This window comes from Equus asinus, chromosome 24, assembly GCF_041296235.1.
Source record: "Equus asinus isolate D_3611 breed Donkey chromosome 24, EquAss-T2T_v2, whole genome shotgun sequence".
NCBI lineage: Eukaryota > Metazoa > Chordata > Mammalia > Perissodactyla > Equidae > Equus > Equus asinus.
This window is the reverse complement of record NC_091813.1, coordinates 53,712,217-53,856,395: the sequence shown is the minus strand read 5'-3', so window position 1 is coordinate 53,856,395 and position 144,179 is coordinate 53,712,217.

Here is a 144,179-nt window from a genome sequence, read left to right as displayed (position 1 = left end):
GGGCTTGGGACAACAACGTTTTGTATTTTAAATTCTTTCAACTATGATAAACTGATGAATTCCAAACATGGGAAAAATTCCATACACTGATGATCCAGGACCAAAATGTCCTCAGTAGGTAAATGGATAAATAAAATATGGAACATCCAGACAATAGAATCTTATTCAGCACTAAAAAGAAAATGAGCTATCAATCCATGAAAAGACACGGAGGAATCTTAAATGCATATTATTAAGTGAAAGAAGCCAATCTGGAAAGGCTACATGCTATGTGACTCCAACTGACATTCCAGAAAAGGCAAAATTATGGGGACACTAAAAAGATGGAGGTTTCCAGCAGGTAGGGGGGAGGAAGAGATGAATAGGTGAAGCACACAAGATTTTCAGTTTCACAGAATATTTTCGCTATTCTGTACGATACATATTGGTGGATACATGTCATTATACATTTGTCTAAACCAATAAAATGTGCAGGACCAAGGTGAATCTTAATGTAAGCTATGGTCTTTGAGTAATTAAAAAAAAAGTGGAGAAAGGCAGGGGTGAATTTTGGTGATGTTATCTGGGCTATATGAAGAAGAATCCTGAATGTGAATGACAATTTAATTCAGTCCTGAATGTTATGATCCTTTTAGGTTGATTAAAATATTGCAGAAAACATAGGTACCTTCAACACTACAAACTAAATGATAACAGATGCCCCGCATGCTTTGAGGTCCAACTTAATAGTCATTCACTCTTCACCATGAATGTGCTGGTGCGAAAACTGCACCTAGTCCATAGAAATGAGTAAAACTGCAAGGCTGAGATGAAGGAATGTTTCATTCAATGAATGAGAGAGCACATGAAATTGACTTAGCTGGTACAGTAGACATCATTCTTATGATGAAAAGACATAAAAATGCAGCTGTGATTAAAACACAAGAAATAAACAACCTTTGAGTGATAAAAATTGAAGCCTGCTCTACCCTTCCAGAGAAGATCCATCTCATTAGTTGAGGCATCAGCAAAGTATTAAAGCAGAATATTAAGAGGTAGGTAAATGTTAACGATATAAAAAGGGGTAATCAGGAAGAGAAGGTATAATAGTCAAAGCAAGGAAGACACAAGGGAGCACTGGGGCTTTGGGGAGCTGCAAAGGGTTTGACAGAGTCACCATCAAGAAGAGTTTTGATGCCATGCCAATAAGGGTGAGCTTATCTTGAAGGCAGTAGCAAAATGGTTCTATGATGGTTGAAATCATAGGGAGAAAAACTAAAATCATGATTAATTTTACCATAATAGAAAGTTTCTTTAGAATGATATTACATACCTCAAACAGATTAGAAGAAGGAAACATAAGTGTTCGAGGCATTTATGCTTTATACACACAAACATATAATCCACCAGATAACCACCTCTAAGTTTACTTGTTAATAAAATCAAAGGAAAGCTCTTACACATTAATGTACATTATAGGTAAAATGTATTGTTATATGTCAATTAATATTTACATATCGAGGTGAGGTGGGAAAATTTGTTTGAGATTGGAAAATGATGAGCACATTTGTGGCTCAGTAATAAAAACAACATTCAATGACATTAACCATGCATATATGGAATTGAGATTTAATCGAGAAGTGATGATAATAGGGGTATATTCACCATCTAAACATCTTTTCTTCTTCCTTGGTTACTTTAATAAGACGCTTAGCTTATTAGCATGGACTCAATTGTTTCAAGGCCCCAGTCACTGACAGAGATAAATGATGGTCCCTTTTTAATCATTAGTAAAAGAGTAGCAGGAAAAATGCAGGAATCATTTAAGGAGCTTGAAATTTGAAATTTTTTATATTCCCCAAGTTTAGTTTACCTAATTGCAATTGGTAATTCCTCTTAAATTTTATAATATAAATCTATCATTATGCAACAATTTGACTTATACAAAATCCTGACATATCTTAAAATTTGTCCTCAATATTGACCTTATCTCCATCTAAAACAATCTCCATCAAGGAATCTAATCATTTTTGAGTGAACATATTTTTCTAAAGAAGCAGCTATTTTGGTAAATCCCTTAGAAACCATAATATATAAAATGTAAAATGTTTCAAAATACTTGCGTAAAGTGATATAAAAACAGCTATGATTTTGATTTTTAAAAGTGATGACTTGTTTTCCTTAAAGTTTTGAAGGTCCTAATGAGACTGTCCCCAACTACATAAAATGCCACACTTGCATTATTCCTTACTTTGAATCTCTACTAAATTTTACCTAAAAGCATGACATAATATAGGGGTTTTTTTTGTCTTTAAGCAGAGTTTTCTAAGGTGTTAGTAAATACAGATAATCATCAAGCTAAGCTTGAGAAAGGATATTTGGTAAGAAAACCAAATTGACAAGCTTCATATTAATATGCCTGCACTGTGGCTACAAGTTTACTGTAAGACATTGAATTAGAGTCAGAACATGCACATTATCAATCTCCTGTGTCTTCTTTACAAAATGACTCTACTTTCGCTCACTCTTTAATTCAGAAAAGCAGACCACAACTGTATAGTTTAAGTGTTGCATAAATTGGCAACCGTGGAAATCATCCAATCCCAAATTATTATGGCAACATGCGTTCTCATGTAAATTACCTTATGCCAAATGCCAGTCATTAATATTTCAGAAATTCAAGAAGACAGCTGGAATAGCACAGGGACAAACTCACAATGGCACAGTGCAATCTAGAGAGCAAGCTATCAAAGACAGTCAACAGTCACTGTAGATAAACTAAAAGCAATCTGCTACAGAACAACTTAAACAGTTGAGTGATACAGAACATGATCAGCAATGTTGTTGCATTCATATTATTCCAGAAAGTTTCACAGAGATTAATGGAATGATAATTGTGCCAAAACCAGATTGTTACTTAACTCTTAGGTGCAGAAATAAACATGTCCTTTAGACTCAGGGAAATTTCTTAGTAACAGCAACTAGTTTAGAATAAATGCCTACATTTCTCGAAAGAAAGTGGGGGGAGTTCTAAAGATTAGGAAAAACAAAAAATAAAAAGTGAGAAGAATAAGGAGGATGTCTCTGACTATAATTTCTATGTTTTAACGAACAATTCCATCTACAAAACACAGCATCATGACAGCATGCCCAACTAAATAATAAAGGAATAGGATCGTGCCCTCCTCTCTTTTGTCCTAATTACAAGGGAGTGTCACATTGGGATGGTTTTCTGTAGTCAGTTAATCTTTTCTTCCTTAATTATTCTAACTCATGGAGATAAACCTATGGAAAAAACAGCAAAGGAAAACGCCTTTCCAAGTGACCCCTTCAATAGAGAATGTCCAAATACACTTTTATCTTAGTGAGTCACACACAGTATAGACAATAAGTTTCCATGATTGTCATACTTTTATTGTGAAATTTACAGTAATTGAGATTATTTTTTTAAAAAATAGTGATCAACTAACCAATTATAAAGAAAAAAAAGGCATACATTAAAACAAACCTAATTTTTTAAAGCATCCGTTTAAAAGTAGTAATTGTAAAGTATAAAAACGATTTAAAGTCTTTCCTCATATAATGTTAGGAAAGAACATTTTGTAACTAAGTGTATAATTCAATTACTTCCACAAAAGTTATTTTGAATGTATGCTGTTATACTAGAGAATGTACAAAGGGAAGCTGAACAGACAAATCTCTTATAACAGTGTTCTTATTAGCATAAACACATAGATGAAAACCATGTACAAATACCAAAGATTTGCTTTAACGTTAGAGTGAGTAGTTTCGTGTGGTCAGAAAAAAAATGAGTGCATTGTGAGTTACAAGTTCAGACAATGAGAAAAGCAATAAAGCTATTTTCAAGATCCAAGGAAATCTGTAACACTTGAAGATTACTTTTTCACAAGGTGAATAATTTCTCTTTGGTTTCTATAATTTCTCCAACGTTTCAGAGGATGTGTGGATCCATAGTCCCTCATGGACATTCCGATTTAGACACCTTACCATTTTAAGCTCTTTCACAGAAATGCACATACAGGCGAAAAGCCTAAAACCTGTCAGAATATATTCATCTCATTTTAATCTGTAACGTCATCAAAAGGTTAATTTGAAGAGTGACTTTATTTTAATTGCTTTACATATTAGGCCAACTGAATGTTTTGGAAAGTTTTTCTTAGAGCACCTACTTTATGAAAAATATTGATTTAAAAATCATACAAAGGTAAAATTCAAACACCTCTATTGTTTTCCTTCACTCTTTTTTATTATACTTATTATATTTAAACTTCTTTGAAAATAGCATTCATTTATAAAAATGTCAAACAATGCAGAAGTATAGTAGGTAATGTTTAAATGCCCTGTTTCACCATTCCTCAATAAATTATTTTCTGATATATATATATTATTATATATATTATCAGATATAATGTTGGAATAACCATCCAGGCCTTTGTCCATGCAATTGCACACACTTTTATACACACAGTCATATGGATTTTTAAAATAAAAATGAGATCATATGATGCTTATCTTCAGCAATTTTCTAAAAAATTCCCTCATGAAGCAAAAAATCTTGAATGTATTTCACACCATCACAAATCTACTTCATTCTTTTTAAAGGGTGCAGAGTATTCTGCAGTACAGATGTACTATTATTTAACCAAACGTTTCCTAGAGATAGACACATATGTTGCCTTTGAAAATTCCTCTTAAAATATGTTACCCTGAATATTCTTATACAGAAGTAGCTAGGCTTATGTACTAGCATTTCTGTAGTTTGAATACTTTGAAAAGAATCTCTAATCCAAGGTTATGTGCATTTAAAATTTTGATACTTATTCATGAATAGACCTTAAAGAAAGATTTACCAGTTTACATTCCTATCAGAAATGTATGAAAATATACATTTATACTCATGTCTACCACGAGATAACGTCAACCCTTTATTTTTTCCAATATGATATATAAGAAATGATATTCATCGACGTGAAACAATTTGCCTTTCACCGATTTTCTGTGAGTCTGAACATTTCTTCCAGTACATATTGGCCATTTGTGTGACCTATTACACAATTAGATACTATCAATTATCTATTTATGTTCTGCCTTCTTTGCTTCTAAGTTACTTGGGAATTTTAAATAGATTTCTAAAAGGTATTTATATATATAATGGATGGTATTTTATTTAGTAAATATTTCACAGATATTTATTCTCAACTTGTATCTTATGTCTTATATGGCACCTTTTATATTTTACTGTCTGATTTGAAATTTTGTATTGCCAAATTCACTGATCTTTTCCTTTATAGTTCCAAAGTTTAAGTAGAAAGCTATCTTGTCCCTAATTATGAAACGATTTTCTTATATTCCAACTTAACACTTTCATATTTTTTTCCACATTTAAGTTGTTTGAAATCTTCAATTTCTGGTATAGTATTATCCAGAGGCTTCACATTATGTTTAACGCAAATAGAGAGCTAACTTTTCCAAAAGAATTTAATAATTTGTTTTCTCTTCTTAACCCCTTTAAAATCTCAATTTTCTTTAGCCCGCTTTGAGCCCATCTTAATAATGTATTTACATTTCCTCCTCAATTGCACTCTTATTTGTGCCTTAATTTATTTCCAAATCTACAAAAATCAAATATTTCTCCACAATTATGTAGCACATGGAGTGAAAAAAAGACAGGCAGACACAGACACACAATACATTGTTTTTGATTCAGTCCCTGGGATAAAATGTCAGGGAGTTTACATGGCCATAAAACCAGAACGTGTATTTACACCCAATTATATAAATGCAAAATATATAAAATAATATAAAATATGTATAGTCACTATTGCTCTACAGACCAACTCTGAAAATAACTGTTGATATTTTCCAAAAAGTCAAGGTTAATATTTTTCACTACAGATCTTTAAACAGCAAATTTTAAAAGGAAATGAGGGAAAGCAAGCCAGCAATCAATTCAATATGCCTGTGCATCCCACTGCTGTGCAGGGACATTCCTCATTCTGCAGTGAATGAACTCTTCATCCTGCTTCTACCAGGGGGCATTATTGGGCCCCAACAGTGAACATTAAAGAAAAAGCGAATTGCAGGCTAGAGAATTAATAAGAGGAAATGAGAGAGAAGGAAAACGTTGTTCTAATCATTCTTTGAGTCCTTATAATTATGAAGTTAAATCATTCCTTGAGGGTTATTATGGTGATAGCCGTATAATGGAGAGGAGGCTGGCAGATTAAGATAAGATCTGTTGTTTCTGAGCTTCTATAAAAAGCAAATTTAGAAAAAGAGTAACAAGAAAGTGATTTCTTTCACAGAGAAACATTATTTTGATGTTTGTCTAGCAATTCAACAGTTGTTTATTAAAAGAAACGTAGGAACTAGAAGCCCTTTTCAAAGGAATTTTGAGCAGATGTATAAGAATGAACATTATTATTGTTTTGGTCATTATTAATGGAATTGGGCCCTTGAAGATGTATTCTCCAGATGTTCATTATTCTAATTGTTATTATTATTATTAAAATGAAATGCCTTTGGCATTGTTCTTTATATTAGAGTGATTTAATCTTATTTTCAAATCCAACATTCATTGATCCTAAGACTCAGTAACTAGTTGAAAAAGAAACCAACTTACTCAAAAATAGGTTTAAGATCTCATCCAAACTCTGTCTGCCATCACTCCACTCCTTAAACGCATTAGCATATATAAATAAATATTTATCAACATTTGTATTTTTTAACTAATTTATTGAGGAGAAATTCACATAACAAAATTAACCACTTTAGAGTGAATAACCCCGTGGTATTTAATACATTCACAATATTGTACCAACCATAGCCTCTATCTAATGCCAAAGCATTTCCATCATTCCAAAGTAAAACCCTTTACCCATTAACTAATTCCTCCCCATTACGTCCTTCGCCTGTTCCTGTCTTTATGGAGTTATCTTTTCTGGGTATTTTCCATTAATGGATTCATACAATATGAGACCTTTTGTGTCTCGCTCCTTTCATTTTGGAGGCTTATCCATATTGTAGCATGTATCACTACTTCATTCACTTTTATATCATAATAATGTTCCATTGTATGTATATACCAGAACTGTCCATTCATCTGTTGATGGACATTTGGACTGTCTCCACATTTTAGCTGTTATAGATAGTCTGCTGTGAACATGTGTGTACAGGTACTTGTTTGAATACCTGTTTTCAAAATTCTCTTTGGTATCTACCTAGGGGTGGAATTGAAGGGTCACATGGTAATTCTAGGTTTAACTTTTGGAGGAAACACCAAGCTGTTTTACGTGTAGGCTGAACTGTTCTCTCCAGCAATACGTGAGGATTCCAACTCTTCCACATTCTCATCAACATTTGTCATTTGCTGTTTTATTTGTTTGTTGTTGTTCTTTTGATGTTTACATACATGCAGAAATATTTAAATATGTATTTTGTATGTATATATGAATAACATTAATATAATAACATACTATATATAAATAATAAGTATATAAATATATATACAAATACAATATTTAGGATATGTATATATCCTAAATCAACACCTCATTGTGGTTTGATTTGCATTTCTCTAATAACTAATGATGCTGACCATCTTTACACGTGTTTATTGGCTTTTTGTATATCTTCGGAGAAATGTCTATTTGACATTTGTATTCTTAAGCCCCAAGAAATGGAAAGTAACCTCCTTAAATTTAGTTTCTCTGCTATAATTCTTCAAACATCCGTTCTGTTCTTTTACTCTAAGAGCAAAAAAAGGCTCTCACTGTCGTATTTTCGATGATCTTTTACTTCAATTCAGAAGATGTAGGCAAAATGCCTCAGAAACACATAATTAGGAAAGCTGGATGAGCCTCACACACTGAGAAAGCACCCAGCTAAGCCTTTGGAGGCCAATCAGGAAATTGTTAGCACTCAAAAAAGTTTTACCCTTTGTGCCCATGTGGTGAAATGGAAATGTAATTAAAGGAATTTAAGTCATAAGTGAATGGTAACAACAGCTGAGTGACAACTAATGTGGCATAAAATCTAGCAAATGGCCTTTTCTTTTCCTTGAATTTTAGTTGCCCTAAGGCATGTCTCATTTCACAGTTAGAGAGAACATTGGAAAAACAAATCTTGGCTGCAATCTACCTCCACATATCCCTAGAAAGTCAGAACTGACTAGATACATGGAGAAGTTCCTCTGTCGTCAGTGAAGTGAATATCTTAGACATACATTAAGTCACATCACGGATCCAAATGTCTATCACTACATCAAGGACAAGCCCTTCCTTATGTTTCTCTTCCCCCAGAATTGTATTTCTATTATCTAGAAACATTCTGCCTTTCAAGTTGACTTAATGGCTCTTCTAAGGAAACAATTGTGATGGGTTTTGAAAATAACCTCTAATTGACCTGTTTTATTTTATGGTTTTGGTGAGGAAGATTGGCCCTGCTCTAACATCTGTTGCCAAGCCTCCTCTGCCAAAGTGCCTCTATTTTGTATGTGGGATGCCGCCACAGCACGGTTTGATGAGAAGTGTGTAGGTGTCTGCCTGGGATCTGACCCGCAAACCCCAGGCAAGTGACATAGAGCACGCAAACTTAACTACTACGCCACCAGGCTGGCCCCTGTTTTTATTTTTTGTTTTCAATATTTTTTTATTATAAATTTAGTTACACTTACAAGCCTCGATAGCACAGAATGTCTCAGAGTTTCAATTCATCCATTTATTTATTCACTCTAAACTGTTTTAAAATATCTTACAGGGGCTAGGCACCATTCTAGGCATTGACGATTTAAGATGAATCCAGCAGAGCCCTATCTCTTAGGAAACTCACAGTCTAGTCTATAGACAGAATAAGAAAATAGGCAGTAATAATATGGTACATTAAGTGCTAAGATCATGATAAACTCAAGGTGCTACAAGAGAAGAGTAAGAAAAAATAACCCAAATTGGAGAACTTATGAAAGTTGTTCAGAAAGATGAACCTGAGCTATATCTTACAGAACAGGCAACTGAAATTCTCTTCATGAAGACGATGTCTTTGTTGCCCACGAATGTTTGACATGCTTTCTCTCATCAGGTACCACAAGGCTTGCCTTTTATTGTAGCTCCTGTCCTCTGCCCTGAGACTCCCATTGACGGCACCCATAGCACCACATTCTTACCCAGAATATGCAGGGTGATAAAATCCGAACGCCATCTAAGAGTCACAGTTGGTTTTGTTCTTACCAAATTCAAACTCATTAATTGATTAAGTAGAAGCTTCAAGAATACATAGATTGCCACCAAAGTTAACACACATACTGAAAAAAAATAAATAGTGTTTTGGCACTGATAACGTATTACTAATGGGTGTAAAATTAAGGCCAACTGTGCAGCCCTGAAGTAGTTATATATTAAGATAAAATCCATCATGTAGAGCATAAATTTCAAACTCATAAAGCAAGTCAGGATGATGATAAAAAAAGTAGTTGGTTCTAATCTTAAAACTATTTGATAGAAATCAAAACACATTTTGGTGTATATAAACCATATTTTTTCGCAAGCAATTAATATTGTCATTACTTTTCACCATAAATGTGATCCCTATTGTGTCTGAAATCCTTTAAAAAGAGCTTTAATTTTTCTAAATGTTATTTTCTAGATATTAGTTGACCCTTATTTAATCAATATGGATGATGTCTCTACATATCTACTCTGTATGGAAGCATTTCTTTCTCTTAGAAGAATAATGAGTACTTATTTCCCTGCTTAAAAATTCACAATATGAACATAAACAGACACACACAAAATGAGAACATCTCTTTCTTTCACTCATCTATTGCAAAATCTAATTCTAACCATTAGCAGCTTTCAGAGTGAATAAAACTTTGTTTCTATATCCATATTTTTTTGAAACCATGAGTAACTAAACCTATAACTGGGCTTGGGGAATTTATGTATATTTGCATTTTGTCCTCAAATTAATGTCATAAACTTATACCTACTATTTGCCTTGAAGCACTTTCAGTGATGATATTTGTTATTTATCCAGCGTGAAAACCTCAGAGGCTTTCCTGATAACTATCAAAGTATCCCACGTGGTAAATTCAGAGTCAGAACAGATATCTTCCTTGAAAGAAAAATTAACTCCACCCAGATAACTGAGGCAAACTCATAACACTTTACAAGCTCACGTGGTTTACTGTACATATGTCAAGCCACCAAAGGCAACTAGAAATGGCAAGTGAAATATAAAAGTCTTGAGGCAGAAGATAACAGAAAATAAAGGGTAATAGGACATACAGGGAATACATCAGTAACATATATTTGTTTTTCTCCTCTTGTTTAGAACCAAAAAGTAATCAATGGATTAGAGTAATTACAGTCTATCGGTTGTATCATAGAAGCATTAAGGAGGAATATTATGCTACTTTATGAAGATTGATACTTTACTCAGCAATGCAATTGGAAAAACACTATCTACCTAGTAGAATTTTTTGTGACCAGTAAATGATATGATGTGGCTAAACCCCTTGTACAAGGGTGTGCACATTGTAGGAGCTCAATAATTGATAAATTATTATTGATAAAAACAACTGATAAATAATTCTTAATGGAGGAATTAAAAATCATAATTTTCATAGAAAAATATGCCTGTTATTATAAAAGAACTGTTAGAATAATGCATAGACTATCTGGCCAGGGTTAAATACCTAGAATAAAATATGAATAATTAAAACTCTTATTGCTAGCCACAGAACAGGCAACAAGAAGGATCTGATAAAGTGAGTAGAAAAGAAGCGAGTGAGTTTTAATAACAGAAAGGAAATATTAATATATTTACATTTCATGGGAAATAAAATCTTGGTCTTTTGGGGGAAAATTTAAGAAGATACCTGTGCTTCTACATTTGAAAAGATAAATATTATCTTAATAGTGGGTGGCTACTCTTGGTTTAGAAAGTCAGCACAGTGTAGATGGGTGATATTTAAACAACATTGCTCAATTGGTCTGGATAAAAAATTATCCAGCCTTTAGAGATTTCTACTGGCAGTTCAGGGAAAAAACTGGAAAAAGAATAAGGCAGGAGAGGAAAAGTCTCTCAGAACAAAAGCCTGGAAAGTAGCAAGTAGAAGGTCCTAGAGCAAGGACATCCAATGATTTTGTGATGACGGCCAGTCAACTTTAGGAAAGAGCTGTCTAACAAAATTAATGTTGATGTTGCTGCTGTTCTGAACTGTGAAATGCTCTAATGTTCCTCCATAATCTCAGACCCTCAGGAAAGTGTGACACACTATATTTTCTTGTTGCTACTGTAATAAATAACCATAAACTCTGTGATTTAACACAACACAAATTATTCTCTTATAGTTGCAGAGGTCAGAAGTCCAATCTAAGTCTTGTGGGGCTAAAATCAAGGTGAGGGAGGGTGGCTTTTTCTGGAAGTTCTAGAGGAGAATTCAATGCTTGCCTCTTTTATCTTCTAGAGACTTCTGGCATCTTTTGGCTTGTGGTCACATCACTCCAATCTCTGCTTCCATCAACGTGGAATTGAGGACAAAACAATTTAATGTAAATGTTAAGGAAAACGATGCGCAGGGGCTTCTCTCCTAGCCTCCAAGATTCCTAAAATGTATTCTCATCTATGGTTGGATGTCAAAATCAATGTTCTGTGGGGGGATGATGGTAGAAAACTCCTATACTGCCATCCTGCTAACAGAAGATGCAGTTTAGATTAAACGATACAAATAGACTAAAAATAAAAGTCTATAAAATGATATATCAGATAAATAGAAACTATAAGAGAGCTGGAATGCCTAGACTAATATCAGACAAAGTAGACTTTAAAAGAAAAAAGTTACTAGAGATCAATAGGGATGTATTATAGTGAAAAAAATATTTGATCAATCAAGAATATAAAAAATTATAACATATACGTATCCAATAAAAGATCGTATGTATATTGATATATTCTATATCAACAGAATAAAGGGAAAAAATCTGATCATATCAATAGATGCAGAGAAAATATATGACAACTTCATTTAATGATAAAAATGCTCAAGAATTTGGTAAGATAGGGACTTCAATATGATAAAGGACATCTACAAACTCCACAACTAAGACCATACCTAGTGGTAAAGGACTCAATGCTTTCCCCCTAAGATCAGAGACAAGGCAAGGATGTCTGTTCTCACTACTTCTACTGCATGTACTGAAGGTTCTAGCCAGTGTATTTAGTCAAGAAAATAAAATAAAAAACATCCAGATGGGGAAGGGGAAATAAAACTATTTTTAGTTTTAGATGACATAATCTTGTATATAGAAAATCCTGATAAACCCATTAAAAATATATTTAAACTAATAAACAAATTCAGCATGGTTGAAGGGTAAAAGAGCAATACACATCCAGCCATCAATGGTACCCACCAAAATTGAAATTCAAAAAATAATTCCATTTACCATAACATCAAAAAATGTAAAATACTTATGAATAAATTTAACAAAAGAAAAGCTTTGAAAACTGCAAAATATCATTGAAAGAAATTAAAGAAGATCTAAATAAATATAAAGACACCTCACATTCATGGATCAGAGGGCTTAATAGCATTAAGATGGCAATACTCTTCAACTTGGTGTACAGATTCAATGCAATCTATTAAAATCCCAGTGGTATTTTTTGCAGAAATGAAAAAGCTGATCATAAAACTCATATGAAATTGAAAAATACCCCAAAAAGCTAACAAAATTTTGAAAAGGAGGAATGAAGTTAGAAGATTCACATTTCCTCATTTCAAAACTGACTACAAAGCTACACTAGTTAGAAAAGTGTGGTGGTCCTCACATAGGAATAGACAGAAAAATTCAATAGAATTAAGAGGCCATTCATAAACATTCACATTTATGGTCAATTCACTTTCAACAACAGTTCCAAGACAATTCAATGGGGGAAAATAGTTGTTCCCACAAATGGTGCTGGGACAACTGAATATCAACATGCAAAAGAGTGAAACAGGACCTCTCCCTCACATGACACACAAAAATTAATTCAAAATGTATCATAGACCTAAATGCCAGAGCTAAAACTAAAGAAATCTTGGGAAAAACACAGAAATAAATCTTCAAGACCTTGAGTTAATCAAAGCACTCTCAGGATGACATCAAAACCAAAAGTGACAAATGAAAAAGTAGATAAATTGGATATGGTCAAAATTAAAATTTCTGTGTTTCAAAGAATATAATCAAGAAAGGGCAAAGACAATTAACAAACGGGAAAAGCATTTTCAAATCATGTGCTTGATAAGGGATTTGTATCTAGATTACATAAAAAAATCTTAAATTCAATGAGAAAGATAAATAATCCAATTTAAAAATGGGCAAAGAATTTAAATAGACATTTCTCCAAGAAAGATATACAAATGGCCAGTAATAAGCACATGAAGAAATGTTCAACATTATTGGCCATCAGGGAAATACAAATCAAAACCACAATGAGAAACCACTTCATACCCACTGCAATGGTTATTATCAAAAAGAGAGATAATAATAAGTGCTGACAAGAATGTGGAGAAATCAGAACCCTCATAACTGCTGTAGGAATGTAAAATAGTGCAGCCACTTTGGAAAACAGTCTGATGATTCTTCTAAAGCTTAAATATAGAATTACTATATGACTCAGTGAGTTCACTCCTAGAAATACTCCAGAGAAATAAAAATACATCCACACAGAAACTTGTACATGAATGCTCATAGAAGCATTATTGATAATATCCAAAATTTGGAAACAAGCCAAATACTTATCAACTGAGAATGAATAAACAAAATGTGGGATATTCATATATGAAATATTATTCAGCAATTACAAGATACGAAGTACTGATACATGCTAAAACATGAATGAACCTTGAAAACATTATGCTAATGAAAGAAGACAGTCACAGAAGACAATATAATGTATGATTCCATTTAGATGCAATTTCCAGAATAGAAAAATAATTGGAGACACAAATAGATTAGTAGTTGCCTAGGACATAGGGAGGAGAGCTTTGGGAAAAAATGGGAAATGACTTCACAAAGGATGCAGGATTTATTTTTGCGGTGGTGGTGAAAATATTCTAAATTTCACTATGGTGAATATAATAAAAACCGTGGAATTGTATAATTTAAGTGGGTTAATTGTATGGTATGTGAATTATATCTCAATAAAGCTGTTCATTTTGATTTTTAAAAAGAGTGAGTTAGGAGACACTATTGAGAAAGCTTGGCTGTAGATTTTTCTGTTATATTTCTCCCGGAATGAATTGAATCCAGTAAAAGTACAGACTGTTAGATATCATTAAAACAACAAAGCAAACCAAAGGGAAATATATAATTTATCTTTATTCTTTTATTAAACAAAAAGTCTACATCTGGGAAAGAATTTGCACTACATTCCAAGATGGAAATAATGAATTCACAAAAAGATTAATGAAGACTTCCAGAATTATGAGTGACAATGGAACAGAGTAGGTGCATCTTACAGAAGTGAATGAAGAGATCTGAACTCTTGCATTTGGAAAACAAAAACTGGGGTGGGTATTATGGAAATCCGCAAATTCTCAAATGGCACAACTAAAGTCAACATAAACAGGTATGTCTAATGTTAATACAAAGGGACAAACTTGTAAATCAATCCAGCAATCAAAAGATAAATACAATGCCATATCTTGAAATTCTAATTAGACAGTACCTACTAACCCAAAATATCATAGCAGTAGAAAAAATAATTTCATTCAAAAAGAGTTAGACTAAAAAGACTATAAGTCTTCAGCAGACTTGTAGAAACTCAGTGATCTCTAGAGTTTATTTTGAGGTGGCAGCAAAGCTCTTCTCTGTTGATAAAAGCCAGCTGGATAAGTCAAGTTTCAGATTCTGGAAGCTAATTCTGATTTTCAAGTAGATAAATCAAATGGGCCATTAGATATACAGGTCTGGGGTTCCAAGAACAGCTCTTGGATGAAGGTATACGTTTGGGAGGCAATAGAATAATAGACAGACTTTAAAGTCAAGAGAATGGATGAGATTACCAAGGGAATGTGTCTAAATATATCAGTGTACTGGCTAGAGTATAAATAGATAGAGGTAGTGTAAATGGCAAGTAATATGATTAACATAATCTATGATGTACAATGCCAGCCCCGGTGGTCTAATGGCTAAGATTTGGCACGTTCATCACCACAGTGCAGGTTTATTTCCCAGTCAGGGAACCACACCACTCATCTGTCAGTTGTCATACTGTTGACGGCTGCATATTGCTGTGATGCTGAAGGCATTTCAATACCCATGGGATCACACATGGTGGACAGCTTTCAACGGAGCTTCCAGGTTAAGATAGTCTAGGAAAAAGGACCTGGCCACTCACTGCAGAAAAAATTGGCTATGAAAACTTTATGAATAGCAGAAGAGCACTGTCTGACATAGCTCCAGAAGGTGAGAGGATGGTGCAAAAATCCTGAGCAGGATTCTGCTCTGCTGTACACAGCGTTGCTAGGAGTCAGAATCTGCTCAACAGCACTAACAACAAATAAGATACTAAAAGAATGGATGTGAGGGGATATTTCTTACTACTGAGCTCATCAGGAATCAAGTAGAGTTCATGACATTGGACTTAAGGCCTGTTGACAATTTACTAGATGTAAAAATGGAGAGGCATTACAATAAAAAATAATATCAAAGCAAAGAGTTAACTGACTCAAGATTAATGTCTTGCAGACTGGCCTCCTTCTAAGAGGCTGGAAGACACAGCAATTGCTATAGCCCAGTAACCAAGACAATCTATTCTGGTCAACTGCAAGTCTTACCCCACCGTTATAATGCTGGGGGTGGGGGTGGTCTCTACTTCCCCGACACTGAACGCTGATATGAACAATCCTGATTCCAGTTTCAGATATCCCACAGCTGAAGCTATAATAAGTCTAGGACCCCAGGCCCAGTATTATGCCAGCGGAGGAGCTAAAGTGTATCCAACCAGATGAAGCAAAACTAGGACCAGGTTTCCTTTGGGGAAAAATGGGTGGATGGGGTCATAAGGAGATATACATTGCACTGTATACTTTTGGGCACATTTTTGAAATTTGTGCACTCTGGACGTATTATCCAGACAATTATTTCTAAATGTGAGTAATGGTTTCTATATCTTTAACAATAAAAAGCATGGCAACCACCTTATGTTTAGATAAAGCAATTTTCTCATGAAATAAGAGTAACTTGAAACATCAATTTGTTCACTAATGAAGTACAGAGCATTTAGTACACATTTTTAATCTGCTTTTCTCCACGTCACTATTAATTTCCTTAGACACTCTCTCATGTAACTTTATCTATTTCTTCTGATTGTTATAAAATCACAGTTTAAACTCTTTCTTAGATTAATTTGGAAGATTTGAGCCTGATTTGAAAAATGAAACCTTATTTGTTATTAGGTTAATATCATCTTTTCTGAGACTGATTTTGTGCCTGCTTTGGAAGCTCTACACCTTTTAAAAATACAAATGAAGTAAGCAATTATTTTCATGTTTCATGTTACTTGTTCTTTTCTCCTTACAGGATTTTTGTGTGTGTGTATGAGGAAGATTGGCCTGAGCTAACATCTATTGCCAATCTTCCTCTTTTTGCTTGAAGAAGATTGTCTCTGAGCTAACATCTGTGCCAATCCTCCTCTATTTTATGCAAGATGCTGCCACAGCTTGACTTGACAAGGGGCGCTAGGTCTGCGCCGGGATCTGAACCTGTGAACCTGGGCCACCCAAGCGGAGTGGGTGAACTTAACCAGTACGCCACAGGCCAGCTCCTCCTTGCAGGATTTTCTAATAAATTATGTCAATAATCTGCACACTGTTTTGATCTAACGTTATGGTTTGAAAACTTGATTTTTCAAGTTTGTCATAGGAAATCAGATCGTTCAGTATTTTTAACCATACTTTATCTCTAGCTACACAATAAGTGGTTTTATTCCTTTTCTAAAGTTCAGAAAATATTCGTTTTTTATCAGTATATAATTAATGTCTAATCCTAACAATTCTGAAACGTACATAGACCTTGAGGTTTATAAACTATGGACTACCAGTCTCTTGACCAACCAATAGAGGCCTACACTGGATATATGCACAGCAGATATTCTCCAGTGTAAAACAGAAAGTAATATTATTCTGCCAGTGGTATTTCAATAGTTCTGGATGTGTACTAGGGTGTAATGGAAACAGGAATGTGGGTCTTTACTAGACAAACAACATCACTGCCAGAAGCAACCATTTTCTAGGCATCATCATTCCTCCTCTGGTACATACTAAATGCTTCATACAATGTCTATGAAGCAGGTACCACCATTATCCCCATTCTGTTCTGAAAAAACTCCCAATATCATACATAGCCAGGGAGTTTGGCACGGCCAGTATTTAAATTCCGATCAGCTGTCTGACCTCAGAGGCTATGCTCTGTACTAGGCAGCTTTCTAGAGTCAAGGAAGGTAGTCAGGAATATTCTAAGCCAGGATCTTCTGATTTGGAATAGTTCTCTGAATATCCCAATTCAAAAACAGACTTAAGGCAAGAAGAGATGAATGGACATCTTCCCAGGCAGCGGACAACGGCAAACAGGCCTACACTACAGTTATTTCAAGGTCACGGTTATTTCTGCGAGACCAGCGTTCTCACTGATCATAAACACAGTTTCAGATTTTGAAAAATTGATGCTGTGCTGTTTGGGTGTATTAGGTATGTGCTGACTGTGGTGAAGAATTCAAATACGTAGGATTTGTTTCCTCTTCAATGATCCTTGCCCTGTCTGTACCTTCAGCCATGAGCAAACAGCCGCATATGAATTTTTATCAGATAATGTGTTCATATCCATAAGACATTTCCCCAGCATTTTTATTGACATATCTTGGCTTAATCCACATATCTGCTCAGGAAAAAGTTTGTCCAAATCCCTAAAATAAAATTGTCTAGGAAATAACATTATTTGTAAGCATAACTTGACAGCTCCCCATTCACAACCCGTTAAGGTGTCCATGGTGCAATATACTTTAAGATGGCCTTCAGGCTTATATCTACATTTACAAAATAAATGAAAATTCCGGGAGTTTACTAGTGCAGGAAAGCTATGAATACATAATATTTCTGTTTCTGTGGAATTTTCTCACCAGCCGTATTTGGTTATTGGATCTATAGCTCCTTCATTCACTGTACTGTGTGAACCACTCCCCACAATAGTTGATTGCTGAATTAAAATCTGAGGAAGAAGAGAAATAAATTTGTGCACTGTTTGTACAGCAATATATTCAGCAGTGTACTGTAGGAAACTATGAGTTAAAGTAATGCTGTCGAATGCTAGCAACAAAGAATTTAGAGCAGACTCAGAGGGAACTCATAATCATAAAGTCATCCTCAGACAAGGATAATAAAAACACAGTTACAGTAAACAGACTGAGTCCTCAATAACACCGGATAAATCACAAGGTGAAAAATGCAAAAGCTAACTACAGACATCATTTGAGCAGGATAGAGAGAAATTATCAAACAATGAGGTAATAGGAATGTCACAACACTGGAGCCAGTGTTCATTACAACTTCTCTCTGTGCCGTTCATTTCCCTTAAAGGTCAAAGAAATTTTGGAAGGATGAAACACCAGTTTCCTTTCCCTTTAAAATTTTTTCTTCTGTTTTTAATTCTTTCTGTAAAAGTCTTACCTGAGACCTGACTACAATGTTGCAATAGCAGCCCCTGGTTTGGAAAGGAAAGCTAACGTATTTTCTCCTGAAATTGATGATATGACCCACTCTTCTTAAAAATAATTCTATTGTTGTTAGAAAAGGGAAAGAAGCATCAAGGTACAGATAATTTGGTTCATAGAAAGTCGCTGAGGAATTATCATGAGAAAGAAACTCTTTAATAATTCAAAGGCAGAATTCCCACTGTTATACCCTACGGAAGGTAAAAAACGGAATGCCAAGACACTGACTTTGTTTAGAAATCATGGATGACATGGATAAAATCAGATGTCCCTTGCCTTGACAAACTAGTGCATGTTTCTTATTTTAAGGGATCCCTAATCATTATATACCAGTCATTATATCCCTAAGCATACATACCAGTGCTCTGTAATATGAACAACTAATACACCACATGCACAATAATGAGAAAGTCTAGGAAAATTAGATCTGGGGTTAAGAGTGTCTTTAAGAGTCAAAAGTGATCAATCTTAACTGCCAGGGTCTTGGCTAAATGGTGAAGAAACTAATTCAAGTTTCTGTTTTATAATTAGAAATGTGAACTTTGACTTTAGAAATTATATCATTTTGAGAATATTTGATTAAATCTGTGGGTGCTAGTTACTTTTGACCTGAGTCAAACTACCAAGAGGCCATCAAGGGGCAATAAAACTAGTCAGAGAGGTCAGATAGGCAGTCAGTTGCTGCAATCCACTACTACCGCCTCTTGACCATTTGGCAGATTCTATCCAATTAACCAAGTTTAAGTTTCACATGCTATACCAAATTCCACGTGTCTATGAATTAGTTATGTATAGGCTAAGCTACTGAAAAAGAGACCCCAAAAGGTGGCAGCTCAAACAAGATATTTTTTTTTTTCAATCACTCTCAGAAAATAATCAGAGGAAGTGAGCAGCTCACGCCAGATAGGCAAGTCTGCTCCACAAGAACACTCAGGAAGTCAGGTGAGCATAAAGACTCTGTCATCCTTATTCGATGCCTTTCTGCTTTTTCTCTCTAGGCCTAACGTTGCTGGCTGCTCCAATCGTCATCATTTTCTACACAATGAGAAAGCAAAAAGAGGAAGTGGAGAAAAATCAGCATTCATTAGCCTGACAAAAGTACATACCACTTCTACTTGCATCCCATAATTGCAGGGCCACACCTAGCTGCAAAGGAAGCTGGAAAATTAAATGTCAAATTACGCAACCTTGAAACTGTCTGAATGTGTATGACTGGATGTTTGAAGAATTCTATTGCTGTAAAGGAAAAGATGAAGTAGTGAAGGAAAATAATCTGTCTCTGTCATGTATTATTTTCTGATTATGAAAATAGAATATTAAACTTTGAAGCTAACTCAGTCAACGTGCCTTGGCAGTAGATCTCATATAACGTTTTCCAACAGGTTCTAGTCAGTATATATTCCAGGGAAAAAGATGGTGAGATAGGCTTAACCCAGATAAACTAGATGTGGTGATTCTCTGCTTCCATTAGTAAGTAGCGATGGTACTATAGTTAGTGGAGTTTCTATATTTTCATCAGAATTAGACCCATCGACAGTTTCACAGCAAATTTTCCTGTACCAACTGTGATAAGAAAACTAAGTAGTACAGTATTTATTATTATATTAGTGAATCATATAAAAATGGCAATGAAGAATAAGTCAAGAACCATATATTTGTACCTCATGGTTCTGTTTTGTGTTCTAAATGATGCCATGATTTTTTGCCAATAAATTATTTTTGATCAATTTATTGTATCATTTATTATTTAAGCTCTTTGTCAAATTCCCAATGTCAGTAAAGTGGATAAAGATCACTTAATGCTGAAGTACTTTCCTATCTATTTTAGATTTGAAATTTATAGGACAGTGATCTTACTGAGTCCTTGAATATAACGTGGTGGAATGAATGATGGTCCCCAATTTCCCTGCCCCCCATAAGAGTATTATTTGCCAGCATTCATTTTTATGTGACTTGTAGTATGTACCTGTAATATAAGTATACTTTCCCACCAATTTACATCAGCTTAGCCATGTGACTTGTTTTAGCCAATAAAATATGGGAAGAATGGCCAGTATTCAAATTCAGGGCAAAAGCTTTATCAGAGATTGCATGGTTTTGCTGGTGCTCTTGCCTTTTCCCTCTGCTGTGATGGTATCAAGTCTCAGAAAGGTGCTGCTCCTTCAATCTGAATCTTAGAATAAAAAAGAACTGTGCACAGGAGCTGGGTTGCTGTTCCCCTATATGATAGTTAATTTTATGTATTAAATTCATTGGGCCATGGAGTGCCCAGACATTTGGTCAAACATTATTCTGGGTATGTCTGTGAGGGTGTTTTGAGATGAAAGTAACAGTTGAATCAATAGACTGAGTAAAGTAGATTGCCTTCCCTATTGGGTGGGCCCCATCCAATCACTTGAAGATTTGAATAGAACAAAAGACTCAACCTCCCCCAAGTAAGAGGAAATCTCCTCTTGCTTGGTTGCCTTTGAACTTGAACTAAAACACTGGCTCTTGCTGGAGCTTGAGCCTGCAGGCCTTTGAAATGGAACTATACTATTGGCTCTCCTGAGTCTCTAGCTTGCTGACTGTGTCTTCTGTGTCACTCTCCATAATCACACAAGCCAATTCCTTATTATCTATCATCTATCTATCTATCTATCTATCTACCTACCTATCTATCTATCTATCATCTATCTGCCATTTATCTATCTGTCTATCTAATCTATCTATCCTATTGGTCCTGCTTCTTTGGAGAACTCTAACTAATACATCCTGAATCTGATATGTAAAATAAGCTAGAAACTAACTTTAAATGTATTAAGCCTTTGAAATATGACTGTCATTTGTTATAACAGCAAAACTTATGAGCAAAGGTTGATTTCTAAGTGTTCTTTTTTATGTTCCAGATAGAAGACCTTTGTCAAAATAAAAGATGCATTGCAAATATTTTCTCACTGACTGGAGCTTAAGTTAGCTTTTGAAGAATAAGCTTTTAATTCTGATGAAATTCAATTGATCATTTTTTCTTTTATGGTTAGTGCTTTTGTGTCTATCTAGGACATTTTGGTGTAACCATTAATATTTAATGTTATAAATATGTTTGCATTGTCTACTGTCTTGCCATTTCTTTTCTATTTGTCCCATCTGTTTTCTGGTCTTGTCTTTGTTCTTTTTTCCTCTTTTATAACTTTTTGTAGATTAACTACCTACATTAGTATTCCATTATTTTCTCCATTGGCTTATTAGCTATACTTTCATTTTTTCAATGGTTGCTCTAGGGTTGCAATTCACCTCTTTAACTGTCACACAATCTACCTTAAAATAATACATTACGTCACACAGACTGTGAGACCCTTAGAAGAGTAAATTTCCATTTCTCCTCTTGCATCCTTTTTGATATTCTTGACATATATTTTATTTCTACATATATTATAAATCTAAATTACTTGATTTGGCTTTTAAACAGCCAATTATATATTTGTTTGTTATTTTTTTACCAGATTTCAGTTTTTACAGAAGTTTTAGGTCACAGCAAAATTGAGCAGAAAGTACAGAGAATTCCCACATATCCCCTGCACCCCCACACATAAAACTTCCTCCACCAACATTCTGCACTAGAGTGGTGCATTTGTTACAATTGATGAATCTACATTGACACATCATTATCACCCAATGTCCATAGTTTACATTAGCATTCATTCTTGGTGTTCTACAATCTATGGGCTTGACAAATGTATAATGACATGTGTTTACCAATGTAGTCTCTTACAAAATAGTTCCTCAGCCCTCAAGATCCTCTGTGCTCCACTTATTTAATCCTTCATTCTCCCAAACCACTGCAAACCCCTGATCTTTCAAATGTCTCCATAGTTGCCTTCCCAGAATGTCATATAGTTGAAATGATGCAGTATGCAGCCTTTTCAGATTGGCTTCTTTCACTTAGCAGAATTTAAGGTTCCTCCATGTGCTATCATGGCTTAATAACTCATTTCTTTTTAGCATTGAATAATATTCTTTTTTTTTTTAATTTTTGGAAACCAATTTTTTCCTTTTTGTTTTTGAAAGAGCAGCACCTGAGCTAACATGTGTTGCCAGTCTTCTTTTTTTTCCCTTATCTTCCTCAAAGCCCCGCAGTACATAGTTGTACATTCTAGTTTTAGGTCCTTCTGGTTGTGCTACATGGTATGCCACCTCACCATGGCTTGCCGAGTGGTGCTAGGTCTGTGCCCAGGATCCAAACCGGGGAAACCCTGGGCCGCCAAAGTGGAGTGCGCAAACTTAACCACTCGGCCCTGGGGCTGGCCCCTGAATAATATTCTATCATCTAGATTTACCACAATTCATTTATCCACTTATCTACTGAAGTTGTTCCAAGTTTTGGCAATTATGAATCTTGGTTGCTTTGAACGTTAGGCAATTATGACTAAAGCTGCTATTAACATCCGTGTGCAGGTTTTTATACAGCCATAATATTTCAACTAATTTGGGCAAATATTAAGGAGTATGATTGCTGGATCGTATAGTAAGAATATGTTCAGTTTTATAAAATATAACCCAAACCATCTTTCAAAGTGGCAGCACCATTTTGCATTCCTACCAGCAATGAATGAGAGTCCTTTTTGCTCAGATCCTCGCCAACATTTGGTGTTGTCAGTGTTTTGGATTTTTGCCATTCCAAAAGATGTATTGTGGCACACATTGTTGTTTTATCATACAAATTGAGAATATCTTCATATGCTTATTTGTCACCTGTATATCTTCTTTGCTAAAGTGTCTGTTAAAGTCTTCGGCTCATTTTTTAATCAGATTGTTCACTTTCTTGTTATTCAGTTTGAACAGTTCTTTGTGTATTTTGGATAACAGTCCTTTATCAGATATGTGTTGTGCAAATATTTTCTCCCAGTCTATGGCTTGTTTTCTCATTCCCATGACAGCATCTTTAGCAGAGTACATGCTTTTAGTTTTAATGAAGTCCAGATAATCAATTATTTTTTCCATAGATCATGCCTTTGGTGTCATATCTAAAAAGTCAACACCAAACCCAAGGTCATCTATATTTCCTCCTATGTTATTTTCTAGGAGTTTTATAGTTTTGCATTTCACATTTAGGGCTCTGATCGATTTTGAGTTTAATTGTTGTGAAGAGTGTAAGACATGTGTCTTGATACTATTTGGTTTTTTTTCGTGTGGATGTCTCAATTATATTTTTAGTTAGCTTTATTGAGATATAATTTACATATAATAAAATTCAGTGACTTCATGTATCATCTTGATGACTTTTGTCAAATATAAACAGACATTTAAATGCCCTCACCCAAAAACATTTCATTGTGCCTACTTACTTAAACAGACATTTAAATGCCCTCACCCAAAAAAATTTCATTGTGCCTACTTTCTTGAATCCCTTCCACTTAACCCTAGATCCTAACAACTAATCTGCTTTCTATAATGATAGCTTTGCCATTTCTAGAATTTCACACAAATGGAATCATGCAGCATAGAGTCTATACTGATTGACTATCTTCTCTTAGCATGAAGTTTTTGAGATTCATCCATGTTGCCACATGTATCGATAATTTGTTCCTTTTCATTGCTGAACAACAATCCCTTATGTGGTAAATATTTCCCAATTCACCAGTTGACAGACATTTGGGTTGTTTCAAGAATTTTGATATTATGGGTGCAACTGCTATAAAAATTCATGTACTAGTCTTTCGGTGGATATGTTGTCCATTCCCTTGGATAAATAAGGAAGAGTAGATTAACTACATCATATGACAAGTACGTGGTTAACTCTATAAGAAACTGCCAATCTATTTTCCAAAGTGGCTACACCATTCCACATTTCCACCAGCAATATATATGAGATTTCCACTTGTTCCACCACCTCATCAATACCTGTTCTTGTCAGTCTTTTAAATCGGCTAGTATTGTGTGTATGCATGGTATCTCAACGTGGTTTAATTTGCATCCCCAGTAAATAACAATGGTAAGCATATTTTTATCCACTTATTTGCCAATTTGATGCAAATACTATTTTTCTAACCATGACTTTAGATGATCAGCTTTTTTAAAATTTCATTAATTACAATTTATCTATTTTTTTTTATAGTTTATGCTTCTACGCCCTATATAATAAATATTTTCCTAAAACAAAATCATTAAGATTTTCTTGTATTTTTTTTTCAAAAATTTTCTAGTGTTAGCTCTTAAATTTATAGCTCTGATTCATTCCAAGGTGACTTTTATGTATGACATGAGGTAAAAGTTGAAAAACTGGTTTTATTCCAAAACAGATTTGCAAGTATTACAGCATCATCTGTTGAAAAAACTGTCTTCTCCCTATTATATCTCTGTGGCATTTTATTCAAAATCAATTACCATCTGTATGTTGACTTTTTCTGAACTTTGTTCTGTTTTATTGATGTATATGTCTATCCACACACACAAAATTCACACATTTCATAGTTAGTCTTGAAATCAGATAGTATGTTTTCCACATTTGCTCTTTTCAAAATTGTTAGGCTACTTTACATGTTTTTACATTTTCATATGAATTTTTGATCTACCTTATCAATTTCTACAAAATAGTCTGCTGGCGTTTTTATTAAGAACACATTAAATCTGTAGGTCAGTTAGAACCAATATTGAGTGCTCCAATCCATAAACATAAAATTTCTCTATTTTATTTGTTTTCTTTGATTTCTATTAGCAATATTTTGTAGTTTTCACTGCACTTGTATTCTTTTACATTTATCCCTAATATTTCTTGCTTATTGATAATATTACAAATAATACTTGGTTTCAATTTCCAACTACTTATACATGTTATATAATAATACAATAGATTTGCGTACTTTGACCTATATCGTGCAACATTACTAAACTCATCTAGTAGTTTATTATAGATTCTTTCATATATTCTACCTAGATTATCACGTTATCTCTAATCTATATGTTGTTTTTTATTTATTTTCTTGCCTTACCTTGTTGCACTGCCTGGAACTTACAGTAAAATGTTGACTATAACTGGTAAAGATCGATATGATTGTCTGGGTTCTGATCTTAGGGGAAAAGCATCCATCTTTCAGCATTTAGTATGATGTTGGCTATAGGTTTTCCTTAGGTGAATTTTATCAGGTTGAGAATATACTCTGTTATTAATTTTTTACAAAGAGATTTTATTATAAATGAATTTTTAAATTTGTCTAACGCCTTTTCCACCTCTACTGAAATGATCTTGCCATTTTCTATTTTGGTCTGCTGATGAGGTGAATTACATTAATTAATGTTTTGAATGTTAAATCAATCTTGCATTCTTTGGATAAATCTTACTTGGTCATAATGCATGATAACTTTTTGTATATTTTTGGATTTGGCATGCTAATATTTTAATAAGAATTATTGCATCTATATTTATTATGAAAACATTGTAGTATCCTTTACTTATAATATCTTTTTCTGCTTTTGGTTAACTTTTGTTCCTTGCTAATTTGTTACCTAAATGGTAGAGTACTATATCTTAATTGAGCCTAATGTCTATCATGCAATCATACTCTAAATGCACTAGGTAGATAAACATATCGTCCTTCTTTTTTCCAAGATATCACATTACTTTTAGTCATCCTGCCTCCTTAGACTCCTTTTAGTTACGACAGTTTCTCAGACTTTATTTTTTGATGACCTTGATACTTTTGAGGATTACTGGTCAGGTATTTTGTAAAATATCCCTCAATAGGTATGTGTCTGATGTTTTACCCATGATGAGACTGGGGCTATGGGTTTTGTGAGAAAGACCACGGAAGTAAAGTACCACTTTTCTCCCATAGTATGAAGGGTACATGCTATCAACTTGACTTATTACTGTTAGTGTTGCCCCTAATCACTTGGCTGAAGCATGGTTTTGTCAGATTTTTCCACTGTAAAGTTACTCTTTTTTCTTTTTCTCCCTTTCCATTGTGGTCTCTTTGGAAGGAAATCATTATGTGCAGGAATGAGGAGCTATGTTCCACCTCCTTGAGGGTGATATAGCTACATACATTTTTTTGAATTCTTTTATAAGCAAAAACTTTCTCATCCTTCATTTATTTACTTATTCAATCACTTATTTGTATTAGTATGGATTCATGGATATTTATCTTATATTTTGGATCACAATCCTATACTATTTTATTTGTTACTCAAATTGTTCCAGCTTTGGCCGTTGGGAGTACTTTCAGCTGGTTTGAGTATCCCTTTAACATAACCAGATAATTGTCAAGTTTTTGTTTCTACCACCTTCTTACCTTCTGATACTATAAAATCCTCCAGGCTCATTGTATATTTCCTACCCATATCCTTCAAAGAGTCTTGTACTTGTTTTTATGTGTAGAATTTATGTATTTATAGAAGTGTGGGCCTTGGTCCTTTCAATAATGATCTACATTAATAATGTATGTAAACTATATAGTATCACTTTTTATAATATGATTTCAAGTACAATAAATTAAAAAGTATTTCTACTATAAATAACTTTCCAAAATTCTTTTTCTTTCAAAGTTCATATTTATGAACTATTGCCTTGATGCACTAAAGGCAATTAAGGTATTTATAAAATGAAGCTCACCTATAAAAATTCAGGTAATTTAGGATGTCAAACACCTTCAGATCTCCCACTTTCTGGCATCCCTAAATTGTTACTTAATATTTTTTATCTCCTTTATTAAAAGTTTATGGCTCTACCCATCTCATTTTATTAGCAAGTAAGCAATGCCTTTATACGTACTATTTTTACAGTTCTTCAGCATTCTGTGCATATAAGCAATATATTTTAAATGAATTTATAGGTTTATAGAATCATTTACATAACGTGGTATAACATAATGGTCATTATTCATCCTATTTAGAAATTTAAAAGTCCATACCATGTTCACCTCATACCAACAGAAAATCACAATGTACAAATTGAAATATTAAACATGGAAACACAATGCATTTCAAAATTGGTATTTTTAAAGAAATGTTGTGTAGGTGATTTTCAATAAGTACAATCCCTCAATCTGTCACTACATTGTCCAAATATAGTATTTGACTTTCAGATTTCATTTCATAGTCTCTTCAGCATCTTGGTCATTACTGAGTTAGACATGTCATTCTGTGAGCTCTTTTGTCAACAAAGCTGGTAAGAGCGAGACTCAGAGTCTAAGTAAATATGTCAAATTAAAGCTAAGTACTTGAAATTTGTCATTAATAAATGGCCTGTTGCAGTTTCTATTTGTGGGCAATCAAAAAACATTGAGGCTAAATAAAAGATGTCCATGATGGCTCCAGGAAAGAGTTTAATGTTTATGGACATTAAAGTTATAAAATACATAGGACAGGAAACTGAATGAGATGCTTATATTTCTTAAGTTACATTATGATATAGGAAAATGCAACTCCTGTGCCTATTTGCAGAACACTCTCAAATATTTTTCTCCCATTTGAGTGTCAACTGAAACAAAGAGTCTAGATAAAAGTTAATTAAAAGAGTTTATATGATAATCAAAGTGAGGAATTCAAATTCCAGGAAACAGTCCAACAGAGCATTCTAAGGAACTGCTCTGAGGACTATAGATCTGAGTGTAGCTTATACACCTTTTAACAAAGCAGTGTACATGGAGGCAAGGGTTTACACATCTAATTGTCATCTACTTCAAGGATAACAAGAACTTTCTGGTTATGCATCAAACAAGGCTTGTAAGGTTGGTGCTATCTATGTGTGGAGAGGCAAGGACCATGGTCATTACTTTTCCCCTCAGTCTTTAAGAAATGCAGCTGAGAAATGTGACAGTGAGGTACCATTATCTCTTCCTGTTGCTGATTCATCCTGCTGGCATCTTCAGTCATGAGATGAGGGGCTGCAAGTTCATTTAGACACAGGCTTAGGAGGCCTGCACGGCCGCTTCACAGCACAGCATGGATTTCTACTGTACTGACTTTAAGCCTATGCAGCTTGCTTGTCAGATTCGCCTGGTGGACCAGGGAGGGGGATCCCAGCTTTGTTCACAGAAGTAAAACTCTCGGGGTCTACCCGGGAAGCCTTTCCCATTAACATTACTCTTCACCTTGCACTCAAATACTTTGTATCCTTAAAACTGGCCATCACCTTCAAAACAATGTCAAAAGGTTGTAAGATAAGAGTTTTTACCTTGCCAAGAAAGATGGTTTATTGAGGCATTTTCAAGGCAATTTGGCTCTTTCATGAACAAGACAGCCTCTTAAATTCAGACCTGGCCAGATTACAATCCTTTCATTCAACTCTCTGTTAAGTATTTGTCTTTTAAAACTCAAATTCTGCGGCAAGTCTTCTCCATTAGTCCCTGACTAAGCCTCTCATAAGATATTTCATTCACTACATTTCCGAATCCAGGTGAAGCTAGCCTGTCAATCTGCTTAGACAAGGTGCAATTAGCCGTATTTTGGATGTCCTTTCTTACTTAGATTCAGATATTGCATATCTTACCAAAAAAAAAAAAAAAGGTATTTTCAGATCTGCAATCTTCAGACTATGACGAGCATTCAGCCAGTGGTTATTCTCTTGTTTGTGATGTAATTTATACATAATTCTACTTCAGTGTGCCTTGTTCTTGATTTGAAACACAAATTTTGGTCCCTGTCACTTTTTTATGTGAGTGTAGAGTATTGTATCTTAATTGAGCCTAATATCCATCATTCAAATACACTTAACACGAACCATCTCAAAACCACTCAATGTCGGCTGTTTTCTTTTTCAACAAAATGAATTTATGTTTCCATTCACTGATACCAGATTTTCCCAGCACATAAGCTACTCTCTTGGGACATATCTCTCAATTTTGGAATCTGCGTTAACACATTCCATAACTCATTTAGGGCATAGGAGCAATGATGTTTATTAAGTAATCCAGAAGTAATCTAGTGAAATAGGGAATAATAGAGTATCTTGAAGAGATCTCAGAAGACTACTTAAACATTGAGGGCATCTGACTAAGGCAGTGAAAAATCCAAAGGTAATTGCTCAGCTATTTCCTCCTCTGGATATGAAATGACCTTCCTAGTAGACTTGCATCCGATTATATGCCTCTAGGTATTTCCAGTGGAAATTCAAAAATGAGATTAAGTAGTCATGTTCTTATCCAAGGCCTATCTTGTCATTTTTAGACTGACAATAAAAAGTACATATATAATCTACAATCTATAATTATCAATGTACTACAAAACCTCCATATGCCTAAGAACGCATACCATAATGCCTGTACTCTAAAGTTTTAAAGTCATGTAGAAAACCATAAATTTAAAGAGAAAGAAGGAAAGCTATTAAATAGTTAGACAATAGGCTTTACAAGGGAAACTTAATTGAATTGAAATTATTTAAACTAAAGAATAGTGGACTGCAAGGTGACTTACTGTTGAATATAGATAGTATAATTATGAGGAGAATGCCAATTTGTTCTGCATACATCAAGAAAAAAACTAGAAATGTATTACATTTGGTGATTCCTTATTCAGTCTTTCTCTCACCCCCACCTCTATTCTCATCTTCATCTTATGGATATAAATTGTAAATAAGACAATTATCATTTCAGGGCTTGTGTATCTAATCTTCCAACCTACAGTGAAAATATTTGTCTTCTACGTGAATACAAGATAGTATGTAGTAAATTTCTTATAGTATGTTTAAAAGGAAAAGGCTGGTCATTGAAGTTATTCTTGTAATAAAGTCCTATATTTTGAAATTAAAAATTAAAAAATAATCAAAAAATTGAAATACAATATTTTTTTGGGATATGGAATGAATAAATTATTTGAAACAAGTAGAAAGAGAAAGAATGAAAGAGAGAGAGAAAGTTGTTGAGGTAGATACTTCCTGTCCCGTAAATGTCCCCAGAGACTTTCTTTAGAATAGTGTTTTGTTTGTTTGCTTGTTTGTGCTTGCTTACTATGCCTTCCTAAAACTTCTGTTTCTACAAATTGCACATTTCTCATTGTCAATCTGTCAACAAATCACTTGCAGGCCCAAAGCTCTCTTTTCTGTACTTATTTCCTTTAATATTGTCTGCTAAATCTGGATATATATATATATACTTATAGTTCAATCTCAAGTCTTTCCATACCATTTTCTGCTTGGAATACTTTTATTTCCATACACCAGGGTTCTCAAAATCATGTTGTGCTAAGTAGAATTTTAATTTAGCCCCCAAGATTCACATGCCCCTAGTGTACACACCCTGTATAATCCCTCCTATCAAGCGTGGGCATGACTATGTCATGCTACGGCAAAGGGATTTTGCAGACAGAATCAGGGCAGTAAATCATTTGATTTTGATTTACTCAAAAAGGCCATTATCTGGATGGGCCTGACATAAGCAGGTGGGTATCCTTAAAAATGAAGAGATTCAAAGAATGAGTAGTATTCTCCTGCTGGTCTTGCAAACACAAAACATCTCGTTGTGGAGAGGGCCACAACTTAGGCAACTTTGAGTCTTCTAGAAGACGAGAGCAACCCCCGGCCAACAGCCAGCAAGAAAAATGGGAACCTCAATCCTACAACTGCAAGGAACTAAAGTCTGCCAAAACCATGTGATCTTGGAAGAGGACCCTGAGCTCAAGGACAACAGCTTGGCCAACACTTCAATTTCAGCCTGTGAGACTGAGCAGAAGATCCAGCCAGGCTGTGCCAGGACACCTGACCAACAGAACTGTGAGATAATAAATGTGTCTTGTTTTAAGCCACTAAGTTTGTTACACTTAGAAGAAATTTGTTACACAACAATACACATGCCCAGATGAAAGCTAGAAGTCTAAAAGTATTTTGATCCTTCACATTCTTACCTATAAATCACTCAGTAATCAGACACATTTCCTCCAAAATATAGTTAATTAATAAATAAATAAAACGACAGAAAAGGAAGCCCTATTGACATTCCACTTCTGTACTCCAAAATGTCAGCTCTCAGTATCTTTAGTCAGTTGTCTCTTGTACATAAATAACGCGGGCAACTAATCAAAAAGAGCTCTTTAGGGGATGGAGAATAAAAATAGCTATCCAAAAATGACGGTTGTTGAAAATCTTAATAAATTTGATATTTTAAATTTAAAATTACAGGTAAGTTTGCCTTGGACTCAATCATGCCATGCATGTAGCATGGACAGAGAAAAACTTAAATTGTGGCCAGTGTCGACCTTCCTGCTTATTTCGTTCCACCATACCTAGATGCAACCTCACAATGTTCTAGGAGGCCTGCCAACTTCTACGACTCCCACTGGACATAAACTATGACTTCTACAGTTAGTCACCCTTCAAGATTCAAATCCTATTTCCATTATCTTTGTTACTAAATAGTTGTTGGCAGGAAGCAGAAAGAGAAAAACAATGGTAAAATATACCAGCTTGGCCACCCTGCAATGGTTTTAATTTCGTTTTCCCTGTAAGCTCAGTAAACTGCCATGCCAATGATTTCGCCTTCTCTGCTCAACAGAGCACAGCTAAAATTAAGATTATTGGCTTTCCTCTTTTAAATATACCCTGAAAATATTCTAAAATGTTATCTCTAATAAATTTCCCCTTAGACAACGTGACATAGACATTTTCCTGACATTTGATGCCAGGAATGGATTGACAAAGGCCATAGCATCAAATATGGATACGGATATAAGACGACACTGCACAAATGCCTGGCTCCCTTCGAAAGTAGTCAATAGAAGCTCTTTGACAATGATGAGTCTAAGCAAATGTGTTTCCTTAAAATTCCATTTCAAAATGCAATTCTTTAAATTTCTGCCAAATACCCCTTAATCTACTCCTTACTCTTCTCTTACAAATCAATTTTTTTCTCATCCCCCAAAGAGGAGGATGCTGACAGATTACTGACATTGTTAAGTACCCTGCTGACCCAGATGATTCTAATTAATTACCATAGTGCCTGTCAGCAAACATTTGGCCTTAGCTGTCGTAATTATGGAAACCTATATAAAAAGTGAATCTGGTTACTAATGTAGGTAGTTATTTCTGCGACTTTGGATCAATGGATTGTTGCATTTATGACTAGACTCTGCAAGATAGGGAAGTGAGAGAGTATTCTCAATTTCATTGTTACAGAAAAGCATTAGGAACTACATAATCATCACATAGGAAGACCATTAACATTCCCAGAGTGAATCCCATGAAAGCGTGTCATATTTGTCCAATCCAAAAAGTAGAGAAAAGTTTCCTAGCAGCTGAATTTCAAAATGACAGCTTCTGCATCAGGCATTTTGGTGTGGAAAAGTCCTGCATATATTCATGATGTACTCATATGCTGTAAAATAAGTGCTTTCCTGATTCAAAACGGGTGACAGTCTTGATAGCATTTTGGCAGAAATTATTTTCTCCTATCTTTTATGAACGACTTCTGCATTATATCAGTTCTTTTAATGAGTAGTGCGAAATGTCAAATGCTGAAAGGAAAAGAAACACATTTATGTATTGTTAGCTTAGCAATGAATTCAGACCCACATGGCAAAGATATTATAACTTAAATCCATCTTACAAAAGCCCGACTAGATTTTCAGAAGAGGAAATGAAATATCTGATTGCACATTCACACAAGCAATCAGCTAGCCAAAGAAAGAAAGTAGAAAAAGACATTTCCTAATGTCCAACAGCATTACGTCTGCTTCCAGGGATGTGTTCCAGGCCTTAGGTCACAATAGTCCCTCTGCCTGCTCTGTCCCTGGCCTTCTACTGCATATTACCTCTTCCCTGTTAGTATTTAAGTCGAAAACACACCTGCCTAAATGCCTAAAGCTTACTGCTAAATGCCTGCACAATACAGCTAAATAGGCTGAACGCAACCCAGCATAGAACCTTCCAAACATGTGCTTGAAATGCACTGAGAGAAGCATTTTTATGCAAAAATGACAGAAAATGTAATCGAAAAGAAAACCTCTAACAAAGCCATAGCCAGATGGTGTCCTTTATTGGGGGCCAGCTCATATTTCTGAGCTTTTGAAAATGTCACCGCTTATTGCTGCTCGAGTCTAGATTTGCATCCGAAATTTGGGAAAAACCCTTCTCCTGTGAATATTACGATCCCTTTCACATTTGTTTTGTAATTTACCATTCGGAAAATGCTGTCAATTTTTGAACCAATTTTTTTGTACAATTTTGTATAGACGATATATGTTCATCATGGAAAAATAAGAGGCAATCTGAAAAACCGTAAAATTAAAATCTTTCAGAGAGTGCTATTGTTTGTATTTTGCTTTGAATGTTGTTTCTCTGCATTTCGTTAAGTATGTTAGAGAGTTTACAAAAGGGAAGTTAAACTATTAAAGATTTGCAAATTTTCTTGTTAAATTAAAAGTCGCATTGTGACCATTTTCCTATATCAACAAATATCTATTTCAAATCAACATTTTAAGTAGTTGGGTACTATTCCACTTTAAAGTTATCATGTAATATATTAACCAGGACAATATTCTGGGCTGTTTTTGTTTTGTTTTGTTTTGCTATTTCTAACAATGCTGCAATAAGTATTCTTGTACATATAAGTACATGTACTCTTGTTATAATGTTTGTTTAAAGTAAATTCCTAGAATTAGACCCACTGGGCCAAAGTGTATTTGTAAGTTTAATAACATGTATTACCAGTCATCTGGAAATTTTCCATTCTTTCAAAGATCCAAAGAAATTGTAAGAGTTCTTATTGCCACAAAGCCTCAAGAACACGAAGCATGCTCACATAGGCATGTTAAAAACAATACAACAGGCCCAAAATGGAGTGGCTTATGCTAAGTCCCATGTCACTACAACAAGACTCCATTACAGTTTTGGGCCTTCCAGAAATGGAATCTTAAACCTGGAATTGCTTGATCAGTCTTAGGTAATTTGCCTGACAGACCCCCACGCTACCCCTCCTCTAGACGGAAAGGAACCTTGCAATAACCAATCTGCTTTCTGTGAGTAGTGTAACTTCCTTGTTCCTGCTTCCTTCTGGCTATGAAAGACTCTCCTTTTGTATAGCTCTCGGAGCTCCTTTCTATCTGCTGGATTGGATGCTGCCAGATTCATGAATCTTTGAATAAGGCCAATAAGATCTGTAAAGTCTACTTGATTGAATTTTGTTTTTTAACAAGCAGAAAGTGGTAACTGCTGTTTTTAATTCTATTTATTTAGTCATGTGATTAAATATTTTCATGTATTTTGACTAAATGTGTGTATATATTTACTGTTTGTGTCTCTTTTTCTTTCTCTATTAGACTATTTGTCTTTTGCATATTGACTTGTATGCATTTTTTATTGTTACATCTCTGCTTGTCATATATAGTACATTTTTTCATTTAGTTTTTTGTATTTTCATTTCACTTATAGTACATTTTACTGTATTTTATATATCAGATTATATAGGTTTTCTTTCATGGTTTCTTGTGTATCTATTTGTAACTTCAAATCTTTCCACAAGCCAAGTTTATAAAATTAAGAACTCTATTTTTTTCTAGGATTCATTTTGGTAAATCAGTTATTCCAACACATTTTCTCAGTGATTTAAGATGTTATCTTTATTATACATTAAATGCTTATATTTGCTTGAATGGATTCATTGACTTAGGGGTTAATTTTCTACCATAATATTTTAATTACTATAGATTTTTAAGACGTTTTCTTAGCTCGTCAGTTATGACCCTTCTCATTAATCTCGTTTTTTCAAAGCATCTTTTAGTAATGGAGAAGCGTAAAAATAGTTTTTTTCCTCTGCCTTCATTGATATCATATAATATTTGTTTGGTCCTTTGTAATACAAAATTTTTGGCCATATATATTCAATTTTGGGACCTGAGATTAATTTTTACTAGTGTGTAATGTTAAAATTTACAATTTGAAGATATAGTACTCTATTCTTTATCAGCATATTTCCCTCCATTACATATTGGATCATAACATCTGGGTCATTTGTGTTGGTCTCTGCTTTAGAAAAAAATATATTATCAATATCATATCTCTCTTGTCTATTCCTCATATATCTAATCTTCTTTCCACATTATTTTTCAGGATCATTTCACAAGTGTGTGTTCCAATTCATGTTTCAATTTTTTGACAGCCTTTAGTTTTAGATTGATTATCTCTGTAATGGTGAGTTTTAAAAATTTTTTTTGTTTATTTCCAATTCTTTTATCATTTTATTGAGCTTACTTTTATGTCACTTCTTTGCCTTTTCTCTGAGCTATTTTTCTCCTTTAGCATTTATGCTCTTAACGTGTAGAGGGTATATCTTCTTACACACATTTAAGGAAGCTAAATAATTTAATAATAAATATAAGCTCATTTTAATAGCTATGTAGTTACATTTTTCTAGGTATTCTTTTAGTTTCTTCTAGAGTAATCTTTTTTAAGACTACCCCTGATGTTATTGAAGTAGATACGGGTGCTCAGTTGTAAAATCACGGAAAGAAACTCTAAAATATAGCAGAACTCTGAATTCAGACTAAGTAATCATTCCCCTACAAAAAAAAAATACAATTGGAAATGATGCAAGTTGTGTTATGATGTGGTTTATGTAAAAAAAGATGAAGACAAACTCTAGTCTGTGGATCTATAAGTGCAAAAGGCCTCTGCCCTCCGTGAAAAGATTTGAAACACAAAGTTTTACATCAAATGACAGATGATTTGACTTTTAGGGAGAGAAAAACCCTCATGATATTTAGGTATTGAGCATGATATTGGCAAACTATCCACTGGTCAACTTTTTGCCCAAAATTTATGATATTATTTACCAAGAAAGAAAACTTGATTGCTGAGTAATTCTGCAATATACATGAAATAGCTCTAAATTATGTGATTTTACCTACTAAATGACACATAAAGTAGAGCATACATAACAAGATAGGAAAAAAATTAATGAAAGAACACTAGCTGCCTAAGGCAATTCAACCAGAATTCACAAATTGCTGCTTCTTATTATTGGCAATTCAAGAAATTCTAAAATGTTATAAGGGAGAAATTATTCTTTACCAGTATACTATTGGTCATAAAAATTAACATGAATTGACTCTGATTTAGTCAAAGTTTCCTTTTTCTAAAAAGTACGTTATGAAAAAGAACACTTAATGAACATTTTAACCAAAAAGCCTTTAAACCTAATAGGTAATTTGGCTCCCCAAACCAACTTTGAGGGTCTTGAAAAAAGCAACATAAAGGTTATGTTTATAATCCCTAATGTAGTCTAAGAGAAGAAATTTTGGGTTATTTAAAGAAATGACTTAGGCAAAAAGTTTAACTTGTGTTTGGGGAAAAAAAACCCAAAAATCTGGATAAACAGAGTCATGAGAACTCCTCCAATAAAGACATTGTTTATAGTGTAATATTAGTATAAAATCACTTTTCCAAGAAAAATTTGGTGCATTGATTATTATCAAGAAGACAAAATCAAGTGCGGAGTCAAAAAATTGGATATGCAGAAGCCAAGAAAATATATAGAAAAATTGGATATGTATGTAGAAATGGGTACATGGAGAGACACCCTCCACATATTTTATTGTTATATTGAAAAGAACTGAATCAGTAGTCACTGATGTTGATGAATAACTGGAAGGGCTATAATGCAAAAACCATGTATCTTCTTATGAACAAGGGATAATTATTAATTTTATTAAATGTATATTCATGTATGTGCTTTACATTATAATTAATTACAATGAAATATTTAAATTGCTGTTTATGACTACGAATACGGGAAATTTCTCTAAGAGCAGATTTCAGGTACGCTCATCACAAAATAAAAATAGTAACTATATGAAGAGAAGATATATTAATTAACTTGACTGTAGTAATCATTTCACTATGTATATATATGTCAAATCATTGTGTTGTACATCTTGATACACAATTTTTATTTGAAAAATAAATAAATTTTTTAAAATTTAAAATAAAACAAATAAAAAAAACTTAACTAGCCAGTCAGTGGATCCCATTATATTAGATGAGTGTTTAAGCTGTAATTGCAAATAAGCAATGCTGTGAAAGTGTTTGCTGTCCGCCCACAACACTTCACTGATGGAATCACAGCTCCCAGAATCTACTCACCCAGTAAATCTACTTCATCCAGCCCACGGTTTCTTGGACGTTGCAGTTTTTCCCCAGGATTAAAACACGATGCAGGACAATAAGTAGGAACAGCGTTACACCGCATAGACCAACACCCAAAGAGTAGATAATGATTTTTTTTTTCAGTTTAGTAGAGTCCTTGCATCTTCGAATCAGAGGACTGATTCTGTAGGAAGTATGAAGCTTTATTCTAATTTTTCTCTGGTAGGAAGTAAGATTGAACTAAAGCCTGGTAATGATTTTCTCAGTCCAAAAACCTATTTCATAATTATTTTTTCTCTTTCCTTTAGTAATTATATTATCTTTATGTTTGATTATGCTATTTTGAAATTTTGTCTTTTAATGCATCTTCTAGAATCTTTAATTGGGAAAGGCTGTATATTATAAGCTGTAATCTAAAAATTATTTTTAATTGGAAGTCCAATTGTTTCCCTATGAAGCTATCAAAATTTATTTGGTATACAAAGCAGTGATACATGCTCACTATATATGTGTCAAACCTGAAGGCAACAGTGGGTCAGTGGGTTGTGCTGATCACATAGCTGGAAAAAGATGGAGCTGGAGTTAGAGATCAGATACTGTATATGGTTTTCATTGTAAATATTTTCCAATTTTACAAATGAGAAAAAATATGATATGAGACATGATGCATACTGCTAAGAGTAACAGCAATAATATATAGCAAGAGGACAACGGTAAGAAATTATTAAAACTGAGTGATACTTCTAAGAGTCTCTAATCCTTCAGGGTCAAGAAATGACAAAAACCCATTATGTAATTAAGACTGAAATTTAAGATACATAGTCAAAATATAAGAAGAAAATTATTCCATGTGTGCCATTAAAAGGGAAAGGGAGTATGCAAATGCATAGAGTTAAGAAGTAATGCAATTAAATAAAAATTATCTTTCCAGGTCAAAGTGGCAACAAATTTACAGTCTCTGCTATACTTTCTCTGCAGATTAAAAAAAAAGTAAAACGCTTTCTAACAGCATCTTTAAGTAAGAATACCAGCCAACCTTTTCCAAAGTAAATTTAACTAATTCTAGCACTGATAAAGGTAGATTAAGGAACAGAGCCAGGTTGCAGAGTTTTCCACTAATATACAAGGCAGGAAAATAATCAGAAGACAACAAAACACTAAGACTACCTATGTATATCTTAAAGGTCTAGGGTCTATATCCAAAAAGAAAAGTTTCTTCCATAATCATCACCACACTACACTCTGCTCCCCAATTCAGGAGAATCACTTTCTGTAGTGATCAGAGTCACAACTGCTGTAGATTGAAATGTGTCTTCCAAAAATTTCTATGTTGAAGCCCTAACTATGAGTGTAATGGTGTTTGGATATGGGGCTTCGAGAGAAAATTAGGTTTAGATGAGGTTATGAGGGTTCAACCCTCATGATGAGATTAGTGGCCTTATGAGAAGAGAAAGAGCAACCAGAGTTCACACCGTGGCATGTGGCAAGAAGCAGCCATCTGGCAGCCAGGAAGAGGTACCCACTGGAACCAAATCATTGGCTCCTTGATCTTGAACTTCCTCACCTCCAAATAAATCTACTATTTAAGTCACCCAGTCTGTTATTCTGTTACAACAGCCAGAACAGACTAATATACGTACCCACTGTCTCAGTTTCTTTTTTACATCGTCCATTTAGATACTTTCTGGTACACAAGGCAGAAATAGAAATTAGGATAGTGTATGGGAATGCTCACAGAAAAGATCTGTAGCTGTGAGAAGAAACTGTTAAAACCCTAGATGGATTTCTGTAGAAGAACTATACAGTTTTCTGATGCTCTGGGATGAAAATTATCTTATTCAGTCATTGTTAGTGGGGGTGTGACTGGAGAGAGAAATAGGAGGGAGTGATAGATCCTCTGGAGACCTTTATATAAAATAAGTAGATTCAAGGTAGAACTCAGACATGTGTTTTGAATAAAGTTCTTCAGCTCAGGGCTGGGATTAGGGTACGGCATGTAAGGTACTCTCCTGGAACACAACATTTAAGAGGGCATGAAAAAGTTCAGTAATCTAGATATATATTTTATTGTAATATTTTTTAAATGAAAAAAATCAATGATGGAAAAATATCAAAATTTTATTTTATTCATTTATTTTTTTTAAAAGATTGGCACCTGAGCTAACATTTGCTGCCAATCTTTTTTTCTTTTCTTCTTCTCCCTAAAGGCCCCCAGTACGTAGTTGTATATTCTAGTTGTAGGTCTTTCTGGTTCTGTGATGTGGGACACCACCTCAGCATGGCTTGATGAGCGGTGCTAGGTCTGCACCCAGGATCCGAACCAGCAAAACCCTGGGCCGCTGAAGCGGAGCATGCAAACTTGACCACTTGGCTACAGGGCCAGCTCCTCAAAATTTTAAATAAAGCCAGGATGTGACCCAGCACGTGCATGACCCTGTCTCACTCACCTCATCCTAATGCCAACCCTTGTTCCAATAAAACTTTATAAACACAGGGGCCACTCCTACACAATGCAATATATTTCTATACAAATATTATTTGCCTTGATTTTTGAGGTTTTTGGCAGTCTATTAAATTTTGCACCCAGATCAAAGTGTCTCACTTGCTTCAACCTATTCCAAAACCCAGAGAGAATTTAAAAACACAATGATTATCTTTTTTTTTTTTTTTTTGAGGAAGATTAGTCCTGAGCTAACATCTACTGCCAATCCTCCTCCTGGGATCCAAACCAGCAAACCCTAGGCCACCAAAGCAGAGTGCATGAAACTAACTGTTGAGCCACCGGGCAAGCCCCTCTGCTATTTTGAGAATCAATTCTCTAAAACATTAAAAAAGAAAGTAAGCTAGACAGGGAAGAAAATTACAACTCCAGCATAGAACAATGTAAGATCAAAGCCTGTAGTTACCAGAAATTGAACTACACACTATCCACAACAACTCACTTTTAGATGTGAGAGTCTCTTAGCACCCACGTACATGAAGAAGGCTCTAAAAGCAATCAAAGCATCCTATTTTTAGCAAGTGCTTGACATAAAAATATTTAGCCTCTTTCATATATAAATTATTAAACTAGGGTGGAAACTATTAAGAGTTCAGTGCAAAGGAAAAGAGTAGCATTATTATTTCAGAGGAGAATCAATCTCTTGAAAATAATTTAACATAGAAAATGTGAAGATTTTAAAAAATATCTGCTCTGTATCTTAAAAAAAAAATCGGCTTTAAATGTCTGTATGAACCAGTATTAAAATATCATAAAGAGAAGTAGCGCAGATGAAGGCAATTAGCTAAGATGAAGGCTGAGATGAAAGAGTAAGTTAAGAAAATGATTTTAAGAACACAAAAATGTAAGAGATTAATTTAAATCTACTGTAAAAAGAATTTAAAGAGCAGAAATGACTCAGAAAATTAACTTTTTAATATGTGATACAAAGACCAACTTCAAAAGTTTTTCCAGTTTCAGAGGAAGGAAAATAAAATAACAGATATACCAATAATAAGAAAACATAATAGATATCAAGGAAGAGAAACTTTTCCTCTTCATATATAGGAATTCGAGTTGAAAATATATGTCCCAAAGAATTCAGCTAAACCAATAAGCAAAATAATTAAAAATAAAACTCACCACAGTTAGAAAAACAAAAAAAACTAAACACACAGCTCAAAATAGTTCATAATATAAATAAGTGAAAATTAAAACATAATTGTATGTTGGTAAAATTTTTAAATTTCAAGAAAAGTGTGTGTGTGCAATTTATATATATATAGAACACAAATCAGACTGGCTTAATCACAAACGTATGAGAGTTGCTTAAAGAAAGCTATGAACTTTTAACTGTGAGATGAAGGAAACAAAGGAAAAGGTAGTATTTCTAAAACAGAGTATAAATATTATGACACTATTTTTCCCTAAGGTAACATATGAATTTAATAAAATTACAAACAAAATCTCAAATGGTATGTTCTATGAGAAATGATTTGAAATTCCATAAGAAAGAATTAGTTATGAGGATGTTATGAAATTATTTAAGGAGTAAAATAATGACACTCTGGACAGATATTCAATATATTTTGAAAATGTAATGATTTCACATAGGAATAAACATTCAGAGTAAGGATAAAATCAAAGATAATGAGAAACAAATATAACGGTCCATGCTAAAGTTTAATATAGGTTTTACAAAGGAATCACAAGTTTACGTCCAGTAACACATTACTTGTTAAAGGTTGCTTAAAAATGTATCAAGTTTAATCTCATCGTATAAAATATACCATAATCAATCGATTCAAAAAATTAAGAATTAAAGAGCATGTAAAAACTAGACAGAAATCAAATAACTAAATTTAAAAGAAGATTGCAAAACGTTAAAACAATCAGGAAAGAAAAAAAGAGAAAAAAGGCAAGGAACACTGTCATGAAACTATAAAACAAAGTAAAGAGCAAGAAAATATTTTCAAAAAAAACATAAATAAAAGGTAAAAGTCAGATAAAGTACAAAAGTTGTAATAAATGTAAATGGATTAAAATATAGGCTCTCATATTTGGGTATATGAATAAAGCATTCTACCAGTAAGGGAAGATCTGATTTTCCTTTCTAAACCCCAGGTCAAAGGAAGGGCTGGGAAAAAGCTACCCAATTTTAAGTCTATATGTGGAAAACTTGATCTACAATCCCACCTTCACATCCATGCACAGAATATCAGTCTTTTAACCATGCAGAGGAAAAGAAAAAAGAAAAAGAAAATCTGAAGAATTTTTCTCCTATGAAATCATAAAATCTTTTTGGAAAGAACTAGAAAGGCTAAAAGAGGCACTATGTCTCCAGGGAAAAGCCTTTAACTTTATAGTTTAGGAAGACCCAGATCCACGTGCATTTTCCATATCTCATCTCAGGAAAATCAAGCTCTAATGCCTATGGCCTTAAGGCAGTAATAAAATAAAACAAACTGAGTATGTTTCAAAATAGAAGCTTGCACGAGATTAGGTATCATTTAAATTTGTCATTTCAAACGTAAAGATTAAAAATAAAATATTTAAATACTATATGTTTTGTACTGTGTTATTCCTTCTATATCAAACAGGAGACTGGAATTTTTCTCTCTGCCCCAAAATGTCAATAACAAGTTTTGGTTTTTGGAGGATAAATATGTAATAGAGAACTGGGGCTTAAATCTTTTCCTAGGGGCAATATTTCATGTCATTCAAACATTTGCATAATTCTTATACTCTAATGCTGTCATACTTGATTTACACTACCATATTGTACTGTAGTTCAATAACTTCTAAGTCTTTATTGATATTACCAGTAACAACTGACAAAGGAAAACTCAACCATGATAGTTCCATTCATAATGTTTTAAACCAGAGATCCATTTTGGAATTTAGTACAGTAGTCCCCCCTTTTCCATGGGGGATACATTCCTAAGACCCCCAGTGGATCCCTGAAACTGTGCATAGTCCCACAGCCTATATATACTGTTTTTTCCTATACATACATACCTATGATAAAGTTAAATTTATAAATAGGCACAGTGAGGGATTAACAACAATAACTAACTAAACATAGAACAATTATTATAATATATTGTAATAAAAGCTATGTGAACGTGGTCTCCCGCTCTCTTTCTCAAAATATCTCATTGTACTTATGGTACTCACCTTTCTTCTTCTCGTGATAATGTGAAATGATAAAATGCCTGAGTGATGAGAGGAAGTGAAGTGAATGACCTAGGCATTGCGATGGAGCCTTAAGCTACTATTGACCTTTCCTTCTGATGATTCGTCAGAAGGAAGATCATCTGTTTCCGGCCTGCGATTGACAGAGAGTAACTGAAACCAGGGAAAGCAAAACTGCAAATAAGGGAGAACTACCGTATTCACAAATAGTTGAATTTTGAATAAAGAATTCAGGAAGTCATGTTTATTTGAAAAAATAAATGTCAACACAGAAAAGGGAGTGAAATGAGTTTCCCAAATCTGTATGTCTGATGGGGACAAACAAATGAACTTATGCGCTTATGTAAACACATGTGCACATCCTTGCAGAGAAATTGTATTTGGAAGAATATTTAACTATGTGTGTTAATGTCAACCAAAATGATCAGTTACGTAATTCAACATTTGCTGGTGTGCTGAGGTGGGGATTTTGCTCTGGTGACATAAACATGTTGATTTCTTTCAATAGTTCAAAAATTTCTTTGCCTCCATACATATCCTTGCCAAGCCAGATAACGTCCATACTATAACATTGTGCATCCAGTCAATTAAGCAAAACCCTGAGTTGACTAAGGTTTATGATCTAAAAAAATACCCAAACCACTTGGTTCATTTAGTCACCCAAGAAATAGTTACTGACTATCTTTTATGTTCCAGAAACTTTTCTAACCTCTGGCAATGAAAAACAAAAAAACAAAACAAGCAAAAATAAAATTAAAAAAACAATATATGCTGTCCTCATATTTACTTTCTAAGCATGTTTGTGGGTATAAGTGTATTAGGGGGTACAGAAAATAAAATAATAGAGGCAATAAGAATGTATGGCTATAGAGAAAAGGAAAGAAAAGCAATAGGATGTGTGTGTTGGCAGGTGGCAGAGGGTGGGAGGTGCTGTGTTATATATACCAGCCAGGGTAAATATCACAGAGAAGGTGGAACTTCGGGAAATATCCAAATGAGGTAAAGGAACTGGCCTGTAGCTATTTGTAGGAGAATTTTGCAGGAAGAGGGAAGATCAGGGGCAAAGGTTCTGAGGCAGAGGGACACCTGGCCCCTAAAATGTCTGAAGTGGATTAAGCAAGAAGGAAAGCATTAAGATATGAAATCCAAGGGCTGGCCCAGTTGTGTAGTGGTTGAGTTTGCATACTCCGCTTTGGCAGCCCCAGGTTCAAGGGTTCAGATCCCAGGTGCAAATCTACACACCACTTGTCAAGCCATGCTGTGGAGGCATCCCACAAACCAAAAAATAGAGGAAGATTGGGACGGATATTAGCTCAGGAACAATCTTCCTCAAGCAAAAAAGAGGAACATTGGCAACAAATATTAGCTCAGGGCCAATCTTCCTCACCAAAAAAAAGAGAGAGAGAAAGATGAGGTCTAAGAATTTAGTGTGTGTGCGAATGGCATTAATTGTGAAGCATTTAGGCCATGGTGAGGTCGTGGCTTTTACTCTGAAATGGAAAGACAAAGTTTTAAGATGAGGAGATTAAGTGTATTATGTGTTCTATTCTTAACTTTTTTTTTTTACACAAAACTATTTCTGGATAATAATTGAATCTAAAGACATAAGTTCTATGTCTCTACAAAATGTTATCACTTTGTATTTAAGTTTAAAAATCTAACATAGATCATTACTTAAGCATTATCTGTAAGTACATTTATTAATTTTGACCAATTTACATTAAAACTCTCTCAAGGCTAAGAATTAAGTAATTCTGTGACTGTCACAGACAACATCTCCAAATGTTATTCAGTCACATATAAATTTTTACTGATGATGAATACATCTAAATAGTTGGCATTATTTATAGTCGTGTTAATAACAGCTACAAGAAACAAAGCCATAAATGACAACTTTTTCTTCTTCCAGCATAGACTGTAAATTCCTAGCCATATCTCCAGTTTGACTTATATTTTCCATGCTTGTTTCTGTTCAGGACATATAATTTCTATTGCTTCCAAAAGATACTTTTTTATAAAACTACCATCTATAATAAAAATGCCATCTGGGCCATTTTTTAACCTAATTCATAGTAGCATCACTTACTTTATGTGCATTAAAAAATTAAGCCTGCAGAAATTTTAGTCCATATTTCAGTTCATTAAGTTTTTCATCATGAATCTTTCCATATAACTGTGATAAGCCTGAGTTTTTAAAAATATTTATAATGGCACTTTCCATTATATTTGTTCAACAGATATTTTGTTAATACAAAAACATGTAGGAAAATTCTTTATTTCCACTAAGAAAAAGTCTTTCATTTTTCTTGAAACAAATTGCGCTTTCTTTCTTGTGCCCTCTTTGAAAGATATGCAAATAGAGAATATCTCTCTTTAGTTTGAAAAAATGGCATAAGCATGATGATGCATAGAAACTAATACCTGAGTTTAGTTAGGGTCAAGACGACCAAGGCAGGAAGAATGACAGGGACAATATGAACGAGTGCATCTCATCTAAGAGTGGAGGCTTTTACTCACTTCTTGCCAATTACTGTCATCTGGAATGCAAGTTCAGTTTGCCAGATCTCCCAATTTGCCCAAAAAAAGGCAGAAATCTGTATTTTTAGGTGAAATCAACCAATTTTAACTATGTGAATCATTTTCAAAGCCTTATGCAGACTACACAAACTAGGTCTGGAAGCTGTGTCTAGCCTTAGTCATCACTTTATGATGTCTGCCTTAAAATAAAAGTTCCGTATCTATTTGATCAGATTTACAGGATGGGAAAATAGAGGAGAGATGGGAGAAGGCGTGTTCAACAAAACCCCAGAAAGACAGTTTCCTAGCAATGAAGAAAGATACAACTCTTAAAACTAAAAGGATTTTAGCATTTTAGGAGCTAAATAAGAAAAATAATAGCAAAAACAAAACCCACACCTAAAAACAGAACAAATATGAAGACAAAATACTAAAAAGGTTCCAGAGAGAATGGAGGAATAAAAGACTACATAAAACAATTACAATTATATGGACCACAAAGTTGCCATTGATGACACTGGAAACAGGAAGACAAAGAACTAAAGCTTAAAATTCTAAGAGAAAATGGCTTTTAAAATAGAATTGTATACCCAGCAAAAGCATTATTTTCAGTACTCAGTACTGAAGTACTCAAAAATGCTACCACAAATTTCTTAACCCTAAAAGCAAAGCTAGTGGACATTTTCCAAGAAAAACAGAAATGACTCATAGAAGGATGGTACAAGAATTTGGTAAAGATTCTTTACCAATAGTTTGATGTGTAAAAATCGATATAAAAATAATTATTTTGGGGCCAGCCCAATGGCACAGTGGTTAAGTTCGTACATTCCACTTCTCGGCGGCCTGGGGTTCACCGATTCGGATCCCAGGTGTGGACGTGGCACCGCTTGGCAAAAGCCATGCTGTAGTAGGCGTCCCACATATAAAGCAGAGGAAGATGAGCATGGATGTTAGCTCAGGGCCAGTCTTCCTCAGCAAAAAGAGGAGGACTGGCAGTAATTAGCTCAGGGCTAATCTTCCTCAAAAAAAAAAAAAAATTAAAAAAAATAAAAAAGAATTATTTTAATCACAAGCTGATACTGAAATTACAAATAAAATCAACCTGAGATTGACAAAAACTAAGAATGCATGCAGTTCTTTTCACTTTTGGGGGAGGATATAGTTTAATTTTCCATAATCCTCTTACAAACATAAAATTTAGCATCTGCATTAAATATTTAAAATTGTCCCAACAAGTGAGGAAAAACAAAGTGCATCACCTCCTCCAAATTAAAGGATAATTATTTCTAATAAGAAAAAAATTATAGAGCACAATAGAACCCTAAGTCAGAATGGAAGAAAAAAACAAACAAATTTTAGGTCAGTAGAAAAGGATAAGTGATTAATAACAAAGTCGAGATAAATTGGCTATCAATTTCTTTAAAAATCAAAATTAAATCCCTGTATCGTCACATAGGACAAAAAATGAATTTCAACTGAATTAAAGACCAACATATAACAAGAACTCTATATGTCATAGGTATACTGCGGTATGTTATTAGAGAATATGCTTATAAATCTGGAGTAGGAAAGAACTTTAAGATACAATGAGCAGCAAACAGGTACACAAACAGATACTTGTACACAAATGCTCATAGTACCAATATTCACAATAGCCAAAAGGTGGAAAGAAGCTAAACGTCCATCTATGGATGAATGGATAAACATTGTGAGTGCAGATAAACATGAAAGATTTATTTTGCCATAAAAAGTTATGAAGTACTGATATATGCTATAATATGTATGAGCCTCAAAAACGTCATGCTGAGTGGAAGAAGCCAGACACAATAGGTCATCTATTGTACGATTACATTATATGGAGTAGCTACAATAGGTGAACCTATAGAGACAGAAAGCAAATTGGTGGTTGTCAGGTACTGGAAGGAGGAGGGAAAGGCGACTAACTCCTTAGTGGGTACAAGGTTTTCTTTTAGGGTAATGAAAATGTTTTGGAACTAGAGAGAGGTGTTGGTTACATAACATCATGAATACACTGAATAACACTGAACCGTATACTCTAAAACCATTCATTTGTGCTATGCAAATTCCATCTCAATAAAAAAACACACAACTAGAAAAATAAAATCATTTTTATGATAGTTTAAAAATATAAATCATTTAATATGGTTTTGGAATCTCAAACCGTAGCAATGAGGAAATCTGAACAGGCTACTTACCAGTGAGAAGTTTGAATCAGTAATCAAAACTTCTCAACAAACAAAAGTCCAGGAACAGAGGGCTTCACTGGTGAATTCTACCAAACATTTAAAGAAGAATACAAATCTTTATCAAATTCTTCCAAAAAATAGAATAGCAAGGAATACTTCCAAACTCATTTTATGAGGCCAGAATTACCCCGATACCAAAACCAGACAAGGACACTACAAGAAAACAAGATTACAGGCCAATATCCTGGATGAAACATGTAAAAATCTTCAACCAAATATTAGCAAACCAAATTCACAACACATTAAAAGAATGACATACCATGATCAAGCGGGATTTACTCCAAGGATGGAAGGATGGTTCAACATCTACAAATCTATCAATACAATATACCACATTAACAAAACGAAGGATAAAAATCATATGATCATCTCAATCGATGCACAAAAAGCATTTGACAAAATCCAGCATCCATTCATGATAAAAACTCTCAACAAAGTGGTTATAGAGGGAATGTACTTCAACATAATAAAGACCATATATGACAAGCCCACAGCTAACATCATACCCAATGGTGAAAAGTTGAAACTTTTTCTGTAAGACAAGGTTGCCCACTCTCGACACTTTATTCAACCTAGTAGTGGAAGTTCTAGTGAGAGCAACTAGGCAGGAAGAAATAAAAGTCGCCCAAAACAGGAAGGAAGAAATAACACTGTCTCTATTTGCAGATGAGATGATATTATACACAGAAGCCCATAAAGATTCCACCAAAACACTACTAGAACTAATAAATGAATTCAGGAAACCTGCAGGATCCAAATCACCGGGCAAAAATAAATTGTTTTTCTATACAGTAACAATGAAATATCAAAAAGGGAAACTAAAAAAATAGTCCCATTTACGATTGCATCAAAAAGAATAAAATATTCTAGTTCCAAGGAAACCTGCCCTTTTTCCCTATGTGGTATTGTCTTATAACAAAAGGCCTATGCCACTTGAGAGCCAGTGGTTTTTCATCCTGGATATTGTGCCAACAATACTCTGACTATTTAGCTCTTCATATGAAATTTCCAAGAATGCAGAATATGCTTTTGAGCTTTTTAGAGTGATGCAGATTGTGACAAAACCCCAAACTGACCTCTTCCACAGCAGGAGAGCACAGGCCAACGTACAAAAGAATCCCTGGGCACAACACAGGAAAAAAAAGAAGAAAACCGCCCATTATGCTCTCAAAAGAAGTCAAGTCCAAGATCTGATGCCCACTGTTCATCATATAGCCATTGATACATGACCCTTAAGACAGATAGTGTGGCACTTTCATAACTAAAGCAACTACAAAAAATACCAAGTTCTACAATAAAGACAATAAGCCTCCACACAGAACTGATTGGGAGAGAAACCTGTACATCCTTTCTATTTTTCTCTTCACTGAACTTACGCAATATATTTTCCTAAATGTATGGTGCCCAGAACTTCCAAGTGCAGGAACTTTGTAAAACAACATATTTTGTTATAAAAATAATACATAAACATTATAGAAAATTTGGAAAATACAGAAAATCTTCAAGAAGAAAACAAAACGGATCTAAATATCTACCTTCTGTAGATAAATAATGTTAAATTTTTCAAATATATCTTACTAGTATTTCATTTAGTCATGAATTTACATAGATTTTTTCCAAACAAATTGGGCTTACATCATTCATATTGTTGTATAGGCTACCTTTGCTTCTTTTCACATTACAATTTACCAGGAACATTTTTTTTCCAAGTAGTTATCAAACTTTAGCAGGCATTACAAAAAGAAAAAGAATAAAACAGCTAGGAAAAAAATTAACCAAAGAAGTGATCTATACACTAAAAATCATAAGACATTGTTGAAAGAAATTGAAGAAAACAGAAACAGATGGAAAGATATTCCATGCTCATGGATTGGAAGAATTAATATTGCTAAGTTGTCCCTACCCAAAGCGATCTCCAGATTCAATGCAATCTTTATCAAAATTCCAATGGCATTTTTCATGGAAATACAAAAAAAAATCCCAAAATTTCTAAGGAACCACAAAAGATCCCAAATAGCCAAAGTAATCTTGAGAAAGAGGAACAGAGGTGGAGGCATCACATTTCCAGTATTCAAACTGTATTATAAAGCTATAGTAATCAAAACACTATGGTATTGGCATAAAAACAGACACATAGACCAATGGAACAGAATAGAGAGCCCAGAAATAAACCCATGCATATAAGGTCAATTAACTTATGACAAAGGAGCCAAGAATATACAACGTGGAAAAGATAGTCTCTTCAATAAATGTGCTGGGAAAGTTGATCAGCCAAATGCAAAGAAATAAAATCAACCCTTATCTTACACTACACACAAAACTCAATTCAAATTGGATTAAAGACTTGAATGTAAGACTTTAAACCATAAAACTCCTAGAAGAAAACATAGAGGATAAGCTCCTTGACATCAGTTTTGGCAATGATTTTCTGGATTTGACACCAAAAGTATAGGCCATAAGAGCAAAAATAAAAAAGTAGGACTACATCAAACTAAAAAGTTTCTGTGCAGCAAAAGAAACCATCAACAAAATGAAAAGGCAATCCATGGAATAGGAGAAAATATTTGTAAATCATATATCTGATGAGGGGTTAATATCCAAAATAAATGGAGAACTCGTATAACTCAACAGCAAAAGAACAGATAATTTGAATAAAAGATGGGCAAAGGAACTGAATAGACATTTTTTCCAAAGAAGACATACAAATGGCCAATTGTAAATGAAGAGATGCTAAACACCAGTAATCATCAGGGAAAAGCAAATCAAAATTACAATGATATCACCTCACACCTATTAGAATGTCTATTATCAAAAAAGACAAGAAATAATGTGTTAGTGAGGGTGTGGAGAAAATGGAACCCTCATGCACTGTTGGTGAAACTGTAAATTGATGCAGCCACTATGGGAAACAGTATGGAGGTTTCTCCAAAAATTGAAAATAGAAAAACCAAATGATCCAGCAATCCTACTTCTGGGTATATATCTAAAGGAAATGAAAATAGGATCCTGAAGAGATGCCTTTACTCCTGTGTTCATTGTAGTATTGTTCACAATAAGCCAAGACGTGGAAAACACCTAAGTGTTCTTCAATGGATGAATGGATAAAGATGTGATGGAATGGAATGGGTTGACTGGAACGGAATATTATTCAGCCATGAAAAAGGAAAGTCTTGGCCCTTGGGACAATATAGATGGACCTTGAGGACATTATGGTAAGTGAAATAAGTCAGACAGAAAAAGGCAAATACTGCATGGTATCACTCATATGTGGAATCTAAAAAAAGTAAAAAGCCAAACTCATAGAAACAGAGACTAGAAAAATGGTTGCCAGAGCCTGGTTAGGTGAGGTGGGAGGAATAGGGAGAGATTGGGAAAAGTGTACAAAATTTCAGATATGAGATGAATAATGTCTGCGAATCTAATGTAAAACACAGTTACTACAGTTGCTGACACTGTATTGTATAATTAAAATTTACTAAGAGAGTAGAACTTAAATGTTTTCACCAAAAAAAAGAAGATAAATAGGTAAAGTGACAAATATGTTAATTAACTAGACAGGGGGATCCTTTTACAATGTATACATGTATCATCATGTGCACTTTAAATAGCTTAGACTGTTATGTGTCAATTATACTTCAAAAAAGCCGAAATTTTTTAAAAACTGAAATATGATTAGCAGCGTTTGCATTTAAAGGTCCGATTCTGGTCTGAATACAAATGTCAACCAGTTTTCTAGTGCTCATATTTCTTGAAAAACTACTTTTAAAATGATGGTCCTATCAACAATTGCACTTGTGGGCATAACAACAATGAAGGAAAGAGAAATCTTGGTTTTCATATCTGTCTTCTGGGCCTTGCAGAAGGTGCTAGTTTTTGCCTGGACCAAGTGAGCAGGAGGACCTGACAATGGTGCACACAGACGTCTGCCATCTTCATGACCGCAGGTCTTGCCTCATTGCCATATTTTGTATGAGAAGTATAGAAAGTGGAAGCAGAGTCCTTGGAGAGACATCTATCTGCCCGTATAACAAATAAACTGCTCTGAAGTGTCGTTTCCATAACCAAAAGCTTTCAAGCTGGCCACTTCCTTCAAATGAAGCCTAAATTCATTCAAGACATCCATAGCTGGCTCCCAAACTACACCTTCATTTTCTTCTGCTATTTTCCAAATACTCTTTCTATTATCCTGCATGTCAATGTCTTCTCAGTGCACTAGAGCACGCCTGATGCCTTTGCTTTTCACATAACTCTAGATGAAAAGCCTTCTCTAAAATGTGGAATATTACCTTATCTTCAAGACCCGGCTCAAGTGCCATCACCTTCTTGAAGCCTAGTGTGCCAGTACACTTACAAGACTCTTGCCTTTAATGCCTCTCTCACTATACTGGAAACATTTCAATGCCATTCACTTTAGGAATGAGGCTCTCTCTCTCTCTCTCTCTCACACACACACACACATACACATCACTCATCCAAAGTCCTTGTCTATCCCCTTCTTCAGTGTGAGTTATTCCAACAGTTACAAAATCCCATGCAGGGTTTTTAAGGTGAAAACATAATTACTTACTATAAGCAATGAGAAAAACATGTGTATAAAATAAATGCACATATGTGGGCTAGACAGAGCTTAGTTATATTTCTCATTCATCAATTGCTTTATTCAGCAAAACTTGTTGAGAACCTACTATATGTCAAACACTTTTCTAGGTTCCAGGGATACAGCAATAAACAAGCTTAGTGGAAGACAAATGATAAACATGTATATATAACAAATTTTCAGGTGATAGTTACCGTTTGGGTGAAACGCTCATCAATGTCCTTTCCAAGGAGGTGACAAATGAGCAAAGGAAGAATTGATCTCTTCAGGCTGGTTACCTCTGCCCAGCTTCCAAGTCTAGTCTATTTCTGGTCGGTTATCTTTTGGTTGAGTTCCTTGAAACACTTTATCCTTGAATGTTCTAGTCAAAATCAGGCTTACTCTTCAATTCTGAGCTATTCAATTCTCGTGAAAGAGACGCCTCCATAAAATCCAGTATCTTCAGCACTTTCAAACCAGATGCTGAGTTATTTTATTTTATTTTATTCTTTATATGCAGATTCACCTAGTGTGAACTTTTTTGCATCTATTTTTTATCTCTGAAATCTGAAGCATCTTAGAATCACTCTCAGCCAGAGGACAGCCACAGCATACTCATTGCCATGCAGGTACAAACTCCTCATCGCTGTTCTTATCATCACCACTTTGAGTTATGTGGACTGTAGATAGTTCATGTATTGAATTTAATTGCCATTTCATATAGTTTCAAAAGGATTACACTCTGCTTCTGCTTTAAAATGAATTATTTTTACCCAAAAATGCTCACAAAAGAAAGAGGCAGGGCATAAACGTGAAGAAATATTTGTCATTGGAGGAACACAGTGTGCTGGTCCACATGGTCTCTCAGCTCCCAGCAGGCTACATGGGCTTGTTCACGTGGTAGTAGCAGACGTCCAGAGAGAAAAAGAAGACATGTGCAAGTACTCTTGAGGACTGGGCTCCCAATCGATACAGTGTCACCTCCACCACAATCTGTTAGCCCAAGCAAGTGACAAGGCCAAGGCAGATACAAGGGCTGAGGAAGCAGACCCCTTCGCTTGATAGCAGGAGCAGCAACCTCAACTGTAAGGACTTTCTATTTGGGGAGTAGTTGAGGATTGAGGCTATTTCACAAGAAATTTACCTAGTATCACATGCCACTATCTCAACCAAATGCAGAAAAGCTGGAAAATCTCTTGAACAAATGAAAGAAAGTGCAAAACTTTGAGAATTTGGAGTGACTAAGTCATGTGACTCAGGTGTTGTACAAGACTGTCTATCACTCGGAGAGCTTCTCTGGCATTAGATTCTTAGGGGATGGGAGTGGGTGTGGAGTCTAGAATCTACACTTTGAACCAGTTACCCAAATCATGCTTGTGCACCAGGAACCACACTTGGGAAAATTTGTCCTAGACATTTTTCTCTTTTCTCTTAAACTAGGTGGGATATAATGTTTTAATAATGACCATTTCATAATAAGAGCTACAAACACTGTTAATAGAAAGACTTTGGTTTCTTGTACTTGTTCTTCAAAATAAGTATTTTTAAAAAGGTATAAAACGCGGGGCTGGCCTCGTGGCCGAGAGGTTAAGTTCGCGCGCTCCGCTGCAGGCAGCCCAGTGTTTCGTTGGTTCCAATCCTGGGTGCAGACATGGCACTGCTCATCAAACCACGCTGAGGCAGCGTCCCACATGCCACAACTAAAAGGATCCACAACGAAGAATACACAGCTGTGTGCGGGGGGCTTTGGGGAGAAAAAGGAAAAAATAAAATCTTAAAAAAAAAAGGTATAAAACACTAGAAGGAAAGATACATATCAACTTTAGGCTTATTTTCCATTTTGTGGGGGAGGCTAGGATTGAGGAAAAGTATAAAGAGATGTTTCAACTGTAAGATGTTTTATTTATCTTAAAAAATTATTTGTTTCGATCATTGCAAGTGTGAGTCGGCCTAGTGCACGCTCCAGGGGGAGCCACAGCCTAAGTAGTGGACACGAAGAGGACCCTCGCCTCAATGTTGTCTGCTCCATGGTCTCTATAGTCATATGCAGAAACGCTGGTAAAATGCTGCCTTTTGTAAGATACATGTGGGGTACACTATAGTATTATGGTGTTACATTATTCTCTAGGTTTTATTTGAAAATCTACATAATTTTTAAAAATTAGCAGTTACCAAAAAACTCATTTTATTAGGTGGAACTAAATGAAATAGCCAAGAATTAATCATTTTGGACCAACAGAAAGTGCAATTTCATGTGGTTCAACCCAGTGTATACACTAGAGGAAAATTCGTCCTAGCCAGTCAAGTTTCCTGATAGCTTGTATAATTAACGTCTTCCTAATCTGGACTTGAAACAAAATAAAACAAAAAGAAAGAATTTGCTCAAGATTCATTTAATCATATGTGATCTTCAACCTTGCACTAAACTTACTTACTGTCTAAAGAAACATTACAAATTGATGTAAATATAATGTACAATTTGCATTCAACACGGAAGACCCATTTTTCTTTATACAGAGAGAGGGCAAATATTGTCTGACCAGGAACCTGAGGGCAGTGTCTCAACGCTTTAAGCTTGATTGTTGTCATTTAACTTCTTGCATACGTGTTAGAACAGATTTTCAGCACTTCTTAATGTCTGATTATTATATTACTAATCCTAAGGAGTTTTGATTATTTGCAGACTTTACAACTCTGTTCTTATATTCTTTCCTTACTGTATACACTTTTAATTTTTTCTTCTGTATTTTTTTATTCCTAGTTTATTTTTTTTCCCTAGAGTTCACAACTACTTATTTAGTATCTACTATGCAGCAGCCACTGTGCTAGGCATTATGGATACAAAGTTGAACAAGACAGCCCCTCAGCTTTCACGGAGCTGATGTGATGACCACCTGTACTGCTAGTACTTTGTTTTTCACCCTAACTGGGCTCCCTGTGCTGAACTTGGGGTCATTCCACTGCTGGAATGAGCTCCCATGATGGACAACGTACTTCCCCGGAGTCACTGTGCTTTCCATCTCTGTACTACTGTTCATTCACAGAGGACTCTCTTAAGCCCTTCGGATATCTCCCCTTAAGACTCAGCCTCAGTGTCCCCCTACTGGCTATCCAGGCTGTCAAAATGTGACTTTACGAAACAGATTAATGTAAACTCTTAACCAAGGTACTGACTCTAAACCTACCCTGCAGGAAATGCCAAAAACTGAGAAAGAGGGATGGGCCTGGTGAAGTACTCCAGGAAAAAGACATGCTGTCTCTGTGAGCATCCTCGTCAGCTGACCACTTTGAAGCAGTGACTCCTCAACTTCAGTGAACCTCAGAATCGCCCAGAAGTTATTAAAGCACTGATTGCTGGGACCCACCAGGGAGTTTCTGAGGCAGAGGGTTTGGGGTGGGACTAAGAATTTGCTTTTGGGGGGGGGGGGACGGAGACTAGCCCTGAGCTAAAATCTGCTGTCAATCCTCCTCTTTTCGTTGAGGAAGATTGGCCCTGAGCTAACATCCATGCCCATCTTTCTCTACTTTATACGTGGGACGCCTACCACAGCATGGCTTGCCAAGTGGTGCCATGTCCACACCCGGGATCCGGACCGGTGAACCCTGGACCGCTGAAGCGGAACATGCGAACTTAACCGCTGTACCACCAGGCTGGCCCCAAGAGAATTTGCATTTCTCTTTCCTCATCTGAGAACCACATTTTGAGAATAATTGCCAAAGAACCTCCTGAAATTGTGGAGAAAAAGGAAGAGTGGACACTTTTGCACTCTAAATATGGAGATTTTTGCTTTTAACTTTCATTTCTAAGAAGTATGAGTGGTTTTTACACTTAGCATTTCCTCTAGATCATTTTCTGCAAGTTTCTAAACAACAGAAAAATTCACTCAGCATAATGAAATGAAATCAGTAGAGTTCATGTTTTGTATCAATAAAACAATGTAAGATTTGTCTTTGCTTTGTCCATTTGTTATGAACATTTCCAAAGATTCTCTTTCAGTCTCAAGCTAAGACATTTAGATTCCTCTTATGTAAAAATTAGAAAAACGTGTGACACACTGTAAGTGCTAAATGATAACTGAATTTTACTATTTTAGTTCTGTCTTGGGTAGAGCTGGGAGAATTATATCATCCTATTACAAGGCTAAAATGCTCCAAATGGAGAGATGACTGATGGACTGCTGATACTAGGAGACAAGATTAGTGTTCAAATGATCGATAATCTATTCCCTCATTTTTATCACAGAAATTCACTTTTAGATTGAGGACAAGTTGAGGTTATTTGAAACTTCAGAGTTTATGAGTATTTTTCAATGCTCTGAGTCAGGTGAGTAAAACATTTACATTAAAGTATAGTCTAAGATTTTAAATAATTCTTAGGAGTCATATTTCATTTTCCAGAATAAATTAAATATTTTATTTTTAAAAACATCTAACAGATATGTTACACATTGGGAAGGTCATTTCCAATATAGTTTCTGACAATGAACACAGCAATAATAATGTTGGCAAAATGAGACTGTGGCAAGCCCTCTCAGTTCTTCAGAACAGACCACCTCAGGGGCTATGGCAGGGATGAGGGAGGGGCCCACTTGCAGTGCTCTCATCATTTAGGGAATGAGGAATCTTTGATTCTTCAATAGCTATGGGGGCACCCCATTCCCTGATATGGAATGGTAGCTGTGCCGATACCAGCTGCTGGAGGTAAGATTTACCAATGCAATTTAGAAATGATGAATCTAATTCCCAGGGAGTTGGCTCACTAGGTGCATAAGGAAATGCAATGTAACAAGAAAAAAGCGAAGTGTGCAATCCCTTGGTTATTATAATTATTTCTTTAGCTATTATAATAGTTAAAATGAACGTAAGGGATGGGCCAAGCTCAGATTCTGGGTGGTTCAAACTATAGCCTTTAGTTTTGGGGAACCTTCCAAAGGAATGTGTTGGAGCAGAACCTGACACTAAGTCAAGTTTAGATTGTGGATAGTCTGAGACAGACCCACTAGCCTCAGAGCCATTTCCAAAGAGAAAAGTTATGCTGAAACAACAGGCAATGAAGAAGGCTAGACTGAGTCCCAAGACAATGGGAAAAAGCAAAAGGAAGCATCAAGGGATTCATCCCAGCAGAGTGGAAATCTGTAAACGGCTATTTAATAAATGGAGTGAATAAATCACTGATGGAGATAAAACAAAGTGGAAAGAGAAGGGGGAGAATCAGGACTTATCCCAGGACGGTGGAAATCTTTAAGCAGTTATTTAAAAATGGGATGAATAAAGCAGACATTGATGGATACAAAATGAAGATATTAATGTGGCACTCTCAAAGGGTTGGTGGACTAATAGGAGCCCCTGTTGGTCCCCCAAACTTGAGGGATGCTAAACAAATCTGCTTTATTTACCCTAGTTTGGAGGAATTGAAGAAACTTGACCTCAAATCATGTGGTTCATGATCCTTCAAGATCTAATCAGTACTCTACAAAAGGAGTAATTGTTTTATTAGAAGGATTGATCCCCAACTTGGGACCCAAGGTCTTATGCACATGAATGGGTAAAATGACCAAGAGGTGGAGAAGAGATTTTTCTGGAACACCTTGATACAGGAGCTCTATGCATTTTGGTACCAAAACCCGATGGTGAAGCTCTAATAGGAGCAGCTATGAATCTGAGAAGATATGGAAATGTAAGGGTTGAGAGATTAACGTGAAAGTTTTACAAAAATTGCAATATTTGAACAGACTTTATGTGAAGTGGTAGCAACTCCTTTACCTGAACGTATTATGAGGATGGGGATGAAAGCAGTAGATAGAGTCTGACTGGGGAACATTTCCTCTACGTATTACTGTAAAACAGAAGGCACATAAATCTACCTTTCAGGCAATATTAATTGGACATACTAAGTGGGAACCAAGAAGATTGCCCAAGCCCACACAAGTCATTAATTTCAAACAGTTTAGAATAGAAGCTGAAGCATCGGTACAGACAAGTTATCTGTAAATTGCCTATGCTGAGCACAGATGGAGTCTTTTTATTAAAGCTTGTGAACATCACTCAGCAATAACCCCTGGGATTTTGGACCAGAAAGTATCTATTTGAGAGAAAATTCGTAGCTGGATATTGGGTTTTGATTGAGACTTCCCCTACAATTCAGCCTCAACTTTTCCTTTTTTTCCATATCACTCCAATTTTTTCCCCCACCTGATGCAGCGGTCCCAGGACCAGGACTTTAACTGCAAGTGTCAGCAGCAAGGATGATCCATGCTAGAAGCAAGAAACTGTGATGATACCTTTAAACCCTTGTATCAGAATTCCTAAAAGGGGTGGATGGTTCCTTTAGCCCATCTGGCAAAACTGGGTTGACAGGAAATGCAGCTGTATAGCCCAGTGGCCGAGGTAGCAAGTTCCCTATTCAAGTAACTCTACCATATATGGAGAGAAGCGGACAGAAGGGGAGGGGCTTGCTAGACTAACATTGCTTCCCTCAATTTAGACCAACACAGTGGCCAAGCCTAACATTCCTTCCAAAGGCAAAAAGTTTGACTGTAAGTTGAGAGAAAGAGGAATAGCAGCTGAGGGTAAAGGCATGACTAAATAGATTATGCAATGCGGGTAATCCAATATAACATTAATGCCTCCAAGAGGCTCAGAGCAAGAGATGATATGGTCTCTTAGCTCAATTACACCAGATACCTGAAAGATACCAGCCACATATTGCTGAGAACAGTCTTGCTTTGAGAACCTGACAAGATCTAATGGAAATCTACAAACTTTAGCAGGCTCATCCTATTTTAGTCACATGATATGATGGTGGAATGGACTAATTATTAATGACAGAATAGGACTCTAGTAAAGCACCAAAATCTTTTGACCCTTGTTTTTCAGGTTATATCTACCATACTGCACTATGGTGGAACTCTGGCATTGTTGTTAAGATTATAATATTGATATTGATTGTTGAGTTTGGACAAACTATTGGTATAATGTAATGAGAAAATAAAGCAGGGAAGGTAGATAAGCAGTGCTGGTAATGAGGAAGTATGTGAGTACAATTTTAAATAAAATGTTCAGGAAAGGCCTCTCTGAAAATGTGACTTCAAAGTGAAAAACTAAAGAAAGTAAGAGAAGAAGTTGCAAAGATGTCTGGGAGAAGACCACTCCAAGTCCAGAGAATAAGTGCAAACTTTCTGAGGCAGGAACTTGACCTAGGCGGGTCAAGAACAGAGAGCTAGGGCCACAGTTGTAGGAGATGAAGACAGAGAGGAGAATAAGGGAAATCCAGATTGTGTGTAGTTAGAGGCCACTGTGATACCCTTGGCTCTTACTGAGAGCACGACGAGAAAGATTTTGAGTATGAGAGTGACATGGTCTCACATATCTTTAAAGAATCCCTTTGGTTGCTGTCATCAAGGGCAAGCAGGAAGGTTAGTTAGGAGGTTACCACCATAATTCAAGTGAGAAATATTGGTAGTTTGGACTAGAGTCATAGAGGGGGAGGTTGGCATAAATAGCTAGAAGGCAAAGGTGAGCTGACAAGATTTCCTGACAGAGGTGATATGGATGCAGGGGATAGGAAGGAGTCAAGGACAACTCCAAGGAATTTGATCCAAGGAACTAGAAGGATGGAGCTGCCATTCCCAGGGTTGTGGAGAGCACCCCTACTGCAGGAACAAGATTGGGGGTGAAAATCTGGGCTCGTTTGGACATACCAGGTTTAAGAACATTTTTAGATATCCAAGTGGAGATGCTGACTAAGCAGTTGGATACACAAGACTGGGAAGACCGAAGAAGTTCAGGCCGGAAGAAGAAATGTGGGCGTCTTCAGAATAGAGACGATTTTTAAAGCTAAAATGGACTGGAGAAGATCAAAGGAATCAGCGTAAACAGCAAAGATAAGAGAACCAGATGGTCGAGCCTAGGCACTTCAGTGTTTAGAGTCATGTAGATGAGAAAAAGGAAGCAAAAGGGAAGGAAAGTTGTAGCTTTGAAGTGAGAGGGACAGCGAAGTGTCCTGGAAACTCTAGGCAGCCCTTGTTTCAAGGAGGAGGGAATGACCAACTGTGAAAAATGCTGCTCACACGCTGATAAGATAAGACACTGACATAGTCACTAGGAAGCCAATGACAATCAATGGTTAAAAGCCAACTTCTAAATCAAAGGCTAAACCATAAAAAAATTCCTATAAAACTGATAGCTTCAAAGCAACTCTCGAAAGCATAACTTTATGATGCTAATTAATCACCTAAATTTGACACAATTTCTCAAATAGTTTCCAGATGTTCGGCATTATACATGTAGAGACATAATTCAAAAATCTCCCTTTGAAATGTATGTTGTCTCTGTCTTGAGGTACTATTTGTTATTCAATTTGCTTTGAATAAATTTGCATGTTTTAATAGTTTTAGTAAGGATCCTCCATTGTTCTTACATCACTACATTCTGTGAAAATTTTTCTTTTAAAATTCTTCTAAGATTGCTTTCTAAAGACTCAAATGGAGGATCACTGTAGGACAGTTTTTGCTGGTTTTACATTTTATTAACTCCTGAAATTTCATTGTTACAAAAAAAAGTATGTCTTTTAACTAAACTATAAGGGTGACTTGTGCCTCTTTATTCCTAAAACAAACCATTTTATTTGAAGAAACAATGATGCAGAACACATTTTTGTAAAGTGGTCATTAAAGATTTTCTATGCCTCATGGGATGGAACCTCTTCAACATGTTCAGTTATTACCACTCTAAATAACTAAGGGAACTTTTTCTCCAGTTCGCTCAGAACTGAGGGGTTTCAGAAGATGCGAGACTGCCAGTGCCTATATAGGCACTGTCCTGGGCAAACCAGAACATGCGGTTACTCACTCCCCAAACGTCACCTCCTCAGGGTGTCTTTCCTCACCTGATTATACCACAATGGTTAAAAATCACAGGCTCTAGATTTAGAGGACCTGGGTTTGAATATTGACTTCATCCTTTGCTTAGTAAATGACTTGAGAAAATTAGTTTATCCCTAGGATTAAGTGAAAGACTGGTTATAAATGCCAAGCCCAAGGCATGGCACAGAGTAGGTGCTCAAGAAATTTTAGATCTTTTTATTATGGGTTGCAGTGACACAACTTCTTTTTCATAAGGAAGTTAAGGCCTTAGACAAATAATCATGACCCTAAAAAATAAAACTAAATAAAATGTGAAAATAAGTAACTTAAACAGGTGAAAGATATCCCTATTATAAAACCTCAATATACCATTAACAGAAGTTTTAAACTCTCTTTGGAAGTTCAGGAGTTGGAAGAGAGAAGATGTTATGAGAACAGAAATTCACGAAAAAAAACAATAAAATTTTAGAATTGAGTTGGCTGTACTAGAGTGTAATACCTAATTAAGACCTAGAATCCTAGAAATCAGATCATCCAATAAATTTTTTCATTTACATCTGAAGAAGTGGAAGGCCAGAGAGATCAACTGATTTTTCTTTTTAAAGATTTTATTATTTTTTTCCTTTTTCTCCCTAAAGCCCCCCAGTACATAGTTGTATATTCTTCGTTATGGGTCCTTCTAGTTGTGGCATGTGGGACAGCGCCTCAGTGTGGTTTGATGAGCAGTGCCATGTCTGCGCCCAGGATTCGAACTAACGAAACACTGGGCCACCTGCAGCAGAGTGTGCGAACTTAACCACTCGGCCACGGGGCCAGCCCCACAACTGATTTTTTTCAAAGGCATCCAACCAGTTAGCAACAAAGGCAAACTTAAAGCTGCCCAGGGGCAGTGATGAGTCCTGCCTGTTTTATCTCTGCATTCTTTGTGCATTAAAGAGTTACTGACATGTAATAGGCACCAAATAAATATGTGTTGACTGATTCACTGACTGACTGACAGGATGAAAGAATAAATAAGTGAATGAATGAGTAAGTCAATGATAGAAACCAGAGGAAAACATGGGTTTCTTGATTCTCAGCCCAGAGTTTCTCATTTCATCCCTTCTGTGCACCCAACATTGATCCGAAGACTCTTTCTCAATATGCCTCTGCCTTATTTCTCTCCAACCGTCTCTTAAGTCAGTGTACAGCACGCAAAGAGTAGAGTGCAAATAAACACATTTACCAGGAAATAGGCTTTCTACTATAAACAGAGAGTAACACTGAAAAATGTTTTTGATAATGTGTTGGTGGGTGAAAGAAAAAATGTTCAAATAAGTTTGTGATCCATTGAGAAGAGAGGACGCCCATAGTGCTGATTTACTTTACCAAATGTCTCATCAGTCCATTTATCTAGGCCTCCATAGTTGTGCTCGGCTTAGACTTTTTTGCAAGAAAAAGATTTCTCTACAAACCCCGTGCATGATTTTCCTGGTATGAAAGGACTTATTCATAAAAACTCAATTCAGAAATCATTTCTCTGCACCGAATAGAAGCCCACACTATAAGCCGAAGGCAACCTCATTCCTTAGTGTGCCTAAATGTACCTGTGTGGATTGAAAAAGTTGTCACAGAATTACTGCTCATGTAGAAGAGAGAAAATTTAATGGGAGACCATTTAAAGAAAATTACAACTAATGGAAACACCAGATTTACAAAGTCGCTGCTCTGCTTCAGAAATCCGTTAGTGTCTCTTAAGTCTTAAAGCACAGACCGCCTAATGGATTCAGATATGTTTCAATTTCAATCTGTATACCCTTGCCACTTTGTGGCAAGGGTAGAGGAAAGGATTTCTATAAAAGTTGTTGTTTTCTTCTTTCCTTGTTTTTTCCTCCCTATAAATCGTGACCCTAATGTTCAGTTTTATAAAGCTATGCACACAGTCAAGTACTACACAGCTAGTTCTTGTCTATGGTCATAAAAACAAAAACAAAAACAAAAACCCTTTATTCTCACACCTGATATCTTAGAGTAAGAAAATCAACGAGGGCTTTATTATTTTCTTCTATTTGCTGATATATCCTGAGACCCAACATGTTACTCTGCCACAACTTGCAGTTTGCATGTAGAGTGCTTAGTCTTTTGGGGGGATGGGTTATTACCAACATGAACACAACAAAATTTTTCTCTATTTTCCTAAAACCAATTTTTCTGTAAAGGAATAGTATTCTGCCAAAGGGCATGGAAATACCTATGTACAGAAATGCCGAGAACATCATAAAATACCTCAACGGTATGTACGATTGCGGTCAGAACTATTGCTGGAGGGCAAGCGAGAACCAAGCCAGTCAACTGGAAACAAAGCTGATGTGTTTGAAAATTACCAGGAATTTGGGAGACTGCTGTAATCGTAGACCAAGGGGATCAAGCAGGGTGGCAAGTGGGGACTGGTGAGAAACACACTTGTGGAGCTCCTGAGATCTTCAGTCAGATGACACAGGTTCCAGCTCCACCTCTAACACTTTCTGACCGTGTCAGCTTGAACATGTGTTCATAATCTCTCTGAGCCTCACCTTCTTCTGATAGGATTATTACGAAAAATAAAAAACATAATGAATGTAAAACACTCAATATAGTGCTGCTATATGGAACATATTCAATAAATGTTAGCTATTGTATCGATGTTAATGCTGCTGCTGGTGGTATTGTCTTCTACAGATGAAAGGCTTAAAATATCTTCAATTAGCACTAAAAAAAATATTGACTGAAATTCCCAAATTATTGAGTTAAGCACAAAACTCAATTATGAAAATATAAGTCTTTGCCAGAATATCTCTGAAGGTTTCTCACTGAAGGACTCAGGTGGACTTAAGTCATAACTGAAGAAGAGTACTGACCAGCCCAGCAGGCAGGAGTTTGCGGGTCCCAGATGACTAGATAGAGTCCATCGAGCTATCACTGGTTGGGTGAAAGGCAAGAGTGCGTGATGACAGAAAGAGAAACAGAGGAGACTACCAAACACCACGCCATCCTGCTGAAAGGTTAGCCTGGGGGCTTCTCTGAATACAGCTCTTCATCCCTAAGGCTGTGAAGATCCAGTGATTAACAAACATACTGAGAGCTTGCTTTGTCTCAGGCACTATACTAGGTTCTCAGAATACAAAAGGCCCCTTGCTCCCCCCAAATTCCCCAGATATCGGTATGATTCACAGCAGCTTCCAAGAACTTTGGGAGAGTGAGTATGAATGAGAAAACAGATCAAAGGAAATGAGTGGTCCTGAAAATGAGGCTTACTGGTGGATGACAACGGCTTTCAGCACGGGAATAATTATGAGGAGAAAACAGGCCTTCTCTAGCGCTTCTCACAGCCCCAGCTCACATGGTAACTGCCAATTTACTTACCCATCGGCCCCACTGAATTCTGAGCCCCTGGAGGGCCGGTTCTGGTTTCGTCATCATGACTCCCAGAACCCAGAATAGTATGTGACTGTAAGAAAATGTTCCTGAAACTGAATTATCTGTAGCTTTCTTGGGTTAGCTCAATCTGATTGAACATTATTTAATTTGCTTAACTAGGATTAGAAAAGTCTCAAGCTTTAAAATGACAGCAACCCGTAAAAGGATTATGAAGAATGATATCAATAAGGAAGTGAGAATTAATAAATATTTTGTCAACATAAGCTAGAAGAAATCTATGGGTAAGGAAGGAAACAGAAAACCAACCAAATTTGAAAACAGAACTATTATCACCTTGTAATTGAAATATGAGAGTGTCTGTATGGGATGTGTATGCTCATTTAGAATGCAAAGCAATCCAGGAGAACATGTTAGAACTTCTTTCTCACTGGTTGTGTAATTAAAACAAATGTGTTTCCATTCACACAAATCCTGCCTAAGTTATTTCGGAGGTTCTATTTAGAAGAGAAATGGATAACTTTAATGTTTTTCAAGCACTAAAAGATATGAAATGAGCATGCATGTTTTTCCCTAGAGAAGGTTGTTTTATTAATAAAGGACCAAGGTCAAAGTAAACAAAAGAAAAATGACAAACAGAGAGAAGAAGACAAAGAATTTCAAAAACACAGATTTTCATTTTAAAAATAACTTGGGCAGTATACTATCTTTTCAACACCAACTTGCAGACGTGGTTAGCTATTGATCAAGACAAAGAAAAGAGGAAACAAATCCTTCCCCTCTCTCATCAGCTGAAAATACACAATGGTGGCCCTTTTCCACCAATCTTCTCTCCAGAGACTTCGATTTCTGTGCAGATCTTGTCTAAATGGCAAAAACAAAGGAGTTCCAGAGGGGCCTGAGACATCTTAGCAAAAAATACTAAAGAATGTGCCAAAAGAAATAAAATCACAGACTATAAATTCCAAAAGCACTAACCAGAACTCTGAGGAATCAAAAGACGTGGGAAATTTATGAAGAGGATTAAAAGCCTGGTGTGTAGCTGGTCACGCTTTCCTTTAACTCGCGCAACACATAAAAAGAAAAATTTACCTAAACAGCAAGCAATTGCGAATTTCAATGACAGAACATCCAAGGATATAAGGGATTTGGGAGATACCAAAAATCATGAAATATAAAACATCTCATCATCGCACAAGGAATTTTACAGTCCAGAAGGCAAGGTGCTGGAGGAAACTTAGATTGAGGCCTTGACCTGATCCATCATGGGAGCTTACATTATTTTTCCTTCACTTTACTCTAGAGGCAAAGACTATATTTATCTATAATGGAATGCTAACGAATGCAAATGTTGCAAGACCATAAAATAATGCTTTGCTAAGACATCACGAGATAACTCCTGAAGGAAAAAGCAAATAAAGAAGATAAATTAATTCTACTTCAGGGAAACCCATACTTTAGCACTTATCTCATCCTTAAGAAATATGAAATAAAAGGAATAGGGTTGGTATTGAAACCTCAAGGATGTAGGTTAGACATAAGGAAAAATTCTCAACTGATAAAGCAACGTAAATCAGGAAATTGGTTACCAAATTCGGAGGTTGAAGCTGTGCTCCGGAGGAAGAATACTGTTTGTTTGTATATAACAGTCATATTTTTCACACAAGAATGACAAAGTGCACTTTAGATCCTTGGAATAATTGTTTTTTAAAAAAACCGTGCATGTATTTGCATGAGTTTGGGTATTTTTTCTTTTTATATTTTTTTGAGGGATGTATATATTTTTAGGACAGAAAATGAGACGAAACATGGAATGATTTTTTTTCAAGACTGGCAGACCTACTTTTTCCTGGGGATACACTGGATGTCTTGTCTATATTATACCGTTTAAATGACAAGACTGCCCTCTGAGGTATATCTATCTATAGATTTTATTATCTATACCTTGAAGACAAGAAAACTGAGGATAACAAAATTTAAGGTAATGGTTCAAAGTCACATAGCTAGGAAGTGGCAGAGCAGGGAGACAAATCTGTTTACCCGTCTCTCAAAAGCTCATGCTATTTCCCCTGTATTTTGATGTTTTTTGATATGATCCTAAAAGCTGTTTCAAGTCCTAGAATTTTGAGTGATTTACTCTAATTGAGAACATTTATTTCTTCATTCCTGCAAAGGTATGAAACTCATTATTTCCCGTTTATCACCTTATAATCAAAGAAAAGAGAAGTACCCACTGTGGCAGTGGTCTGGGTGAAAGATGCCTCCATCCTAAACCAGGAAAATAAGATACAAGGGGAGAGAACGACAAGAATTAGCAATCAATTGAAATGGATGAGTCGGGAGATGAGAATAGCTGATGATGAAAAACAGATATAACGCAGAAGGAGTAGGTTCAAGGAAAAGATATTGCTTCCAGTGTTGGACATGAGCACTTAATTATGAGATAGTCTACTGCATCAATACTTAAATCTACTGGGATAGGGTCTAAAACGGACTTTCCTTTCAATTGTTCTTTATAGCATAATGAGACACCAGTGAATTATTTTTGTGAACCAATGAGATGTTCAAGCCAAGCAAATATTTGACATTTAAAATGTGTTCTTTATAAACAGAAATATATGCCATACTTGTGATTACATCTATTAAACGTAAAAATAGTTCACAGCAGATTCTAAGTTAATAAATTCACCATAGCATTGAAAATGTGCCTCCCACTTCCAGAAAAATCTCATACTGAATATTGAATACTCCCTCTGAGAGAGAGAAAACATAGCTAATCACAACAGGGAGGTAATACCTCCAGTTCTGCTAAGAAAGTTCCTGAATTTTAACTTCTCTGCAGCAGCAGACTGAGGAGACTTCAAGTAACACTTTGTCTAAAACTGCAGTATGTACAATGACTCCACGGCAATGCTTATAAGACTTGAAAATCCAACATTAGGCCAAGGAGGTGATACTTTGTTATATATAAAATTCTATGCATTCTATGAATATGGAAATATTATAATGAGAAACAATTTTAGGAAAATCCAAGATAGCCCACTGGTTTTAAAAGTCAGCATAACCTGGGGCTGGCCCCGTGGCCGAGTGGTTGGGTTCGCGCGCTCCGCTGCAGGCGGCCCAGTGTTTCGGTGGTTCGAGTCCTGGACGCGGACATGGCACTGCTCATCAAACCACGCTGAGGCAGTGTCCCACATGCCACAACTAGAAGGACCCACAACGAAGAATATACAACTATGTACTGGGGGGCTTTGGGGAGAAAAAGGAAAAAATAAAATCTTTAAAAAAAAAAAAAAAAAGTCAGCATAACCTGGCTGCCACTCATTGGTAATATCATCAATATTATAGATTTTATTTTATAGCCTTGGACATATAATTCTTTCCGTGCTTATGATATATCAGCCCTTTGATGATAAATTCCATTAAAGAGTCTAGTGTCTGGCTCTCTCTTCCTACAATCTTTTCTCTCTAATAAATGGTGTGAAACTCCTGCATGAAGCGGTACTGTTTTAATTGTCCCTGCCATTGGGGTAATTTTCATCTTAAATGATTCAGGTAATAATTTCATATTTGGTATGCAAAGAGGATAAAAGCCTCTTTTTGCCTTACGTTTCTCACTTCAATGAAGTGTCATGGAGACCTAGCTTTGACTAAAAATGTGTACAATGATATTTAAAAATTGACATGCAATTTCCTGGATGGTGCTAAAGAAAATATTTCTAGAAATATGGTGGCAATAGCATTTTCTAAACTGGCAAAGGTGAAGGGACCATGTTTTACTCTTAAAAAATAAGAGTTGTCAGAGGAATTTACTTCATGGGCACCAATTACAAGTGTTGATCATCAATATAAGGAGATATTTTGCTCTTCTCTGAAGAATCACATTTCTGAAAGAGGAGTGAGGGAACAGAAAGGGGATTGCCCTAGAATTTAACACTTTAAAATAACCCCATTCAAAAAATCTTAATGCTCACATTACAATCAGACGCATTTTGATGGATGGGGAAGGAAGGGTGAGAATTCCTAAACATTTTGTTCATTGTTTTGTTTCTAAGGGGGAAAAAGCCTTTATAGAAGTACCAATAAAATGTTTGGAGGATTTTTTTTCCTTTAGAGTATAGCTTTTTTCACAAGAGTACAAATTATTTAAAGATTATTAACTCTTTAAACAGACAAGAATGAATACTGACTTCAGATCAGGAAATTCAATCTTAAAATAGTTAAATCATCTGACTGCAAGGCCCGCTATCCACACAAATTTCTGTGTACCTTCAGAATCATAGTCCAGCAATTGTCAGTGCACCTTCTAAAGGGAAGAGTTTTTCTCCCTTAAATTGTATTGTAGTTGGAGAATTAAAAAGAAACCTGGTTAGTATGCTTGCTGTAGCATGGTGATTTAGACCACAGGCTCTACAGTCAGAGGAACCGAGTCTTTCTCTTCACTTAGAGTGATGACTCTTGGGTGATTACTCAACCATCAGACTATGGCTTGCTTTCTTCAACTCCTTGCTCATCGGGTTGCCATACCACTGAAGGAAAACATTTAAAGCATTTGGAATAGTGACTGGCACATAACATGCTCCTCTAATTATTTTAGTCTTTAAAATACAATGTGAAATATAACAACAAATAATATTTGTTGAATGGGCTTCCCCCCCACCCCCGCTTTTCTAAGGTTGACAACCCAAATCTCTACAGAGGTCAGGCAAACTAATGTGTCAGGTTGTTTTTTTTTTTTGAAAAACACTTTTGCATGTTAAACACATAAGGATTTCATTCATTTCCACAAAGAAATGTTATTTTGTCATTTGTATTATATGTGGCCCTCTCTAGCTACCTCGTCTTTCGTAGTTACAAGAAATATTTGCTTTCACTTACTGTAAAACAACCAATAATACACATGCTATGATGGAAAGGCAACTGAAACGTGGCCTCAGTTTGAGAAGCTGGAGTGTGAAGGGACTATGCCAAACTGAAGACACGCACCACTAACACAAGGGGAAGCCGCTGCTCCACTGCAAGGATTGGTGCCTCTCAAGAATATGAATTTCCAGATCATCTGGCTTTTTAATAGGCAAAAAACCTGAACTTTTAAGTGTAATTTTTAAATATTTGCAAGAGATTCAAAATAGTTTTGTGCACAACATTTGGCTTGACTGTGGCCAATGCACAACCTTCGCTCTGCATTGTGATCAGCATCTGTGATAAACAGAGCATAGATTAATGACTTTTAAAGTTGTCTCTACATACGTTCATTTAAAAAAGATTTTCTTTATTATAGACATATTTTATTTTTATAGCCTTCAACTTAGCTATTCTTCATTTTATTTAACATTCTCCTCCACCACACACACACAAACCTTATTATGAACATTGCATGTAAGTTTCATCAAATATATTGGAGGAAGTTTGTGTGCATATGTATGGGTGGGGTGTAAATACACATATATTCATAGTTTCCCTTGGTATATTTTTATATTGTCCCAACTTTTGATTATAAAAATTTCCAAATATTCAAAAAGTTGAAAGAACACCATGAGTACACATGCAATCTTCACCTGGATGTAAGTTATTTTTTCACATATATATATATTCTGAATATACATATGTTTATTCTGAAACTCCTTTCAAAGGATTCAGGGAAAAAAGATATATATATCCTTTTTTGGGGGATAAGATATTTATCCTTTTTTCTGAGTCATTTGAAAGGAGTTGAAACATTATGACCCTTCCTTTCTAAATATTTCAACATGCATTTCTTCCAGATTTTTTAAAATCTGAGCATTAAATAGGCAAAGCAGTTCCTTGTTTCCAAAATTATGCATATTATTGTGTCTTTTTATGTTCCACTCAGTTTTGCATTAATTATACATTAACTCATGTAATAAACATTATCAAGTGCTTTCAATTTGTCTAATGCTGTAGTAGGCCCAGAGATAAAAAATCTGACACTGGCTCTCAAAAAGCTCACGGTAGCAAAAACAGGCCTTTGTGTAGTGAGACATAAGTGCTGTGGTAGAGGCAGGAAGAGGGCAGTACAGATTCTAGGAGATTCTCAGAAATCAGGAGTAAGGGAGAGGAGACAGGGTCAAAGCTGAGTCTATATTGAGGAGTACTTTAGTTGAGACTTAAAAGATGACGTGGAGTTAGATGGGTGAAGAACTTGAAATAGCAATTTCTAGGTCTTGGAGGAGCATGTGGCAAGGCACTGAGTCAAGATGATATAGCATGAGATGCCGAGGACACAACTGTGGGGACCTCAGAGCAGCTGAAGCACTTAGTATGTGCCAGGGAACACCCCAAGTACTGTCTAGTCATTTTCAACTTGGTAGCATTCAGTTGTGAATAACTATCATGGTCCAGTGTAGAAGGCATTTCAGATATTTTAGGCAAGAAAGGATTATAAGGAGAATTAAAGGCTTTCAACACATTAGAAAGGTTGAAGCAGCAAATCAAAGCCTGGGCCTCCAGGAACAACCCATGAAATTATATAGAGCTGTTCCCCCAGGATGCCTCTGGAGCTACGTTGACTCATCCACTGCTGACATGCCCCAGCCACAGGACTCCCAGGAGCCTGTAGGATGGGCCGTGGAATATTGCTGCAGGAAACCCACTGATTCCACAACCATACCTGCCAGTGACAAGAGCTAAATGTAGGCCAAAAGATAGCCTCTGTCTCATTTCTACCTTCTAATATCCACACAAATACATCTAATTGGTGAGCATATTTTCCTCCAAGAACCCCAGTCACAATAGAGTCTCAGAAATGCAGACTTCAGCTCTTTACTAACTTCTTCCAGAATGAGGGTAGAACAGAATTTAAGGAGTCAATCCAGGACATCCAATAAAGTTCTTCTCTCTCCTAACCAGCCTGCTTTCTGAACTGAATGCACTTCTAAGACCACTGATTAAGCACTAAAAGGGCAGATTGTAGCCAAACGCATTTCTTCTTGCTTTTCTATTCAGAATAAACTGCATCAAATTCATGCACAAGGATAAACCCACGATCCTGACCTGTAAGGCATAATCATGGAACAAACTGAATTTAACAACCCATACAACTAACTTTTCCCTCAATAACTTTAAATATATGACCTTTTATTTTGGAAGATTAGAAAGCATAAAAATAGGTATAAATGAATGAGAAAGTTGTCATGCCATCCTGAATTTTAAGCCAAAATAAATACATATTTATTGTCGTAGAATTATTGACTAATAGAATTTTTACCACGTCTACAAATGTGATTAACTTCAAACTCTGCAAGACCAAATATTACTCTTTGGGATGCTGAGATTAATGTTATGAAAGCTTCAAGGCATATAACTGCGATTGATAAGGATCATAGAAGTTGTACATTTTAAATCCTATCAGATGTATCAATATTCTTATGATATTCATTTCACGTGGACATCCAATCTCTGCTTGAATATTTTAATAAATCAGAAACTACTTGCCTGCTTTGTTAGCCTATTCCATTTTTTACTAAACTAAAGTAAAATAAGTCCCAAATTCTAGCCCGCAGTACGAGGTCTGTCTTTTGGAGCCATTAAAGTTAAGTCACCTCCTCTTCTGAATTATGACCTTTTAATGAAATTTGCAGTCACATTCTACCTAAATCTCCTCTTCTACAGGCTAAATAATCAATTGTCTTTAATCATCATTTCAGGCCATCATGACATCTTCCACTGCCCTTTGGCTTGGTCTCAACATGGTGAGATAATTATAGAAGATAGCACAACTATATTTAGTGTAGCTAAAGCAGGAAATAGGATTTTGGAGGTGATATCACACAATATGTTGCTTTGAATTGAGCTTATTAGTGACTAAAAACTTATATATTTTTATATCATATCTCTCCATCTTATTCATATTCAGCTTTAGCATCTGGAACTAAGTTCCAGAGTTTATTATTATCAGTATTGACCTGCTATATTACCTGCATCCTTAGCTTGGTGATTTATAATCTCATGGTCAAAGATACAGATGCTATACTTCCACACATCACACCTTACTCCCGAGAGTAAGAAGTGAGAAAGATGAAGGGCAAAAGGGCAGTGGTGAAAAGTTTTACTTGTATCTTATTGATCAGAAACATGTCAAATATCCACCCCAGCTGCAAAAGAGGCTAAAAATCAGATATTTTGCTTTTAAGTCTCTATGGTATAAAACTATAAGAAATCATAAGCCAACCTATAATATTTGTCACAACATACAATATATGAACTTATGTTGGCTCCTGTGTAACACAGCTACTTGTACTAAATACTTATAATGCACCCTTTTAAATATTCATTCTGGAAAGTTTTCTATTATTTTCATTCTCACTAATCTAAAGTTTATAGAAATCATTTTCTTACATTCCTTAAAAATAAGAATAACAGTGATTGGTGTCCAGTCTTCTGTCACTTGTACCTTACTCCATAATTTTTAAAATCTTTCTTAGTAGTTCAGTGATTTTCATCTATAAACTCTTTCAGGAAACTAGCATGCAATTAACCCAGTCCAGAAAATTAGAACTCATTTAGAGCAATTATATACATATTTACCTCCTTTCAATAACTTGGCTTCATTTCTCTATTACCAATACATTTTCTATCCATGTAAATGTGAAGCTTATTCTCTCCAGCAGAGAAAAGACACAAGCAAGCAAATGAGAGTTATGCACTAGAGTTCACTTTTCTTCTATTTTCACATCCCTCCCCAAACCTAGGCCTGTCTTCCTTTTCTTCTAGATGCAAATACAGAAAAATCCCTATTCAATCTTCTCTCCTTTTGAAATCTACGATCAATTTTATTTTTTCTCTGAACTTGTGGAAATGTCTGCCAAAGTCAAGTTAACACAGTTCCACACTCCACCACATCTAGCATAAACTCTAATATATTTAGTTGATTTCTCCACTTACACAAAAATTTGCACCCAGAGTTAAGTCCAAAGGAGTAGTAGTCCACATCATTTCTTAAACTCCCAGGTTAACAAATCATGAACACACCAGGTCACGTTAGTATAGAAAGAGGTAATTGGTAGATTATAGCCAACAGCATTTTTATCCTATCCGTTTCCTGTAAAAGGTCAGTACATAGAGATAGGAAGATAAAAAGGTTACAGAATAACAAAATTCTCATAAGCCCTAGAGTGTTGGCCTCAGGTTGAATGTAATTGGACATTCTAAGTCTCATAATTTGAAACTGGATGAAATTCAATGGGTAACGAAGCGTCATGAGTCGTATTAAAGTAAGTAAATTTCCTTCACGCTCTCATTGTCCAGAGAACAGTCTGAAAATGACCAAAATGGCTATCCTTCCCTCTAGTGGCTAAACCTCTGCTAAATAGCATAACAGACATATTAGAAATAAACAACAACAAAAACCCCTACATGATTAAAAGTCTTTATAATAATAACTCTATTTAATGCTGTTCACCTTGAAAAGAAAAAAACCACACAAAACAACATCACATGATTAATGAGCCTGAAATTTTTAGCTTTATGGAAACAAGTTTGCTCACCCAATTTTTTTGACGTCAGTCTCGGCTCTTGCAAGAAGAAAGGGTTCTACAATATGATAGTCTAGTGAAACTCAATTCTACAATTATGTAAAATTTTTCAAAGTGCTAAAATAATGTATTATAGTAGCTGTACAAAATTATGCAAACTAACAGAATGGATACTGCAAACAATTTCATGTATATTGCCTGACAGTTGAGGTCAATATCTCCACATACATTTAGGAGGATGTTATGGTTACCAGTTGTAAATGTAATCTAACTTGTAAATAGATTGAAACCAGATGGCATAGGTGCACACTGATACCTATTAAGATGGGGTGATTTATTTTTAAGTAATGAACTTCAGAATATTATGACAAAGTTTATTTATACTCATAAAATACTGTGAAAATTATTTCTGAAAAAAATAAACCTTGGTTCTTGTTTATATATGCTCACCTTGAAAAAATGCCCAAATCACAATAGCGTGTGACTTGCATATACTGAACACAAAATCAATTCTAATGAGAAGAGAATTTTTTAATATTTTCAAGGCTACCATGTACACAATGCCTTGAGGAAATTACACCTCTTCAATGATACTGAATAACAATTTGTTGCTTTCTTAAAGGTTTAATTTGGTTTTTTGACTCTTGTCGAAAATAATTATAACAAATTTTGTTTTCTTTTTCCTGAGGGAGATTCGCCCTGAGCTAACATCCATTGCCAATCCTCTCTCTTCTTTTTTTTTCCCTTGAGGAAGATTTGCCCTGAGCTAACATCTGTGACAATCTTCCCCTATTTTGTACGTGGGACACCACCACAGCATGGTTAGCAAGTGGAGTAGGTCCACTCCTGGGACCCAAATCCAGGAACCAGGCTGCCGAAGCAGAGCACGCAGAACTTTAACCACTTGCCAAGAGGGCCGGGCTCTTCCCCAGTGTATTTTGGTCTCACATTTTGAGGTATAATGTCTCAAATTCTACAAGACTCTTGTAGAATGGTATTAGCCCTTTTCTAATAATAAAAATCTTGAAACTTACAAAGATATAAAGTTGTTTCTCATGATCACCCATCTTATAAGAAGCAAAGCAATGATTTCAACCCTAATCTATCTCATCCTAGAGGGCACGCTCTTTCCTGCATGCCATGATCCCTCAGCTACAGCACTAATCTAAGTGAACCTGAGGCCGGTACCTCACCCTCTCATCATAAACTCTCTATAGAATTGCCTTCTTATTTATTTATTTTTCTATGTGTCCATATTGGCAGCCAAGAAGTTAGTTTTTTGGGGCTGTAGAACGTATCATACAATTCTTTATTCTCCTCAGCACCAAGAACAATGCTGAGTACCCACTGGACAATTGGTTAATGAATATATCTAGGACAGTGATTGTTTCAACAAAATACAGTAATTTGTGAAAACTCTTTTATTGTTTTCAATTTGCTTTCAATCAGCTTGACTTAAAAATAAGATACTTGGTAAGAATATAGAGCAAACTCTATCATCACTGCTCTCAAATATGTGAAAAAAGTTAAAATCATAATCTCTACCTCCCATAGAAAAAAACAGAAGTGGGAAATTTTAATCACTAAAGCAGTAATGAATGAAGTAAATGGCAATGGATGGATAAGATTGTAAGAACTAAGGTTTTAGTCCACTGAATGTATGGCACCAAGAGATTCTGTGAAGTTACAGTATGATGTGTTCATTACAGTGCAGATTATAATAGAAAAATAAAGCAAAAAAGAAATGATCCAAGTATACAATAGAATATTATTCCATAAATCATAAATTACTATATACTAATTAAAAATGACATACTATACTTTTTAATGATAAAAATGCTCATAATATATTTAGTGAAAAGCCAGCTACAAAATAATATGTAAATGATGATCCCATTGTATATCTATGTGCACATGTGTTTCTTTTGTGTGTGTAACAGGATAGAAAAATGGGCATCTTTCTGTGTCAGTTCTAACTGAGGCTTCAAGACCATAAGCAACAAATAATGCCACATTCCAAAGGCAGTCATGGATATACAAAGGGAGTGATTAATACGAGTTTCATGAACCTTAGTAGCCACTTCATCTGAGTTCCAAGAACCACCAGCACCCCACGTGGGGTCTGATAGGAGGTTCCCTCCCTTTTCCTCAAGCCTAGCACTAGGATGGCTTCAGAAAGACCAATCAGAAAGCTTCACATGTGACCTAGGGATTCAAACGACAGATTTACGCTGGAATAAGTATAAAGCACCCAAGACTGGCTGAAATAGTTTATGACCACAGAATTGAGGGCTGTGTTTGGGATGCAGCTGCAGTACCACAGACCAGGGCAAAAGTGTATGTTTCCTGTAAACCAGATGAGGATAACATGATAATGAGTTGGCCTGGGGTTGCCATGGATCTTGTCATTATCAGACAGCTATTGCTGCATCACAAGCAACTACAAAATCAGTAGCATTCAAAATCAAGATTTGTTTGTATGTATTTGCAGCCTGGCTGGAGGTCAGCTGGGAGTCAGCTGGACAGTTCGATTTTAAGCTGTGGGCCAGGTGGGCTGGCTCCCAGCTCAGTTCTGCGCCACATATTTTCTTTCTGAGGCCCAGGCTTCAGGGGCAGGAGACAGCCAGTGTTGGTAGATGGATTTATTGTTCAGGTATGTTCATTCCTTCCCACTAGCTTCCATGGGAAGATCCTTTGCCCCATAGACATTGGATTTTTCCATGTGACTTCTTTGGCCAACGGGATGTTAACAATTGTGCAGTACTGGAGATCAGAAAGTGCTTGTGGTTACACCAGCTCCTCTGTGATCGCCATGAGAAACACATTACAGGGGCTATCCTGCTAATCCCGGAGGGGAGTGAAACGACTAAAGAACAAGATGAGTTAAAAAAAAAGAGACACAGCCTTGTCCTCTCCCACCTTTCCCACTGAAGGCATCTCATGTGGAATGAGTCTGAGGTGGGGAAGGGAAAGGTCTCATGTCACTTCAAAAAAGAGACACGGGACCTAACATTTCAATTATGGAAGCAGCTGCCTGGTGGTGAATTTTTTTGTGAATACTTCTTGTTATCAATGAACTAGCAGAAAGCCTGCTAAAAATTTTACCTAGCACCACAGAGGATTTTGAATAAATTGGGTGGAGCAGAAGGAGAGGGAGGTCGGGGAGTGGTTTTCTGATTGTACCTTATGAGTCCTGCTTGTTTTGTGAATTATTTTTCACGTGGGTGTATATGTATACTTGGGTTTATGAGAGAGGTAGGGACTGTAAGTAAATTTGCACAGTAAAATCTCTCAGTTAACAGATTTCATTGTATATTTTATATAAACTAAATCCATTATTATTTTCGTGAAGGGAAAAGAACATGTTTTTAAATTATGCTGTTCAATAAAACCCCTGCCCTCACCTCTTTTTTTAACTCCACGGAAACAATAATAGGACATATATTCTAAGCCATTTTCATATTTTTTAAATGTGCAAAAGTTATTGAAGAAAGAAAATGAGAGATAACGTTGCAAAAACATTAGTAATCAAACAATTTTTAGCATTATCCCCTCATCCAACAGCATAAAACATCTCAGTCCTCACCGTGGGTGGGGGGCTTACATCCTTCAGCTCTCTCTCTGCTGAGTACTATTTGGAGAAACTAATTAAGCCTGTGGGATGAAAAAATACCTTTCCCACTGGCGCTAATTTCTCAGACAGCATACATACCACAGGGACCTTCTGAGGCTCGTGCTTTGTACTGAGTCAAGGCATTAAATGCACTAGGTCACTTGGGAGAGGAAAAAAATCCATTTCCTTCTACATTAGCTGAGGTTGCTCTATTTGATTAAACCTGTTTGCCTCCATGCAGCCGTGGACAGGGCCTGGAACGGGGTTACAGGGTCCTTTGCTCACAGAGGAGAAGAATCTGGAAGATCTAGGGCATGGCCTTCACTGAGAAACCAACTTGCAGCTTCTAAGAGGCACTCAGGTGGCAGGAGTGGGGGGAAGATGGAACGAACAGTGACAGGAAGAATGATAAAGAGAATAATATGCCGTACTCAACAGTTTTCCTCAGCCTGCCCTGCCAAAGAGGCCAAAATGAGCTATGTTGCAATGTAAAGTACAAATTAGACTGTACCTGAGAGATTGTGAGTAGAGAGGTAAAGTGATTTAGAGCTCTCCATGCTAACCCTTAGGGAAGAAGATGCGGCTACATGCTGTGAAAGAGTCAAGTCCACAAATGATAAAATATGACAAATAGAAATTTGAAATGATACCACATCTCTCTCTCTCTGATGCTTTCAGGAGCTGCTGCCAGTTGAGCCAAAAGCTGGAAGAGGAAATGTTGCTGAGAATGTGGCTGAAGAGAAGTCATTGGATCTCAACACAATTCCTTTTTTTTTTCTGTTTTATCTCCCCAAATCCCCCCGGTACATAGTTGTATATCTTAGTTGCAGGTCCTTCTAGTTGTGGCCTGTGGGACGCCGCCTCAACGTGGCCTGACGAGTGGTGCCATGCCCGTGTCCAGGATCTGAACCAGCGACACTCTGGCTGCCACAGCAGAGCGCACAAACTTAATCACTCGGCCACGGGGGCGGCCCCTAACACAATTCCTTTTTAGCACCAACTTTCTCTCCAAATCAAATGTCCTGTCCACAAAGGTTCAAGTCAAGCCAGCTAGAGGCTATTATACAGTACATTAACTTATACCCAGTTATTAAAACAAATGCCTCATGTTTCTGTCTAAGGCCATAAGGGAGAAAGAAATGAAATCTTCTGCCACTTTGACAAGAAACACCTTCAAGTGAAGGAGAGAATCAGAATGATATTTCTTCCTTAATTTGGGATGATTTATCTGAAAAGGTGGATCATCAGTTTTTGAAGGCTAGAGCCAATATTTTAATTCTCAAATAGGTTGTAAATGTCTGTTCCTTGCTTTAGACTGAACTCCCCATTTCCATCTTAGGCCCTTTCCACAAGGGGGAAAGTGTTTTTAAAGATTAAACTTATATTAACACAAAGACTTTAAACCCCAATTGTGTGTGAGTGTCATTTTCTTCGCATGGTAAATATATTTTATACTTCATATGTTGGACAAACAATACAAAATCAACATGTACGAATTGTTTTATTGACCTTCCCAGTGCTTTCAAACCTAAATCTTCTAGGCAGATGTAAGAAACATTTAGGAAGATGATCCATGAAGAATGATTGCTTTTTTTAATGGAATTTTAACCGACTGCTCTGCGTTTCTTCATGGGTTCTTATAGAAAGAGAACAAAGTCTGTCAGTTGTCACCCTCACAGCACCAGCAGAGAGACTGCGAATGTTCACGATGTTAATGAGCAATTACTCATACGTCATTACTAGGCTGAAAGAAATTCATCTTGGTGAAGGCCACAAAGCACCAGCCTGGATTCTTGGTATAGCTGCTTATGAGAAATCTCAGTCCGGGGCCTGAGAATTTCCATGACTCAGCCTTCCAGTCAGACGTCCTGCACCTCCTTCACAGAGTCTCAGAAATCTCAACCGCAGACCAAGATTTCTCCGGTGGAAGCTGTCTGCACGTCAAAGTCAAAAGACAACAAACACCTCAGAAATGAGACCTTCGCTAGAATGCCTGGTGCTGTCCTTGGCATCCTTAGTCACCCACTGAAATAATATATAATAGCAATACAGGAGACTTCCTGGATAGAAGACAATTTGAAGATACAGACCTTATACACACACAACACACGCTCTCTTTCATCAGTAGTATGTGATTATTTGTGGAAAGGAATGTCAGAAACTTTACTGTCATTTAAGGGATACAAGAATTATACACAAAGTTATGAAAATGTGCCAACTATTTACAAAAATAAATAAATAAATATCTGAAACTTCCGGGCAAACTATGCATCAGAAAAATAGAGTCTATGCCTAAATTTGGTCAATCCATAAATGGTATAGTTGACACTACAGAAAAAATATATTCGGAGTGATAGATTAACTGTCACACATTTTTAAAAACAAAATCATCCAATTTCAAAATTTTGTAAATAGTTTTTAAAAAGTAGATAAATAGCCTGAACTAAGAATCTGGAAACTGCGGCCAAAGTGCCCAGGTAAGATACCAGGTAGGATTTCTAGGCAGGAAAGTGGGACATGCTGCCAATCTGAAGATTCTGGGAAAGGAAGAATGAGAGGCTAGTAAGCAATAGATGTAAACATAGGAGTGGCTTTCTAAATGTAAGGTGCAACACTCAAGCAAGCTCTCAGCCTCACGTAGCCTATCAGAGTAGATAAGGATAAGTGGCAGCCACCAAAGTAGGTCCAATAACAAGAGAAGATGTCTAAACATCAGCTACAGAGGAAAGTTCTGAATTTCAAGGCAGCTTTGTTTGACAGTTTGAGGTATTTTCATATAAATTTTTATATCATGGAAGAAACACATGTGTGTATGTTTCTTGAAGGTTTGGGGAACTACATTTTAAACAATTTGCCATACTGGTAGGAAATGGAAAAGTAGAAAGATGGCAGAGTATTTTTCTGACCTATTTCTGTGATGGTGGAGTTGAGTCTTCTCTTTTTCTATGGCAACACAGAGAGAAGCTTTGCTATGGACTGAATTGTGCACCCCCAAAATCACATGTTGAAGGCTTAACCCCCCATGTGCCTGTGTTTGAAAATAGTAGACAATTAAGGTTAAATAAAGTCATAAGTGTGGGGCCCTAATCTAATAGGACTGGTGGCCTTTTAAGAAGAGGAAGGAAGAGAGGAAGAGAGACCTCCCCCTCACCGTGCTTCCCCCTCCACCCATCACACCCCCAGCTCCCCCACCCCTGGTATGCACAGAAGAAAGATTAAGTGAGGACACAGCAAGAAGGTAGCCATCTGCAAGGCAGGAAGAGAGAGCTCACCAAGAACCAAATTGGCTGGCACCTTGATCTGGGACTTCTAGCCTCCAGAACTGTGAGAAAATAAGTTTCTGCTGTTTAAGCCCACCCAATCTATGGTATTTTGTTATGGCAGTTCAACCAGACTAATACAGGCTTCCTTCCCAGTGAGACGACGGAAAGTGATGCTAAGGCAGAGGGATTCCTAAGGCACAATGGGATGAGGGAGAAGCGAAGAAGGTTATGCCTCAGAGGTAGACCGTTTGTAGACCTGGGCAGGGAAGGCTACTAAGAGGGAATATCACCGTGCTAGCTGGGACAGTTCAGGGTCACTACCTATTTCAAGAAGGGGGAAGGCTCTTCTTCCTCCTCTGCATCTCTCACTTCTCCAATTAAAATCATCTCTTGGGGCCGGCCCGGTGGCACAGCGGTTAAGTTCACACTCTCTGCTTCAGCAGCCCGGGGTTCACTGGTTCGGATCCCGGGTGCAGACATGGCACCGCATGGCATGCCATGCTGTGGCAGGCGTCCCACATATAAAGTAGAGGAAGATGGGCACGGATGTTAGCTCAGGGCCAACCTTCCTCAACAAAAAGAGGAAGATTCGCAGCAGTTAGCTCAGGGCTAATCTTCCTCAAAAAATAAAAATAAAAAAAGTTAAAAAATAAAAAAAAATCATCTTCCTGCTCAGCTCCCCCTTCATTTTCTCCACATGCACTTTTGATCTTTATTTTGTCTTCTTCTCTCCTTTTTTCTTCTTTTTTATCTCTGTTTACATTGTCCTTTTTGTTATTAATTTCATTTATTCACATATGCCCAAATAAAACAGACTTTTTACATTATTTTGTTTGGACAATCACATAGTGACACTGGCCTTCTAGAATGAAATGTCCAGGACAAATGTAACACTTTGGATGTGAACTGTAGATGATTTACAGAGTAAACGCTGGAGATAGGAAGAGTTAATTTGGTCATTCACTAACGTGGAACAATCAACCCTATTTTACCCATTTAAACCAACAAAGTGAATTTCCCAGCATACAAATGCAATGACCTTACTGTAATCAAAGTGCATGTCCTATGTGAAAGTGCAAGTGTGTGTACCAAATCAGGTCTGTGTAGGAGTGGAAATAATAAATGCTTGTGCATAGAGGGCACAAGCAAAGCACATATTCCTCTTACCAAAGCACTGAGGACACAGAAAGCATTGCATCTACATAATCATATGAACACTCAGGCAAATGAAGAATCTGGTGAGATAAATCATTTTCCCATGCATAGCTAAAATATTTGAGAACCCAAATTTAGTGTTTAAATCTTGAAAAGAGCCCCATATTGTGAGGCAACAGGGTTTCAGTTTCCAATTTCCATAAAACAGAGAAATTATCAAGGTGTTTGCCTTGCAGAACATGTCTACCAGCTGTGAGGCACATTTTTGGTTTGAAGCCTTCCAACGCTGTCTAGCATCTAGCATCCCCGTAGGGCAGCAACAGATCCCAAGTCATAATGCTGAAATCATGCACATCGGCCATTCAGATGCAACTTGATGAATATGACATCACCACATGTAACCTACTACTCTCCAGTTATCAAAGCAAATGGCCTTGATGAAGATAGATCATTTTACAATTGGTTTGCTAGTTATCTTTGCCCTTTTGTGCAGTGGTATTACACAAAACATAGTTCTAAACACCAAGTACTGATACTAGTGAAACTTATGTCCATCACTCCTTGCTACTGAGGTTTTGCTTCACTCACCAAACACAAAATCATTTTTGCAACTCTTGGACCTGGCCTAGAAGTGGCATTTAATGGCACTACCAGCTTTAAATCCTGCTACTTGTAATATATACTTACTGAACTATTCAAGGCTGAGATCATGAAATTGACAGGAGTGTTTTGAAAGAGTTCCTATACCATAAAGGTTATCAGAAATATCAGTGTAAACTAAGCCAAAGTGGCGGAAAAGCATCAAAGTGGGTTTTATAGGTGTAGTTCAGTGTAATATTCATCACAGCCATTCATACAATATTATTAGAAGGCTAATGTCATAGGCTTTTAGGCAAATAATGCAGGGGATCAAAGATGCTACTCTGGACAGAAGCTTGAAAATCATGCCTGACTGCTTAATATATCTCATAATAACAACAAGATGCACCTTAGTCAGTTCAGGCTGTTATAACAACGATACCATAGATTAAGTGGCTTAAATGACAAACATTTATTTCTCACACTTACTGAGGCAGGGAAACCCGAATACCAGCATGGTTGGATTAGGGTGAGGGACCTCTTTCTGGTTTCCACACATTGGAGAGACAGAGAAAAGTAAGCTCTCTTGTTCCTCTTCTTACAAGGGCACTAAACCTATTCTAGTAGGCTCCATTCTCCTGATCTAATTACTTCCTAAAGTCCCCACCTCCTGAGACTATCACATTGGGCATTAGGATTGCAGCATGTGAATTTCAGGAGGACGCAAACATTCAGTCTATAACCATATGTATGACAATGAGGCCACACTTCAGAATTTACAAAGAACTTTCAAACACATAATCTCTCAACAATTTCTCACTCACCAGAGTTGGTATTACTGTGTCTCATTTTGAAGATTAAGAACAGAAATTGAGGAGTCAAGTGACTGGCATGCATCCAGCAAGTACCAGAGTACGATGCTGACTTCAGTTGTCTGACTCCTTGTTCAGTATCTTTCCACCTTCTCCAAACTTTGATCTAATATGAACAAAGCTGCATGTTAAGATTCCTTACTTTATACTTCATAATCTGTGTGTTGATCATCTGAGATGCTCTGTGATAGACAGAAAGTGGTAGTTTCTTATCCAATGACGTGAAATCCCCTAGTAAATATCTGTGCTGAACTGAATGAGTCCCAGACTCTTGGCCAACTCCTTTGCAACATGGAGGCGCAAGTTGACAGGAATGGCTGCAGTTCAGTGTTACGTACAGCTGTGATGTTTTGCTAACTGTATGCACGATCTATAGATATTAATATTCACATTATTTTATTTAGCACTTAATTTCATTTTTCATGGAGTAAACCCATTTTCTGAAAGAGTGAGATCCATCATTAAATCTCGTTTTTTTTCCCCTATGTGGAAGGAACCAGAGCATCTGCTTGTTTTAAGAGTAGCTAGAACACAGCATCAACATAATTGGAAGCATTCTGTACTGAGGAAATAAAACTTATTTAAACTACACATTTATACGAATACAACTGCCCAAGTGATAGGCAATGGATTTTACCTTGTAATGCCTACACTTCTAATTTTTAAATTGAAACTGAAATAATCTCTGCATTGTGTCACTTGTTGGAGCATCATAATCTTTAACAAATGCTTTGTTTTTTGTCCCAATGAAAAAATATTTCATTCTTACTCAACTAATGTGTAAAGACATTACTATTATAGAAAGCCTAGTGGGGTGTTCTACCCCCACAGATATTCAATAGTATTATTGTTATATACAAAATTGTGTCATCATGGATCACAATTTTAAAAGAAGAGATCATGGGGCTGGCCCCATGGCCGAGTGGTTGAGTTCACGTGCTCTGCTGTAGGTGGCCCAGTGTTTCGTTGGTTTGAATCCTGGGCACAGACATGGCACTGCTCATCAAACCATGCTGAGGCGGCATCCCACATGCCACAACTAGAAGGACCCACAACGAAGAATATACAACTATGTACCGGGGGGCTTTGGGGAGAAAAAGGAAAAAAGAAACTTCAAAGAAGAGAGCATGGTCTAGTCTGTGCTAAGCTTTGATAAGTAAATACAGTCACTGAAAACTAAAGGAAGAAATTACTAGTTAAAACATGCCGGGGGAAAAGTCCTCAGTTACAGAAGGCCCTTTTGGTAATTTGAGTACTGTGTATAATGTTCAAGAATAAAAGCTGACATTTAACAAACATTGTGTTTAATATCCGCATCTGTAGGTCTGAAGCTTGCTCACGTGTGTTTTTATGCTTTACAGTTTCTGCAGCAGCTAACCTACAGTTGCAAACACATGCTAACCGATTTGATGATGTCCTACTGAAAATTTTGTCAGGAAATTTCTCCAACATTTCCCACTGAGATCAAATCACCATTGGACTTTCTTCTACACAGTGTCTTCCATTTCATCCCTTAATATTCTACTGTGCTTTTCATTTTATTTAATTAATCCTACAGAGGGCCATCTTTACTGCTGCCACCTGAGAGAGAAGGGATGAAGAGACAGGCTTTTGCAGGCATCCTTGGCTCAGAATCCTCTCCAGATTAGGAACATATGTGCGCTGTTGGATGCTTAAGATCACACCCATCTGCTCAGACGGTGAGAAATCTGCAGGGAAGTTGATTGCTTCCTTGACTTAGGGTTTAAGTGTCACAAAATGATGGGTATATATGAACAAGCTGTAGGAACTTTGACAATGCCTCTGTTTCACCTGGACCAAAAGAAGGGCCCAAACTCCTCCTCACATGCTGCTCTGCAACACTTGCCAAAATATACTGGGAAAGGAAGCAAAATTGTGAGTGTTTTTAGCTGCCAGGAACAACAGTGCTACAGGTGCCTTGGAAACTTAGTCAAAACCTGAAGCTGAGTCCAGGTGAAAATAAACACCTGATGTAAAGACACTCAAAGCCAGTGCCGCAAGGCATAAAATGCCGAGTCTTGCTCTATCAAGATCCCTTTAAAGAATATACAGTCATCCTGTATAATCTATGTGCAACTCACATGAGCCACTACAGAGCTTGGGAGGTAGGGAAGAGCTGGCATCACCTAGAGGAACAAATATCTGAGCTTAGCAGTAGTAGCATTGTCCACAGTATGGTATTTTTGTATTTTTAAATTCTATCTTAATGAAAAAAATTATAGTTCTACCACTGCGTTAGTCAGGGTTCTCCAGAGAGAAAGAACCAGTAGGATAATATATATACATACACACACGGACGCACACACACTTACAGAAGGAGAGGGAGAGAGAAAGAGAGTGAGAGAGAGATTATGAGAAATTGGCTCACATGATTATGGAATCTCAGAAGTCCTATGATCTGTCGTCTACAAGTTGGAGACCAAAGAAAGCCTATGATGCAATTTAGTCCCAAGTTGGAAGGTCAGAGGGGAGCCAGTGTCTTAAATCCCAGTCCAAGGGCTGGAGAAGATAAGATGAGATGCCCAACTCAAGCAGGCAGGCAGGAAGAAAAAGGGGCAAATTCCTTTTTTCCTCTGCTTTTTCTTCTGTTCTGGGGCTCAAAGGATTGGATGATGACCACCCCCACCAGGGAGGGCAATCTACCTCATTGAGTCCACTGATTGAAATGCTAATCTCATCTGGAAACACCATCACCTCACAGACAAACCCAGAAATAATGTTTAATCTGGGCACCCCGTGGCCAGTCAGGTCGACATCTAACATTAACCATAACAGCCTCATTTCCTACGTTCTTATTTTTTTTTATTCTGGACTGTCTAGAGGTTATGTTGTGATGTTGCTGGGGGTGGTGGAAGATGTTGGGCTATGGGGCTGACAAGGGTCATCTTCCACTTCCAACAATATACATACATACAACCCGCCAAATATCCTAACAATGGCTCTTTCCAAAGAGATCAGGAGCTCTCAGAAGAGGAAAAACAGCAAATAAAGCATTTTAGTAATCCAGCTAAGAAAGAATGGGGGTCTGAACTAAGGTTACTAACAGTAGAGGTAGACAGCAATTGACTGACAGATACATATTATGAAGGTAAAATCAGTAAGACATAGTTGCAGATTAGATATGGAAGAAAGAGAAAAGGATTCCTAAACTTGGGCAACTGGATAAATGTTGGTGCCATTAACTGAACTAGAGATTTTAAGAGGAGAAACAGGTACAAGAAAAAATATATATAGTAAGTTTTATATGACCCTCTTAAATTCAAGGTACTTTGAAACATTCACATGAGAAAGTCCACTGCCTGGACCAACGACCTGGGCCGGATGATGCTCTTTACGATACTCCTTTGTTCTGAAATAGATAAAACCCTTCTACTGACAGGCCTTGGCCTGAGTTCCATGTGTCTTTTAAAATGTAGTCTAGCAGAAGTGCATGGGGCTTCCTAATTTGCCATCAGACAGATCACTACCTCTAACTAGGCAGTTTTAAAGGTAGCTGCTGCTAAATCTCAGTTGTTTCAGTTCCTTGGGTAATTAAGAGTCCACTTCTGTTCGCAATAGTTACTTCCTGGCTTCCCGGCCAGCAGTCACTGCAAAGAGCACTACAGACAAGAGAGCACTTCCTTTCATTTGCGCTGACACCATGGGCTCCATCAGAGACCGTGGAGAGGAATTTTGGAAGCCCAAAATATGAGCCTATTGATGAGAAGATTAGCTGGGTGCAGAAGGATGAGTCTGGGCACTTGTGGGGGCTGATTACAGGGCAACATGAGTAAGAGTGGTCTGAGTGACAAATCTTTCTAGGGGACAAATCTTTTTTTTTATGCCTTTAATACCTAATAACCCAGAATTGATCTAACCCATTAAAAATAATCTGGGAAGTTAAAAGGGTAAGTGTTAATTTTAGATAAGACAGAGATAGTAGAGGGAGCATATGCTCCTTGAAAAACTAGTATATTTGATACCGAAATGACAAGATCCACTCGACCAATACAATCTGTAGATTTAAGAAGGACGGAGAATTTTAGATTCCACACGTAAGTAAGATCATATAGCATTTGTCTTTCTCTGCCTGGTTTGTTTCACTTAGCATAATGTCTTCAAGGTCCTTCTATGTTCTTGCAAATGGCAGGATCTCCTTCTTTCTCATGGCTGAATAATATGCCATTGTACATGTTCTTTACCCATTTGTCTGTTGACTGACACTTAGGTTGTTTCCATGCTTTGGCTATTGTGAATATTGCTTCAATAAACATGGGAGTGCAGATATTTCTTTGAGGTCCTGTTTTCTTTTCCTTTGGATATATACCCAGAAATGGGATAGCTGGATCATATGGTAGTTCTATTTTTAATTTTTTGAGGAACTTTCAAACTGTTTTCTGTAGTGGCTACACCAATTTGCATTCCCAGCAACAGTGCACAATAGTTCCCTTTTCTCCACAGCCTTGCCAAAACTTATTACTTCTCATCATTTTGATGACAGCCATTCTAACTGGGTGTGGAGTGATATCTCTTTCTGGTTTTGGGTTGCATTTCCCTGGTGATTAGTGACGTTGAGGACCTTTCCCTATGCCTATTGGCCATCTGTTTGTTTTCTTTGGAAAAATGTCTATTCAGTTCCTCTGTTTTTTGTTTTTGTTTTTGTTTTTTTTGCTGAAGAAGATTTGCCTGAGCTAAAATCTATTGCCAATCTTCCTGTTTTTGCTTGAGGAAGATTCATCCTGAGCTAACATCTATGCCAATCTTCCCTTATTTTGTATTTGGGTCACTGCTACCACATAGCCACCAACGAGTGGTGTGGGTCCATATCTGGGAACTGAACCCAGGCTGCCAAAGCAGAGCGCACTGAATTTAACCACTAGGCCACAGGGCCAGCCCCTGAAGATTTTTTTTTTTTTTTTTGGTGAGGACAATTTGCCCTGAGCTAACATCCATGCCAATACTTCTCTACTCCATATGTGGGATCTCTCCACAGTATGGCTGACAAGTGAAGTAGGTCCATGCAGGGATCCAAGCCCGTGAACCCAGGCCACTGAAGTGGAGCACATAGAACTTTAACCACTTGGCCTGGGATCAGTCCCCCCCGAAGATATTTTAATTGTATTGTTTGGTTTTTTTTCCGCTATTGAATTGTATGCATTCTTTATATATTTTGGATATTAACCCCATATCAGATATGTAATTTGTAAATGTTTTCTCCCATTGTGTAGGTTGCCCTTTCATTTTGCTAGTTGTTTCTTTGGCTGTACAGAAGTTTTTTAGTTTGATATAGTCCCACTTATTAACTTTTGCTTTTATTGCTTGTGCTTTTGGTATGATATCCAAAAATATCATTGCCAAGACCAATGTCAGGGAGCTTTCCCCCTGTTTTCTTCTAGGAGTTTTATGGTTTCGGGTCTTATGTTTAAGTCTTAATCCATTTTGAGTTAATTTTTGTGAGTGGTGTAGGGTAATGGCGGTTCTGGGACTGGGGGTAGAAGAAATGGAGAGATGATGGTTAAATGGTACAAATTTCCAGTTAAAGACAAATAAGTTCTGGGGACCTAACTTACAGCATGGTGATTACAGTCCTGCACCACATAGTGACCTTTCAGTCAACAACAAACTGAATATATGACGGTGGTCCCATAAGATTGATGCCATAGGGCCTAGGTGTGTAGTAGACTATGCCATCTAGGCTAGAAAGAAGCAGCCATTGACAGTGTGAAGTGTCACACTGATTTCCATTAAAATCTTCCAGTTAGATGTGAAAACTCTTAATGAAGGCAGACCCAGTACTGTCCTGAGGACACAAGCAGCTGACAGGATAAAGTAGGATATAGAAGCAGCTCTTCCTCTCCCTTTTCTCTCCCTGCGTTAGTCTGCCAGGGCTGCCACAATGAAATAGCATAGCTTGGGTGGCTTAAACAACAGGAGTCTATTTTTCACAGTTCTAAGAGGCTAGAAGTCCAAGATCAAGGTGCTGGCGGTTTGGCTTCTCCTGAGACCCCTCTTCTGGGGTTGACTTCTTTCTGTGTCCTCACATGTCCTTTTCTCTGTACATCACTGGTGTCTCTTCCTCCTTTAAGGACACCAGGCCTATTGGATTAGGGCCCCACCCTTAGGACCTCCTTTAACCTCAATTAACCTAGATTAAAGGCCTAATCTCTACATACAGTCACATTGGAGGTTAAGGCTTCAACCTATGAGTTTTGTGGGAGCATTATTAAGTCCATAATACTTCCCTTTCCTTCCTGAACAATTCAATCCAAAAGCTTGTTTAGGGCCAAGCAAGACAGGCATCAGACAAAGGCTTGGGGGAAGATAGATTGCAGCGGCCTACTACAGTGTGTTAGAGCCCATGTGGAGTGAGAGGAGTGACCAGAAGACAGCCACATATAGGGTGTGAGGAGCAGAGAGGTGCAGGTATCAAAGGCCAAGTAGGCGGAAAAGGACACCCATGTTGGCGCGGTTGGGGAAGATGGCCCATCATGGGTTTTTAGTCCCCAGACAAAGTGAAGCAGTGTTCCACCCAGCAGGAAGGCCTGGCATAGGAGTCAGAGCATAGGCAGAGGGAGGGGAGCATCCTTGTGGGATGAGTGACAACAGAAAGCACAAAATATTTGAGCTCAAGGGGGATGAGAAGGAGAACCATGCAGGTAGATGGGGTGCCTTGAATGGGGTCTCAGAGCCCTAGTGGTGTGAGGAGGCACAGCAGTGGCAGTGTGGCACAGGTTGTCTGAGTGTGAGTGGCGTTGAGAAGGATTTCCATGTGGGGAGACAGACATGGTCGGAATGAGATGGGTTACATGAAGGAGAGTTCATCAAACAAATAAAAATGTTAAGAATAATGGGAGCCAATTTCTCACTATCAGGGAAAGGAATTATAAATATGGAAAAGGAGAAAACTAGAATGAACCCTGTGGTGTTGGATTAGAATTAGAAGTTTCAGTGGGAACTCATGATCTTTAATATATAGAGAGGAATACAAATAGATACAAATGAGTGTGTGTGGGGGTGTGTGGGTGTGTGTGTGGGTGTGTGGGTGTGTGTGTGTGTATTCTTGCATATATTTGCTAATTCTCTCCACTGAGGGCAGCTGGAAGCAGTGATACACTAACAGTCATGAGCACAACCAGATCTTCTTACTAAATTATATTCTCATCTTAAAGGAATCAAGTCTCCTTGGAGAAACGTTTGATTCCCAGCCTGGGGCAGTAAAAGGTGACTCTGGATCTTCTGTTATGCCAGAAAGGAAGTATCAAAGAAGAATGAAGACCTGTCAAAAAACAAAGAAGCCGGCTTGAAGGAGCTGTCACTGGCCAAATCTTTGCCAATATGAGCTTTAAAATGAATAAAATAAAAGATTGTAATCCTTTGAATAAAATAGAAAACCAGAGTTCATACAGATGAAGAAATAGATCATTTGAAAGTTTGATGAGGAATAGGATATTTACATAGACTCAAATTACCTCGTCACAAAACACTCTGTAATTACAAAGGGAACAAGAATAATTTGCAGTGGAGAAGGCTGGCAGTTAGCACCTTAATCAGGTGGTCCATGTGAACATCATCAATAATGGGATGAATTAACGTCATGAGCCGCGATAGGATGCAATGAAAGGAACACAGCATCACCCCTGTGATTGTTCTGCCTAACATGCCTCACTTGAACCTACTCATGAGGAAACGCCAGACAAACCAAATTGTGAGACATTTTGTAAAACAATTGGCCTGTACTTTTTAAAGGTGCCCAAGTAATAAAAGTCAAAGAAAGACTGAAGAATAGTTCCAGATAAAAGGAAACTGAAGAGACATATAATTAAATGTGATGCATTATTCTGAACTGGATCCTTTTGCTCTAATAGGCATTTATGAGCGACACTTGAATGGATCCTGAGAAAAGAAATTTAGTGATGTTTCAGTACTGATTTCCTAATTCTGATGGTTGCCTTGTGGTCCTGCAGGAAAATGTCTTTGCTGGAGAAAAAACACACTAAAATATTCAGACTTATGGGGCAACATGTTGGCAATTTAATTTCAAATGATTCAAGAAAAAACTTTTTGCACTGTGCTTACAAAATTTTTGTGAGTTTGAGATTGTCTTAAAAATTGGAGGAAAAAAGACAGGAAATCTAGAATCTACAGTTAAAGAGACCAGGCAAATGATCCTGGGGAAGGGTAGGGCAGGGCAGGGCAGGGATTTGCTGAGAAGGGACATGAGGAAACTTTCCGGGGTGATTGATGGAAATGTTCTATATCTCGGATGAAGTAGTGGTTACTTGGATGTATATAGTAGTCAAAACCTATCAGACTGTGTATTTAAGATCTGTGCACCTTGCTACATTATACCTTAATGAATGAAGTAGTAAGCATAGAAACAATGCAGACAGTGGGTTCAGCTAATTCATTCAACTTCTTGGTTTGGAAAAATAGAAGAGAAATAAGGCATAGCTAGAGAGCTATTTAGAGTTAAAAAGAGCTTTCCTTTTGTTTTGTCTCTAGACATGGCTTTAGGACACGTGACTATACCATATGAATTATCTGAGCGCGCCAAAGGAAAAAGTACAGAGAGAGAGGCTGGAAGTAAAGCAGAGTCCTGGCGGAGATGAGAGAGTAGAATCTGGTCAGAGGTACACCTCCTTCCTGGGATGAAATGAAAATAAGACTTTGAGATGTAGGAAGCTGAGAATCCTCTTATTAGACATCTCTATTTTTTCTTGTGAAATAAGATCTGGGGTTATCTTTTGAATACGAAGGGTTTAAAATAGCTAAGGGGGTTTTAAAATGGGGTACAAGCTTGAAATTGCAATAGGGGACCAAGATAACGCTCTGACTAGGAATTCTAACTATGTAATGAGAACATCGTGGCTTTGCCCACTAATCCAGGCTTCAGCTGGGAGAAAAGATAATTTCCTTGGATCTGTGCTTAGTCTGATTATGCAGCCTCAATCATCTTAATTCCTTAAATCTCTCTTACAGAAGAGCAATATGCTCAAATATAAAGGATCTGAAGGAAAGAAAGCGATAGGTCTGAAGAAATGCATCATATCCTGACCCACTCAGCAATCTGCTTAATTTCATGTGATTAATCTCTCAGTAAACCTGATGATAATATGCATTTTGTTCTCTTATCCACAATGCAAGGAAGTGTGGGAGGTGTGGAAAATTACCCTTGAAAGGACTAAGGAAGAAAACTTTGATAACTGTTTATAGACTCGTACGTTTTTCTAGCTGGTGACAAATTCTGCTTTCAAAGCTTTTTCTTATTTTTCTTTTTTTGGTAACAAATTTACCGGGAAGTTGTACACAACATAGGTTTTTATTGACAGCTTTACTAGTTTAATTAGGATTCAGAGTTCAGAACTACTTCTTAAACAGCAAGTCAGAATGTCAATAGAGGAAATGAGATTTTTCCAAGACTGTATCAAAAATGCAGCTGGATGGCCTCAGCTTTTTGCCCTTCTGTGAGTGTCTTTCACCTTCTGAGAGGGGAATGGTGCTCTCATCGCTCCCCAGGAACACTGCTCTAATCCACTGGGTCTTCCAAACAAGTACTTCCCATCCCGTAGGAGCCTACAGTATCAGTTAGACGGCTTAAGTATTCCGTTTGACCAAAATTCAGAATATCATAAGCAACTAGCATAGATTTATGACAATTCTAAACAAAATGATTGCTTCCTTTCTGAAACTAAGCTACAACAGTATTTCCTTCATTCAAGCAATGTGTTTTCTCCATAGAAAAACAAAAAAAACTGGTGAGTGCATTTAATTTTATTATTGTTATGGGAATTATGTAATGGGAATAATAAGAAAGGGATGTTTTGTTTCTGAGTGTATTCAAGCATACCACTCAATGACATCACTGGGAGAGATGTGTATTAAAGTTACATTAACAGCTAATTTAAGGAACAGGAATTGTGTCTGTTTCTTTACGTACAAATTTCTCCATTGATGCAATTATGAAATTGTTTTATTTGTGGGCTTTTTCATTTTTGTTGCATGATTTGGTTGAATTGGAGAACATCAGGCAATCACTTCTTTACAGCCAGCTTGGAAACCAAACATTCTTTTTTCAATCTTTGAAAATACACGAAATTGAGAAAAACATTATTTTCAATATCATCGGATCCAGAATCTCATAGTGCTATTCATCCTACAACCCTCAAACCATATGTGGCTCACCGAATATTGCACACTGCTTTCTACTAAGTCACATTATGGAGCCAGACAACTTCCTTTGGATTGTGATATAACAGTTGACCTGAAAATGAGAGATTTAAAACAGTCATCGCAACAGACACAGATGGACTCACACCAAGGCGAGTGGGAGGAATTCATGAAGCCAGCTGTCTAGAAATGAATGACAGACTCTCCTTGACTGATCTCTCCTTTAACCTAAAATAATACTTGCCACATTGTAACCTTTATTTAACTGTTTTGATGAGCTTGCTTTTAAATGACATCATAAAAAAATGTAGTTGTACATTATAATAATTAGGCTGAATTCTTCAATGATTTCTCAGGGTGCCTGATGGTAAAGAAGGGAAAACGTGATCCTTGGATATTAAGGAGAGGTAATATGTTATAAGAAATAGAGCACAAGATTTAGAGACAGACACGGGTTTCATTCTCAATTTTGCCACTTACAAACTATAATCTCAGTTTACTTATTTGTTCTCTAAGGCCAGTATGAACTGCTCAGAGATGCTGTTAAGAATCAGAGGCACAATGTATGTACAATAACTGGCATGTCAGTGGTGCCAAATAATCGGCAGTTATTATTCATTTACAAGATGCCTGATTCATCTTTACATCTCCTAGTACCTATTGGTGTGCCTTATCTACTTAATAAATGAAAGATTAAATCAGTGATTTTTAGTGAGTTCCTGTTACTCAACTAGAATAAGTACTTTCATATTAAGGGCATTTAATAGGTGAATCCAGAAATTAAAAAGAAAAGTCTGAACCTGGCTCACTCAGAAAAATACAGACTGAAACATTCCAAATAAAATGCTAGTGGTTGTTGTGATACTTTCAACGTAATTCCAATCTTATTTAAATGAGTGGAAAGTCATAGAAGATAAGCTTCTTTTGAGTTTTCACTGGCTTTTCTTTTGCTTAAGAATAGAAATCACAGAGTCACAGCACTTTAGAGCTGGAGATGGGCCATAGAGATCTCTAATCAACCCCTTCAATTTACAGATGACTAAACTAAGGCCCGAGGAGCCAAAGTGACTTGCACATGATCATAATGGCAGAGCCAAGATTGGAAATCAGGTCATGGAAATCTCAAAGCAATTTTCTTTATTCTACATTATACTGCATAAAATCAAACCTAAAATGTAGTGGTATGCTTTGATGCTCTAAAAGAGAACTCTGCGGTGAGCTCTCATGGAGCAAAAGACATCTGGGACCAATGCAACTCAAGGTGAGAGAAAAATGGCATCTTATTCAGTCAATATTTTTAAGGGAAATAATAAACTTAACATCATCTTTCTTCAGCCCTTTGGCATAGCATCTATGTATCATTTTAACATAAAAATTTGGATCTTACAAAGTTATGGGTCTTGAAAGCATGTTGGTCTTTCCGAGATAACAGTAAATGGAACTTTTGAAAGAGAGAGAAAAACTATTCTTCAAAAGGAGTTTTGCTCTTTGGCGATTAGTCAGTTGTCTGGAAACATTCAAACATATTCTTCTCCTTCAAAGTCAGAGTGGTTTAGCCTCAGCATGCTTACTGGGTGATCTTTGGAGGGTACTTAGTTGAGTTGTGCCCAAGTTTGTACCTCCATTCACATTATGATAGTAATTATATAATTAGCATAGGAATTAGTTGAGATAATATATGTAAAGCAATTAGAATGAAAGCATAAAGTAAAAACTTAACAAATACCACATTCTACCATCATTGTTTTTATCATCATCATTATCCTTACCATACACTGTCAAAAACGGGTAATATTCACATATAGCAATATTAGAGCCTATCCTCTGTCCTCCTTACACTTCATGAATGTGGCTCTCCCATCTCAGGTCCCTCTATAATCTGATTAAATGATGCCATGAAATTTTTTAATCTTAATCAACCTCTACGCTTTTTATATTAGACTTAGAAGCTTCCAAAGAAAGCGACAGTTAATATTCACGCTTGCTTCAATGGTCCCTGAATGCTCTTTGAAAGTCCTCTTAATCTTCTCCTCTTAATACATTTCCAAATCTGCTCGGCGTCCCTTCATTTGGACATCAAGATGAGCATAAGAAAGGAAAACTTGTTAGAAATCTGAACAACATCAAAAATAAATTTAAGATGTTCTTAGTCATCTGTAGGAATATGATTTCACTTCCTTTAAATGATTGCACAAAAGCTTCTTATATAGAATTATAATAGAAGAAATCAGGAAGAGCTTTTTTGCGTTCTCCAGAACCTTAGGTCAAGACCTAGAGCTGAACTAAATATAAATGTAAATATAAACTGAACTACGTACAAATAGACCTCAGTAAATATTGTTGAATTAATGAGTAAAATAAACCAAGGTATCATGGAAAATTTAAGTTGTCATTCAAATATTGGCAGTGGTAACATTTCTTCAGTATATATATTTTTTCTTTTTTCCTTAGGCATCTTTACTGGCAAAATCTGAATGGATGAGACTTGTTTCTTTGCCAAGGCATACAACATGTACACAACTCTTTGTGACCTCTAAATGGACAATTATTGGGTAATCATCATCTACCTGCCTGTAGTTGATTATGCAGGAGGCTGTGCTAAAGAAAGTTCACTTCTCAACATGTTAACAACAGATTCAGAACACCGGAGAACTAATTCATTTCTGAAGCACAGTACCCTCTTCTCCTGATAAAGCGTATTTTCAAAAGTTAGATCATTCTACAGAAAAATCCAACGTCACGATTAAAGATACATCAAAAAGACATGTGGTGCCAGAATATACATCATATACCATTTTTAGTTTTGTGTACTCATTTGACAGCCAACTTTTTATTTCTACGCTAAAAGCTGGAATTACAGTTGACTCTGTCGGACAGGCATTGCCTAAATTAGATTGCTAACAAATACATTAAAAAAAAAAAAAGACTAGTGAATACTAGAAAATTTCAAGGCAAATACAATTAATCTGAATATGAATTAGATTTGATTTAGGGTAACTATAAATTAGGTTTGATTCCAAATAGATCAAAAAAACAAATTTACAAATATTTTAGGTGTTAAAATGGAAGAAAGCCATTTAATAAAAAATTAGACCTCTAAAGTAGATTAAATAAAACTTACTTTAAAAAATAATGTCTATGAAATAATACTGAAATCCCCTTTTCCTCCTGGATATAGAAAAAATTTCAGACTTCCTCTGAAAGAAAATTATAGAATTTGCACCAAATCGAACTGACAGAATAAGTCTCTTGAATCATTATTAAAAAGGCTTAAAATCTACTGCCACAAAAAAATTCTTTCTCTAATAAACTAAAATCAATGTCTTCACTTTTCATTCACTTTAAGACATCTACCTTAAGACAGTTTCTTAGTGCATTTGGGCTGCAAAGTGAATCTCTCTATATGTTCTTTCCTCCTTGATTTCAAAACCCTTGAGGCCAGGAATGAAAAGAACCAGGGTTGAAGTGCTAAAGGGCACATCCTTCACAAAATCAACCCATCTTCCTGATTCGTCGCTTGTTTGGTAGCATCACCTACAGAGTAATGTTGCAACTCTCTCTCCTGACATTCAAAGCTTTCCCTGAGCTGAGGCCTCACCACAGGCCTCTGCGTATTTCATAGCCTAGCCACATCAAGTTGTTTGCCATTTGTGAAACACATAGTAGGCTTTCTTGCTTCCAAATCTTTGATCGCAATGTTCCTCCATCCTGAACCTCTCTTCAACCCTTTTCTGCTCTCAAAAAGCTTACTCCTCCTTCATGTCCAGATAAAATGTTACTTTCTTTATAAACCTTCCTGGATATCCCCAGTCTGAATCTCTGTGATCTCACAGCATAATAGTTCTGCTCTTCCTCACTGGGTAGTATAGGGTGGTCAAAAGAGAAGGATGTTAGAAATTGACACATCTGCATTGGAATCCTGCCTCTGACACTTATTGAAAATTCTTGAGGCTTTGGCAAGTACTTGAGTCCAAGTAGAGAGAATATCTATTTTTCTGCGCTGTTGTAAGGTTCAGGAGTGGTGTGTATGTTAAAGTGTCTAGAAGATAGTTGCACATACATTAGAGAGTCAAAATAGTATTTCTCATATTACTGCACCCTCCAACCCTGAGAGTCTTTCTTTATTTTGAATGGGACACAGACACTTGATCATAGCCTATGTTCAAACTAGATGTCCACTGAATCGAAATAAAGGAATACAGATGCGAGAAACTGCTGTTACTCTCATTCCCTAGAAAAGTCCAAGGTTATTCTAGGCTAATCAAAAATTGCCTGATAGCCTTCTAAGGGAAGGGAGGGCCAAAATGCCAAGACGAAGCCAAGACCAAATGAAGAAGGAGCCAGCTGTGATACATCATTCAGTCTAGTCTCAGGCTCCCACTACCTTCATGGCCTCTCTGAGGTTTAATAACAACAATTTAATGATTTATCACACTACCTCAGAAATTTTTGTCAAACATGATGATCACATCTCTATATTCTCTGGGAATCAGTGATCATGTTAAAGAGATTTGGTTCAGTATCAGAGCATGAGGACTCTCAAGGTCAAATACTGTTTGCCAATTAAATAATGAAAGGAAGTGGTCATCTTACTGTTCCTATCAGACATCTCCCACAATAGAAAAGAGCATGGTTTTTAGGCAATCAACAATCAAAGGAAACATAATCAGAGCTGGATATGGAACATAAATAAAACTGATCCTTGAACCCATAGTTATGTCTTGATTATCAGAACAATAACATGATCTCTATTTATCATGGAGCAGGGAGAAATATATTTAGTCTAAATAAAAGAGAACAAAACACATGTTGCCTTATTAGAAAGATCAATATAAGGCACGGATTAAGTAAAGACATAAAAAATCTCAATAATGAATTGTAAAAGAGTATATTTCAGGCTCTTTAACAATTAAATCAAAATAGGGGAAATTTCTCTTTTGATAACTTATAAATGAGACATAAGGTCCTTTTGATAGCGTGCTGGTGACACATCAGCCTTTACACTGACTCTGGGTACTGTTCTCAGCTCCCAAACACTCAGCCCAGAAAAACCACTGGCTGGTGTTCACCTGTGAAATTGAGTGCACACCCAATTCAACCTCCCTCGGCAGAATGAAACACTGTGAACGGTAAGAGAGTGATGCGAATTTGTAAGAAATACACGTATGCTATTGGAGTCTAATGGAAATATTTTAACCACTGGCCTGAATCCAATCTGCACAGTAATTTAATAGACTATCAACCACAAATGCAATCCATAAGGCAAGTAAATGGGGACCAAATGCAGCAGGTGATTTTCTTGGAATGGGATTGGTAGAATCAAACTAATCTATGTGGAAAAGGAAGCTGCCTGGCAACATCATAGAGTCAAAATCTTCAATAAGAAAGTGTAACCAATCATATCCTTATGATATATCGCTTTGGAAGAAATTTGATCAACACCATAGGAACTTACAAATCTGAAAGATTTTTATTGTCACCAAGAGTTCCTAACATATTGTATCTCATTAAATCTATAGGAATTCTGTGGGACCAGAACTTGAAGCCAGTGTTTTCTAAGAAACGTACAACTATATATATTCATATAATGATTTTTTTTCTTTCAAAGCAACTTATTGCAACTTGTACCATTTACACACCATTTTAGAATTCCACTTTGGGGAATTATTTTCAGAGTCACTTAAAGAACCCTAAAAGGAAATCAGTTCCATGACTTTATAATCATAATTCAGAGAAGATGAATTCAGAGGGTTGCAATTAGCCCCATTTTAGCTCTACTAAGTAGAAATATTTAAATTCGGTATAAAAATATTTTATGAGAGGAAAATACAGAAAAAAATTTGTAGAAGAGAGCCATGACTTTAAGACCACAATGAACTGACCTTATCTAGATGGTCTGGAATTATCTACAGAGACAGAAGTAAGCCAGATAGTCTGAAGGTCCCTCCTAGCTGAAAATTAGACTATTTTGCATTACATATGCATTATGTCATATACACAGTATATGAAGAAAATGTTGTCCACCAGATACACTGGTTAAATGCAGTTTTCTCTGCCTACCTTATGATGTCATCCATGTAAATCCTCACTAATATTCTTTCCTTCCATGAAGGATCAGTTAGAAATAAAATAAAATAACCAAGAGATTTTGTTTATGCAAGAAAGATAATCCTACCACTAGAGACTAGATTGTTGACAGGACCGAAAAAATTGGAAAATAACTTGAAAAATCCAACAGCATATTTTATTCATTTATTCAAGCAACAAACAGGTATTTATAACTTACGCAGTCAATGTTCTAAGAACTGACAGGCAGAGGTTAATAAAAGAGACAGTGATCTCTGACCTCATAGAGTTTGGATTATTATATGGAAGACAAATATTAAACTAAGTTACACAAATAACTATACAATTAAATATTCTGATAAGGTCTGTGATGGAAAAGTAAAATATTTTGATAGAGAAGAAAGAAAGATCTAATTTAGATTGGAGAAAGAAACATTTAATCTGAGTTCTGCAAGAACGTGAGGACTTACCAGCTGCACATTCACTTCAGGCAGAAAAAGCAATGTGTGGAAAGGTCTGCAATGTGGGAAAGATCTTGACATTTTCAGGGGATTGAAAGGTGGGCAGTGAGGCAAGATCTTCATTAGTGATGGAGAGTAAGAGAGGTGAGGCTGGAGAAATGGGTGTGTGCCAGGTTGTGGAGGGCTCAGTAGGATATGTCAATGATATAGGCTCTTTTTTCCCAAATTCAATGAGAAACCACTGAAGGTTTTTTTAAGCAAGGCAAGGACATGACCAAACTGAATTAATAAAAATTTTCTCCAGCTCTGGGAGTGGTAGGGATGCATAGGTAGGAAGCCAAGACTGGTCATGAGGCTATTGCAGCTCTGACATAACGTGAGTAGGACTCAGGGAGTGACAGTGAAGGTGGAAAGGAGAAGACAGCTCTGAAATATATGTCCTGTGATATTACAGTGTAAATTCAATGTTAGGAAATAAACGTCAATTGTGCCTTCTTGACTCAAGATAAAATTTTGGCAATAACTTTACAAAAAATACTTTAAATGAAATACTTTGTAGTAATAGCTTACAGAAAACAGAATAGGGCATTTGAGTTTATAAAGCTAATCACATATTTACCTACCAAGAGAGCTCTCTAATTCCTACAATATCATCTGATGAATACAGATTCACGTCAAAGGTTTCTATCATGATTAGTATCCCACTAGGTGGGATTAAGCTCAGAATTTGCCAATTCACAGTGAATTGACTTTTATGTGGTTACTGTAATCTGAGAGCTTAAGGGAATGGCTGCAAAGAGAATATGCTTAGTTGGATGAAATGTAAAACCAAACAAATTATTTACTCGTAAGTAAACATACATAAATATGACAAAGAAAATCATTAAGCAGGATTTCTAATGTGTTCTAAAGTACTTGTCCTTGAATGTGACTGGGGATTTGGATACATTAAACTGAAAACAGTTATGTGCAAATGCCCATATCAATAAAAGTTAAAAAGGTTTGAGCGATGTTAAACATGGTCCTTGGAGGTAAGCTAATTAGTAAACTAGAGAGTCTTAAAACTCTCAAGTGCCATCTTTGAACTGAAAAAGACATCTACTAATGAAGTCCCCAGTGTGCTAAAAGTCTAGATTTGGCTGTATACGTATTTCTGTAGCTGAATTTCAACTATGTCGATGCATTAAAAGCAATGTGAGATGTTAGTCTATAAAAAAAAAGGAGGGTTAAAAATGCTTACAGCACCATAAGCTGCAAGCATTTTATTTCTAATTTCTTGGTTATGTCTAATGCAGGTAAAACAATCAGATGCAACCAAAGTACCCAATAAACAGAGGGGAGAAAGGTAAAAAAAAATAAATTTGGTACAATAAGAGTAGATATTTAAGGGGGAAAATGATCAATTAAATTCAATGCTATGATCCATTTACACACTACAAATATAAAAGAGGTAAATTTGGTTCTTCTAAGAAGGTTTTTAGACTAAAATATCAGGCTTTATGACCAAGCATACTATTATTCCAAATGGAGTGTTTTAAAGTAGCGTAGTCAGAGCAGATATTTAATTTGGAAATCTGTATAGATCACCTAGCTGTCTTAATCTTGAAAGAGGAAAAGGATTGTCCCAGCAGCTGGATAACACTTACTACTTATTATCAAACCACAATTTATTGTACTTCATAGAAAAGTCACTTGCTATGAGAGTTGTGTTTTCTAATAAGCATCCCACTATGATGTGTCCCTGAGCACTTCCTCTCTTTCAGCAGGAGAGTCTAAAGAAACTAAGCAGGTGTCAGGGATCAGAAAACCTTGCAGACAATATTGGCCTGGCCCTTAGAACAGGCTCACGACACACAAGAGCATATCCAGGAGAGAAAGCTGAACCTACAAACAGCTTGCCTTCTTCCTTCCCTGAGGACACAAGGAAGATGCAATACCTATAACTCCACAATTTGAAAAACTAAAAATGGATGAAAAAGGCATAGATGCAATTAAAAAAAACGGAAAACAGGTTTTCACCAATATTGAACAAGCTCAATTAAACTAGTACAGCACACACATCCTTACTGTACCCACACCCTCTCCCAGTCAGCAGGATTTTGGTGACCCTCTTTCAAAGTAATTCAGACTTCTTAATCAACAACTGACATTATCCCCTCCTCTCTTTTTACATTTATGTTTGTAAAGGTAGAAAAAGAAAAGAAAGAAGGAGGAGGGGAGGAAGAAAGGAAGAGAGGAAAGAAGGGTGACGGGAGGGAGGGAAGGAAGGAGGAAGCAACAACAAAACTCTCATAGTCTGCTTGAGATCATCACATCACTTCAGCATAGAACTCACAAGGACAGTAGTTCAGAGCTGCTGAAGAAGGAGACAGCTGGGAGAGAGCACCGAGTGATTGTCAGTCAGATGATGTCTGAGAACTGGTGGATGGTAGTCATTAGATATGAGGGCCTGGGGCCCAGTGTACATATGTCTTACATATTTATCTCGCTTCAATTCTTACCTTTTTTATCTTCCCCCCAAATGACAATATCTTTATAGATCTGTTTTTAATTCTGTTGTAAACTCTCTGTGGCACTACATTGACCATTGGCATTCAACACTTCGTTGTTGTTTTGTTGGTATTTCAATATCCCTGATCTTCTTTATCAATAGACAGATAGTAAGTAGTATGATTCAGGAGCAACAGAAAGTCCTTTCTGTCTTCTGCTAACTAATATTTTCCTTAATGGTTATAATTTAAGACTGTAATTCTGGGGCTGGCCCCGTGACCAAGTGGTTAAGTTTGCGCGCTCCTCTGTAGGCGGCCCAGTGTTTCGTTGGTTCGAATCCTGGGCGCGGACATGGCACTGCTCATCAAACCACGCTGAGGCAGCGTCCCACATGCCACAACTAGAGAGACCCACAACGAAGAATATACAAGTATGTACCTGGGGGGCTTTGGAGAGAAAAAGGAAAAAAAATAAAATCTTTAAAAAGACTGTAATTCTTTCTGAAAATCACTCAATTGGAGAGTGATCTAGGTTCCGACCTTCCTGTCTTTTAAATTGAAAATATCCCTAGGACCTTAAGCTGGGCTGTACATCATTGACATCTCAAAGTAAAGCTGTTAAACTAGATTGTTACCTCCTAACACTGTGCTTATGTCATTTAAACTCAAGGGACCAGAGTTTCACAGAAGGAGCCAGAGAGGTGATATATAAGAAAGTGACACAGACCAGGGATATAGGGTGACTTCAATAAACAAGAATCTTGTGTCGGGAGAACACAAGACTCTGGGGGCAGGAAATGGTGGTGGTATAGAGAAATGGTAAACTTTAGATGCTTTGCAATTTTGCCACCAACTGGCCCTGGGCCCCATTATATTTATTCTTAAGTTTCCTTTAAATTGGCTTGTTCTTTTCCATCCTGACAGGTACTTCTTAAGGCCATAAGTTGAGTCTAACTGCAGTTCTTTGATATTTTATCAGTGCGTAGAGAGGTGTTTGATCTTGAGATGAAGTGCAAATGTTGAAAAAAATACTAGAATCGTGAGGATAAAGAAGTTTTCAAATAATACTTTTCAGAATTGGTAGACTGAAGATGGATGTTGACCAATGGTTCAAACACTAAAGGAGGATGAGGGGAAAAAAGAAAAGAAATATATGGGAGACAATGGAAGTAGTTGATGGGGTTGTATTAATCAAAAATAAGACAGTAAAACCAATAAGGTTTTGTCCCTGGATGAGCAATGATACTTATTATAGCAAGGGAGGGGTTAATGTAGTTGGGTCATACTAGCATGAAGACAGGGAGCAGGACACTGAAGACACGAAAGGGGCAAAGATATTTGAGACAGAAAGGATTAGAGACAGATTGGAAACTCATGTATCGGTTTTCTTAAGTAAGAGAAAGCCTTGAGATGTTCTTGGGAAAACATAATGGATAAGAAAAGATGGTATGAATAGAGCAGCCTTCAAATGCGTCTTTAATCCCCTCTCTTCAAGAAAAACTTAAACATTTTTAATTGAGCTTGTTCTGCATAACTGTGGGTTTTATATCTGTTTGGTGGGTTCTCCTCATTTTTTCACATTTCTCTGTGTCCTTTGCAACAATCAGATTCAGACAGAGGTGAAACTGTTTTAATCTTAAAGGGCCAGCCCTATCTTACTTAGAGGAAAACTTAAGAAAAATTTCATTTTGTTTCAGAGAGGGTTGATTGTAATGAGAAAAGAAAAAGCAATTTAAATACATTTTGTTTTAAAAGACACCATATTGGAGTAGACAGATAAAATATGAAAAAAAAGTTATTAGAAAGGCATAAGGTTTGTTATGGGCCCATTGTCCCAAGGTGAGGAAACCTTGCTGCACAATCTTCGCAGGTTCACAAGCCAACATTACACTATTAGCCTGTGACATACTTTAAAAATCACACAGTACCTTCAGATGTATCCTTGTTTTCACTTATTATTTCTCTAGCCCTATTCTCTTCTATACAGCCTTTTTTCTTAATGATTCATTATCTTTCCACCTTTCTCCTTCACAACGTAGGCTGAATTTTCTCTTCTCCTCTCCTCTCCTTTTTATTTATTTAGCTCTCTTTCATTGTCTTTCTGCCACCAGTGTATTTTTTTCCCTGCGTATACTTTAGACTTAAACCCTTTCCAGTCTTAAGGAAAACTGCTCTTGTCCAAGTCAGCTGACTCCCTCTTTCCATTGGTAAATATTTCCCGGCCACTGGTGAATGAAAAACCGATCAATCTTCACCTGAGCTGCAGGGCCTCAGCGGATACGCAGCGCTCGACCAGTTCATGCTAGCTCTTGTTCTTGTCTCCCTTCTCTTCTTGTCTCTAATGCTTCTTGAGCAAACTTATTGCTTCAAGCTTCTTCTTGTAGAACTTATACTGGTTTCTTTTAACCATTTTCTCTCAAATATTCCCCAACTTCCCTTCCAAGATCACCAGACTATTTGTTTCTTCACAAGGGGCCTCGCCTAGAAGGATACCTTCAGCTTTTTCACCTAAGTCCCTCACCAAGGCTTCGTTCCCAGACCATTCGCTCTTCTAATGTTTACGTGGATAGTACCTTTCACTTCCTCTCAAGTAAATGTTATCTTGACCTTTGGAGTGAGCTGGAAGGTCTATGAGAAGATGAAGTTGTCACCGGTTAAAGTCGCCTTACGACAATTCAGAGGGAGAGCATGTTGGAAAAAACAGAAGAGAGCTGTAAGAGGAGTAAAATATTGGGAAATTATTACAGACCAACAAAGGAAAAGGCATAGTTACATGTTCAAGCTAGCAAAGAGTAAAAACCTCTAGCTAATAGAAAAAGAGAAATTGATATAGAGAGGAATTAAATACAAATCTTCCTCGACTTACAATGATGTTACAGCCTGATGAACCCATTGTAAGTCTAAAATAGTGTAATTCAAAAATGCATTTATTACTCCTAACCTATCAAACAACATAGCTTAGCCTAGTCGACCTTAAACATGCACAGAACACTTACCTTGGTGTACTGTTGGGCAAAATCATCTAACACAAAGCCTATTTTATAAGAAAGTGTTGAATATCTCATGCAATTTATTTAATGCTTACTAAAAGTGAAAAACAGGGGGCCGACCCCTTGGCATAGCGGTTGGGTTCATGAGCTCCACTTCAGCAGCTCAGGGTTCCCAGGTTCAGCTCCCAGGCATGGACCTATGCACTGCTTATCAAGCCATGCTGGTCAGGTGTCCCAAATACAAAATAGAGGAAGATGGGCACAGATGTTAGCTCAGGGCCAATCTTCCTCAGCAAAAAAAAAAGACAAGGATTGGCAGTAGATGTTAGCTCAGGGCTAATCTTCCTAAATAAATAAATACACACATAGGGGAAAACAGAATGGTTATAAGCATATTGGTTGTTTACCAGGGCTGACTAAGAGCTGCAGCTCACTGCTACTGCCCAACATTGTACAGCATATTGCCAGCCTGAGAAAAGATTGAAATTCAGAATCTGAAGTATGGTTTCTACTGAATACTTATCACTTGCGCACCATCGTAAAGTCGAAAAATTGTAAGTCAAACTGTTGTTAAGTCAAGGACTATCTATATATGCCAGGGAGAAGTGAGAAAAGAGAAGAGGGAGAGGAAAAGAGAGGGAGAAGAAGGGAGAGGGGAAGAGAGATGCAAAATCACATATATTTTAGGTAGGCAAGTTGTTAGAAAAGGGACAGGGGCTATTGTTGAGGACCCTCAATAAAAGGATTCACATGAGCCAAATTAATTCTTCCAATGCCAATCAATATTTTGTCTTTTCATATAACCTGTTTCTGATCTTTCTCCCTTATGACATTCTCTCTTATTCGTAAATTTAGGAGGGGTATAATACTATTTTATTATTGGTCAGTAGCCATTATGGTAATTGACTTTCTCAAATGACCTATATGTTAATTAGAATATCTCTATACTACAAATCACAAAATAAGTAACATGTATTACATATTGACTCTGTGTTAAGCCCTTCACTAAGCAGCTTACATACATTTTTGCAACTTATCCTTGCAACATCCCTATGGAAGAGGTAATAATACCGTCATTCAATAGATGTGCCGATCCAAGCTTAGAGAAGTTCAGTAACTTATCTAAGGATACACAGCAACTAAGGAGGGGAGCTGGGATTCACATGCAGGAGTATCTGGAGCCATTGTCCATCCTCTTCATTACATGCTACCATAAGCTATTGACTAAGTTTTATTAGCTAGCACTAACAAAACAATTTTGTGTGGTAAATTATTATACCCTAGTGTATGCGGAGTTTAAATTATTTAAAGAATTTAAATTAGTCAAGTTACTTGCAGGAGAAATATTTTAAACTATATTACCTCATAAAGATGGCTAAAAATATATTTATATTAAGTAAAATATAGTTGTACTAGAATATATTTATATATAATGACTAAATGTCTATATTTACTTATTATAATAGAGTGTTGTTTATTGGGTTCTAGCCAGTGACTTACTAAGGTTTTTTATCCTGTAAGCCCTATATTTTATATAAAATAAAAATTGCCAATTTTAGGTACAAAATTCAATGTTTTGACAAATGTATATAACTATTGCCAAATTCAAATTTTTCATTTCCTTCATCTCTTTTTGCCATCATTTTCCACCCCACCATGGCACATTGGTGTACTTTCAGTCACTACAGTTTTGTCTTTTCTAGAATTTCATATAAATGAATCACATAGTATATAGTCTTTGTGACTGCATCATTCCTGTGGATCCATGTTGCCATCTGGTATTACTTATCTTCAAATCTGAAAAGATTTCTTTAAACATTTTTTTATAATAGAGGTCTGCTAGAAATGAATTCTTTAAGATTTTTAAAATCTGAATGTATTATTTCACCTTCATTTTGGAGGATAGCTTCACTGGACATACATTATTTTTTATTTTATTTTTAGTCAACCTTTAAACATACTGTTCTAATGTCTCCAGGTTTTCATAATCTGATGAAAAGTCAGGCATTAATGTTATTACGGTTCCCCAGTACGTAATGTGTCATTTTTCTTTGGTTGTTTTTTATATCATCTTTTTTTCTTAGCTTTCAGCAGTTTGACTATGATGTGTCTAGGAGTGTATTTCTTTATTTTAACTTGCATGGAGTTCTTTGAGCTTCTTGGATTTGTACACTGCTGTTTTCCATCAAATTTGGAATGTTTTGGACTCTTTATTTCTTTTTCTGCTTTTTGCTGCCTCTTTTCTCCTTTTGGGATTTCAACTACTTATATGTTAAACCACTAAATATTTTCTCCCCAGATCTTTAAGATTCAATTCGTTTTTCTTTATTCTTTTTCCTGTTTCTTCTTCTGTTGGATAATTTCTATCAATCTATCTTAAATTTGGTGATTCTTCCTCCTGTCATCTGCAATCTACTGTTGAGTCCATCTGGTGACTACTTTTATTTCATTAATTCTATCTTTCCACTCTATAATTTGCATTTTTTAACTAATTTCCATTTCTCTGTTGAGATTTCCAATCTGTTTATTCATTGATGCTTTATTTTTCTTCAACACTTTGAAGGTATTTTCCTTTGATTCTTTTAACACATGTATACACTTTGAAATCCATGTCTGCCAAATCTAACATCTGAATTCCTTTGGAGTCAGTTTATATTGACTGCCTTTATTTTCTTGATTATTTGTCACATCTAGCTATTTCTTTGGATGCTTGATTTTTGGTTGAAAACCTATATCTTGCAGATAATATTTTGTAGTAACTCCAAATTCTACCCTGTTCTTCTGAGGATTATTCTGTTTTTGTTTTATTAGGGGGTTAACTTGACTGGAATAAAACTGCAGACTTTGTTGCAATGTCTTCTGCTCCCAACCTCACCCACTCTCCAGGCCCAGTAATATACAGCTGCTAACATATCCGCTTTGGTCTTATGCCTTCCTGCTGCTACATATTTAGTGGGAATCCTATAGGTCACCACATACCTGCCAGATTTGTCAATCAGCTGGAAATTTAGGCAGATATGGGGCTCATGCTTTCTGTTGCTCCCTTGTTTCCAGGGAATTCCCTAATTTTCAATTACTCCTCATTGTGGACCCTGTACTCTGACACTTCAATCTTTCTGCTGACTGAACTGAGATTGGTTGAGGAAGGTAGTTAGTTAAGAAAAACATCAAACTCAGAGATCTAAATTTGTAACACCTTTTGTTTCACCCTCTGTTCTTTGGCTTCTTTTCTTTCATGCTTCCTGGGGTCTCCCCTGTACATGAACAGTTTAGCTGTTGGCCAGATATTTGGATATTTTATGCTCAGAATTTGGGACTCCTTGCTTCTCATACTACTCAGAATTTCCTCTTTAAATTTCCAGTCTTGAACTCTGATCTCTAGCACACTTAGTTGCCATTTTTAGACAGTTGTAGCCTTGGAGGAGGATAGCATGCTCAGGTCAGACAGCACAACACGAAATACTTACTCATTCCAGTTGTAGTTTTTATGAGTTTAAACTGTCCCTGGCTTCTGTTTGTTTTTTATGCTTTCCAGTGTCTTTATATAGTTGGTTATTTATTTTAAATGTTATCCAGTATTTATAACTCTTAAGTAGTGGGTGTTCACACAACCACCTCACTCCCTGCCTTTCTGAGTTTCTATAATTTTGCTTGGCAAAACCAAGTCTAAGAAGTTTTTCAAAATATTAATTACGATTGTCTGTAGTACAGCTTGATTTTAGTTAAAATATTTTTTATCATGATAAATGATCTTTAGCATATTCATCATTCCATATTTGACTAACTGTTGTATTATATGTCTTGGATGTGATGTTATTTTATAAATCATAATTCTTAAGATGTTCTTTCTTGTAAATATATAATCATAAAAATAGCACTGTAGGTAAAACAACCAAGCACTGAGAACTCATTTCTAGGGTTATCTCGTGTCAATATGTGTCCAATGGTCCTGTACTAACCAAACAAAATGGGAGAGAGAGTATATCCAGATAACTATAATGGGAGGATCAACAAGACAATCTTGAGTAGGGAAATATTCTGGAGGTAGAGGGTCAAAGTATTTACACATTGTCTGGTGTGGGATCTTTTCCAGTCTCTGATGCTACATACATATACATCAGATTATAATCATAAGGCACCAGTGCTCTGTGAAGCAATTAGAAACAATATAGAGAGGAACTTTTGTTCATCTTGGAAACTCTCACCAATACATGACCTTGCTCTTCCATAGGAAAAATTACCAATCAGCACCTGGCCCAATCTCAAGCCAAGTATCTAAAACTAGAATAGGACAACCTTACTCCCGGCCGCCGCTACCTCTTACACCCAATGAACTCACAGCTGCTGTGATCTTTTCTTGAGAAGCATTCCATCCACAAGACCCTGCTGAAGGAGTTGAGGGTAGAGTAGTCCGCATCTGTGTCTTTTTTTTTTTCTTTTTTGCTGATTCTGAGTGAAGTGTAAATTGGCTTCTTGTTTTGTTTTAAAAGTCTAAATGTCAAGAGCGCTTAATGTGATCTGCTTTACATATGTTAAGAAGGAAATTAGAAACCCTATAAAGGTCTGAATGCTGAGAGTTTTCATCAGTGACTTGAGTCTATCTTGGTGTCATTTTTTAACATGTTTATAAGTTGTTTTTGCAGTTATAAAATTTGAATTAATGTGACAAAAGATCGTTTAAAGACAAAAACGATCAAATTGTAAGGATGTACAACCCTTAACATTCATCCTAAGGGATTGCTTTTCTTTGATCCTTTGTCTACACTTCAGCCAGGAGGCCATCATTGTGCCAAGTGAGGCATAATAGGCTTGGAAAGGAGAAAAAGAAAACCAGCAAATGGGTAAATGTGTTGTAATAAGAAAGTGCCTGAAAATATGGAGAAGCGAGTCTTAATGATAGCTGAAGGAGATGAGAAAGTGGAAAGGAACAGTATTGAAAGAGCTGAGCTGAAAGAGGAAAGGAAGCTGTTGCGAGGGAAAGGACCAGTGAGTTTGGGATTTTTATTTGTAAGGAAAAGAGAAGTCAAGCAAAGAGGGAAGTTGAGATTTGGTCAGCAGCAATAAGAAATAGAAACTTCGATGAAAAAGAGGTACTTAGTTATGCTGCACGATATGCAATATAATGACCTCCTCTGAAACCTTCTGAATCTCCCCAAAATACAGCATTTCTCTTCAAATTTTTGTAATGCTACAGCATGCTGTGATTGTTCTTAAAGTTGAGAGAGAAAAGACAATTTTACTCAAGTAACTCACGGAATTCAAAGACTCATGGAATTTTAGACATAAGGAGATGGCCCAGCTGCACTTCTAGTGAGCCAAGACTGCCCTTTGCTCATGAGAGTCAGGTTGTTGAATTTGGAGGACAAGCCAGAGCAGACACGAGCCATGATTGGATTGCCCCTATAGTACCATATTAAGGTGAGAGGCAAATTGTAAGAATTACCGTGAGATTGGGAGAATGCTTGATCTGCAACCAGATATATCAAATGGAATGGAGACTCTTAAAACTAAGTGAGATTGCCAGACTGTAAAAATCTAAGACTCTCCCTTATAAGGTTGCAGGATGGAAATTAGTGTTTAAGCCACATCTACACACACATAATTATTGAAACATCTGAGTTTTCTTAGAGAAAGAGAAGAGGTCTGTATCAGGTAAAATTGAATATTTAGGACCTTTTCCTGGCTTTATAAGCTAAAACTTGATTCATTGGCTCTTGGAGACCTCAGAGGACTGAAAAATCCTTTCCTTATGAAACTGAAGAAGCTTTCAGAAATAGCATTCTGGGCTGGAAAAGAGACTGTGCTACCAAAATACTACAATAGTGGCAGGTCTCAGAGACTGAGAATCAGCAGAGATTAAGAGGAATATGATAGGTCTTGTGTTAAGAATAGTTTGAGGATTTGAAGCTGTACACTTCCATTTTCACAACTGAATGCCTAGTAGCCCTAAAAAGAATGCAGAACAAGACAGGGTGTTGATGGCATCAATTTATAAAAATATGTCAAGGAAAGGGAGAAGTTTTCTGCATAGTAATGAGATGTGCAGGTCTTTGATGGTAGATCACACAGTTATGCTAGAGCACAGTTTGGAGAAGCTAAATGCCTGGATGAAGTCAGCCAAAAAGAAATGTAAAGCCAAAGTTTGCTGAACAAGCGGACTTTTTGCAGAATCCCAAGGGGCCACCTGCGTTATCAATGTTAGTGAATCTAATTAAAGGTGAGGAAAAGGAGGTTACCATTTACCATGGTAGCCCTCAGGGATAGGGCCAAACAGTGAACTTGAGGCTAGAGGTTCCAGGATAGTCATGGGGGACCAGGAGAGCTAACATCGGAAAGAAAGCATATATAAAAAGAATGAATCTTTAAATGTTTAGGTCTTCATGGATATGAATAGAAACATTTCTCCACTTTCTATCAAGAGACTCTCAGAACTAGCCTGCGGGAAATTTTCATGAATTATGTCTCCTAATTTACCATCTGTTCATAAGAAGTGTTCAATGACAGCATCTCTCTGGCCACTTAGCGCTAATCTCCTGGAATGTATCAGAACCCAGATGTGGGGACAGATACTCTAATAAACTTAAGTCGGCTAAGGACTTTGGGACATAGCAAGACACTGTGTTTATTTTAGTTATGGTAAAGCCAAGTATTTGTTGGAAAATTATACTTAAGAATAAATATAATGAAAGCAACAACCCTTCATTCCAAGAGAATAGAAAATACTATGTTGAGCGTAGTCAACTTGAATCCAAAACAACAAGAACAAAAGCAAGAGCAATAGGAAGGCATGACACTCAATCCAAGAGAGGGAGGAGAAGACCAAAGGATTGAGATTTGGATGGAAAGCAACACTGGGTGTCAAAGTATATATTAGAGCCTATTTGATAAAGGGTAAACTACAACACAGTCAAAAACTGTATTAAAATCTGTCTTACATCCTTTCCCTAACCCTGACATCTGAAGAGATGCCTTTAGTTTCTTACTGAGCTGTTCAGCTACAGGCCCTTTGCCAAGCCAGGTTGAGCTGTGGTGAACATAAAGACAGGGAAGTAGCAGATAACACTAAGTTGAGCTATTCTAGAAAGAACATGGCAGTAACACATATGGAGAATACATATGGAAATAAGCAGAGCAGGGTAATTACAGGAGGTTTCCAGAGGAGGTAGAGTTATGTGTTGAGGAGATTCATCATGAGTCGATTGAGAAAGGGGTAACTTTGCATTTTACTTTTATTTATTTTTGCTTGGGAGACAAAAGGAAAATCATGATAGGATAAGAAATTTCATCAATTTCCATGAAGAACAGTAATTTGAGGAGAGAGGTTGACTCCTCATCTTTCAAGTCTCAAATTTTACCTGTTTTCAGAGACCTTTCCTGTCCCTTTCATCTAAAGTAGGCACACACACCACACCCCCTTCCAGATACTCTCAATCACATCATTTATTTATAAATTTCACAGCATTTATCACGCTCTGAATTAATCTTATTCATTTGCTTATTTATTGTCTGTCTCTCCCAGTAGGATTTAAGTTCCATCAAGTCAGGATCTTTTTCTGTCTTGTTCACACTATTCACAGACCTATCACATTGTTGGTCCACAGTAGATATCCAATAAATGTTCCATGAATGAATGACTGATTGAAAGATTCACTGAATAAATGATGACCGAATCAATAGAGATTTCCTAGAAAATATTGCTCTGTCATGCAGAGTGTAAGTTTCCAAGCCTTGTTTTTCTCTAATTATATTAGTATAAAGAAGATTTTTTTAAAGCATAATTTAAAAATACTTGTGCTCCCTCCATTTTATAAGAGGAAATAAGCAACCTTTTATGTTTTGATAGAGGACTGTGACAAAATCAAAGAGGAATACCTCTATATTGACAAGACTGAAGGTAATGCTACTGTCATTTTACAGAGCAAACAAATATGTACCCTTTATTCATATTTGATTTTTTTCATGGAAAGCCTTATTTCGTTGCTCATTTTAGCCATTAGTGACTCAGCCATCTTTCATTCCTTCAGACACAGTCTGTAAGAGCATTCCTCAAAATTAACCTTAGCCTATTGGCTCTATATCAATAAAGCATACAACTTTGTTCTCCATAAAGCCATGTAGTTAATTGATGCTTTAATTATTTTAATTGAATTATCACCACTCAATTTCATGTAATGAGGTAGAAAATTCTACTCTAATCAACTCTTCCTCACAGAATCACATCTAAGCTGAAAATCATGAATACACATCATTGTCCTTTAACGTCTTATCTGTCAACTGAATTCTGTAATCTAATTAGGCAACCTGGTAACAAAGAACTAAGTTCAGCTTTAAAATAAATCCCCATTCCCTAGGATTGTCCGGGACAGGGGTAGAATGTATTTTCAGCCCTCTCTCAGCTGATGTCTGACTACTCGTCTTCAAATCCGTGATAAGCAAAGATATCCACAGTGATGTGCCTTTCAAGCTCCTGATAATGAATTCCTTTTTCAGTCTTTCAAATCTAGCCCATTTCTCAATTTCAGTGTTAGGAACTCAGGTCAAATCCCCACTAAAACTCATCAAGACTACTGAAACACTACACTAACTAGCTATTTGACCTTTAGTTCAGAAGTCCTCCAACTGGGTCATCTGGAGTAGAGGTCTTAAAACATTCTAGATAGTTCGCCTCTCAGTAAAAAAAATCTTCTGTGCGCACTCAGATCGTATGTGCATGTATTTATTTATCCATAAATTATGTACCTGTTATATTTTGCTAATGTATAATATACGTGTTAAAATATACAAAAGTAAACTTAAAAGGTAAAATAGAAATAAATAGAAATTCTAGCGTTTTCTTCTTGAAGCCCAGTGAATCATATCCTTCTGCCCCAGGCTGCTGATTAGATGACTTTCGAAGTCTATAAATCCCTGTATTTCATATGTGCATATATAGCATTCAAGTCATCTATGACCTCTTCAGTTAAGAACCAGGGAATATATCACTTACATTGTCCCTAGATTGATTTTACTAAAACACAGATCTATCCCAACACTCTCCGTTTCCAAAGATCTGCAACAGCTTAAGAGATTATATCCTTTCTTCTTTGGTTAGGGAACATGGTTCTACAAAATCTGAGGGCAAGCTTTGCAGTCTTCATCTCATGACAGAAAACACGCTTTTCTCTGGCACATGACACATGCCACTCTTGTGTGTCACTTTCTACTTCTCTGTGAAGAGAAATACCATGCATACTTAGGTAATAATTCTACTAAGAGTTACCATTTATTAAACAATCACTTTGGCTTATGCATGTTGGCTATCTTATTCAATCCTTACAACATTACAAGGTAGATATTATTATGCCCAATTTACAGAAGGGTAAACTATGGGTCAGAAAGTTATTGTATTTTACCAAAGATCACACAGTTGCATTCAAAGCCAAGTCTGGGTAACTCAAAACTTGAGCATGTTGCCACCACACGGAACTGCTTCCATACCTCAAGTGCTGTCTCAGATGTAAAGCTTGTCCTGAAACCCCCGCCTCCACCCCATTTCTCTCCAGGCAGCGTGAGCAATTACCTGCTCTATGTATTTGAGCACTTTGTTTACATAGCTAAGCAATTACAATCCTATATTTGAGTATTTGTGTGTGTGTGTGTGTGTGCTTTCAACATAATCTAAACCATATATTTCAAATAAACAAAAGTTTGCACTAACAGGTAAGTAACCAATAACTCTGTCACGACTGCTTGAGGCAAAATTAAAATTCAGTCTAGACTTGTCCCACAGGTTGTCAGCTAACAATATTAAGTGTGCTTCTGGTAAAACTTAGCTGCATGCTTTCCTCTATGATTTTGGCAACTATTTTTGGAGAAATATTCCATGAGGAATCTGTCTCCCAATGTTTTTCTAATGATAAAATATTACTAGAACATTACAACTTATATCAGTTGAAACCCCTTTAAGGTAAATTATATAGGTATGAAACGTTAAAGATGAAAGTCTATATACATTTTGGGGGGATAAATAGAAAGTCCAGTGTGGCAGCATGAAGTATCCGAATCATGAACACCACAATATTATTTTATTATGTATGCCTTGTGATCATGAAACCATTCTTCTAAGATTACTAGTTAAACCTCTTTTATTTCTATCAGAATTACTTTGTGTTATTGTCAGTAAAGAAAAAGGCTTAACCTTGGGAACAATAAGAATGCATTTTGCAAAATGCAGCTTTCTCACAGATAAACATTCAGCTGAAAGAAGAGGTTAAAAATACAAGATTTTTCATTGTTATACTTACCTGCAATAATCCAGGAGAGAAAATCTGTACACAAAGGAATATTTCAACAGTCCACATGACAGAAGAATATACAGCTATTTATTTGCCTTTCAGAATTTTGGAAAATTAACCTTCTTAGAAAAGATTGGATTACACCCTGAGGGAATACCAATGAAGTTACATTTGAAGAATTAATTTCAGTGATAATGTGGCAATACACAGTAATCAGGATGGACTGATATTAACTTCAATTTACATGGATGAATGGTCATGCACTTCGGATCCAGATCTGCCTGCGTTGAAATTGTGGGGGATCAAAATTCACCACCCAAAATATGTATCTTTGGCTTGATTATCTTTAAAAACAAAACACTTAGAAAGAAACTTTGACTTTTTCCCTAACTGCCTAAAAGAATTTAAGATAGAAAGCCTGTCCCAGGAAGGAGCTATCAGTATAGATAACCCTAAGTGTGGTAGACTGGGAGGAACCGTGCTTGGCCCATTCTTTATCAAAGTTCTTTCTCGGGTCACATTGTCTTTAGATTACCCAGCAAACATTTGTTTACCAAACATTAGCTTTTCCATCTCCATGTAAACTTCCTGCCTCCCCTTTGAAGTCCCAAACCACTACCCCCAACATCCTCATGTGTCTTTAGCTGAAGATGGTATTTAAGGTGGTTGCTTCAGCCATTTTAGGGAGTTACTCAGTATTCTTGGATTTTTCTCATGTATACATTGACAAATAAAAATGGCAAGCAATAGACTATCTATTCTATATTGGAGTATATGAGGAAGCCATTTGGTATAAACCTAATTCAGCCTGGTTGTTTTTCCAAAAAGGCCTGATGAGGCCGTTGAGCATGCATTGTATATCTGCTTTAAGTATTTGCTATGTCCCACAGACAAGAACGAATGGCCTTAAGATAAAAGGGCAACTTACCCCACATTGGCATTTCCTTAAGAACAAGCATCTTTCCCCAGGCTAGGAACTGATTGCTGTGCTTACCTGTGACCACCCAGCTTGAGACAACAGACCTGCTACCCTGCTGTGTCCATCAAACGCTGTGTCAACCGAGCAGTCTGGTGACTATTGTAAAAGAGACATTTCAATCATATGTGAAACATCCTCTCTGGGGGTATATAACCACTCTGTGCACCCCACTTCTTTGGTGCCCTTCCTCCCTTGGGGAAGGAAGGCCCCAGGCCATATGGTCCTCACATTTGGCTCAGAATAAACTCACTCCAAATTTTCATTTAGAGATTGGTTATGGATTTTTTTTGTTGACACCATGACATTAAACTTTGTTTGATTTTCTTCTGTCATTCTATCTCATGCCGATTTAATTCTTAGACTAGCCAGAAGAATCTAGACGGCAGAAGAATAGTTCTTCCTCCCCTACAAAATCGTGTGACAAACTCTGCAACTTGTTCTGCTCACCTCCTGCTTAAGCAACCTGAGTTTTGCGTCTTGGGTTTATGAATGATGGTGCCACAGTCACAGCTCCCTGGTGATATAAAGGAAAAACCTCAGCCACAGCACATTTCTCCTGAGTAATGTGAGGACAGAAAGAGATTTGAGAACACCTCAAACTCAGAAAATCTTTCTGAAAACGCTGCCCTGCAAAAAGATGATTCCACTTAATTATGCTCTTCTGGGGACAGGAAATTTGGCCTCTTAGTTTTTAGGTATAAAAATAATATTTCTCAGAAATATAAAAAAACAAAGGAAGTTGTATTCAAGATGTATCATGAGGAGCCAGTGGAGAAGTTTTCCATTTCTCCTTCATTTTTAAAAAAGCACTCGCAAGGCTGACTTCTCCATAATAGGATTAGTTTGGGAAATTGTTAAATGTTCTCATTTTCTTGCAAAGAGCCCTCAGAAATTCACAGCTCATTAGAACCTTCAGAGTAGTTAATAAACAAAGCTTGGTATTATTACCTAATTAAAATATATCTCATTTCAACATTTTATTACCCACCATTAAGATTCTTCTGCTACAGAGGTTACATAAAAATTATTATTCTGCTTTCTTTTAATTGCAAGTTTCACAGGGTAGTTCTTTCATATCAAAACACATAGAAATTACAGATGGAAAGTCATGTCACCCAATTGAAGTTCATTTAAATAAGCTCTAAAGCAATATTCTAAATCCAAGATCATCTAGGAAATCCACCTCAGAATTTCTACTGTAAGAGTCGCTTCCATCATATGCTGCTGAATCATATGTAGAAATAAAAATGTGAATTTAAAATCTATCTATGAGGGCATTTTCTCTACTATTATTATTCTTTAATAATAATAAGGCTCCCACCCACTGGGAGAGGCCCAGGAGAGAAGGGGTCCTAGTCTTTGGGTGAGGGAACAAGCTTAGGAAGGTCAAATGAATGAAGACTGAAAAGTGCATTGGATTTGGTAAGTCTTGATCTTTATAAGAGGGGTTCAGTGGCAAGAATTAAGTTCAGAGGAAGAGAAGCTATGAGCTGGATGCCAACATTCCCTATGACTGTGTAAAAGTGGCCCTGATAAGCCAAGGTATAGGATGCATGCTCTGATGGCCTGAGTATCAAAAAAGAAGGAACTCTTAAAGCAGAACATAGCAAAGAAAGCATTGGAGAGCAAGGAGAATATTGCTCTTACCTGCAAGACCCATGCGTATTGGTTAGGGGAGACTACATGAGCAACCTTGGGATTGTTATGGGTGTGGAGGGGGGGGGTGTTATCAGGTTCCATTTGAGGCAAAGAGGAAGAGAAGGAATTCTCTCAACAGCTTGAGAATATTACAGAGATTGTTTTAACAAAAAGATGGGATGAATAGGCCAATCGTGGGACAGAAAATAGTGAGTGTGAGAGAGAAAAATAGATAACTTGCTTTTTGAGTGGTGGCAATGAACAGCAGGATGAAATGTCCTCAAATTTCTGAAGTGAATGCAGCAAGTTTGAGACTGTGATTGTCTGAAGCCACAGGTGTTCTCAGAGGCTTAGTGTCGTGAGAAGCCAGCAGTCTGGCGGGGAGGCACTGTGACTCACAAGGCTGAGGATCCATGTGCTGCTGGGGCAGGCTGATACTTGCTATCTGCAAGTCTTGACTCAGAATTCCTCATCAAATGTTAGTAACATGTCTTAGGGGTGCCATTGAGAAACTCGAGTCCCAGGGAGAAATGCATGGTGAGGTGTTCTCAAGAGCCTCACCTAATGGTAAAAGTAGCAGCAGCACCTGGTAGTTAGAATTCTGGCCTCTCCTTGGGAAAGGCAGTCTCAAGCTTGTAGAATTTGACCCCTGCTCGCCACGTAACAATGGGCCTTGGGCCTGGAACACTTCCTTACCAAGAGGTAAAGAATCGTCACAGCCTGTGGTAAATTAATCACCTTGGGTGAGAACATCTTTTCCTGTTTCAGACTTTATGTGTACTGCTTTGTTCTGCTTAAGCACTTGAGTCAATGGCCCTCAGGCACACCCCCAGTTCACCATATTCCACACTCCAGTTGTGGTTGAGGAGGGATGGGGTCTTTCCACTGATGCCCGAAGTAGGGGTGTACAGCCACATCACTCTGAATGGCTGCTGAGTGGATTCACCGGCCATGGGGACCGATACATTGCAAGGGGCTGGATCCCATGCCCCCTTTCTCTCCTCTTGCTGTAAGTAAACACTCTACTGCTTGAGCCTGGTGTGCATGTCGTCTCTTCTCAGTGAGCTCAAATCAAGCACTGGTCTCTTCCCTGAGTGTCACTTAACCTGCCTTTCAATTCTGGCTGCACAGCCTGGCCACCCAGTGAATGGGAAATACTTTCAGTCATGATCTTGACTTATCAAAATTTCTGCTTAGCAGAGCATGTTAAGAAAATCATGAGTGATTTGCTTTTAAATATTGACATTTAATGATTATTTAGAGATTTTCTAACTTCACAACTGTAACAGCACTCTTACATAAATAGATAAAAGTGACAAAATGAAAAAAAGTGTGAATATACAGTTGTAAATTTCCCAGATTAATCATACTTTTTTCATGAGTTAAAACTCGTTTTTAAACCAATGCTTTTATTTATTTATTTATTTTGAATTCCACAATAGTATATTTGCCTAGAGCAACGTTCTCAATCCTGGACAGGGAGTTTATATTAGAAGTACCTAGGGAACTTTTGAAAATTATATCCTTTTTCCCACCCTTAAGGCATATCAAAATTTTTTGGGTCTGGTGGTGGGTGGGGGCAGGGATTCCTGATGGGGAATTTAGATCAAGGCATGAGGTCATTGAAATTTCTGTTGAAGACATTCTTTGGTGATTCTAATAATCTCCATCTCCATCCTCACTCTCATCCCCACCCCCTAGAAACAGCTACCCTAGGTGAAGTCAAAGTCCCAACTGTAAACCTTTGGTCAACATGAGGGAAATCTGTGGAGTAATAAAATGGATAGAGCACTAAGATTGCAGAAAGGAGATCTCCCTACGTCATAGTTCCAGTTTCATAACCACTAGCCACATAATCCCAGACAAGCCATTTATGCACCTTTAACTTCATTTTCCTCAGCTTTAAATCAATTGTTTTGAATTACAGGATCTCTAAGATCCTAAGATGACATGAGATGTCTCCCTTTACCACTTTTTTTACTTATCTCAATGATTTCAATTAAATTCCATGAGATAATCTATGTGAAACTTGGTGAGTCTTCAGAAGAAAAAATAATAATATAAAGAACTTTCTTACCAAAGAATTTAGAACTTTCTTAAATGATAAGCAATTACGAGTAAAATTTTGTTTAAGAGAGAAGCAAAACCTAGTGACACTGAATAATTTGCAAAAGTGAAATAAGTATCTGAGACTTGAAGTCATGATTCTGTTCATTAAGCCTTAGGTTATCTATCTGATATTTGAGGCTACGATTACAACAGGGCGACATTGATTCATGTGATACTCTTTTCATTTTTTTAGACCATTAACTAGTTTTCAATGTTTCATGCAAACAGGGAACAGAAACTTCATCAGTAATACAGAGTCTTAATTTTAGCTAATAGCTCTAACCTCCTCCATTCAAAATGTTTTGCCTGACTATTAGCACCTACAAATACAGGTTCTTTACTAGCCACACAAGAGGAGCCAAATAAAAACTGGAATGCCAGGTTTACGGCAAGGAAAGGGTTTCTATTTTGGGTGATATCAGCCAGGAGATGAGAGTGACCCTTCATATTTGTCTCATTTCATCTCATCTCCCCAAAAGATGGGAGGTGAGGGGTTTTAAAGGTTGCAAGGAATGTTTCTGTTTGTAGGAATGGGGGGCAGCCTGTGGCCTTGGGCACTTTCCCACCAGCCTGTGTTCAGACTTGGGAGGCTGTTTACAGGGAGCAGGAGGATGATAAGGGAATTTGCAGGTGGGCAACCTTAGCTGTTTGTCTCCATGGCCAAGAGTGGATTCTGGGAGCCAGGGAGTCAGGGAGTAAGCAGGGAAAGAGTGCTTTGGTTTTAACCTCATATATGCTGGGTTTACTGTAGGGGAACTGATATCATGGTTGGCATCATGACCTGCTAAAAAGTAGAAGGCTGAACTCTTGTTCTTCTCTATTCAAAACACTAATAACAGATGAGAAGGCAATACACATGGGAGAAAAAAGAATAAGGGATAAGAATGAACTTTCACATATAAGATGGAGTTGAAAGTCATTTCTGACTTTCTATGGCACTAAGAATTCTATCCATGTAACTTTAGTGGTTCATTTCAGGGTGGTCTTTTTGTGCTGTATCTGATTATGTGTCTTAAATATCTATTTTCCAAACTGAAAGTTAATGAGTATGTGGTGTCAGAAATGGTTTTATTTGAAATGAGCCACCAAAGAAGTATATGTTAACTTTGATACCTGGAAACTACAGTACACAGTCTTGAGAGGAGCAGTCATTATCAATCTCATCTCTGGTGCCTCGTCATGCTACCATGTGGGCAGAAACTGTAGATTTTTAGTCATTAAGAATATCTTTAAAACTTCTAGTACAGTGTCTGGCAAGTAAAAGAATAACTAAGGTGTAAATTTGACGATAGATTGAAGCTTTAAAAAAATCTATATTTTAATCTTTTAAAAAATATTGAATAATTTTGTCAAAATGCTTATTTGCATACTGAATTATTATTCTAGACACGAAAGAATAAATTTGAATATACATTCATGTGTGTATATATTAGTACACACATATATATTCCATTAGACGAGAAAGGAGTCATTTATACCACGTTATGGGCGGTTGAAGCTCCTAGGTGAAAATGGTCAAAGGAGGATCAGAGATCCAGTAGAGAACAAAATGCTTATGGTCAAATACTGGAAAGGAGAAGCTCTCAGAGTCATTAGTTCTGTGTGGCCCCAAGAAATAAACCAAGACCAATGTGTTATTCCTAGGGGCAAATAAATTTCAACTCAATTTTTTTATATTTCAAAAGTCAGAGATGATCAAACATGAAAAAATGGAATAGGATTGGTTTCAATGATTTTTACTTATCTCTGCTTCCTAAAATGTCTTCATTCAGTTTGTATTAACTTTATAATTAATTTTTAAAAAGCGTCAATAAATGCAATGGTAGAATGGACTATCATGGGAAATAACGTGTTTCCTACCATCAGGGCTTTACAAGAATAGACTGGATGACTACTGCCAAAGATTCTATGAGAAGTGACTCTGGCTTGTCAATAGAGTGACTAACCATCCTGGTTTGTCTACCACTGTCCTGATTTTAGTGCTGAAAGTCTTGCTTCCCTGGAAACCCCTCAATACTTGGACAACTGGAATTACTGGTCACCTTACTTAAATATATGATTGGACTGGACAGCTAGAAGCTTTTGGTCACACACAAATGAAACTGGCCATGACGGCACATAAGAGCTATCAATCAAAGTATGATAGGAGTCACCCCTACCAGAAATCCATACTATGTGGTATGCCCTGGGACTGAAGGAATCAATGAATACTCCCTGACTGGAAGTATCTGCCTTTAGATCCACTGTTGCTTTTATCCAGACAATTGAATTATTCAATTCAGGTCAGTATTTATTGGCATTGAATATGAATTTAATCAAAACATTCTCCTGCTAAATCCCTCCAATAACTTCCTACTGGCCTTGGTATAAAGTCCAGTATCATTAGCAAGGCATCTAAGAAAGGTCCTACACCATCTGGTCCTTGATTCCCTTTCCAGTCTCATCCACTGTCACACTTTTAGTTTGCTATAATCCAGTAATCTTGACAATCTTTCAATTCACCTGTTATACTGAACCTTCTGTTTCAGGGTCTTCAATCATCTGACTTCCCCCATTTATTGGTCTGGATAACTCCTACTCTTCCTGTGGGCTTCAATTCTCCATTGACACTTCTCCTGACCAATCGAAACTATGACAATACTAAGTTCTTCCACATCTGCTTACCTAGTATCCTGTCCTTTCCCTTTATGACACGTGTTTTAATGGTCATACTCTTTGTATTATATGTTAATTGCGTGTCTCCTTCATTATACAGAGAGTTCTATGAGGGCAGAGATAGTGTTTGCCTTGTTCTTTGCTGTATTCTGAGCTTCAAGCTGGGATGTTGAGTTAGCACAGTAACTGCCTTAGGGAGCTCACACGGTAGGGTGGTTGCTCCTCAACGTCACATGCTATCAGAACCAACTCAGGAAATGCAAGACATACGGTCATGGTAGCTACATTTAGAGTTGGCAATTCTCACTCCCACTGCAACGACACAAGACGTGTTCCTGAAATCCCATCCAAAATGGTTCATGCACATTCCCAGTGAAATGGTGTGGTAATATTTAGAACTCTACTTCTCATGGAAGTGACTTCCATTGCCTGGTCTGGGAATACAACTCATAATGAGACTTTAATCATTTTGTTCTCAAAGTCCCGTTCAATGAATACATCAAAGAACTTAAGGAGAATAACTCGTCTGTAAATTGAAAATTGTCTGTATATTGTCTTGTGAATTTATCATGCTTTATTTTTAATTTAATGTGATAATAACATAAATTACTTCCATTTAAAATAGAGTTGAACCAGCCCTGATGGCCTAGAGGTTGAAGCTTAGTGCTCTCACTCCTTCAGCAGCCAGGCTTTACTTTTCCATCACAGAACAACACCACCTGTCTGTCAGTTGCCATGCTGTGGCAGTGGCTCACACAGAAGAACTAGAAGGACTCAAAACTAGGATACACAACTATGTACCAGGGTTTTGGGGAGAGAAAAAAAAAAGAGGAAGATTGGCAATAGATATTAGCTCAGGGAGAATCTTTACATATATAATTGAAAATATATATATAATTTTTTAAATAGATGTAATTTCAAAAATTTATTTTTTACAATCCTTAAGCCTGGTACGAAATTACCCTATTTTAACAAGTGTAAGAATCCAAATTGACTTCCTGCAAAGTCTTATTTATAAACTTTGAATGCTTACAGTTTTATGGTTTCAAATGTTTATGGTATTCTTTTGAATTTTTTTTGCCTTAAACCATTTTTTCAGTTTACTGATGATGTAGCTTTATTAAAAACTCGATAATTGAATTTCAGCAGCAGAGATTCTGAAATACTATATTACATTTATAGTAAGGACATAAAGTTGTTTAAGTCCTTTTTGGATAATACTGCCATGTAGAAAATTATTTTTTTTATTATTGGAGAGTTTTTAAGTCCTTTCAAATAATGTAGTCATTAGGTCAAATATGACCATGGGAAATTCTGCTTCTAATAAAGGCTTTAAGACCACATTTACCTACTGAATCATACAGTCTCTAGCACTGGTTTGCATTTCTACAAATAAACTATGCACTATGAGAAAATTTTGTAGAAAGATAACAATATTGAAGTATCTTAACAACCTTCACACTAACATGAATTTAAAGCCTGTTTTCATAGAAACTCAGTGCAGACTGCAGTCACTTTTGCTTTACCACCACTATATTATGTAATGTGGCTATCATTTCATAGGTAAATATGTATTAGGCATCCTATTTATTTATTAGAGCAATAAGAAAGGGAAAGAATGTACCACCCTGAGAAATTTATAGAATGAAATAAGATCATTGAAATATCAACATATCAGATATTTGACATTTGTTCTTGGAAGATTCTTGAGTACAAATAAGTAATCCAGCTATTTTCCACAGCCTGGAAGAGGGGCAGTTTCAGACCATTAAATGCTTTCTATAACTCCACCCAAATACGAGTCTATTCCAGCAACATCTGAGAATCCTAAACCCTTCCTTTCACACACTTCCTAAGATCTCAGTAAAGCCCTGACACGTCCAAGATCCACTTTATCCTCCTAACAGTGCAAAGTGAAATCCAAGTATGGGAGAGAAACCTTTGGGCCTTCCTCTGTGTGTCACTGTTGCCTCTCCTCCCACTAATCCCTTGATTTTTCATTCATTTTTTCTGTTAGGAATTTAGTGGACAAACGTTAAGAATCTACTATTTCCCAGACAGCTTATAAGCATACATGCTCTTTGTCCTTAGAGAGCTTTCAATTTAAAAGGGTCAACAGATAGGAAAGGGATGATTACTGTACCACAGGACAAGTGTGAGGACGGACTTGCTTTAGAAGGGGCGAACAAGGTAGAGATTGAGTTCCTCTCAATCAGACTCAGAGAACTGGAGGGTTTCCTGGGAGCTGTGCTGCTTTTGCTGGGTTTTGAAGAATGAGCATAAATTAAAGAGAGGAAAATAGAGACAAAAATGTTCCGTAAATAGGAATATGCACACCACCAACGAGACACAAAAGAGTATGCCAGTTTCAGAGAACTCTAAGTATTTGTTTATGCTTAAAGCAATGGAAATTTGGGAATGATTGGCAGGAGACAAGGCTAGAGAGACAGTACAAGATTACAACGGGCCTACATGCCAGGTTGAGGAGTCCAAACATCATGGTGAAAGCTATGAAGATCAACTGAAGGTTTTAAGCAGAAGAATGACACAATCACATTTACGTTTCTCTTCACAGCTAAGTAAATCACGGTTAAGTAAAGGTTACTCTTACAGCAGTGTGGAGAATAGATAGAAAACTTCCAAATAAACATTAGAGACCAGTTAAGACAATTCTATGATAAACCAGGCAAAAGTAATAACAATAATAGCAGCTAACATTTATGGAGCACACATTATGTGCTGACTTCTGTTCTCACTGCTGCAGAAGCATTAGCTCATTGAGTCCCACCATCACTCTACAAGGCACGTATTGTTCTTATTTTTATTTTAAAGATGAGTCAACTTAGGATAAAAGAGGATGGTAGGTAACATGCCAAGGCCCACATAATGGGTGAGCAGCAGAGCCAGGATTTGGACCCAGGTTTGTCTAGCCTGGGATTTCATCGTCATGCTCTAGGAATTAGTGTATGACCTCGAGGAATAATCCTGGAAATGTAACAAAAAGAAATATATACAAGAAATATTGATATATTAGGAATCTGGGATGACTAGATATATCAAGAAAATTAGTGAAATAGACTCTTTAGAGGTCTATTTACATGAAAAATTGAGGACCTTCCTAAAGAAAATGAGCTCACTCTAATGGAATAGAAAGTCAAGGTGTAACTTTGGTTCAAAGCTAAAAGGCTCAATCAACATAGTTAAGTACTAATTAGTTGGGAAAACCACTAGGTATCTATTACTTAAATTTTCCTCTGGCCTATCCCCTAAGGACACATTGGAAAACAGCACATTTTCCTCTTCTTCATAGAACATGCGAGTTCTGGGTGTTGACCCCACTGGTCCCAGTGCAGCAACATGGGCAGCAGAGCATGTGGGAGAAGCCATGGCACAGATCCACAGGAACAGTGCTGGCTGTGGTGGCCTTGTGGGAGATGGCAGGAGAAATATCAGTGACTGGTGGACAGCTATTCCCCAGCTAGAGGAAGATCATTTGAGGCTCTGCCTCAGAACTAAGGGTGGCATAGTACAGAGGGAAAACACTGGAATAATCACTAGGGATTGTAATTGCCTCATCCTTGGACCAGGTGGTGAGTATAAAGATGAAGAGACGAAGAGCTCAATCATTTAGGCTGTGGAGAATGTCATGTCTGATCTCTCAGGAAACTCCAGCATCAAAGGCACATAGGAGGATTGGAAAGGAATGATTGATACCCTAGGCTGAGCAGCTCAGTCATCCCCCATGCATAAGACGGAAGACATGTATAGTGTTTTTACACATGCTGCTTCTCCAAGTCAGAGCCTAGATGTGAGTGAAGGATCCCAGAGGTGAGCAGAGTTCTCACTGCCAGATGTGAGGGGCACAGGTGATGTAATTGAAGACTGTCACCTCCTGAAATAGTCTCTCATTGCCGAAGTGTGGGAAGTAGATGAAGTACTGCCAGGGCATTGCTTTTCTTCTACTGCTTTTTCTTCTATGTGCCAGGAGGAGAAGGTGTTGCATCCACAGCCTGTCTCTGTATCTGAGAGTCTGTCACGAGAAGAAATGTTGGGGTGGCTTTTCATTCACATCCTTATCATTCCATGTTAAGAGTCACAGGTAGGGTACTTAAAGAAATTTCAAATATTTTACTGGAAATAGAACGTAGTAGAGGTCCCAGCATAAGCCCAAGTTCTGTTTGTCCCAGGATTCAGCTGTATCTGGGCTTGACTGGAAGACAGGATGCCACAGTTGGCCAACAGTCTAATTAAGCAAACTATCAGGGAGTATCGTGAGGAAGAATAATAATTTAGGAGAAGGCTGGTTCTATGGTCACCAGGCATGCAATGGCAGTGATGGACAGCAACAACAGTATCAGCAGCAACAGTAGCTAGGGGTCACGATCTTGCTAGAGTCCTGGACACCAGGCAGCCGCATTCTTAGTACATATGGTTTGGGATTTCCACAGCCTTAAGGCAAATTACATAAACATCAGAAGTAGTAGCAATATTTTTGAAAAGCAGCAGCAGTGGCCCTGGGAACTTCTGTAATATGATCCTGATGGCATAATTTACTGTTGATCTCAGAAGAAATTGAAGATATAAGGTAAAGAGGCTAATAAGGCATCTCTAAGGGAGTGCTAAGTTCTTGAAATAAATATGAGATGCCCATTGGGAATACAAGGAAACATTCAGGAAGATCTTGAGGGAGACTGGAATATCCAAAGATTAGATAGATTCAGAGTCAAAGAAATATTACTTTATGACTTATTGAGTAGCCTGAGAAACAGATTTTATTTAGGAAGTAAAAATTGTAAGACTGATTGGATACAGACGATAAGTGATTGAGGATTGACTGGAATGACTATCTTTTTTACTTAGGCCTTAAGTAGATGGTAATGCAAGTCACCAAGATAAAACATATAATAGAAGGAGCAAATTTAGGGCAGGTAAAGGGGGTATGGCTGGTTTGAGAGATGATGAACTTAGCTTATAACTTGAGCTTTGCGGATTGTACAAGTGGAGGCGTTCATTATGTGGTATGTCACAGTCTTGATTTCAGCAGAGCAATCAGTAAATTCAAATAGAATAAAAACAAAAAGTGCTGATTGGGTGTGCCAATATATGCCTGTTGAATACAACGAGAATGTTCTCAGTGAATTGGTGGAGGTAGAAGCTGGATTTTTATGTGTTGAGGTTTGACTTCTTGGGGAGGAAAGGTAAACTACTTTCCTTCAAAATTCTTAACTAAGAAGGAATAAAGAAAGGACACAAGAATGTCAAAAATGTTTTTTGGTTGATTTACTACAAGTAGAATGAGGGAGAACTGGAAAATGAAAGAAACGCTGTAGAAAGAAATAGGTGCTGACATCAGACAACTTGAATTTGGAGTGGAAGTAAAGCGAATTTTCAATAGTGTAAGCCAAACTCTAAGTCAATTAGGCTACTCTCAGAGTGAGGCTGCCTATGGTAGCACATTCCTATTCCATATTTCAAGGCTGTTTCTGCCTCAGTATTTCTTCTTTCCAAGGAGAAATTGACATCAGAGCCGACCTTCCATGCGGAATGTCCCCCAGGCTTTGGTTGCTTAAGAGAGCTATGGCTCAGACCTGGAGAAAAGCTTTGGGGATATGTTTATCTCTGATGCCTAAAAACCTTGTGATTCCTAGAAAGCAGTAAGCAAGGAAGATAATCCTAAATATGTGGCACATAATCACAAGAACAGTATTTTGAAATGGAGAGAGAAGAGGTAAACCCAGCATGGCCAATGCTATCAATGCCCCATCCTTTACCTCTTGGCCCACTTGAGTGGTTTGGCAGTGGCAATACACAATTTTCAGCCTGCTGACAATTTTACACCTCAAGTGCCCACATCTCTCTTTTATCATCCTGTTCAGCTGCAAGGAGGCATTTCCTGGAGGTATGGAGGAGTTAAATAAATTCTTTGCACACAAATAATTGTCTCAGGGTTTGTTTGGGGGGGAAGCTCAAAAGGAAAAACCTGGTAAGTTATCATCTGGGAAAGAATTTAAGAAAACAATTGGAAACACTGGGCAAGGAAACCCTTATGAACAAAGATTGATTACTGTGGTTTTGGTCACGTGTCCCAAATCTATCAGTAGAGTTAATTTAACATTGATATCTGAATCCCAATACTTAAACCTTACTGGTTCCTAGCTCTTCTAAACTAGGTTTTGAAAGTCCACAAGTAGTACCTTATATTTGCCTCCAAATTGCTCAGGGCTGTCACCAGCTGAGGACTCTGCCTTTCTCTCTTTGCTGGCCTCCACTGCCCTGAGATGGAGGCCTTGCAATTTCCCCATCATCCATGCTCACAGCCATGCTGTTGTTTCTTAAATAGCCTCTTAAAACTATGAAGGTAATGCTCTCTTCCTGCGTTATGTGCACTGTGGGGTTGGGCAGCAGATTTTCATTGGCATTACTGGCTGTCAAAGAATTACCAATAGAATCCTTCAATCTAAACACATGGCTTTTCCACTCCTCTCTTTCAAGGCACATAGATATCAGAGCACCTGAATTGAAAAAAAAAGTGTCCACACCATAATCATTGCACAATATATGCATGCACCAAATCATCACGTTGTATACCGTAAACATATACAGTGTTACATGTCAAGTATATCTCAATAAAGCTAGAACAAAAAAGGTGTCCAGATAAGCTACCACATTAAATCCAAAGCCATGAGGTCATGTTGCTAAGCCTGCTGAACTGCAAATATATTTTAGGAATTCGGCTTGATGGATCTACTCGTCTCCCTCTAAAGCCTAGCTTGTTGACTGGCTAACATTCCCATACCTCCAATCTATCACACACATGCTTGGACACATACGTACACACAAACCTGCAAACACAGACACAAAAGCATGTACATACACAGGCACACAGATACACAAGCATACATACATACACACAAACTCACTTGTGCAGACATACACACTCATATGCAAATATGATTCAAGGTTTTTTATTGGAGGGATGTTGTTGCCATTGTGGTTTTTTCCTGTCATGAGGTTTCTCAACATCCAAAATTAGTGGATATAAATATTTCCCTGAAGCAAGGACTGTCACCCATTTTAAAACTCCAGCCGTATCTCAAAGTTTTGGCACAGAGTACTTAGTAAAACAAGAAGGAAAAAAAGAGAAGGAGAAAGAGAAGAGAGAGGGAGAGAGGAAAAAATTGAAAAAGAAAAGCTACAAAGAGAGAAAGAAATCAGAAGTCCCCAATATTGGAAATGCTTAAATAAACTCTGGAATTATCCATTCTGTGAACTCTTAAAATATACTTAAAATGATGTCTATAAAGAGTTTATAGAAGCACATGAAATGCTCATTATCATTTTAAATTAAAAAAATAAACAAGATACAAAATACAGGATAATCACAACTGCATTAAATAAAAGCCTGGGGAAAAACCAAAAAGATATTAGCAGTAATTTTCCAATTACTTTTATGTTATAGAAATATTATTCATTTTTCCAGCTTTCTGAGTTTTCCACATTTGTCAATTTTCTACATAAACTATATACGTGTGCACATGTTTGTACATAAAATGTTTCTACATACACACGTGTGTGTGCATGTGTGTGTTTGTATGATGAACAAATGTGTATATTAAACTTGGTTTTACAAAAGAGAAGGACGGGGAACTGATGTCCCTTGGCATCTAAGTCTTGGATCAGCACCTTAATACAGCACACTCTGGGACATTTTTCCTCGTTTCCTTCTTTACTACTATTCTTAGATCCAGCCTTCCATTTTCTTTAAAGATTCACTAAGAAGGATATGCAATCATGGTATGTATGTACTATAAATGGATCTCTTTTAGTTCCACACCTCTTCTCCCCATCATCAGAGCCCTAGCAAAGTAAGACAGGTAGGTTAAGAGCTTCAAATGTGTTTCTCCTATTTCTAAACCAGAAGTGGTAAATGAAGATTGAAGAACAATAGTGGGCTCTCTTACCAAGCAGTATTGAGCAAAGGTTTCAAGACACATGTTCGACCTACTCATTTCTTTTGAACTGGACTGGAATCCAGAGAAGTATCTGCACAGATTAGAGAAGATATTTTTTCTCTAAAATCGGGAACAGTTGGTCATCTCTCTGGGTATTATCCTACAGTCAGGCTCTAGAGGACTCAGAGGTACACAGTACTCTCGTTGGGGGATTTATACCAAGCACGAGGGGAGATCCCAGCAGTTCTAACCACAAGAAGCAAGAGGAAGCTCTGCTACCACTGAGGCCACACAGTCCTCATCTCCAATCGCGAGGAGACCACAGCACCGTCCGCGTGTCAGGCCCATCACCTGAACAAGAGAAAGGCCAGTCCCTCACCTTTCCCATGATTCATCTAGGCTGTAACATTTCAATCGGTCAAAACAGTTTAATATCTCACGTCTAGTAATACTAATGAAGCAGAAAAGAGAAAAGAAGAACATGGAAAAAGGAGAGAAAGGAGGAAGAAAAGAGAGAAAATAGAATTTCTCTGGATGTAAATTTAACGTTTTCCCAAAATGTAAGAGCAATTCAAACATCTTTCTTTGTTGTTAGTAGTTGTGGGATGAGTTCTGCCACATTAGCCTTCAGACGTCTTGGAAGCGGCATTGGATTTCACATGGAACATTTTAATTCTTGATTAAGAGAACATCCCTCCTAAGGGGACTGAAGAGCTGTGAACAGAGGAATCTGTAAAAGTACTTCAGCCTTCCATGAGTACTGATGTCTAGATTGCTCTCATCTTCATCTTCTTTGGAGATCTATTTCTGTGTACCACTGGGAATGATGGTGTTTGTTTTTCTAAAGCATCTCTCCATTTTTGATCCTTCCAGTTGCTTCTTCATAAAGCTTAGATGATAAGATTTTGCAGAAGTGATGTCACTCCTTTAAAAAAAGGCAGCCGTTCCACAATAAAAGAATATTGTCCCTCAATTTACATTTCTGTGGAAGTCCTTATATATTCTGTTACATTTCACCGTATTCATAACTCAAAGCCAAGCTTGTTTAAAGTTCACATTAATACAAACTTGGTGGCCAGGAAACATTGAATGCTATGATATAACATTTAAAATGAGTTATCAATAGCCATGCCTTTTTTATAACTTTTATTAGAACACTGAGAAATTCTGGTTACAGAAATGCATTATATAGCACCTGAAAATATGATATCTCCGTGGATTAAAGGAAGGTAAATTTGTGAGGAAAAGGTTGCTTCCAGTGCTTGCAAAATGATTGCTAGCTCAAGGCGGAAACATAAATTTTAGAAGCTGGTGTATTTAAGTGGGCAGAAATCCACGGATGATCCATAAAACATATTGACACAAAGGAACACAGAACTTACGGTTCAAATGAGAGGGATAAAAACTATAAGGAGGAAAGGGAATAAAGAGGGAAAAGGAACACAAGAGATCCCTCAGAAACATCCAGAATCCTAGAAGCTAAAGCTGCAAACTGCAAACCTAGGCTTCGCTCCTCAGCACACCCCCTCAGGGCTCGAATGGGTTTTATGACTGTTTCCTCAATCTTCCTTTCCTGAGCTCACTAAACTGCTTCTAATTACAGCCCTAACCACCACCCTAAATAAGTGGCACATCCCTCTCTCTTCAGGGTTAACATTCTCCGTGCGATTGTAAACACTCCCTCCCTCTTCCTTGCCCCTTACCAAGCTATTTAATTCTTTTAATCATCTCTTCTAGAAGTAATCTTGGCAGTTCCCTAACCGCTGTTATTACCCTTCTCTGTACTTCTTCCATTTTTACTAGAATTTTCCGTTAATGAGATGCCCCAAACAGAAGCATTATTTATTATTCCAAATTGTGATTGTGTCTCTGCCTTGCGAAGAGGCGCAGCAACCTCCTGCTACACAATGGGTTGCTTCCATAGACAACTCTAAAATCATAATAACGTTCCTGTGTACTATCGCATTTCAGCCTCATTTCTAATTTGTTTTTCTCTATTACCATAGGTCTTTTTGACAATACTATTTCCAGGTTATTCTTTCCCCTGAACATCTTGTTTTTAATTATTTTTCCAAGATACATGAGCCTCCTCCTTTCCACACAGAATTAATCTTCTTGTTTTTTGTCCATATTTCTTCCGTCAGAAGAACATTGTGTTCAGATTTTTTTGGTACTCATCAGTGTATTGCTCTTATTTACGGGAACATTTATAAAATACTTCCATTTATTTTTAATTTTCTTCTTTCATTACATCACTAAAGCAAACTTACCAATCCTGAGGGCTGTATCTGATAATACAACACCATTTCACCATTTCTGTTTAATACTCAACACAATTATAAAGGCTTTACATGGTCTCAAACCCCTACTAATTTCCATTTGAGGGTTCCTTCCTTAACCAGAAAAACTATTCAGATGAATAAATATAGTTAAACAACAAATCAAGATACAAGAGCCTACAAAATACAAGGATCAGATGTTCATTTAAGCTTGTTGTTTCAGAAACTGGTCTCCATACACAGAAGGCAGGGAGAGACCAAAGAAAGAGGTTGACCACTCCAGATTGGTAGGTGGCAGGGTTACTGAGCAAAGGAACTTACATATGAGGCTTGTCTTGGGCAGCCGCAAGACAAGCAGATCTCTGTACCTGCCCACCAGAATCTTAAAAGTTTATATAGAGGCCTTAACTGGCGTGCAGTCACATATACCGTCCAGATGGTCTCAACAACACGTTACTCTCTCAAGGCTGTGTCCTTGGAGCGGCTTCCACCATGGGAATGGTGGGCAGAGTGTACATTTCAATGACAAGAAAGGAGGTGAGAAGCCTCTGATTGCCCAGGTTCAGCTTGTCATTCAACTCTAAGTCATGTCCTCTCAATGAATCTCCTCCAATATTCTACCTCTTTTGACCGACTCTTATAGTCTTACACACCCTGCTCTTCTACAATGTGACCTAAGCAGTCAGCAAGGAGTGTCACTAGGCATGCAGGTGGCTTGTTCGTCTGCTCTCTGACTGCATTGGAGGCAGATACCACAGCAACAATGTAAGCACATGCAAAAGAAAACACAGATCAAGATAATGATTCTCAAAATAAGCAACAACTTTTTCTAAGAAGAGTCCCATGATCCAACCCACTGATTTAAGTCCCCTAGGCTGGGGGTTGGATCACTCAGGGCATTTACTTGTATCCTCTTGTGATTTAATAAAGATGATATGTTAGGAGACTCATCAGGTATGAACACACAACATTCAGTTTGGATAATGGCACAGGTGCCTCCTTGAAAGGCAGTAACAATGTCCAAGACCACCCTATTTTGGAGGACACGGTTTTTCATTAGAGACATTTCAGTGTTCAGTAAAGACAGGCTAGCTATGTGGGCTATTGCTTAAGGCTTGCTGGGTGAACCTAGTAAGAGCTTCTATGTATGTTATAATATTCTCCAGGCCAATGCAGGGAACAAAGATGGCAGCCAAATGGTTGTACCAATGGAAAACAGAATGAGCCCACCTGGCCTTGAGGAGAGGGAGGTTGACAGCTTTAGGAACTTGACCTGGTTGTGCATACCATACATGCTGGCTGAGGGAGGCAACAACATCAGACTTGAGGAGATGGACTAGGGGCAGGATATTCCAGACTAGGATTTCCAGCTTTTCTCCCTCTCTCAATGGTGTATGCTCTATTTCAAGTATAGGGCATTGCAATAGGTCTGGCTTGCAGCAGGACAATGGGATCCCAGTGGAGCATGATGAGATTCCCCTTCACCAAGGGGTGCAAAGTAACTCCCTCATCCTGGTGGAACGCCCCATTGTAAATTCCAGTAGACAATGCCTCTCTAGGCATGATGCGACTTGGTGTTCTCAGCAGCACAGCATATTGATCCACAGTGAGAGTCATGGCAATGGCTGTCTCCTATAACTTTCATATCTTTACCCTCAGCAGCAGTCCCCAGGCTGGAACAGTACTTTAGTCTACCCAGCCAAGGTAGTTTTATCTGTTAGAAACTTAATCTGCTGCTTTAATATTCCAGTCTTTCTTTCTACCAATGCCGATGTTTATGGGTTATAGAGGAGATGGAACTTCCATTCAATGTCACTTTTTCAATTCCATGTCAAACAAAAAGCTTTTGTTTTTGGTTTTTTCCCCTAGTCTTGCATATCACGACCTCTGAAATATGACCCCTAGTCACTGTCTATTCGATGAGGGTACTTATTACATGGTACTTAGCTTTTCTAATCCCCTATTGGTGGCAACCTGGTTTGCAAGGCTACAGGCAAAAGCTTGCGTTAGGTCAGACACAGTGTCCACACAAGCCAAGGTATATTTAGAACGGGCACTCAGAAGGAGAGGGCTAATATAATCAATTTGTCAATACCTCACTGGTTGGGAACTCTGGTGGTTGGCCCAAGGCTCTTTTGGCAGCTGCCTTGGGCATTCTTTAGAACACACAGGACATGCTGTTATTGCATTAACCAAGTCACTGTATTTAAGGGCAATACAGCATCCCTAGCAATATGCCATCTCACCAGGGCACTATGGTAGCCGCTCTTTCTATGCACCCAATCTGGGATATCTACTGAAGGGTCAGTTGCTAGGGCTCATACTTGGGTTAGGGCATCAGCTTCTTGATTGCTAGGAGGTGTCAATGACTTCAGCTGAGACGTGGAAAATAGTGATGACTGCCTCAGGCTCTTGCAGGCAAACTTGATGTCTTTTTATACATCCTGACCCCACCAGGGCTTATTCATGATCGTCTACCCTTTGGCTTCCCATTGTCCAAGCCGTAGGGTTAATTCCTTCAGAATATCCCAATTGTCAGTGCCAAGGGTTAACAGCAAGACTTCGTGAGTGATCTCCAGCCAAACCTTTCTGAGTTCAGCCCATTGGCTATTGCATTTTGTCTCTGTTTCCACCCAGATTGTACCGGTGTTGGGCAGAGTAGAGACTACAGTCTATGTGGGCGGGTTGCCCCAACTCTCCATCTATATACCAAGCATCAGGGGGAATTCCCTCTCTGTAGGCTGCAGGGGGCCAACACAGGAACACAGGCGGGGACATTTGAAGGACCTATACACTCTACAGGGCCTAGAAGCTCCCACATTTCTGGAGCAAGTGGGCTGGTGAACAAGGTGCTCCTCTGTTATTAATAGTTATGCCACTTAGTCAAAACAGGAGTTTAAGCCATGGCAGAAGTGGGTCAATGAAACATATTTCCAACCCACCCCTTGATAGAGAGGGAAGTTCTCACTGTGATATGCTGTTTCTTCATGAGAAGCTCTATCTGGAGGAGTGCTGTGTACACTGCTGGAGCTCTTGCTCTATGGGGGTATATCGGGTTTCTCCCCCCTTCCAGAGCTGGGACCAAAATCCTAGGGGCATTCTCTTCTTCTGTTGTCTCTGCCACAGTTCCCAACTCATACCTTCCGGAGTCACAGCCACATCTAATTCAATGGGTAGACCTGCTCGGGAGATGCCCAGAGCTTTAACCTGCTTCACTAGTATTTTTGTCTTCTCAAAGGCAGCTTGCCACTCTGATCCCCAGTCCCACACTTGTTCTTTCTTTACCAAGCAGTATAAAGGACAGAGGCACTATGCCAGGTAAGGAATAAAAGTCCTCCAAAACCCCAAAACCCCTACAAAGGCTTGTACCTCTTTTGCATTCTCAGGGCTTGGATAGGCTTGCACCATATCAATCACAGCTTCTGGGACAACACATGTCTTACCCAAACAAGTGACTACCAAAAACTTTACAGCAGTGCCTGGGCCTTGAATTTTTTGCAGGTTCACCACCCATCCTCTCCCTCGCAGGTGTTCCAGCAAAGTCTGCAGAGTATCACTCAGCAGAGGCAAGTCTTTACATGTTAAGATTATATCATAAATGTAATGGGTCCATTTTATTGATGTGAGGAAGAATAACAGGGACAAGTCTTGGGCTGCTCTCCCATGACATATTGTGGGGCTGCATAGGTAGCCTTGGGGAAACACTTGAAAGGTCCATTGTTGCCCCTCCCATGTAAAGGCAAATTGATCTTGTGACTCAGCAGCCAGGGGTATACTGAAAAAAGCAACTGCTAAGTCCAGTGCAGCATGATATACTCCTAGGACTGTGGCCAAGGTATCTAAGATGGTGGCCATGTTGGGCACAGCTGCATGGATGGGGGCAGGGGCGCTACATTGTTTAATTCTAAGTAGTCCACAGTCATCCACCATGAGCCATCTGACTTTCTTACCAGCCATACTGGGCTGTTGAAAGCACTATGGGCAGGGTGTACAATACCCATTTGGTACAGTTCTTGGATAGTTTCTCCTATCTCCTTATGATCCCCCCACCAGGCAATTTATATTGTTTGACAGTTACGACTCTTTGCGAGGAGGAGGGTGGTAGACTTACCAGTTCCCAGTTGGTGTTTCCCCTCAGCACTGGTTTGATTACTCCAACCAGTAGGCAGAATGCACCAATATAGGTTTGCAGAGTTTGACCTTGCAGGATATCAATGTCCAATATTTTTTCTGGTATTGAAGAGATAAAAACCTTGTATTTTCATGGGTGAGAATGTCCAATCTGCAGTGTCAAAGAGACTTTCCTGACCATAACTATTTGCCTTCCCCATAATCATCGATGGCACTGTGGAGGCCAGAAAACTTCTGAGGGTTACCGTGTATTAGAGTGCATTCAGCTTCACTACCAACAGGAGTTGTCATCTTCTGTTTATTTCTGGGGGACAAGTGAATAGTGAGCTCAACAAGAGGCCTCCAATTGCCTATAATGACCCTCCTGGAAGCAATCATGGCCCACATCCTATACCTGGGGAATGGGAGGCACCTATGCTGAATAGGACTGCATCCCTAAGGCCTCTGCTGGAACAGGTGGGGCATCAGGGATGGTGGGGCAGGTCTGAACTGTCCTTCAGATTTTAAGGCTCTCCATAGGCTGACCAATGCAGCATTGGATTGCTGGTCTATCTTTTCAGGCAGGGTCCTGGCAGCGAGGAAGTCAAACCACATTTGCTTCCAGGTTACTTTTACCGGACACTTTACAGCCAACTGCGATAGCCTTTTGACTTTTCAAGCTCCCTCTCTGCCTTGGGTCTTTCCCCCAGCCTGTACCCATTTCTGAGATTTGTCAGTTTCCCCCTTATCAGCAATGGATAGCCCAATATCATAAATGTCTTGTCCCACAAGTAAGCTTAGCATGGATATCTGCATCCCATACCAGGTGCTGGGGGTGAACTGGAGTGTCTTGGCCTTCATTCCTGCAGTGAATGTGGCCCTATCAGGGCTTTCTAAGACAAGGGCATAGATGGCCTGTCTCACTCCCAGCTCTCTAGGAACTTGTTACACCTCTTTATAGATTTCCAGGTTTCCATGTGCCCAAAAAGATCCCCTTGATTGAGTCGAGCCCCCCTGCAGGCTAGAATAATCCGATCTGTAAGGGAGAGAGTCCTTGAATCCCCTGAATGCCATGCAAGTGCTTCTGGAGGGCAGAGTATGTGGTGATGTTGCTCACTTTCTCTGTGTCCTGCCCAGTCAGAGAAATGCCATCACCCTTCATAGCCCATATCTACACTAACCGTGCCTGGATACCTGCCCTGGCCTTTTGCTGGAACTTGGCAGCTCTTACAATAAGTTTAGTAGGAGTATATTCTTTCATCATGCATGTTTCCTGAATTGCGGGCTGCCCTGATGGCTGGGGTGCTTGTTGCTGTGTTTTTTGCTTTCCTTTGTATTAGAGGTCAGTGGCCAACTCAGGATTTTTTCCACAATGCCTCTTTTCCAAGGCCCATTCCTTCAGTCTCCTGGCTGGCTTGCCAATTGTGGGTTTGGAAACTGGCCCGTATGTTTGGAGGGCAGGAAGAGACTAAAGAAAGAGACAGACTACTCCAGACTGGGGGTTTGGAAGGTTTAATAAACAAGGGAACTTATATACGAGGCTTGTCTTGAGTGGCCTCAAGACAAGATCTCTGCACTGGCCCACCAGTGACTTAATTGGGTTTATATAGAGGCCTTAACTGGGTTCAGTCATGTGTACTGTTCAGATGGTCTCAACAACACATTACTTTCTTAAGGCTACATCCTTGGAGCAGCTCCCATTGTGAGAACTGTGGGCAGAATGCATACATTCCAAGGACAGGAGAGGGTATGAGGGGCCTCCGATTGCCTGGGTCCAGCTTGTGGGTCAACCAGGGGTCATGCCCTCTTGATGACCTCCTCCAACAATGCTTCATACTCAGAAGGTGAGTAATCACTGTTTAGAAAGGAAGCAGCCCCTTTTATTCAGAAAAAGCTTCACGAAGGAAATGGAATTTTAAACAGTCAATGTCAAAGAACTACTTTTAAAACTATCACAAAACAATATAGAGTAATAGTAATGTTTCTTTAAAGTCTTGGTGAAGTAAAGTGATATAAAAGTCACAGAAACCCAAGTTTTCTTCCATCTCTGCAGACAGTTGGGTGTGACTCTTTGGTCAGTTATCCTCTGAGTCTTAGTTTGTTCATGGATAAAATGATATGATGTGGCTACCTTCACAAGGTTGTTGTGAGGTACAGGAAATAACATAGATAAAGTAATGTACACAGTGCTTAGCATATATCAGTAAGGTATTATTTGTTCAATGGAAAAAATATCTATTGTGTTTGGCAGTTGTAACATCATCATTTGCTTTTGTTGCTACGGAAGGCATGGTCTACTAAGATGAGTCTAGGATAGCTAATTCTATATTCTTTATTTGCCCTAATACTTTGTTTTCAAAAGTTTGTTTAATATCAGCAGCCACAGTTTTAGAAGTAAAACTTTGAAGGTTAAAGAGATTTTAGTTGTACATGTAGTCTCTAATTTATCAATTTATATCACATTATATCTAATTATATATCATATAAGATCATATTATCTATCATATTTTTTACTAGCAAAATTCCTTCTTAATGCTCAGGTGTCATGTTTAAATTACTTAATTCTCATTCTAGAAGACTTTGATGTTACATACATATCTCACAGTAAACATTTCTAATCGCTCATATTCTTTTAATTCGTCTCTATAGCCCAGAAAATCTTAATTATAACACCCCTTGGTTATTATTCCGATTTTAGGTATGTGACCTGGGATAAATTACTTCATTTCTCTTAGCCTAAGGAATATAAAGATAGATAGATAGATAGATAGATAGATAGAGAGATAGATTAGATATATAGATAGATAGATAGAGAGATAGACAGATGATAGATATAATCAGTCATATAACAAGTGCTCATTAAAAGGCACCTATATTAAGTTTTCATTTAAACTTTCTATGACATAATCTGGGTCACCTATGTTTAAAAATAAAGCATCATCTGATGCTTTTTTGTCCTTCACATGCTTTCGTGCATCTACATATTCATTTTGATTCCCACTGTCTTCCCTCATCTGGACCCTTATCCCTAAATGTCTAAGTACTGATATCAACAGGCTCCCATCTGTTCCGTAGGCCTCCAGCCTCTTTCTCATCAAATTATAGTCCTGCCAAAATAACCCTTCAAAAATATTTTAGACTATGTAACCTTCCTTAAAACATTCACTGGCTTCCCTTTGCCCAGAGCCAAATTGCCAAAATATATTCCACAGAATACTCAGCCGACAAGATGCTCCTTAGAAACAAGGTTCTGAGAACATATTGGAAAACATAGCACACTTATCTTCTACTTGAAAATTCACAGTGAAAGTCAGTGTAACAAAGCCTTCAAAAATATTAACTCCTTATTTTCCAAAAATTTGGCTTCAGAATCCATCTTTATATAAGATCTCTAACGTGGATATCTAATTCGGATTTCTGATAGGCTTATGAAAATTAATCTATCCCAACACAACAATAACAACAACAACTCTTGACTCTCCTACTTCACTTAAATCTGCTCCTACTCATACATGCCCATTCTCCCAGTTGCTCATGACAAGAACTTAGAGATCATTCTTGATTCCTTTCCTACTCCTCCCTACCACATCCAAACCATCAACAGACGATCAGTCCCATCTCCTGAATGCATCCTAAACCCACCAGTCACTTCTTACAAAATATACTGAAAACGTGCTAGCCCAAATAATCTTCATCACACTCTTGCACAACAGGAACAGCCGTCCAAAAGATTTCTCTGCATTCACCCTGATCATCAAAAGTCTGTTCTCCACAAAGAAGCTAGAATAACACTTTTAAAATACAAAACATATTATGTTACTTCCCTGTATAAAATTATTCAGTGGACTTCTGCTTCTGTCCATCATGGAATAACTGGGACCGGGCTAAACTTCCCATCATAAACAAGTATAAAACTGGTCAAAAAAGGTGAAACAATAGTTTTTAGATATTGTATGATGTTTGTACAGGGAATTAAGAATTGAGATTTATAAGAGAATAACACAAACATGCTTTCTGCCTGAAAGCACTTTCTGAACAAGCAGAGGAAGCAGTCATACTGGGTTGAGGAGACAAAAATCAGGGTTTGGGAGATAAAGGCAATTCATACTGTAGGGCAAGTTTCTATAACAGAGGGATGTGCAGAAATTGGCTCCAGAATCTGCTTATGGTTGTCCTTAAGTCTATTATTAAATATTAATTTGTGCATGCACAGGATGAAGTTTAACAAAAGTGAGCAAATAATAATGGGAAGCTATAGGCTGAACAATTCGCAGAGCTCACACAGGGCTGGAGACATTCAAGTTTCCATGAGGCAGAATAGAGTTAATGTGAATTCTTGACATATGAAGCAGAGATACAGAAGGGCCACAGCTTAGCAGTAGGACTAAACTATCCCTAGGCCAAAGGCTATTCTAAACATAGCCCAAAAGCCTTTAAAACAAGCCCAAGTGGATGAAACTCATATGCGTACAACGTAACTGTCTGTCAGAACAAAATGCAACACTCTTTAAAAGAAAACAATAAAATCCAGCAATTGGCAATGTAAAATTCACAAAATACAGCATCTAATAAAATTACTAGACTTGAAAAAGGCAAGAAAATATCAAAAAGGAGATCCATAACTAATAATCAATAGAATCAGACCAAGAAATAAGACAGATATTGGAATTAGATGATGACATTTAAAGGAAATTATGAATAAAATAAAGAGGGAAGTGGAAGATATATAAACAATCACATAGAATTTCTAGATTTTAAAAATGTAATATCTGAAATGAAAAACTCATTGAATGGAATTAATAGCCAGGTAGACATTACAGAAACAAATATCATTGAACTTGAAGCTATATGAAGATATAATGAAGAAAATTTTCCAAAATAAAGCAGAGAATAAACACTGAAAAGAAAACAGAGCCTCACTGACCTATGGGGAAACTTATCAATTGATATTTGAAGTCCCAGAAGGAGAAAAGAGAGAGAGGATGCAAAAAAAAAAAAAAAATTTGAAGAAATAACAACTGAAATGTTCCAAATTCCATGAAAACTATATATTCTCATATTTCAGAGACTAAACAAACCTCAAGCAGGATGAACACAAAGAAAACTACAAGACACATCATAATTCAATTGCTGAGAACAGTAATAAAGAGAAACTCTTAAAGCAACCAGAGCAAAAAGACACATTGCATAAGGAAAACAAGGAAATAGTGATCACGTACTTCATACCAAAAAAACATGAACTCCAGAAGACAGTGGAATGACATCTTTAAAGGACTGAAAGAAAAATCTATCAATCTAGAATTTAATATAAAATGAAGGTATCCTTTAAATAAAGGTACTAAAAATAAAAAACTCTCCATACAAACAAAAGCTGAGAGAATTCATCTCTAATGGATCTGCACTATAAGAAATGATAAAGGAAGCTCTTCAGGCATGGGAAATGATATCAAGTAGAAAATTGTATCTATACAAAGGAATAAAGAACATCAAAAATGATCAATATGTGGGCAAATATAAAAGTCCTTTTCTCTTGTGTCGAATTTTTCTGAAACTGGTAAAATTCTAATAAGATCTGTAGTTGTTAACAGTATCATCCCAATGTTAAGTTCCTGGTCTTGAAAAATGGTATGTCACGTAAGATGTTAGTCAAGGAAGCTGAGTGAGGGCTATTCTGTACCGTTTTTTGCAACATTTCTATAAGTCTAAAATGAGTTTAAAATAAAAAAATTAAACAAAAAAATAAATTCACTCTTTAAAGCAAAAATAGTGACAATGTATTTGGGTGTTTATAATATGTAGAAGTAAATTATTTAACAACAATAGAATAAGGGATAGAAGCAAGAAATGGAACTGTGCTGTTATAAGATTCTTACACTATATGTAAGTGGCATAATATTATTTGAAAGTAGACTGTGATAAGTTAAAATGCATATTGAAAACCATAGAACAAT